Raw genomic sequence first — 144,179 nt, forward strand, 5'->3', positions numbered from 1 at the left:
TCATTGATAATCAAAAGATATTACAAGAAGTTCCTATGTTTAACAAGATGATGCAACAAGGAAAAGAAAACTACAAAGACCAAATCCTAGGACCCTAGCTAAGACAACGTCTGTGCCAGCATGCCATGAAGGAGTGAAACGCTTCATTGACTGCTTCTCGGGCTTTCAGGCGAGGAGTTAGGGAGACTTGGTTCTGATGCAGATCTTCCACCATCTTTACCAGAGACAGCATTCCCAGCAGGTGAAGATGAAGAGATTTCTTCGGAATCGATTAAGGGAGAGGAAGGGTTAGATGAAGAGGAAGCTGAGTCTTGAAGGTCGAAAGATGAGGAAGAAGATGGAGATGATGGAGGGCTTTCACCAGGAGGATGAAACACTCGTCTAGAATAATTTCCAGACAACATTGCTTCGAATGGATTCACCTTGAGAGGATCATAGGTGATTTTGATCTTTTTGGGTTTGGAAGGTGATGTTTCAACAGCTTTTCTTTTGTTGTTTTGATCATTTTCATTATTTCCTGGGCTTGATGAAGAGTTCATGATGGGTTTGCAGAAAATGAACAGGTAGGGTTTGATATGGAAGAGAGAGAGAGAAAAAAAAAACTTGATGAAGAAATGCAAAGAGATAGAGAGAGATGAGAGGGAAAGAGAAGAGTTTGAAGAGTATTTAAAAGAAAATAAAATGAAACGCATGATGAATAGCATTTAATGTTACGTGTCGTGAGGAGAGATAATAAAGACAAATGAGGTGACTAGCACAGTTACCTATGGTCGGTGTCCCTTCAACTGCACGCACGTTTATCCATGAATAGTAACGACAGGTTTACCATCCCGAGATAAAACGTAACAGCTGTTTTGCTTTAAAAGAGGTTCTGAGTCAACTTAGACACTGAAACGTTAGTAATAACCGAATCATAATTTCTAAACGATTTCAATCAGAACTTCTGATATAAAAAATAATCCATTTTCATTTCAGAAGATACTCATACATGAGAACTTCTCATCTTCTCATTCTGGGCATAAATCCATACTGATGTTCTTCAGAATGAACTTAAACCTATCTTCAGCCAGGGGTTTTGTAAAGATATCAGCCCATTGATGGTCTGTATCAACAAAGTTTAAAGATATAACACCCTTCTGAACATAGTCCCTTATGAAATGATGTTTAATCTCAATATGTTTAGCTTTTGAATGAAGAATAGGATTCTTAGATAAACATATAGCAGAAGTATTATCACAGAATATAGGAATGTTACTCTCAAATATCTGATAATCTTCTAACTGACTTTTCATCCAGAGCATCTGTGTACTACAACCAGCAGCAGCGACATATTCTGCTTCTGTTGTTGATAGAGCAATAGTTGCTTGCTTCTTGCTATACCAAGAGATCAAATGACTTCCAAGAAACTGGCAACTTCCTGAAGTACTTTTTCTTTCAATTCTGTCTCCAGCATAATCAGCATCGCAGAATCCTACTAAGTTGTATTCTTTAGATTTTCTGTAAACTAAGCCAACATTAGTAGTACCTTTCAGATACCTTAGAATTCTCTTAACATCAGTTAAATGAGATTCTCTAGGATCTGATTGGAATCTAGCACACAAACAAACACTGAACAGAATGTCAGGTCTAGAAGCAGTCAGATATAGAAGAGATCCAATCATACCTCTGTATAACTTCTGATCTACCTTCTTACTTACCTCATCCTTACCTAGGATGCATGTTGGATGCATAGGAGTTTTGGCTTCTTTGCAGTCTAGAAGATTAAACTTCTTCAGAAGTTCCTTCACATACTTGGTTTGATGAACATACGTTCCTTCTGATGTTTGATTTATTTGTATTCCAAGGAAATACTTGAGTTCTCCCATCATGCTCATTTCAAACTCAGCCTGCATAGACTTAGCAAACTCCTTTCCAAGTGTAGCATTAGATGTTCCAAAAATAATATCATCTACATATATTTGACAAATTAAAATATCCCTTTTAAAGGTTTTACAAAAGAGAGTAGTGTCCACTTTTCCTCTAGTGAAACCATTATCCAGAAGGAAAGAACTTAAGCGTTCATACCAAGCTCTGGGAGCCTGTTTCAATCCATACAATGATTTCTTAAGTTTAAAAACATGATTAGGAGACATAGAGTCTTCAAAACATCATTCCTTGTAAATTGATTCAGTTCTTCTTGCATAGCAATTATCCAGTCTGGATCTTCTAGAGCATGATCAACAGAAGTTGGCTCGATCAAAGATACAAGACCTAATTGACAGTCTGCATTGTTCTTAAGGAATGCTCTTGTTCTGATTGGATCATCCTTCTTTCCAAGAATGACATCTTCTGAATGACCAGAGATGAGTCTGGATGATCTTCTGACAGATGGTTCTTCAGAAATACTTAGATCCTCCAGAGAAGCTGATACTTGATCTTCAGATTCTTTGCTTCTGAGAAGCTCTGCTTCTGATGCGTTGCTTCTTGGCTCAACAACTTCTGATATATCAATATCACAATCTGCAAAATTATCAAACTGCTTTGGTTTTTCAGAACCAAGCTTATCATCAAACCTGATATTGATTGATTCTTCTACAATCAATGTTTCAGTATTGTATACTCTGTAGCCTTTTGAGCGTTCAGAATATCCAAGAAGGAAACATTTCTGTGCTTTGGAATCAAACTTACCAAGATAATCTTTAGTGTTCAGAATAAAGCATACACATCCAAAAGGATGGAAATATGAAATGTTGGGCTTTCTATTCTTCCACAATTCATAGGGAGTCTTATTTAGAATAGGTCTGATAGAGATTCTATTCTGAATATAGCATGCAGTGTTTATTGCTTCTGCCCAGAAATGCTTAGCCATATTGGTTTCATTGATCATGGTTCTGGCCATTTCTTGCAGAGTCCTATTCTTTCGTTCTACAACCCCATTTTGCTGTGGAGTTCTAGGACAAGAGAAATCATGGGCAATACCATTTTCTTTGAAGAACTCTTCAAAGGATCTGTTCTCAAATTCACCACCATGATCACTTCTGACCTTTATGATTTTACACTCTTTTTCAGATTGAATCTGAATGCAGAAATCAAAGAACACTGAATGAGTCTCATCCTTGTGTTTCAAGAATTTTACCCATGTCCAGCGGCTATAATCATCTACGATGACTAATCCATATTTCTTCCCTCTGACAGATGCTGTTTTGACTGGGCCAAACAGATCAATGTGCAAGAGTTCTAATGGCCTTGAGGTAGAAACAACATTCTTGGACTTGAATGCAGGTTTGGAGAACTTGCCCTTCTGACATGCTTCACAAAGAGCGTCTGATTTGAATTTCAGATTAGGGAGTCCTCTGACCAGATTCAGTTTGTTAATCTGAGAAATCTTTCTCAAACTAGCATGACCTAATCTTCTGTGCCAGACCCACTGCTCTTCAGAAACAGACATAAGACAAGTCACCTTCTGACTCATAAGATCTTGCAGATCTGTCTTATAAATGTTGTTCTTCCTCTTGCCTGTAAATAGGATTGAGCCATCCTTCTGATTTACAGCCTTGCAAGACTCTTGATTAAAGATTATATCATAACCATTGTCACTTAATTGACTGATAGATAAGAGGTTATATGTTAATCCTTCTACAAGAAGTACATTAGAAATGGAAGGAGAGTTACCAGACTTTATAGTTCCAGAGCCAATTATTTTGCCCTTCTGATCTCCTCCAAACTTGACTTCTCCTCCAGACTTAAGCACCAGGTCTTGGAACATAGACCTTCTTCCTGTCATGTGTCGCGAGCATCCAGAGTCCAGGTACCATGACATGTTGTGCTTTGTCCTTTTTGCAGTCAAGGATATCTGCAATAGGAATAATCTTATCCTTAGGTACCCACATTTTCTTGGGTCCTTTCTTGTTAGATTTTCTCAAGTTCTGATTGAACTTGGGTTTAACATTGTAAGCAATAGGAGGAACAGCATGATAATTTTTAATGTGAGTTTCATGATATTTCCTAGGTTGTGTCACATGCTTTTTGGTGTGTGTTATGTGAAAGCTTTGAGCATGTAAAGTGTGCCTAATATCATGAGAGTGGCCATACTTGAACTGATCATACAATGGCTTGTATGTGATTTTCATTTCATCAACAGGTTCAAGTTTGTATGGGGTTTCACCCTCAAAACCAATGCCTACTCTTTTGTTTCCAGACACAGCATATATCATAGAAGCTAGCTGACTTCTGCCAATACTTCTAGATAAGAACTTCCTGAAACTTAAATCATATTCTTTCAGAATATGGTTTAGACTAGGAGTGGATTTTTCTGAATCAGAAGGAGATCCAACATTATTGGATAATTTTAAAAGTTTTTCTTTTAATTCAGAATTTTCCAACTCAAGCTTCTTTGTTTCAAATTCAAATTGCTTTTTCAGCTTTTTGTATTTGAGACTAATCTGAGACTTGAGTTCCAGTAGTTCAGTTAGACCGGAAACTAACTCATCTCTAGTAAGTTCAGAAAATACCTCTTCAGAATCTGATTCTGATGTAGATTCTGATCCGTCATCTTCTGTCGCCATCAGCGCACAGTTGGCCTGCTCGTCTTCAGAATCATCTTCTGACTCATCCCAGGTTGCCATAAGACTTTTCTTCTTATGAAACTTCTTCTTGGGATTTTCCTTCTGAAGATTTGGACATTCATTCTTGTAGTGTCCAGGCTCATTGCATTCATAGCACATGACTTTCTTCTTGTCAAATCTTCTGTCATCAGAAGATTCTCCACGTTCAAATTTCTTTGAACTTCTGAAGCCTCTGAACTTCCTCTGCTTGGTCTTCCAGAGTTGATTTAGCCTTCTGGAGATTAAGGACAGTTCATCTTCTTCTTCAGATTCTGATTCTTCAGGATCTTCTTCTCTAGCCTGAAAAGCGTTAGTGCATTTCTTGATATTTGATTTTAATGCAATAGACTTACCTTTCTTTTGAGGCTCATTTGCGTCCAGCTCTATTTCATGACTTCTCAAGGCACTGATAAGCTCTTCCAGAGAAACTTCATTCAGATTCTTCGCAATTTTGAATGCTGTTACCATAGGACCCCATCTTCTGGGTAAGCTTCTGATGATCTTCTTTACATGATCAGCCTTGGTGTATCCCTTGTCAAGAACTCTCAATCCAGCAGTAAGAGTTTGAAATCTTGAAAACATCTTTTCAATGTCTTCATCATCCTCCATCTTGAAGGCTTCATACTTCTGGATTAAAGCTAGAGCTTTGGTCTCCTTGACTTGAGCGTTTCCTTCATGAGTCATTTTCAAGGACTCATATATGTCATAGGCCGTTTCCCTGTTAGATATCTTCTCATACTCAGCATGAGAGATAGCATTCAGCAAAACAGTTCTGCATTTATGATGATTCCTGAAAAGCTTCTTCTGATCATCATTCATTTCTTGCCTAGACAGCTTTACGCCACTGGTATTTACTGGATGTTTGTAACCATCCATCAGAAGATCCCATAGATCACCATCTAGACCAAGAAAGTAACTTTCCAGTTTATCTTTCCAGTATTCAAAGTTTTCACCATCAAATACCGGCGGTCTAGTATAACCATTGTTACCGTTGTATTGCTCAGCAGAGCCAGATGTAGATGCAGGTGTAGGTGTAGACTTTTCAATTTCATCAACCATCTTTTACTGAAGCGTTTTTCTCTTCCTGAATCTTTTCTAAACACGGTTAAGTGCTTGCACCTTAGAACCGGCGCTCTGATGCCAATTGAAGGATAGAAAAACACTTAGAAAGGGGGGGTTTGAATAAGTGTAGCTTTAAAAACTTGACAGATAAAAATAAATTGCACAGTTATTTTTATCCTGGTTCGTTGTTAACTAAACTACTCCAGTCCACCCCCGCAGAGATGATTTACCTCAACTGAGGATTTAATCCACTAATCGCACGGATTACAATGGTTTTCCACTTAGTCCGCAACTAAGTCTTCCAGAGTCTTCTGATCACACACTGATCACTCCAGGAACAACTGCTTAGATACCCTCTAAGACTTTTCTAGAGTCTACTGATCAACACGATCACTCTAGTTACAATCTGCTTAGTTCACTCCTAAGACTTCCTAGAGTATTCTGATCAACACGATCACTCTAGTTCCTTACAACTTAATGTAATCAATTCTAAGAGTTTACAAATGCTTCTTAAAAGCGATAATCGCAACTGTGATATTTCTCTTAACGTTTAAGCTTAATCTCACTAATATATTACAAAAGCAATGTAGTGAGCTTTGATGAAGATGAAGATTCTGAGCTTTGGATTTGAACAGAGTTTCAGCAAGTTAATTTGAATTATATTGTTCAGAATCGTTAACCTTGCTTCTCATCAGAACTTCATATTTATAGGCGTTGAGAAGATGACCGTTGAATGCATTTAATGCTTTGCGTGTTCCGTACAGCATCGCATTTAATGTTATACGCTTTTGTCAACTACCTCGAGCCTTGTTCACGCTGTGTCTACTGACGTAGCCTTTAATAGCTTTTAACGTTCCTTTTGTCAGTCAGCGTAGCTTGCCACTTGTACTTCCTTCTGATCTGATGTTTGTGAATACAACGTTTGAATATCATCAGAGTCAAACAGCTTGGTGCATAGCATCTTCTGATCTTCTGACCTTGAAGTGCTTCTGAGCGTGATACCATCTTCTGAGCTTCAGTGCTTCTGATCTCATGTTCTTCTGATGCTTCCATAGACCCATGTTCTGATTCTGCTTCGACCATCTTCTGATGTCTTGCCAGACCATGTTCTGATGTTGCATGCTGAACCCTTGAGACAAAGCTTCTGAGTGCTGAATTATGCGTACTCTATATATATTTCCTGAAAGGGAAATTGCATTGGATTAGAGTACCATGTTATCTTAAGCAAAATTCATATTATTGTTATCATCAAAACTAAGATAATTGATCAGAACAAATCTTGTTCTAACAATATGTAGGCACTTGGCAACAAGGCGAGTCCCCCTCCTCCAAACTCTAATCATGTTCAAATAATTAGCCTTTAATTCTATTAACTGTCTGTTACCTTTTTTTTATTGTTTTAGTCATAAACCTTGACTTTATAATGCAAACCTTAGGAAAGGGCTTAGGGTGCCTAACACCTTCCCTCGACCTGAATATAGTATCTTACCCCGATCTCTATAACTTCGTAGGGTTTCCTATTCGCCCTGGTAGAATAGGTGGTGACTCTAAATCTTTAATTTTAGGGCAGGTTGCTACACAAGTATTTAGGGCGCGCAATTTCAGGTGCCATCATCAAGAGCCAGATTCCTAACAAGGGGCAAGAGGATTTATTTTCCTTTATCCATATGCCTTTAAACTCAAAAGTACCGTACCCAGAATTAGAGGCTATGACCCACTTGATATGGTGAGCTTAATTCTTATAGAAGGACGTTCAAAGATGAAAAGTCAAAGTTCTTCAGACGAAGCTGCAACCAAAGTTTCCAAAGGAAAAGCTTCTCATCTTCTTACTATTTTATTCTTACTATCCCTGAAGCTGGATACTTACAACTCTTGTGTGACTTTGTCATAATCTTCTTTCTAGAAGTAATCTAAAGTGTCCTGCAGGTTCAGACACTAACGCTCGGTTTGTTTTCCATTTTGGGGCACTTGGTCAGTCGATCGATGATTGTCAGCCATTTAGAAACAAGGTTCAAAACCTGATTGATGCAAAGGTCATCACATTCATACCTGCAAGCCAGATTTGAAGATCTCCTTCGACTCAACGGATCTTCTGAAGCAATAAGTCCATACGGAGAAAATCTCCTCAACATTGACAATCTCTATATCATCATGCATGTTCATGCGTAGTCTTTCCTGTTTTGATTCAATACTGTTTATATGCAATACTTGTTTGTTTTTGAACTATGATAATGATGCATTGGATATGTTTGTCGTGAAAAAATTCATTCGCTCTCGCTCTAACATGTTTTATTTGCGTGTGATACCAAACTCTCGGTGATAAAGCATGATAACTCTGAAGGGAGAATGACGAACATATAATACCCATAATCTCAAATGATGTGCTTTTGAGTAAAACCCTGTTGATGATGTATAGACATTGTTTTAAATCCCCAAACACTGGAGATATAAGGAAGTTAATCCCTTGTCAACCCCTTTGAGCCTTGAAGTAGGAGTTTCTTTTCTACACGAAAAAACCCTCACATTTAACTCAGGGGCAGGGTAGTCTTTAGTTAACCTGATTGAGCGTTCAAAATTCATCAGGGGCACGCATTTGAGGATACTACAATGGTTATCTTTCGAAAGGTTGAGGAAAGTAGATACCACAATGGTTATCCCTCACATTAGGAGGTCAAAATATGACGATACCACAACGGCTATCTCTCGTCAACTAAGAAATGAGGTAGTCACAATCTTTCCAACAAATCAAAGACGTCTCATACGACTTGTTTAAAAAAAAGAATGAATAAAAAAAGAAAAGAAAAGAAAGCCTACTAAGTCAACAACTTGAAAACAAATGACTTAGGCAAAAGTTAGGGCATCCCGCTGGACTTCAAACCCGAAATTCAAAAGAATTTGTCCACGAAAAAGTTAGGGAAACAAAAAAGATCCTCAACAAAAGGCCAAAGTCGTGCGACTATAAATTAAAGATCGTGTGATCAGACACAAAGAATAAAAGGTAAGTGACTGCCATGTCCAAACGCCTCATCGATTCCTCAATTGTCTCAAACTCATCTTGAAGGATGAATGCTCGCATCGAGTTAACTGAACTTAGGTTGGAGAACATCACAAAGGGGGTGGGCACCAACAAAATTTTGAGCCTAAAAATCCTTTTTTCTAAAAAACCGTGAACCTGGCCACGTTACAACCCTTAAAAGTCCTAATTGAAGCAGGGTTAATTCGAAAGCATACTGTAACGAGAATACGGTAAACTGGCTCCTAGGAGTTTTGCTAAAACGCTTGAGTTGGTATCACACCACCTTTTACAAAAATCGATGTTTTGACATCCTTTCAAAAATGTCCTTTTTAAAAAACTTTAAGACAAACATGAACTTTGAATTAGAATTATGTTTCTCATAATAAACATTCTTTGCATATGAACAAGTACTTGGCACCAGGAAAGCTTCCATCATGAACTGCAGATGAAAGGTTTAATCCTCTCAAGGGGCAAGTTGTCTTCCGAACTCCGTTGAGTTCGAGCAAGAATATCTTAAATTCGGATCACCCTCAGGGGTACAAAAGCAGTCGAAATACTCCATCGAGTGAGTGTTCAGATATCTGGGGCAATCAGGTCAAGATTCAAGGGATCTCTCAAAACTGCTGAATAATTAAGAGCATTCACCCAAGCATAGTTGAAACTACCTCCGACCCGGATCAATCAGGGGCATTGTTCCTAAGTTCATGATACTGGGGCATGTTGCTTATAACAACACAAATCTCAGGAAGCCCTCCCGACAGGCATGCTTCAGAAGTGCTCCGAAAAGCAGAAATATTTCCTACGACCGACTCAGTTGGCTAAAACGCCAATATGTATAAGGGGCATGACATGTTATTGTCCAATTCATCTGGGGCAGTCAAGTCAAGATTCAAATAATCTCTCAAAGGCGCTGAACAGCCAGGGATTTATTTTCCCCGTAAAACACTACTACAATTTGTTGTCATCATTAACAACATTTTGCATTCATACATCATATACCTCATGGCATATGCATAACATTCTCATTCATTTAAAAAAAATGTCATCATGCAATTCATACATCATGACATTGCATAAAAGTGAACTCTGTTTTTCAGGGCAACTTATAAACATTATCAACAGATCATTCAGATACAATCCAGACGAAGATTCATTCTGATAAGCGCTCCCACCAAATTCCCATCACGTTAGTCTCTCGGCAGTGATGTACACCAATCTACAACTTATTACATTGGTCCCCGAGCATTACTAAGTTATCTCATTATCACATTAGTCCCCTGATAGTGGTATGAAGCTACATCTCGTTGGTACGTTAGTCCCATGGCAGTAACCAATGCCTATTCCTATCATGTTAGTCCCCTGGAAATGATATACAACTACAAATTATTGCATTGGTCCCCGAGCAGTAGTAAGTTATCTTCCTACCATGTTAGTCCCCTGGTGGTGGTAGGAATCTACACCGCTTTGGTACGTTCGTCCCCTGGCAGTAACCAAAATCCATTCTCATCATGTTAGTCCCCTGGAAATGATATGTTACGTCAAGAGTAACCGTTTCAAGCTTAGTGTAACTTCTCTTCTTAGTGAGGATGTCCTTCATAAACTTGGCATATTTTGGAATTTGCTCCAAAGCTTCCGCAAAAGGGATATTAATTTGCAATTGTCGAAATATGTCCATAAATCGAGCATAATGCCTCTCATTATCTTTCTTCATGGGAGCATGAGGGTAAGGTAGATTACGAATGGGAGGGCTCATAGGTTTCTTCTTTCCTTCTTGAATCTTTTTCTTTTTCACTTCATCTTTTTCTTTTTCTACCTCCTCTTTTTCTTCACTCTCATTTTCAACAAAAACTCACTCATTTTTATTTGGTCCTACTTCACTCTCTACTTCTTTTTCCTTCTCTATCCTAACTTCCTCCTTATCAACCTCCTTCCTAACTTCACTTTCAAGTACTCTTCCGCTCCTAGTTACAACCGCCTTGCAATGCTCCTTAGGATTAGTTTAAGTATTTGCCACGAATGATGGTCCAGTTTGTTTCTTGGCCAATTGCTTAGCTAGTTGACCAACTTGAGTCTCTAAATTCTTTATTGTCGTTTCATTACTCTTTTGATTCGCCATTGATGCTTGCTTAAATTGATTTAGAGTCTCCTCCAACTTTGAAGGCTTGTATTGAGGTTGCGATTGTTGATAAGGATTTTGTCTTTGTTGATAATTGTCTTGTCTCCACCCTAGACCATATGGTTGTGCATTTTGCCTTTGTTGGTATCCACCTTGATTTTGGTAAGGAGCTTGTCTTTGTTGATAGCCTCCTTGATTTTGATTCGCCATATAATTCACTTCACTCACCGGTGGACAATATCCGGTAGGGTGGTCTCCACTACAAAGCTCACACAAAGCAACTTGTTTGTTCTTGTTAGGATCTTGCATTTCTTTCAATTGTTGAGGGAGCCTTGCCATTTGCTTGGTAAGTTCCTCCACTTGTTGAGAGAGTAACTTATTTTGAGCAAGAATTGCATCATTGGTCCCCAATTCAATAAGTCCCGGTTTCTTTTGAACAACTCCTCAGTTATGTTGAACTTGATGATCATTCTACGCCATCTTCTTAATAATCTCAATTGCTTCCTCTATTGTCTTCGCCATCAAAGAACCTCCAGCATTAGCATCTAGCAAAAGCTTGGGTTGCGGTTGTAAGCCATTACGAAAAATATGAATATGAGTGAGCTCATCAAAGCCATGACTAGGACACTTTCTCAACATTGACTTATACCTTTCCCATGATTCATTGAGAGATTCATTAACACCCTGTGAGAACACTGAAATAGATGTTTTTGCTTCAAGCAACCTTGATTGAGGGAAAAACCTGTCAAGAAACGTTTCTTCCAACTCATTCCAATTTGTCATAGTTTGAGTGGGTTGGTCAAGATACCAATCCTTAGCTTTGCCAATCAACGAATGAGGGAATAATCTCTTAAACACCTGCTCTTCCTCTCTTTCAAGAGATCCAACCGCACCAGCAATCTCATAGAACTTTGTCAAGCGAGTGTATGGATCCTCATGATCAAGGCCTGCAAAGGGACTAGCATATAACAACTGAAGAATGCCAGTCTTGATCTCCGAGTTTCTTGCATTGTTGTCATTTCTTGCAAATTGAGATGTTCTCCTTGGACTATTTGCACATGGTGGTCTTGGATCTGGTGGTGGTGGTGGATCACCATTTCCCGCCATCTCTTCTTCAATAACTTGTGGAGTTGATGAAGTAGTTGCTTCTTGTCCTAACCTTCGTTCTTTGGCTAGCTTCCTTCTTCTCCTTGTTTTGCTGTTCAGTCTACGTGCGTTCTTTCAATCTCTGGATCAAAAAGAAGTTGGTCGGCAGGTATACTTCCTCGCATAAACCAAAGCTGAAACACTAACCAAACAAGTGAGCCAAGACTAGGTAATAATTGTTAAATTTAATAATAATAATTATTATACTCAAAACAAAAAACTATTGCAATGCTTGTAATATCTAAACGCCAATCCCCGACAACGAAACCATTTTGTTAAAAGGGTAAGTATTTTCTTTATCGTTTCCTCAGGGATTTATGCGATACTACCGCCGTTCTACAAATTAATGTATTTTGAGTTAAGGTTTTGAAAGGTTTTAGTGTCATAAGATGTAAAAAACATGAAAGGTAGTTAAAGATAGTAAACTAGGGTTTAAAAACGATTTGGTAAAACTGTGTCAAGATTAGTTTTCATTAGCTTGCTTTGTATATACTTTGATGATCATGTATATGAACATATTAATGATTAATACAACCACGTATCCTCTCGATACCGTTTATCTCTAAAGCAATATCGTGAATATTATCATATTAACCGTCAGATGATCTCTCATGCCGACAATTAACATAATAATCTTTAAAACTTGATACAAGTGATTATCAACTCACAAATCTATCTCTAGAGTTTGTTTATTGATAGATGAATATCCTTTAGGTTAAGATTTGAAACATATATCTCAATAGTGTATCAAAACAACATATAAACATGAATAACAAAGATATTCACCATATATTAATCATCAACAAGGTTCATATACAAAAGATCAAACTAAATACATACTATACAAGCTAACTACCTCTAATCTTGACACATGAGAAGTTTAGCTCTCCATGGCTTAACAACAAACATCAATACAAGATCTTCTAGCATAAAAATCCAAAGATGATGAAGAAATATGCTTGAGAAATCTTGAGTTCTTTATGAGTTTTTCTCTTCTTCTCTTGCCTTAGAATGTTCTTGGTTGGTAGTTGTGAGAAAAAGATAAAGATTACCCTTAAAATATCTTCAAGTGCCTAAAAGTAGTGTTCTTCAAAAAGTAATCCCGCTTAGCGCACAGAGGGCCGCTAAGCGGACTAGAAAAAATATCTTCTTCCACGCAAGGGTCCGCTAAGCGGAACTAGAAACATGATTCACCTCTGGAAAGCCCGCTAGAAGGCCGCTTAGCGGACCTTGCTGAACAAAAATTCTCCGTTGCCACTGGAAAGCGCGCTAGATCGCCGCTTAGCGGACCTTGCTCAACGTCACTTCTTCAAAAGGCCTTCAAACTTACTCCAAAGTGCCATCTTTCACAACTATCCTCCAAATCTTTTCCAAAATGCAAAATACGTTCAAAACATATAAGAAAAACTAGTAAATTACATATTTACTACTAAAACTCGATTTTATTTATTTACACGATTATAAATGCAATTGAATCAAAAGTAAGAAAAAGAGTTATCAAAATACCACACAAGTAATTACCAAACTATCCACAATTTGGATTCTAACACAAATACCAACAAACATATGCAATTAAGATTACCCATTCAATCTTAATCTTACAAGCATATTACAATAATCCATCACATATGAATTATCCCACCATTTGCACAAACATACATGTATCATGTTATCATCACCAACAATGCATTCTCACAACATTAAACATCTCAACAAATCCCAAAAAACATATAGCATACAAAGCCAAACAATGTTATTCACATCCAACACTCATTCTCAAACCAAACAACACAATTACAAGTCATTTACCTAATCACATTATTATTCAATCATTTATAGCCAACAAGACCATTTTTTTACTAAAAATAATATGGAATTAGATTCCTAACACTTCAAACAGGGACTCAAACGAGTTACAGCTCAAAAGATATAAATTGTTACAGTTTCAAAGAAAATGCAAACACTCACATCATGCATTGACATCACAAAACCTCATTACACACCAAATAGATTTATTTACATAATATGAAACCATTTTTATAAGAAAGTAAACTATATTAGGTTTCTCCAAGTTCAAATGGCGAGTCAAACGGACACCCGAAACTCAAGTTAAGAATTTATGAAGTCTTACAAAAATCCTGCATTTTTACTGCGAGCAGCTCTCAGATTCCCACTCAAATCCCCTCAAAATCTCATTTAAACATCACCATGATACAAGTTAAATACATAGAAACCTATATCTAACATGTATCAACAATTAGGAACCTTAAAACATGATTTCTAACACAAAAGTTTTGAATCCAAAACTAAACCCTAACCTTTCAAATCTAGCAATTTCAAGAACAAAATCCCTATTTTCATACTTATACCCATCATCCATCATTATATAAACCCATGATTCAAAGAATGTCTACCCTTACATTAGATGAAGACACTTATAGGGTTCTTCCTTATCTTCTCCTCTTTTCTTCTCTTCCCTTGTTTCTTCACTTCTCTTCTTTCTAATTTTATATCTCTCTTGTTTTGTATAACCCTTACTAACTTAAATCCACTAATGGGCTTAGTAATACATACTCCCATTTTACTTACTTATTCTCATTATTAGGCCTAACTAATTATTTCCATTCTCACACTCACATACCCAAATAATATATAATACACATACATATATTCTATTTAATCAATTATTCACATAATAATCCAAGTATGCAAGTTTTAACCAAGAGAAAATAATATTTTTTTTGAAATTAATAATAGATTTTGTGTGTATGAATATGGATAATGAATAGTCAGGTGGAGGACTTGCCTAGAAACAATGCAAGTATGGCCTGTCGAACGATATGGAAGATGAAAAAGCAACGGGAATTTTTTAAGTCACCCCTATATGGTGAAAAACACCTATGAAAACTCTAAAATACCTTTCGAAAGTGCATATCTGAACACACTTTTTTCACATTTTTAAGATGTTTCGGATATGCACATCCAAAATCACCTTTTTTCAACATTTTATTATTTAAACGTTGGATTTAAAATGTCAGAGGTAGTTTCTTATATGCACATCCGAAACCACCTTGTGTATATGAAAACAAATAATTTGGATATTGTCATACCCCAAAATTTGCCCATCATATTTTCATATTCAAGCTCATTTGAATGATTAAAGCTCAAGACTTGACTGAGTGTACACTCTCCTAAGCAACCGCCTTCTAGCTAGGGTTTTGGCCTTCTCAAGGAGAAATCAACTACTGATGCCTCAAATGGACTTCATGGCTTCCCATATGTCCCAAAGAATTCCCATACCAAGTTTCAAGTCTCACAGTACAAGTTTGCTCAGTCAATTGCTCAGAAGGTCAACAGTCGACTAGTTTGATCTAAAAGTCAACTGTGGTCAAAGTACAGTTAAAATTCCTGATTTTTGGTCAACATCCTCATTTTGAAGTATCATTCATCATTGGATCAATTATTGATCATGATTCATCAAGGAAAGTTCAAAAATCAACAAAACCTAAAGTTTCTAAATTAGGGTTTTCATAAGAGAAAGTCAACTGAACTTTGACCAACCATAACTTTCACATGGAACATCAGAAATTTCCCATCCAAAGCTCATTTTGGAGGAAATTGAATTCTCTACAATTTTGTCTCTCACAAGCCAAGTCTAAAAATGCTTTATTTGAGAGATATGGATGAAAACATTACAGGTTCCTCGAGAAGCTCGCAAAAAACAGTTTTTTGTCAGGAGCCATATCATCAAGATAAAATCTCCAAATGCAAAAACGCTTCCAAAGTGTACTGTAGAGGACATCTTGGGCTTTCCAAAAAGTCCTAGAACATGTTCATATGATAAAAATTGAAGGAGATACGAGGTTCAGAAGTCGGCTAAATTTCATGAAAACCATAAAACTCTAATTGATGAAATTGAAGATTTTGAGTAATGGGCTTATATTTATGAATTATGAACGTGACAAAGAGATCAAGGAAGGCCCATTAGTCATATAAGTTTTATTTCATGATTTTATTTTATTTATATTTGATTTTACTCATTTAAATTCAAATTAAATCAAAATAAATCACACTTAAATGAAATAAATTTTTATGATGGATTCTCTAAATATTTTCATCAATCCAAACAATCATAGAGGCCAAGAAAAACGTGGAAAATATTGCAAGCAAGAATGATCCAAATTTGGAAGATATTTATACAAAACAAATTCAATCAAATTTCCTCGTTTTAAGGCAATATATTTCCTCACAATTCTTAACCTAAATCCTCACTATATATACTACAAGGGCAGATGAGAGAGAGAGAGGTTTTTTGGGCAGCGCAAGAACCCTAAAGCTCACAAAATTTCAAGGAAACTAGGGCAAGAGAGAAGTTCTGTGGAAGCTCCCCTCAATCGATCCTAAGCATTGAATCTTCCTCCTGAGGTAAATAATGATAGGTTCGCTCGATTACTAAGCTCTCATGATGCTCACAATGTGTATACCACTTTCTCCATATTCACGTTCCTTTTGAACTTTAATATTCAATGCTGTAATTGATTCAAACGAAATCTAATGGTGTATGTGAGTTCACAATGACGTGTAGAGCAGGTTAGAACTATTGGTGTTGAAGTTTGGTGCGGGAACTCGTATTTGCCATTGTTGAAGCTTAAGCTTCAACCTGTTTGCATCATCGCTTCCAGGCATTTTTAGGGAAAACAGATATCACCATCGCATTCAGAAGACGATTTTAAGGGGATCTGGGCACTTGTTTTGTTTTGATTAACGTTGTTTTTCTGAGTTCTTATTCTTGCAGAATTGTTGTAAAAAGCGTTGCCTATTCTATAGTAAAAAAACGTTGCCAAAAAGTCCAACAAAGTTGAAGAAGATGATGTTGAATGATGGACCACGCGTGGCGCGAATTTAATGGCCAGTCAAGGAGTCTCATTTCTCTCTCCACATGCGATCATTGGTCGGTCAACTCCTCCCTCCTCTTCCAATTGGCCACTCGAACACAAATGGGACCCACCTCTGATTGCGTTTGACTTTGATCTTTATATTTATAATATATATTATTTCTTGTTTACTCTAATAACGAATTAACTTTCTGGCTGAGTTGCAAATTGAGGGAGGCTTTCTATCGTTTGAACCTGGGTTCGATCCTTTCTGGAGACCCAATTTCTAATGTTTTTTTCAACATTGTTTATCACACTTGTTTGCTACGGATCTAGCGCCACACGCCAATGCGCGCGCATCATACATCCTCAGCTTCCAGTCATCAGATCTTTCAACTTTCCAATCCAACGCTCCAGCATGCGAGGTGTACCATAGACTCTCCAGGACGCATCACACAGGAACCAACGCCCCAGCCAGGTTTCTTTTTACCTTTTTTTTTAGTTTTTCTTGTTTATTATCCCTTTTATTTTTGTTTTTTTTTCCCTACATTAACCCATTAATTTATATCATTAGGATTAGATTTTCATTTTAGGATTTAATTAATTAGAAATTAGGTTTAATTAAATAATTAAAATAATTAGAATAATTAGGTTAATTAGGGTATTTAATTAATTTTAGGTTTAATAATATTAATAAATTTTAGGTTTTAATTAATTTTAGGTTTAATAATTTTAATTAATTTTAGGTTTACTGATTTTAATTAATTTAGGTTTTAATAGTAATAATTAATTTTAGGTTTTATCACTAACCTTAAACCTTTAAAAATGACACGTTAGGTAGGTGTTGTCCGTCAACTAGGATTTTGCCCTTAAGTTTTTTAGCCATTAACCTTCAAGGTTTAGGTTTGCCTTTGTAATCAAACATTGAATTTCTTCATTACCGCGATTCTCTTCTCACCTCATGCTCCAATGATTGTCGAATACTTTTATTTAATTTTTTTGCCTTTATTTAGCTTTTATTCAATTTTTTGCCTTTCTTTAATCTCCGCCTTTATTTAATTTCTGCTTTTATTTATGCCTTTATTTTATGCTATTTTTTATTTAATTTCTGTTATTGAAATATTAGAAGGTGTATAGGTTGCCTATTCAATTTTGATGTAATAGTAATTAGGGCCTTTTATTTTCTGCCTTTTAAATTCCGCCTTTATTTTTCTGCATTAACAGGTGTTTATTGTAATAGCGTAGATTTTTTTAAACTGTTTATCATAACTGTTGTAGTTAGTAAATTAGGGAGTGCAAACCATGAACTGGATCTAGAATGATTAAACTTTACAAGATAAATGTAATCGAAGTTAACCACGTGATTGTGCACCCACACACCTTTTTAGGTAATCCCTCTGGTTGCCTTGTTGCCTTATGTTGCCTGTTGCCTCTAAATATACTAAATAGTCAAGTCCCTCGGATATAGGGATACCTTAGCTTGCTGCCTTCGATTCAAAATCACTATGTCCCTCCGATAAAAAATCATAGTCCCTTCGAGTTGCCTACGATAAATATGATCTCGTCCCTCGATAAAATGGTGATAGTCCCTTCGAATGCTAAGGTATCCTTACTGTTGCCTTAATGACTATTATATCCTTCCCCGAGACTACCTGCCCTCTTTATGGTAGGGACAGTCTTATGGCGAACGATTATTCTCGATGACCCTTAAAATATCCAATTGAAAGACTTCCTGCCCTCTTATGGTATGGATAGACCCTTTCGCCCGAAAGACTTAAAGAACAAGAAAGACAATCCTAGGGTAGGTGTTCTTAAATGCTTGCTCACCTTCAAAACTTTCAAATTACTTTTCACACCTCTCTTTTCAAATACTTTCAAAACAAGGCTACGCTTATTTACAAGCTAAAGTCCTTATTCAAATCTTTTTACTATTCACACACGACACTTCAAACTTTTCAAACAAACGAGTGAGCTAAGCAATTAAGAGCCCATGGATAACCATGGATACAAAGGGTGCCTTACACCTTCCCTTTGTATAACTTACCCCCCGAACTCAAAATCTTTCAAAGGTCTTTCCTGTTTTTTTTGCCTTTCCTAATTGGATAAAATAAAAGTCGGTGGCGACTCTTGCTTACCGCGACATTTCTTTAAAGTCAGTTCACCGTATTACAGATATGTACTTGCAAAATATTTTCATAAGAGAAATAAGTTCTAAAGAAGAAAACTTTAAAAAAATTGTGTAAGTTTTAATATTCTTTAGAAATATTTTCATAAGAGAAATAAGTTTTAAAACTTGTTTTAGTGTGAGTGTGTGGTTAGCTTATAACTTTAGGAAAAAGTCCTTGTGTTTTTTACAACACTTGAATCACTCAAATGCATTAGGGCGAGCTTTCACACTTCCTCTCTTTCACACTTTAAAGCTTTAAAATTGTCAGATAATTCAGTCATACATACACTTGCTTAAGTTTTTCCTGAAGATGAGGCTTGAACTTCATTCCAAGTAAGTGCCATCATCATAGGATCTTTGTAGTTATCATTAAACCCTAGTTTTGTCTTCTTGCATCTTTAACCGTTTGTTGATCATACAAGTTATATTATCATTGACTCTTATTAGTTGTCATTATCAAAAGCATATTCATCTTTAAAATATCTTATTAGATCACTAACCTGTAAAATATGGTTCCACATTCTCCCCCTTTTTGCTGAAGACAATACATCTCTCAGAGAGGTAAAAGATATATGTTTCAAGTAATTAAACTCCCCCTCAACTAAGTAGAGAGTATACTCTACTCCCCCTGAGAGTGTACTTCTCTCCCTTTGTCAAAATTAAAAAGGCGGTTAAAAGATGCATTGTGAAAGTTAAATATGAAAACATATTGACAAATACAATTTATGAAAGTGAAAACATCACTTTTTTATTAATTCAAATTGTTAAAATTTAAAGTACAAGGGAAAATGGCTGAATAAAAAGTAACGAAAGCAAACACGCTGAAATAGGACACATAACTGAGATTATTCTACATCAAATTCATCATTTAAGAACATATCTCGTGGTAGTTTCATCGGGACTAGGATAAAGTATCGGGTTCTGAAATCGTTTTTGTCATTAATCACATAAACATTTCAAATTATGATTTTGAGTAGGTCTTTAGTTGATGGTAGTTGTGGAATAATGTAGTCGAAATCGTCTAACTTTATGGGTGCTTCTTGATCATTCGATTTTCTCTTCTTCTCATTTGAAGAGAGCTTTTTAGTCACTTTTCCTTCGATGGTTTCATATTTCATGGTTGCTAAAATTGATTTTCCTATTTATGTTATATCTTTTGTGTAATCTTCAAAAATGAATCCAGTGTGTTATATGATATTTGTGATCAGATTAACATACTCCTTGGTGCTTACTTTTTCTCTAAAGATGCGCGCCAAGCTTGGCTAAACAATTTCCATAAAAGCCAATCGACTGGCTTACACCAATCATCCTCCTTTGTGCTTTTTAGGCCTTGTGATGAATCATATTGCTTATCTGCACCCTTGTTTAGATTATTTTGCACCTCCTTTCTATAAAAAGCTTAAAAACTCATCTTTTTGGTTAGTAAACATAATTTATTGAGATGAGCAAAATTAAATCCACTATATTAAAGGATTAATCAGAGTTTTTTTGATCATTTTAACTTTAAAATAGTGTACTACCTCAATTATTAAGAGGCCTTCATAAAACTTCCCTTAAAGGGAATACCAACACATTGTGGTGTATTCTTCTCACACGCACGGCCGACCCAATCAATTTAGAGGCCATGCTCTAATTTTAAAAATGAACCCATTTTTTTTATAAAAAAAGTACAATTTTAATAATTAAAAATGACGAACAAAAATTAAAATATTATTAACCAAAGAATCACCAGAAAGCTAAAGTATTTTTTACAATCTCTTAGTAGTTGTGAAATTGTGTCCCTACATTAAATATAATATTAGTAGCAAGAAAATCAATTACATTAAATAGTGGAAATTATTAAGAGAAATTCTTTACCCACCTCCTTACTTTTTTGGTCACCCCTGGTGAAATCTCCAAAATACTCCCGGTTTCAGAAATGCATTTCCGAAACCACCTTTTTTTTGAAAAAAAAGATGGTTTCGGAAATGTATTTTCGAAAATGTGTTTTTTTTTATGAAAAAAACTGATTTCGGAAATGTACATCCGAAATAATGTTTTTTTTTCCAGAAAATGGGTGAATTCGGAAGTGCATCTCCGAATTCACCCCCCTTGGAAGAATTTGGAAATGTACTTCCGAAATAAGGTCTGGACAGAAGAAAAATAACAAACAACAACAATTCGATTTATTTAACGGTTGAAGATTATATCGATTACGTTACATAAGATTAAAGTTACATATTGTTAAACACGGGTAGGTGAGGATGAGTCAACATTTTGATAACGTCGGCCCCCAATCTTTGAAGTTTCGCATCCAACTCGATCGGACCCTTCGAAGAAAACCGGTCGAAAGTTGTCCACAAAACTGCTAAATCTTCGTCGTTCTTGATCTCAAAAGGTGTGAACTCAACGTCTCCATCGTCGTTAAGCGATGGCGAACGGTACTCGAGCTTGACAACCTTTCGATTTTCTGGATATTGCAATAGCGTGTTGAGCGACGTTATCAAGTCTGCAAACGGCGTGTCGCAGAAGCGGAATTGAAACGGCATCGGGTAGCCGCTGGTGAAGTAGACGAATGCTAGGTGGGGGTAGGTTTGTGTCATTTGTGTTTTGTGGTGTGAAGAGTATGAAGAAGAGTGTGTTGTATTTATAGACTTATTTGAGCAATAATGGCCCAACAAACCTTATCCTGCATTCAGTGGAAGTTTCGGAAATGAACTTCCGAAACTGGTCGGAAAACATGTATATTTTGAAAGTTCATTTCCGAATTATGCAGAAACAGAGGTGAAAAATCACATTTTGTGCATTGCATTCTGTTTTGTGTTAACAATACCAAAAGCATTCAAAATAGGCATAAAATAGACAATGACAACATAAAACATACTTATATTATATATGTATTGAATCAGTACGATTTTACATGGTAAACGACAATACATACAAAAAAGACACGCACCGGTCATTACAAACAAAAAACGGCCCGGTAAAAAATAAAATTCGCCGAACCAATCGGTGGCGCCTAAATCTAAAATAGGTATGTTCTTTGAACGCTCTCTATTTTGCGCATGCTCTTGGCTCATCATTTCTTCAAACTCCGCCATTCTTGAAACGAAGGGATCCGGCCAAGTCCCCGCCTCATTTGAATGATGTGTCATCCATTGACAAGAAGTAGCCGGTATAGGACACCCCGGTTTCAAAAAGACTTGCACGAAGTGCCGCGATCATAGATACCCGATGCATATGATGCGGCTCGACGCGTCCAATAGCGGTCGACTATGAAGTGGAAAGAATGTCTCACATAGTCCAAATCTCGTCAAATCGACACACACCCGATCATATGCACTTGCTATTAGATGGCCCATATTGGGGAATGACATCCACTTCGAAACCGGAGCGATACCGGTAAGTGATGGAACAAGTGAATCATGAACTTTCTCAAAGTTTTCTTGATTTTCATATAGTCGGGCGTAGATGTCCCGATGCGAAGTCAACTCCGAAATAAGTTCCCGTCGAATTAAAGTGTGATTATCTTCCCCTCTACCGAGCAAACCCGCAACGGTCTGATATCCACAATTGCCGTCGCCTCCAACATCAACTATGTTCTCGATATATTTGTGCATAAAAAATGGCATCTCATCAATGTAGATAATGGGTGATTTTTTGATCGGCAGTGTGTGAGGTGGCTTCGAAATACAGGCTCCTTTGTTACCACTACACTTGGACTTTGGTGTCGGTGAATCCAGGAACGATGCATCAACATGTTCAAAGTAGGAAGGAGATCTTTTTTTTGATGTGTCTTCTTGTGTATTTTTGGACTTTTTCGGTACACCTTTCGTTTTAACCGGTTGAGATAGAGGTTTCAAATCGGTGGTCTCCGGAAATGCAATTTTTCGTAATTGTTCCTTTATGTGCATTTTCATTGTGTCGTCCGCTTTAGCAACTTATCCATTATCACTTCCAACTCGTCGGAGATGGTGATTTTGGAATCATTTTCTTTCGGCGGGTCAAAATCATCAAAACGAAGCTTCTTCCAATGGTCGATTACCTCATCCATGCGTATCGGTGAATTCAACTTCATTTTTTTAAAGTATACAAGCACATGGAAGGCCGTATGTCTTTCTAATGGTGCACCCACATTTGGAACTATCCGAACCCGTTGTCTCCGCCCGCTTTGCTTCATGAAACATAAAATTCAAACCCGAATGGGATATGTTGTAAATTAATTGGGAGAATAGAATTTGGCCCTTAAACCGATGTTCCATAACCGTCTTACTCCGACCGAAAGATGTTTGAATTTCATTGTGTTGATTTTGGAGCATTTGGTTCACGGTGTCCCATCCCTGACACAAATCTCCCTTGCTATCACCTAACCACCTCTTCAAGACCGCATGTGCGGATTCAACTCGGTTAGTCGTGGTGCAACCAAGATGTCTTACTCGATCCGTCCAAGCACAAACAACTTTTTCCTTTACTTTGTCAAGGATGGTGGATTCGACATAATGACAAAAAGTCTTAATGGAAACGCACAAAGACCTAAAGTGTACCAATTTCTCGATATACACCTCTTTGGAGTGTGTATCTAAAATCTCCCTCCATGCGGCCATAATCCTATCCACCACAACACCGGCTTTGATAACTTTACCGTTTTCATCCGGCCTATCTTTTGTCCCAACCGCGGGTTTGAGCTTACTTCTCACGTTGCAAGTTATGTGATACCGACAAAGTAATGCGGTCGATGTCGGGAAGACGGTATCGATCGCATTCATCAAAGCTTGGTCCCGGTCGATAACAATGAAATTTGGCATAACCTTTTGATCAACCAACAAAGACTTGCATATTCCCAAAGCCCATGTAAAGTTATCTTCTTTTTCACACTACAAAAAATTAAACCCGACCGAATATGTCTTGTCCGTCGAGGTCACACCGACAATCTCTAGAAGAGGAAGCCTATACTTGTTGGTCTTGTACGTCGAATCCATCACAAGAACGGTTGGAAATGTGTTGAACAATTTGATACTTTCGGGATGAGTCCAAAAAATGTCACGCACCGTAACTTTGTCCTCGGACGTTCGGAAGCTTGACACGTATTGGTTATCGCCTAATAGTTTCAAAAGTTGTTGCATTTCCGACCGAGGGCCCATTTTCAAGACTTTAAGATTGTGTCGTTCATTGTAAACTTGCTTGATATTTGAAACACTATCCAGTTTTTTACGTTTCAAATCGGCAAGTATGTTGCGAGGCGCCACTTTGACTATCGTTAAATCCGAAATCACATTCTTCTCTTCGCGGGACAAACGACACGCCATTGGATGTCCGTGTAACTTGGCATCCAAGGCATGATTATGAATTCCACAAATTACGGTTAAACGCCACAAATCATCAACCCTCCGAGTCGCGCGCAACTTAAACGGACACCCACACTTTCTCGATCCCGTGTCTTCGTGTTTTAACACCCGATTTGTTTATACATAACTCCCACCCCGCTCGCAATTCAAAACGACAAAAGCTTTCCATCTACTATTTCCATTGTCGGACCTTAAAATAACAATTTTGAATCCAAGTTTACTAGCTTCGTTTCGAACCCAATCAAGCAATTGTTCACGACTACCGAATCTCCGATCATTTGTAAATTGTTGCCGCACATCAACCGCATTGATCATAGATTTAACGTCGATAATCGGATCGTTATTGACAACTTCCGGAACTACTACGTCATCGTCGACAATGTTGTCCGGATGCACCATACCTAACATATGCAAAAATTAGCAAAATTGGCCAATATTGTTTTTTTACTGCCAGGGCTTATTTCGAAAGTATATTTCCTAAATTTGTTAGGTAACTTATTTCGGAAATGTACTTCCGAACCATCGCAATTTTCAGCAGAAATTTGTTCAATCAATGTAGTGAAATAGGGGATGAAATGAGAGATGTTTACCTCAAATTGTAGCTTACTATGCTCCCTTTAACATGATCAACGGTTTGAAACTTGATTTTGAGACGAAAAATGGATTGATATTGATTGAGTTTTGGAGAGGGTTTGGAGGAGTTTGGGAGAAAAATGATGTAATAGTGAAGGAGGGAAAATTGTATATGCAGACTTATTTTCGAAAATGAACTTCCGAAATATTACCTGATTGTAAAAAATAACGTTTTTTTTTTAATTTTCATGCATTTCGGAAATGCATCTCCGAAAACACCAATTTTTTGGTGAATTCGGAAATGCATTTCCGAAACCTAAAAAAATCTGGAAAAAAATTACTTCGGAGATGCATCTCCGAAGCACGGGCAAATGGGAGATTTCGCTGGGGGTGACCCCCATAGGGAGGTGGGTAAAGAAAAATTCAATTATAAATTAATCATAAAATAAAATTGACAATAAGTAATTAGAACATTTTATTTTCCTTATTTATTTTAGGGCTTTGAGAATTGAGAAGAGAGATAAGAGTGAATGTTTGGACGATTTGATTTACCTTGTTTCACGACTCTGGGAAGAGAAAGAGGGTGTAATCCTCGGTTTTTTTGTGGGATGCGAACTGACTCTTCTTTTATCTTTTGAATTGTGAAAATCAGAGAGTCACCGCCGACTTTTATTTTATCCAATTAAGGAAAGGTTTATAAAAGAAACAGAAAAAGACCTTAAAGATATTTTGGGTTCGGGGGTAGGTTATACAAAGGGAAGGTGTTAGCACCCTTTGTATCCATGGTTATCCATGGGCTCTTAATTGCTTAGCTCACTTGTTTGAATTGTTTGTCTTGCTTTGAAATGCTTGTATGTGGTTTTAAATATTTTGTAAAGAGTTAACTTTGTAATGATCCTTGTGCGGATGTATAAAAAGTATTTATCTTTCGAAAGATATTTTGATGGTTTGAAAAAGATTTTTAAATTCGTAATGATCCTTGTTTGGATATATACAAAGTGTAGTCTTTTGAAAGTTTGTTTTGAAAATCAGTGATGTGGAAAAGCTTTTGTTGTTTTTGATTGAGCAAGCAATTAGGAGGTATACCCTAAGTTTATAAGGTTCTTTCCCATTTCTTTTAAAAATTTTCCTTGACCAGATATAGACAAAAATTTGAGTTTGTATTTGAAACAGTAGAATTGATTTGAAAAGAGTAACAGGGATTACCTTAAGAGGTGCAAGTGTGATTGTGTTTGGTTTCAGAAATTTTTTTTATGAGATTAGTGATCTAGCGCTTCAATTTTTATTCTTGACATACACGCATTTTTATATGTACAGAAATTAAAGTGCGGGAATATAAAATGCGGAAAGTAAATTTACGCTATTACATCGATTGTGCGAGAAATGTAAACTACGCTATTTACATGAATTTGACAACCTATACACTTATCTATGAATTTAAATTGCAATAAGATAAAGGGAAAATATTTTTGGATTTTTGGATGGTTGATTTTAATTAAGATTAAGGCATAATTAATTTAATTAAAAGATAAAAAATTAGAAATAAAGTTTAAACCTAAAAAAATTAAGTCTAAAATATGTCCAAATTGCTTGTTAATTAATTTTAAAAATAAAATTAATTTTTTTTTTTGTGATTTTTGAAATTGTTTTGGAGATTATTAAGCTAATTAACATATAATTATACAAATAATTATACACATAAATTAAACTTAAAGAGAAAAATATTTTAGATATGTACAAAATTAGTTTATTATATATAAACCTAATTTAATAAAAAGAAAATATTTTTTTCTGATTTTTTTTGATAAGTTAAAAATTATTGAAATGGAAATATATGAATATATATTTATTAATTAAACAAAATATTTTAATCATTAAGAAAAATAAAATATTTTGTGTCAAAAATTAATACAATATTTTAATACCCTAAAAATATTTTTTGCATATTTTTCTGATTTTAAAATAATTTTGCAAAGAAAACTAAATGAAATAGAAAAATAAATTAAAACTGTGATCCTGTGTGGTTGATTAGAGGGTCTATGGTATGGATGCGTGTTTTGGTGCGTTTGATATGCAATCAGGTTGATCATGTGGCTCAGATGTTGAGGGTGCGTGGAAAGATGATGGAAAGCGCACATGGGAACCAAGAATTTAAAAAAAGACTGGCGCGCGCGTTCTTGCAAACCAGAGCTTGCCACGCCTTCATCTTCTTCCTCTCTCCGTTGCTATAGGCTCTGCAACTGTAGGTAAAGCTTTTAGTGACGGTTTTCGTCTGTAGCTATAAGACCTGCACATGTCAAAATTTCATACAAGCAATATAAATTATTTAGGAGACCATGCTTAAGCTTAAAATCGTCCCCTGAGTTCAAATATGCCACTGGTTTCTTCTAGTTTTCCCTAAATCAAAGGATCCAAAATTTTAGCTTAAGAACCCTAAAATGGTATATGCTACAAACAGCCATTAAAACTCAATTAAAGCTCCAGAAACGATCAGAGCAACAAATTAAACACAAATATGGGATTACATCTTATTGAATATGCATGAATAATCAAATTCGTGTTGGTTTATGTTTGAGCAAACCGTGAGCTATAGTGCTTGATTCAGTGAGTTTCAAGGCTTAAAATTGATTTGGATAGGTTCAGTGATGCTTAAGGATCGTGTTTGAGTGTTTAGTTTGGATTGAAATTAGCTTAAACTCAGAATTCGAAATTTAGCTTTCTTTGAAAATTTCAAGTTGATACAAGTGTGATACAAGCATGCTATAGATTCAGAATTCGTGTCCCCCTCTTGTTGCTGAAGTGTTCTAAGCATTTTATAGGCAATAGAGGTGCTGCAATCTTAAGCTAACAAGCATTGATTGTCTTTGAACTTTTGAATTTTTTAATATAAAAGCTTTGAATTTCTTGGCCATGGCTTTAATTTTCTTCACCCCTCTTGCCATAGGTCCTCTGTGCCTCTATGCTGCAGAAGTTAAGCTAACATGGTGACTCAAGCTAAGGACAAAAGCTTTGGATAATTGTCTTGAACCATTTCTTTTTTAATTTAACTTTAAATGTAATAAAATTAAATTAAAAAAGAAACAAAAATGTCATGGGCCTAATGTTGGTTGTGGGAGGCCTTTAACATCATTAGAAACATGTTTGGATCATGAAAACTTGGCCTCTTTTGAAAAAAAAACAAATTTGTTCAATGTTGGTTTCATGCATTTTTCCAAAAAATAGCCAACTTCAACAAGGCATATCTCCCTCCAATTTGATCATATGAAGGAGTTCTTGTACTTTTTAGAAACCTCAAGATGTCCTCTACAAGCTACTTTGGAGAAGTTATCTTGATGTTATGGGCTTTGACAAAAAACCACTTTTTGTTGACTTTGAAAATGACCTGTAATGTCTTGGCTCATATTTTCCCAATGGTAAACTCAATGATCATGAGACCAATTCTATTTGAAAGATAATTGAATTTCCTTCAAAACTAGATTTGGTTGGAATTTTTTGGATGAATGAGGAGAGAGTTATGGCCGGTCAAAGTTCAGTTGACTTTTTAGGAGAAAACCCTAATTTTGAAACTTGGAGTTTTGTCGATTTCTGAACTTTTCTTGATGAATTATGATCAACCATTGATCAAATGATGAATCTTTTGACAAAATATGGATGTTGACAAAAAATTGCATTTTTTGACTGTCTGTTGTCTTTTCGGTCAAACTGGTCGTCTGTTGACTGTTTGAGCTGCTGACCGTGCGTCTGAGCGAATTGAAGTTTGAAAATTTGTCTGATGGTACTTTGAGACATATGGAGATCCATGAAATCCATTTGAGGTCTCAAAGAACTTGTTCTCCTGAAAAAAAAACAAAAACCCTAGTTAGGGACTGTTTGTGTAGGAGATAGTTAAGCGTACCTGATTTTTGTGCAGTGTTGAGTCTTTGCTGATCTTGTGATTATCAGAAGACTTCTAGAACAAAAACCTTGGAACTTTGAAATGTGAAAGATTGATTTGAATGATGATTCAAAACACGGAGAATCGTGCTGTCATCGGTTTTGACTGTTAACTGGCTGTTCGGGTATTAACATAGCAGTTAAAGGGAAAACTTAACAGTTAAAGTTAATTTTTCCTTTTGTTTTTGTTGGGTTAATGGTGAAAAATTATTTACATGATTTGTTAGAAAAACACAAACATAATAAATAATTAAAATATACCGTACGCGAACGAAATTACCGATAATAAAATTAAAAAGGATTTAATGCACAGAAATAAATATTTAACTAGCAATAAACACACATAATATTATCTTGATAATTAAACGACGGTATAACAGATAGTATAATATTTAATACTGACAGTACGAATATTACAAAAAAATGTAACGAATAGTACGACAAATATAATAAACGGTACATAATTTGAAAGCGAAAGATACGACAAACTTTAAATATGACAATTAAAAACCCATGCTATAAACAACAATATATAGATGTACGGGAGTGCAAGCATCCCAGGTCCGCATTTTTCAGGACTATGCAGACAGAAAAAGGACATGATCACCGTAAAAACAGTGATGACCATAAGAAAAAACGTATCCACCCACTTTGCCATTTTTTGCCGAGGAAGAAGAGGAAATAATTATGAGATAGTATGATAGAAATTTGGGGAATGAGTGAAATTTGATGTGAGATTTTATGGAAAAAATGAGGGGTATTTATAGAGAGAAAAGAAGGATGGAGACGTTGGGGAATGAAGTGATACCGTACAAAAAAGGAAAGTTTGAATGATAGTAGGTTTTGAAAGAAAGTGTATGGTAGGGTTTGAAAAGAAAGATGTATGGAATAAAGTTAGGATTTGATTTAAAAGAAAGAGATTTGAAAAGAAAGGAAGAGATTTGAAAACAATAATATAGTACAAAAATTAGTGGGAAACGAAACCAATAATAATTTAATTGTTACCAGTACAGTCTGAATCCCCGGACTCTGCGCCTGCAAAATTTAATTCTGTACCAGTTGCGTCAGTACTATTTATCTGCAAATAAATCTCAAATAAACAGCGTGTGTGAAGTGATAAACAGTACTTGGCGTTTGTGTAAGAATAAATTCAACAGCGAATCATAATACCGTCTAAAATATTCTAAAAACTACTGAGTATTCATAAAATCAGGATATTTATGAAACAAAATCCAAGATTATATAAAACTCCCAATTTTTAGACAGAAGTCTGTTGCCTTCTCTTTGAAAAAAGATGCGGGCAAATTTTAGGGTATAACAGTTGCCCCTATTCAATCTTCTTAAACCTGAAGAAACCGATTGGAATCTGAAGGTAGAAGATGATTGAATATTTAGATGCCCTGAAATTTGCACTTACCTTCATCAGAAGTGATGCTGGAATTTGTATTGAATGTGGCTTGATAAATATTGTTGGCAGATCAAAACATTACCTGAGATGGGCTTTCAGATGCCATCTAGTGAATGTGTTGATGGTTTGTTCATCAGAATGAATCCATTGATTATATCTTGATGAAGGATTTAAATCTCTGTATTGACCGTCACGGAACCGTCCGAGGTTACCGCTTTAAATCTTGGAGGCTGATCGTTACAGAACTGTCCAAAGTGTCGCTATAGATTTTGGATGTTGATCATTGTGGAACCATCTGAGGTATCCGCTTTAGACTTTGAATGTTGATTGTTACGGAACCGTCCAAAGTTTCCGCTTTAAATCTTGAAGGTTGATCGTTACAGAACCGTCCGAGGTGTCCGCTTTTAGATCTTGAAGATTGATTGCTTTAAGGAACCGTCTGAGGTATCGACTTAGATCTGAAGGTAGATCATTAAGGAACCGTCAAGGTATCGACTTAAATCTGAGGGTAGATCATTAAGGAACCGTCCAAGGTATCAACTTAGATCTGAGGGTAGATCATTAAGGAACCGTCCAAGGCATCGACTTAGATCTGAAGGATTTGAAGTTGTTTATTCGACTATGGTATAGCCTGGAAGCGTCAGAATGAGTCACCATTAGACCGTATCTGCTTTGCTTGTTTAGAGTTGATAAGTGGTTTGGAAAGAGAGAACTCTTCAGATTGAATCTTTGGTTCTGAGAGGAATACTTGTCTGGACAAAACCCAGGAGAATACTGCATGTGATTAAGAATAACTTGCTGAGGATATTCGTCCACCTGAAAAACCAAGTTAGTGACATGCAATGTCATGATGTATGTAATGTATATGTTGAGATTCTCAAACTAAATGAGAACCGTGCATGTTATGTATGCGTTTGTCATGAAACGTTATATTCTAGGTATGAATATGCAAATGATGTATGGACATGATTTATGCAGTTTAGAGCGTATCAAACTTCTGGTTAGGAAAATAAATCCATGCTTGTTATTTTCGGGAACGATGGCATTATGACCGTTGATGATCTTTGCTATCTCGTTCGAGTATACTCGGCTGGGGAACTTTCTTACGGACCAGGATGCTCTATTGAGGGATCTTTGACTACTGCTTTGGGATGAAGGTAACTTGAAGGTTCTGATTTTGATGCACCCTGACTGGGAATAAAAGAGATGGGTAATCCTCCGATGCACTATTTGATCAAGCCTTGATGTGGAGGATCACACCTTCTGGGGATAATGTTCTTGAATAACCCTGCTAGGGAATAAGGAGTAATAAGGTTTTTTGGGTCATTTTGTTGGAGAGGAAAATCTCATCAAGGATTATGCTGAGAAATGTGTCTCTGTAGGGGAACTATTTCTTCCGATGCCCGTACTCGGTGTCAGTGATGAAGCATTCAGTCGGGGATACTCTTTGAAGATTGCCCTGTGGGGGATATTCCTATGTTGCTGGTTTCGGGATGATGTCCAGGTGATTGGGACATTACCCGAATGCTATTCCTGTTTTTTAATAAACATCAATCATATTCAAATGCATATGTTCATTCAAAATTATCATTGGGACGTTTACGTGTTCAAAACAAAAAAAGTGAAAACATTGATTTTGAGCATGAACTGTATTGATTTGAAAGAGAGCCGTAATAGGCTGATTAGTACAAGGAGACAAAAAATCCTAGTAGTAGGAATTTGTCAATAAACTTTGAAAAGTACTTATAAAGGGAAATAGCTATGTGAAAACAATCCAGTCAAGTTTCAACTCTGCTATTGCCAATCTGTCCTTGAGTATCTCATCCCTTACTTGTTGGAAGAAAATGATTGGACTAATTGGTGTCTTTGATGTGTTGAACCTTGAAGGTGAGTAGGTAGCCAAACGGGACATAGTCGTACGCTTTATTCCCTAACTTTTTCCTAGGCTGCCTTTTCAGGTTTTCAGCCTACCGGGATAATTATTATTATTTTTTTAGTCTCTAATTTTTGCCTGGATCGCCCTTTCAGGTTTTCAATCCACAGAGACGCTCATTTTTGCCTAAGTCGCCCTTTCAGGTTTTCAACTTAGCGAGCTTTTCTTTTCTTTAAGCGAAGTACTTTTTGACTATGTCCGCATTTACAGGGTGTGGGAAATCCTCGCCATCCATAGTGGTAAGCAACATGGCTCCGCCGGAGAATACTTTCTTGATTACAAACGGTCCCTCATAAGTGGGAGTCCACTTGCGCCTGGGGTCACCCTGGGGTAAGATGATGCGTTTTACAACCAAATCACCGATTTGATATGCCTCACTCTTGACTTTCTTGTTGAAGGCTTTGATCATACGTTTATGGTACAACTGGCCATGACAAATAGCCGCAAGCCTCTTCTCATCAATCAAGTTTATCTGGTCCAATCGAGTCTGAATCCAATCGTCTTCGTCTAGATCGGCTTCTTTCATAATCCTGAGGGAAGGAATCTGAATTTCAATTGGGAGAACTGCCTCCATACCATAGACTAAGGAAAATGGAGTTGCCCCTGTTGAGGTACGTGCTGAGGTGCGATAACCATGAAGAGCAAAAGGTAACATCTCATGCCAGTCTTTGTAGGTTACTGTCATCTTTTGTATGATCTTCTTGATGTTCTTGTTGGCAGCTTCCACTGCGCCATTCATCTTTGGTCGATATGGGGATGAATTATGATGTTTGATCTGGAACTGCATGCAGAGTTCGGTAATCATCCTGTTGTTTAAATTTGTGCCATTGTCTGTGATGATCCTTTCAGGGATGCCATACCGATAAATGAGATTCTGTTTGATAAATCGGGCCACAACATTCTTGGTGACTGAAGCAAACGAGGCTGCTTCTACCCATTTTGTGAAGTAGTCAATAGCGACCAGTATGAAACGATGCCCGTTGGAAGTAGTAGGCTTGATCTCTCCAATCATATCAATACCCCACATTGCAAAAGGCCAAGGAGCTGTCAGAACGTTTAATGGGACTGGAGGTACATGTACTTTGTCGGCATATATCTGGCATTTGTGACAAGTTCTGGAATGATGATGGCAGTCTGTCTCCATGGTAGACCAGTAGTAACCTGCTCTTAAAATCTTTTTAGCCATTGTATGTCCACTTGAATGAGTACCAAAGGCACCATCGTGTATGTCTTCCATAATCTGTTCCGCTTCCTTCTTGTTCACACAACGAAGCAAAGTCGAGTCATGGTTGCGCTTGTACAGGATTCCATTACTTAGAAAGAATTTGGCAGCAAATCTTCCTAGAAACTTTCTATCATTAATGGATGCCCCTTTAGGGTACTCCTGGGCTTCGAGATATCTTTTTACTTCATGGAACCATGGTTTTTCTTCCACTCCTTCGGTATTGATCTCATTGCAATAGGCTGGTTCATCCTGTCTGTAAATGGTGATCATTGGCGCCTCATTGTCCCACCTGACTTTGAACATAGATGACATGGTAGCTAGAGCATCAGCCAGTTGATTTTCTTCTCGCGGGATATGTTCAAAAGTGATTTCTTCGAAGTAAGGAATCAGACTTAGCACATATTCTTTGTAAGGAATTAGATTCGGGTGCTTCGTGTCCCATTCCCCTTTAACTTGATAAATTACAAGGGCCGAGTCTCTGTAGACCTCCAGGAACTTGATTCTCAGATCGATTGCAGCTTTGAGACCCAGAATACATGCTTCATACTCGGCTATATTGTTAGTGCAGTTGAAACATAATCTGGCAGTGAATGGTGTATGTCCTCCTGCAGGAGAAATGATCACAGCTCCGATGCCATTGCCAAGCGCATTAGAGGCTCCATCAAAAACCATAGTCCATCGAGACCCTGGCTCGGGTCCTTCCTCCGGTCCAGGTTATTCATAGTCAGTAACTAGCATAATATCTTCATCTGGGAAGTCAAAGTTTAACGCTTGATAATCATCCACTGCTTGATGAGCCAGATGATCAGCTACCACATTTCCTTTGATTGCCTTTTGCGAAGTGTACTGGATGTCATACTCTGTTAAGATCATTTGCCATCTTGCTATTTTTCCAGAGAGAGCAGGTTTTTCGAACACATATTTGATAGGATCCATTTTGGAGATCAGCAAAGTGCTATGGTTTAGCATATACTGTCTTAGTCGGCGATCCGCCCATACCAAGGCACAGCAAGTTTTCTCGAGCAGTGAGTATCTTGTTTCACAATCGGTAAACTTTTTGCTAAGATAGTAGATTGCATGCTCTTTTCGGCCAGACTCGTCATGTTGCCCCAATACATACCCCATTGAATCTTCTAATACTGTTAGGTACATTATCAGAGGTCTTCCTTCCACTGGTGGTAACAATATTGGTGGTTTTTGAAGATATTCTTTGATCTTATCAAAGGCTAATTGGCATTTGTTGTTCCATCTTTCTACTTGATCTTTCTTCAAAAATTTGAAGATTGGCACACAAGTAGTAGTCATATGGGCAATAAATCTGGCGATGTAGTTCAGAACGTCCCAAGAATACTCTGACTTGTTTCTCGGTACGGGGTATGGGCATTTCTTGAATGGCTTTGACCTTGGCAGGATCAACTTCAATACCCTTGATGCTGACAATGAAACCTAAGAGTTTGCCGGATCTTACTCCAAAGGTACACTTGTTCGGATTCAGTCGCAACCTGTACTTCTTGAGTCTGTCAAACAGCTTGTGCAGATGACCCATATGTTCTTCTTCGGTGTTGGACTTTGCAATCATATCATCCACATAAACCTCTATTTCTTGATGAATCATATCATGGAACAGAGCTACCATTGCACGCTGATACGTTGCTCCTGCATTCTTTAAACCAAAGGGCATTACTTTGTAACAAAAGGTTCCCCAGGGTGTTGTGAAGGTTGTTTTTTCCATGTCTTCGGGCGCCATCTTGATTTGATTGTAACCGGAGAATCCGTCCATAAAGGAAAATACCTTGCATTGTGCAGTATTGTCAACCAATACATCGATGTGAGGTAAAGGGAAATCATCTTTGGGGCTTGCCCGATTCAGATCTCTGTAGTCTACACACATTCTGACTTTCCCGTCTTTTTTAGGCACAGGCACAATGTTAGCTATCCATGGAGGATAACTCACAACTTTTAGAAAACCATCGTTGAATTGCTTTTCAACCTCGTCTTTAATCTTCTTGGACATGTCGGGCCTACTTCTTCGCAGCTTCTGCTTAACTGGAGTGCTACCTTCTTTGATTGGCAGGCGATGGACCACAATATCCGTGTCGAGGCCAGGCATATCTTCATAGGACCAAGCGAATATCTCGACGTAGTCTTGTAACATTTGAATCAGTCTTTGCTTGACACTGTCTTCTAAATCAGCCCCTATCCTGACTTCTTTCTTTTCTTCGTCACTGCCCAGGTTGATAACCTCAATTGGCTCTTCATGCGGTTGTATAGTCTTTTCTTCTTGTTCTAATAGCCTTGCAAGTTCCATAGGTACTTCACAATCTTCCTCACTTTCGTCCTCAGTTTGGTAGATCGGATTTTCAAAGTCATGACTGGCAATAGGAGAATTGTTATCAACAGGATCCAGAGTGAATGTGAATTTGCATTTATTATGTGGGTGTGTGTAAGAACACATAGCTATTTGAAAAGGAACAAAGTAAAGAAATAAATAAAAAGGATCGCAAAATTCGAACATGCAAATGTCTCATGATTTTATTGAATGAACATATGATCAGGATATGACAAACCCTTATAAAAAGGACCAGTGTGCTTCGGTCAAGGCACCTGGCTTTTAAGTTCATGGTTCGATAGTACAGGAACCATTTTTATTTTTTGAACATATAAACAACGAAAACAGGAAATTGCATTTACTCCTTATCAAAGGAGATGATATCTTCAGCTTCCCAGTTGTTCAATCCATTGTTGTGAGTGGGGAATATCCAGTTTCCCCAGTTGCAATTGTCTTCTTCGTTTTCCACATCATTGACTTCTTTGGTGACGAGATGAGCTGTTGATCCTTCAGGAAGAGTAAGATGCTCTGTTGGATATGAGAACCCAAGCTGAGGCACCTCTGTTGGCTGAGAGAGATACCCGATAAGATCGTCCCATCCAGTTGGGATGATGTCCTTGATAGAGATTTGTGCATTCTGATGAGCAGTGTACTCCAACAGAAAATCATTCTCGCCATTTAGCGTTTCCCAGACTTCTTCAGGAGTGACAGGGCTTGTGATTGTCATATTGCTTTCAAAATGTTCATCCCATCCAGTTGGGATAATGTCTTCGATGGCGACTTGTGAACTCAAAGGAGCGGAATACTTCACCATAAAGTCACACTTGCCACTTGGTTCTCCTAGTGTATCCCAGACTTCTTTAGGTGGACTTTGGTATTGCTCAGTAATGGAACTTGTGAGACTTTTGTAATTTTCGAATTGATCATCCCATCCGGTTGGGACAATGTCTTCAATGGCAATCAAAGAACTCTGAGGAGCAGTGTACTTCACTAGAAAGTCGTACTTGCCGCTTGGTTCTCCCAAAGTATCCCAAACCTCCTTGGAAACGGATGGAACTTTGTCGTCTTCAATAGCATTCACTCCTTGGCTGATGAAATGTGACATTAATCCTCCAGAATGAGGACTTTGATTATTCTTCTGAGTTCCATTAGCATAGCCCAGACCTAGCTTATCGAACTTGTAAGGCACGTCAAGGAGTTGTCCCCATACTGTGCAACCACCCTCTTCGATCACAGCTTTAGCATCTTTAAGAGAAGCCATAGTTGGAGTTATTCTTGTAGCAGGAGTAGCAGAAATATGTTTGGCAGTAGAGACATCTGGAGGGACCACCTCAAAAGATTGGCAGGGGGTTTCGATGAATTCACCATCCATCTCAACATACTTGGAGTTACTCAGGTGGCTAACCATATATTCTTCTTTGCCATAAACTGTGACGACCTTGCCTTTTACCAGATATTTTAACTTCTGATGCAGGGTAGAAGTTACAACGCTTGCCCCATGTATCCAAGGGAGTCCTAGTAAACAGGAGTACGCTGGATGAATTTCCATCACATAAAAGGTAGAATCAAAGATCTGAGAGCCCACTCTGATTGGGAGCTTAACCTCCCCGTATACTGTTCTTGTTGACCCGTCGAAGGCTCTTACCACAACATCGCTTGGTTGTAACACAACTCCTTCGAAGTCAAGTTTTTCTAGTACTACTTTTGGTAACACATTCAACGAGGATCCATTGTCTACCAACACATGAAACAAAGTGGTGCCGTTACATTCAATAGAGATGTGCAGGGCTTTATTGTGATTTTTCCCAGCAGGGGTTAAATCAGCATCAGAGAAACCGAGACCATTATCCACTGTTAGACTGGCAACACAATTTTCAAATTGGTCGACTGAAATCTCCTGTGGTACATGGGCAGCTTTCAAGAATTTCATCAAAGCTTTAGCATGAGCTTCTGAATACTTTAACAGAGATAACATTGAAATCTTTGAAGCGGTGTGCCCCAGTTGTTCAACAATATTGTAATCACTTTTGCAGATGATTTTCAGTATTTCCTCCATTTCTTGCCTCGATGGATCTTCAATAGTGACTTCAACAGGTACTTGAGCTGGTTCAATTAATGGCTCCTTGCCTCGAGCATTGACATCTTGATTAGGAACTGGGACCTGGACTGGAGTAGTAGTAACATTTGGAGAAAATTCTGGTGAAAAGATCCTTCCACTTCTTGTAATCTTACTAGTCCCCACAATATTATCAACAGCTTGATTTACGGCCTCCTCTTGTTTAACTCCATGGACATAAACATTAGCGCCATAATTCCACGGGACAGCTTTGTCTGAGGAATATGGAAATGGAGCCGGATTGGTGATGATTACAGATGCTACTCTGGGTGCAGCAGAAATCTTAAAGGGAGCCTTGGTAGGGATTTTCAATGGTATGTTAGAAACCACTGAGACGTCCTCTATCTTCATCCCATTTGAAAAGCCTTCGCACAAATTGTCTATAGAAGGGAGCTTCTCAAACATAATGATACGACGATCCATCCACTTTTGAATTCCTCTTTTCAGATTTTCACAACCATTGGGTAGGTGTGCACAATAAAAGCAATCAGGGTCACAACCTGGGAATAAACCAGCTTGTATTAGCTTTCTTTTGATTTCATGGAGCGGAGTTGACAGTTCTCTCACATCATAGATATAAACAGTGTCTATGATAGCATTAACGGTCTTGTCGTGTTTTGGCATAGGCGCAGTGATGACATTTGGAGTCTCTGGAGGATCAAATTCAATTTCCCCAGCATCTATCATGTCTTGGATTTTGTTTTTCAAAGCCCAACAGTGATCTGCTTCATGTCCTGGACAATTGGAATGGTTTGCACATGTTGCGTCGGGGCGATAACTAGGAGAGGAAGTGTTGACATTCTTCGGAGGGTCTTTTAGTGTAATCAGATTTGCCTTTAACAAGTGCTGCAATGCTTGAGAGATTGGCATATTGATTTTGGTGAAGTTCCTTCTCGGTGCGTCAGGTCGACGCGTATACTTCGGCAGTTGATCTTTTTGAGGTGCAGATGCAGAGATCAGAACAACCCCTACAGATTGGTGATGCTCACTTTTGCGACCTTTCTGACTGTGCACTGTATTGACTTCATTTCTCCCACTGATGGGCCTCTTTGTAGTACCAGAGGAGGAGCCTACTTGAATTTTTCCACTTTGAATGCCGCTTTTGACACGCTCTCCAGTTAATATCAGGTCAGTGAAACCTGACGATGAGCTTCCCAGCAAAGGACTGTAAAAAGCGCCAATTAAAGTGCCCACGAACATGTCGACCAGCTCGCGATCAGATAAGGGAGGTTGAATCCTTCCAGCTAGATCTCTCCACTTTTGTGCATATTCTTTGAAACTTTCTTTTGGTGCCATGGTCATGCCCCGTAGTTAAGTACGGGTTGGTGCAAGGTCAGCATTGTATTGATACTATTTGTAGAAAGCAGCAGCCAGATCTTCCCAGGTGTGAACTTTTGCACTTTCCAGTTGGTAGTACCACTCGAGTTGTGTACCCGACAGACTTTCTTGGAAGAAATGAATCCATAATTTGTTATCTACCGTATGAGGTAGTATCTTTCTCACATAGGACCTTAGATGCAGCTTTGGGCAAGAGACTCCATCATACTTCGCAAAGACAGGAACTTTGAACTTTGGAGGGATAACAATATCTGAGACAAGTTCAAGATCGTTGAAGTCTAAACCAGGTATTTTCTGTATCTCCATAGCTTTCATGCGTTCTTCCAACTGCTGGTATTTGCTATCACCCTGTTCGTCTTTGGAGTGATAATCTTCTTCGTCAGGAGAGAGAGAGAGTTTGGCAGAATCCTGGTTGCTGTGATTGTCTTCTTGATCACCTTCACCGACTTCTTCAGGGATTGGCGCATTTTTGGGCCTCCTAGCTGGGATTTTGACTTTTCTCACAAGGTGGCTCAAACCTGCAGATCCCTTGGGCTTCTTCTTCTTCTTGATCATCAGGGCTTTCAGTTCCTGTTGCCCCTTTGCTAGCTCCAGAATTGCTATCTGAACTTGGGCGTTCTGTGCTTCGAGATTCTTGATGCTTGTTTCGGAATCCATCCCTTCTAACTGAAATAAACAGCGAGAAGATGAGAAACCTGTCATGTGAACCTGTTATGCAATGTTTATGAATGAGATGCATATGCAATGTTTTCAAGGATCTTAGAATTTAGATTTGTTTAAACAAAAGAGAAACAAACATTTATTAGTCAAACATTTTATTTCTTTTTTCTTTTCTCTTTTTTTTTTCTTCTTTTTTTTTCCTTCTTTGCCTCTTTCGGGCTTACAAGATAAAGCAAAATAAAAGAAAATAAAAGATTCTTTAAGCTTCCCATGGACGCTTTCTCTTTACACCCAGGAATGTATTGATCTTCTGTTCTTCATGGAGTTGTCTGGTGAGCTCCAACACTTTTCTCTCATAGTCTTGACAGTGTGCTTTGAAGGTGTCCCTTTCCTCTTTTAGTTGAACCCAAGATTTCTGCAGTTCTTCCAGGTCAGTTGGCATGTCCGGATGTAGAATAACTCGAGATTCCTCCCCTTCGACTTCTGGCTCAATGGTCACAGGTAGGATAGCGGGATATGGCATGATGAACTTCTGAGCACGAGCACGCACCCATTTGAGGTAAGGCTCCATGGGAATAGAATTCCATTGTCCTAAAGTCTTGCTTTCTACTTTGTAGACACTTCCCCAAGCATGTATAAACCTTCGTCGATACCTTTGGGAATCATCTTCGTAGTCGAACACAATGCCGTGGATGATCATGTCGTGAGGACCATTTCTTCGTGCATATCCAAATTGGCGCAAAGCTAAAGAGGGATTGTAGGTGATGCCTCCCCTAATGCCAAGGAGTGGCACATTAGGGTACTCCCCACAATGGTCAATGAGAGTGATGTCTTCTTGAAAGAAGTTGTTCCACCGGATATCTGAATGAGACAAAGACATAATCCTGCGAGACCATTGCATCCTTTGCTCGTTTCTCAACACTGATCGGGGAAGGTGTGATGTAAACCATCTAGCCAGTAGTGGTACACAACACATAAGAGTTCCTCGCTTTTTCATGGTACGAGTGTGTAGAGAATGTAGAATGTCTCCCAGCAAAGTAGGTACCGGATTGCGGGTTAAGAAAATGTTGATAGCGTGCACACTTATGAATTGGTCGGGATTAGGGAATAAAACCAACCCATAAATCGAAAGAGCCGCAACTTCTTCAAAAGCTTGGTAACTCCTATCTTTTAATAGTGATCGAGCCTTTCCCATTAAGAACTTAGCAAGCAAACCCTTGACTCCACTCTTTGTTTCCCAATTAGACTCGATTTCTAACTTTCGTAAATGTAAGGCAGAAGCAATGATTTCAGGCTTTGGGATCTTTTCTAAACCAGTGAAAGGTAATTGATCTCGAACAGGTAACCCAATTAGTTCAGAGAATTCCTCCAAGGTGGGTACTAGCTGGTAATCAGGAAATGTAAAACAATGATGTTCGAGATCAAAGAATTGGAACAGGACCCGTATCATGTCTTCTTCAAATTTTGAGGTAACCAAATGGAGTAGGTGACCATGATTTTCGGTGAATTGAGCATTTTTGGGAAATTCTGATATTAATTCCTTAAGTTCAGATGGTACTGTTGAGATGTTGATCCGAATATAATTTCTGGTAACGGGAGCCATTACCTGCAACAACAGAACAAAGGTAAACTCTTCGATCCCTGAAATGATTAGTGAAAAATGATATGTTTATGATGCTTATGATGTCATGATGTCAAACATGTGGCAAACACACACAAATCACACAATAGCCTTAGGTTTAAAGGCTTGCACGAGATTCATAGGTGATACCCTCCCCACTGAAGTTTAGTTGGTTTAAACCTGTCTTAAAATGGTATTCGGGTTCTATGATCCTTGGAGACAACATCTCAATACGGCACTCGGACGGCCGATCAAAACATTCCTCGAGGATAACCAACTTCGATCAATTTCAAAGTCAGTCACTTAATAGGCCACAAGTCAAGTTCAATTAAAGGTTCTAAGGCAAATTAGTGCTTGATGACATTTCGGAAGCCTAACATACTCCTTGATCGTTTTCAAGGGATATCAGTACAGTCCAAAGTGTCGCACTAACGGTGACTACCAGATCAACCATATCGGTACATGCCGTACAGTTTCCTTGGTCTATTGTCACATACTTAAGGTATCTCGAGATTCGGGCTAGAATCTTTCACACAAGTAAATTCAATTCCCAAACAAACCTTTGAAAAATAGAGCAAACAAGACAAGAAATTGAAAACATCGAAGTGATCTAATCTCTAAGGTAACCCCTTTTTGAAAACATTTTGTTTTTGAAATCCCCAGCAGATTCGCCAGTTCTGTAATCCTCGGTTTTTTTGTGGGATGCGAACTGACTCTTCTTTTATCTTTTGAATTGTGAAAATCAGAGAGTCGCCACCGACTTTTATTTTATCCAATTAAGGAAAGGTTTATAAAAGAAACAGAAAAAGACCTTAAAGAGATTTTGGATTCGGGGGTAGGTTATACAAAGGGAAGGTGTTAGCACCCTTTGTATCCATGGTTATCCATGGGCTCTTAATTGCTTAGCTCACTTGTTTGAATTGTTTGTCTTGCTTTGAAATGCTTGTATGTGGTTTTAAATATTTTGTAAAGAGTTAACTTTGTAATGATCCTTGTGCGGATGTATACAAAGTATTTATCTTTCGAAAGATATTTTGATGGTTTGAAAACGATTTTTAAATTCGTAATGATCCTTGTTTGGATATATACAAAGTGTAGTCTTTTGAAAGTTTGTTTTGAAAAACAGTGGTGTGGAAAAGCTTTTGTTGTTTTTGATTGAGCAAGCAATTAGGAGGTATACCCTAAGTTTATAAGGTTCTTTCCCATTTCTTTTAAAAAATTTCCTTGACCAGATATAGACAAAAATTTGAGTTTGTATTTGAAACAGTAGAATTGATTTGAAAAGAGTAACAGGGATTACCTTAAGAGGTGCAAGTATGATTGTGTTTGGTTTCAAATATATTTTTTTTTATGAGAATAGTGATCTAGCGCTTCAATTTTTATTCTTGACATACACGCAGTTTTATATGTACAGAAATTAAAGTGCGGGAATGTAAAATGCGGAAAGTAAATCTACGTTATTACATCGATTGTGCGAGAAATGTAAACAACGCTATTTACATGAATTTGACAACCTATACACTTATCTATGAATTTAAATTGAAATAAGATAAAGGGAAAATATTTTTGGATTTTTGGATGGTTGATTTTAATTAAGATTAAGGCATAATTAATTTAATTAAAAGATCAAAAATTAGAAATAAAGTTTAAACCTAAAAAATTAAGTCTAAAATATGTCCAAATTGCTTGTTAATTAATTTTAAAAGTAAAATTAATTTTTTTTGTGATTTTTGAAGTTGTTTTGGAGATTATTAAGCTAATTAACATATAATTATACAAATAATTATACACATAAATTAAACTTAAAGAGAAAAATATTCTAAATATGTACAAAATTAGTTTATAATATATAAACCTAATTTAATAAAAAGAAAATATTTTTTTCTGATTTTTTTTATAAGTTAAAAATTATTGAAATGGAAATATATGAATATATATTGATTAATTAAACAAAATATTTTAATTATTAATAAAAATAAAATATTTTGTGTCAAAAATTAATACAATATTTTAATACCCTAAAAATATTTTTTGCATATTTTTCTGATTTTTAAAAATATTTTTAAATAATTTTTCAAAGAAAATTAAATGAAATAGAAAAATAAATCAAAACTGTGATCCTTTGTGGTTGATTAGAGGGTCTATGGTATGGATGCGTGTTTTGGTGCGTTTGATGTGCAATCAGGTTGATCATGTGGCTCAAATGTTAGGGTGCATGGAAAGATGATGGAAAGCGCACATGGGAACCAATAATTTAAAAAAAGACTGGCGCGCGCGTTCTGGCCAACCAGAGCTTGCCACGCCTTCATCTTCTTCCTCTCTCCGTTGCTATAGGCTCTGCAACTGTAGGTAAAGCTTTTAGTGACGGTTTTCGTCCGTAGCTACAAGACCTGCACATGTCAAAATTTCATACAAGCAATATAAATTATTTAGGAGACCATGGTTAAGCTTAAAATCGTCCCCTGAGTTCAAATATGCCACTGGTTTCTTCTAATTTTGCCTAAATCAAAGGATCCCAAATTTTAGCTTAAGAACCCTAAAATGGTATATGCTACAAACAACAATTAAAACTCAATTAAAGCTCCAGAAACGATCAGAGCACCAAACTAAACACAAATATGGGATTACATCTTATTGAATATGCATGAATAATCAAATTCGTGTTGGTTCATATTTGAGCGAACCGTGAGCTATAGTGCTTGATTCAGTGAGTTTCATTCAAGGCTTGAAATTGATTTGTATAGGTTCAGTGATGCTTAAGGGTCGTGTTTGAGTGCTTAGTTTGGATTGAAATTAGCTTAAACTCAGAATTCGAAATTTAGCTTTCTTTGAAAATTTCAAGTTGATACAAGTGTGATACAAGCATGCTATTGATTCAGAATTCGTGTCCCCCTCTTGTTGCTGAAGTGTTCTAAGCATTTTATAGGCAATAGAGGTGCTGCAATCTTAAGCTAACAAGCATTGATTGTCTTTGAACTTTTGAATTTTTTAATATAAAAGCTTTGAATTTCTTGGCCATGGCTTTAATTTTCTTCACCCCTCTTGCCATAGGTCCTCTGTGCCTCTATGCTGCAGAAGTTAAGCTAACTTGGTGACTTAAGCTAAGGACAAAAGCTTTGGATAATTGTCTCGAACCATTTCTTTTTTAATTTAACTTTAAATGTAATAAAATTAAATTAAAAAAGAAACAAAAATGTCATGGGCCTAATGTTGGTCGTGGGAGGCCTTTAACATCATTAGAAACATGTTTGGATCATGAAAACTTGGCCTCTTTTGAAAAAAAAAACAAATTTGATCAATGTTGGTTTCATGCATTTTTCCAAAAAATAGCCAACTTCAACAAGGCATATCTCCCTCAATTTTGATCATATGAAGGAGTTCTTGTACTTTTTAGAAACCTCAAGATGTCCTCTACAAGCTACTTTGGAAGCTTTTTTGCATTTGGAGAAGTTATCTCGATGTTATGGGCTTTGACAAAAAACCACTTTTTGTTGACTTTGAAAATGACCTGTAATGTCTTGGCTCATATTTTCCAAATGGTAAACTCAATGATCATGAGACCAATTCTATTTGAAATATAATTGAATTTCCTTCAAAATGAGCTTTGGTTGGAATTTTTTGGATGAATGAGGAGAGAGTTATGGCCGGTCAAAGTTCAGTTGACTTTTTAGGAGAAAACCCTAATTTTGAAACTTGGAGTTTTGTCGATTTCTGAACTTTTCTTGATGAATTATGATCAACCATTGATCAAATGATGAATCTTTTGAAAAAATATGGATGTTGACAAATAATTGCATTTTTTAACTGTCTGTTGACTTTTCGGTCAAACGGTCGTCTGTTGATTGTTTGAGCTGCTGACTGTGCGTTTGAGCGAATTGAAGTTTGAAAATTTGTCTGATGGTACTTTGAGACATATGGAGATCCATGAAATCCATTTGAGGTCTCAAAAAACTTGTTCTCCTGAAAAAAAACAAAAACCCTAGTTAGGGACTGTTTGTGTAGGAGACAGTTAAGCGTACCTGATTTTTTTGCAGTGTTGAGTCTTTGCTGATCTTGTGATTATCAGAAGACTTCTAGAACAAAAACCTTGGAACTTTGAAATGTGAAAGATTGATTTGAATGATGATTCAAAACACGGAGAATCGTGCTGTCATCGGTTTTGACTGTTAACTGGCTGTTCGGGTATTAACATAGCAGTTAAAGGGAAAACTTAACAGTTGAAGTTAATTTTTCCTTTTGTTTTTGTGTGGTTAATGGTGAAAAATAATTTACATGATTTGTTAGAAAAACACAAACATAATAAATAATTAAAATATACCGTACGCGAACGAAATCACCGATAATAAAATTGAAAAGGATTTAATGCACAGAAATAAATATTTAACTAGCAATAAACACACATAATATTATCTCGATAATTAAACGACGGTATAACAGATAGTATAATATTTAATACTGACAGTACAAATATTACAAAAAAAATGTAACGAACAGTACGACAAATATAATGAACGGTACATTATTTGAAAGCGAAAGATACGACAAACTTTAAATATGACGATTAAAAACCCATGCTATAAACAACAATATATAGATGTACGGGAGTGCAAGCATCCCAGGTCCGCATTTTTCAGGACTATGCAAACAGAAAAAGGACATGATCACCGTAAAAACAGTGATGACCATAAGAAAAAACGTATCCACCCACTTTGCCATTTTTTGCCGGGGAAGAAGAGGAAATAATTATGAGATAGTATGATAGAAATTTGGGGAATGAGTGAAATTTGATGTGAGATTTTATGGAAAAATGAGGGTTATTTATAGAGAGAAAAGAAGGATGGAGACGTTGGGGAATGAAGTGATACCGTACAAAAAAGGAAAGTTTGAATGGTAGTAGGTTTTGAAAGAAAGTGTATGGTAGGGTTTGAAAAGAAAGATGTATGGAATAAAGTTAGGATTTGATTTGAAAGAAAGAGATTTGAAAAGAAAGGAAGAGATTTGAAAAGAAAGGAAGAGATTTGAAAACAATAATATAGTACAAAAATTAGTGGGAAACAAAACCAATAATAATTTAATTGTTACCAGTACAGTCTGAATCCCCGGACTCTGCGCCTGCAAAATTTAATTCTGTACCAATTGCGTCACTACTATTTATTTGCAAATAAATCTCAAATAAACAGCGTGTGTGAAGTGATAAACAGTACTTGGCGTTTGTGTAAGAATAAATTCAACAGCGAACCATAATACCGTCTAAAATATTCTAAAAACTACTGAGTATTCATAAAATTAGGATATTTATGAAACAAAATCCAAGATTATATAAAACTCCTAATTTTTAGACAGAAGTCTGTTGCCTTCTCTTTGAAAAAAGATGCGGGCAAATTTTGGGGTATAACAGAGGGTTTAATGTTTCATCCTTTTTTTATATTCAATAATAATAATAAAATTTGGGGCCCCTAAGATTGTGAGGCCTAGTGCTTTAGCATTACCTGCACCCGGAGAGGGTCGGGCCTGCTCATACGTATCGTTGGATGCGAGAGTTGGTTCAAACAATGAGATGGGTAAGTCCATCACAGACATTTCCTCTCAACCTATTATAAGGTTAATTAATCATTAGGGATCATCAAATTTTAAAATATTCTCAAAACAATAGCTTTGAATGCAGCATATTCCGTCCAATGTTCATTTTCAAGATATTTTAATTAACATTTTCTATTAAATCTTATAAATATTAATAAATCTTGAAACCAGACTATAATATTGTCAATAATTTATGATTTCATCTCCCATCACTTGTAATAACTTTCTTTTGCGTCATTTGGTTCTACTCTTAACATTTGAAGTTAGTTTTTATTTCAATTGTAAATTATTAAAAGTGTTTTTGGCTTAAATACAACTTTGGTCCATGTAAATTAGCGAGTTTTTGGTTTTTGTCTCAGTAAGTTTTTTTTCAGTCTGAGTCTCTATATTTCACTTTCGCGTACGTCAGCAAAATCCGCAGGAAACCTTTTGATTTTCCTGCGAATTTTGACTTTAGAGACTAAATTGCAAGCAAAATGCAAAGACAAAAAAATTTACAGGCACAAAAATTTAAAACTCACTAACTTACAGGGACCAAAAATGCATTTAAGCTAATGTTATTTTGTTGAGAAAGTAAAGGTATAATTGACAAATTATAACATTAAACTATAAAAACGACACTTAAATAGAAAATTTTTTTTCTAAAACGACACTTAAAAAGAAACGGAGGAAGTAATATAATAGTTGTAAAATTTCTTCTAAAACGACACTTAAAAAGAACGGTGGAAGTAATATAATAGTTGTCGTCTTCATGCTCAAAATTATTTAATCAAATAATTTCAATGTCATTTTTAGATTTATTTTTATTGAATTTGTAAAAGAAGTTTTTTTTATAGAATTTGTTAGTGAATCATCATTCTTACTATAATACATAAACTGATAAACATGTATTGAAAGTTGATATTTGGGACATAATATGTCTGCATTTGCAATATGTTATCAAAACGTTGGCTAGCGGTGAGAATAGGCTAGGCTAGGTTTTATAAGGCCTGGGTCTGGCATACGATAAACTTACAAGGCCTGAGTCTGACCTATGGCCTACCATAGGCTCGTTTTTTCAGCCTAGTCTAGCCTTTTTAAAAGTCTGGCCTGGCCTGAAAGTTTATTTAAAAATCTCTTTCTTATTAATGTTTTCAATTAATTCATATAACTTAAGAAGACTTATAGGTCTTATATATATGAACATTTAGACCGACCTATTTAACATTTTTTTCTAATATATATGCATATATAGACCAATCTATTTAGTCTAATTTATTATATATGAAAATATAGGCCGGCCTACGAGGCTTTATAGACTTTTCTAATAGCCTATGTTTGGTCTATTTTATTAAATAGACTTTTAAAAAAGCCCAAGCCTAGCTTTTTATCAAATACGCCTAGCCTAGCCTGGCCTTAAGTAGACTAGGCTATAGGCCCCTGTAGGCCAGCCTGATCTATTCCCACCCCTAACGTTGGCCACGAAAAACTGAGGGCTATACATTTTGATGCAATGTATCTAATTGAATTGATTTAGTTGAATTAGAGCATTTTTCAATTTAATTAATTCATTATGATTTAGTGGAATGAATAATATTAAATTAATTAATAGTGGAGTTAATATTATTATTTATTATTAATGAGGCTATGAAGAAATAAGAGTTTTTCTTAGGTAATGGGAGTTAGTGGGGTTATGGATGTTTATCAATTATTAGTAATTAATATTAATAAAATTTGATGGGTTTTATTGGCTAAAAAGAAATTATAAAATCATTTATTAATTATTAATATTAATAAAATTTTGCCGGGAATAATTGATGGGAGAAATTGTAGGATTATAATTTAATATAATATAATTTAGTAAATGATAAAATTTTGGCGGGAAAAATTGATAGGAGAAGTTGTAGGATTATAATTTAGTATTATTATTATTATTATAAAATTTTGACCGTAAAAATTGATAGGAGAAGTTGTAAGATTATAATTTAGTATTATTATATTATTATTATTTTTATTTTTTTTTGAACTAAAATGAATATATATTAATTCAAAAAACCAATGAAGTACAATGTCATCCTAAAGGATCCAACAGATCAAAGAGGACAAAAAAGAAAACAAGGGAACATAAAGGCCTACATCATAAACCTAACTATGTGATCCCTAATGTAATTATCCTTCCACCCCCTGTAGGTGATGTTATCAACAATTAAGCTGACAGTATTCTTTCTATGGTGTGTCAAAAACAACAGCATTCCTAAGCTGCCATAGGCCATAAATTGCTTCAGAGAAAGCTAGTTTAAGAAGTTTAGCTTTCCATCCCTTCTTTCTGATAGTGTTGAGGATCCACTGTAGCTCCATAGACCAGTCCTGGGGAGTATGCTTGATCTCAATCCACTCAAGAATGGCTTGCCATATATCTTTAACAGTCCTGCATTGAAAGAACAGATTGGCACTGGTTTCAGGGGCAGAATTACATAAGCTGCACACAGAGTCTTGAATAAATCCAAATTTGATAAGCCTATCTTTGGTTGGGAGTCTTCCATGGCATAGCATCCATGTGGTAAACAAAGCCCGAGGTCTAGCTGAATTGCACTGCAACAGAAATCTCCATGAAACCTTTGGAGTATCATCAATCAAAGCATCATAAACCTATTTCATATTAAAAGTCTGCATGGTTAGCATCTTATTCCAAAGAGTCTGAATCCTACCAATATGTCCCCTCTGCAACATAACTGCCTGGAAGATCCAAGACCAAGAGGTCCCATGTTCAATCTCCATGACACAAGTTCCCTTCAGATAATAGGTATGAGTCCACATAACCCACAAGTTGTCAGCTTTTCTGTATATATTCCAAAGGCATTTTAGCATTGTCACCTGGTTCCAAATAGATAGATTAATGATATTGAGCCCACCATTACATCTAGGTCTGCAAACTATATGCCATGCTATAGGGCTTTTCCTGCTCTTGTCACTCTTTCCAGTCCATAAGAAAGTTCTACAGATGGAGTCTGTCTTGGCTAGAACAAACTTTGGTAAAGGGAAGCATTGCAACCAATAGTGAGTAATGGCAAAGGAGATACTTTGAATAAGTTGCACTCTACCTGCATAGCTTAATAACTTGGAGGTCCAATGTCTAACTCTAGCAACAATTTTATCTATAAGAGGAAGATAATGGTTGATACTTAACCTCTTACTAGTTAAGGGCACACCAAGGTATTTGACTGGTAATTCACCCTCTTCAAAACCAGTGATCCTCTTGATAGCCTCTTTAGAAACAGCATCCGCTCCTCCACAGAACATCTTACATTTTTGGGGATTCATGGTGAGACCTGTAGACAAAGAAAAAGCAGTAACAGTAGCAAATAGCATGGCCACAAAATTAGAATCTCCCCTACAGAACAAGAGTATATCATCAGCAAAAATAAGATTGGTCAGGCCAACCTTCTCACATTTGGCATGGAAATTAAAGTTCTTATCTAATTGCATTTTCATAGTCAGCCTATTGAGGTACTCCATATCTATCACAAAGAGCAAGGGGGAGATAGGATCCCCTTGCCTTATGCCTCTGCAGGCTGAGTCAGCACTCCATTCACATTAAAAACACATGACATAGATGTCATAGTGGCCATAATCCAAGAGATGAAAGTACCAGGTATACCCATTTCAAACATAATATTTTCTAAGGCTTTCCAGTTCACTATGTCATAAGCTTTTTGGAGATCCAATTGCATCATGCACCTTGGTGTCCCATGCTTCCTACCATAGCCCTTAATAAGTTCATATGCCAACAGTATATGATTGTGAATATGCTGTCCAGGAACAAAGGCAGCTTGGCACTTGTTGATAACACTCTTCATAACCTGGCCCAATCTAGCAGTGAGAATTCTTGAGATAATTTTGTAAAATATGGTGCAACCAGCAATTGGCCTGTAGTCTTTGATACAACTAGCAGTAATGCTCTTAGGGATCAAAGTTACCAAGGTTTTATTGAAATGTTTATGCATAATACCCTGATCAAAGAACTCTTGAATGGCAGCCACTACATCAACCTTAATGATATGCCAACTAGATTTGTAAAATCTAGCCCCAAAACCATCTATACCTGGGCTTTTCTGATCACCAATCCCTTTTAAGGTTTTTTCAATTTCCTGAATTGTGACTTGTCTTTGGAGGAACTCCCTCTGGTCCCATGTCAATTGTGTGCCCTTTCTCATTGCCTCAATGTCTATCTTGGCAAGAGTAGGACTATCTGCTCCCATGAGTTTGCCATAGAAGTCCACAACTTCCTTCTCAATGTCATCTTGCTTGGTTAAGGTAGTTCCATCAGACTTCCTAAGCATAGTGATACTCTTGGACTTATGTTTGGCTTTGAGGTAAGCATAGAAAAAGGAATTGTTCTCATCACCCATCCTCAGCCAGTAAATTTTAGATCTCTGAAGCAACACATGTTCCTCCATATGATTCCATTTAATAACTTCCTCAGTGAGTCTTTTCACCCTTTCAATATGCTGACAATTCAGTCTATCGTGCTTAAGGGTGGTTTGGGCCTCTTGAAGTTCAGCTCTTCTCTTAGTCAAGTTAAGATTAATATCATTGGTCGGCTTCTGCAGAGACCTGAGGGCATGTTTGAGCCTCTGAAGTTTGTACCAAAGAACAGTCATAGGTTTTCCTCTGGCAGGTTTATTCCAGCTCTCTCTCACAGTTGCCTCATAGCCCTCCAAATCAACTAAATGATTGCTAAAACGAAATAAGTGCTTTTGGGGCTTAGCTTTAGGGATAGAAATATGGAGTAATGCATGGTCAGATATGCTAGGAGGAAGAATGTGCAGCATAGCCTCACTATTACCTTGAAACCAATCAACATTTGCAAGGACCCTGTCTATTCTAGAGTAGATAGGATTTCTACTTTGGTTGTTAAACCAAGTGAAGTAATCCCCACTACTATCCATTTCTCCCAGCCCAATGGTACTCATCATATTCAAGAGGTCCTCATACTCAGATTCAGCAACCATATTTCCCCCTATACGATCTTGAGCAGTGAGCACATTATTATAATCCCTAATCACACGCCAAGGCCCCTGTTGGGTTCTATGGATGGTATCAAGGTTCTTACACAATCTCCTACGAGCCTCAAGTTGATTAAGAGCATACAGGGCAGTCATTCAATATTTAAAGTTGTCATTGATGTCATATATGCCACAATGGATGAACTGGCTACTACTATTTATCACCTTGAGATCAATCACCTCATCATTCCAGAACACCCAAAGCCTACCATTATTATGACTAGTGTAATTGTCTACAACCTTGCCGGGTAACTGAAGTTTATTCCTGACATTTATAGCCTTATTACACTTTACTCGAGTCTCAATTAGGATGCAAATATCAGGTTTAAGCTCAAGGAGACGGGAGCTTACCTATCTTATTAAGCACCCTAACATTCCAGGAGACTAACATGGGGGAGTTTCTGTGGCAACTGGTTGACCATTCAAAACCTCCAGGACCTCAAAAACATTGACACAAGGTATATCATTAGATTTAGAAGATTCAACATAAGTTATTATCTTCTTACCTCGATCTCCAATTGCTTTATTCACACGAGTCCAGTTCTGCTCCTCTTCCACTTCAGGAATCCTCTCATCCTTTGGAGTGTCATTTGCATCAGGGATTGGTTCAACTCTAGGTGGCTTTGGTTTCCAGACTCTCCTCTTTGGTTCTACTCCACATTGATGCCCCACCTTCTGACATTTCTCACAAAATTTTGGATGCCATTCATACTCAATGGCTTGTTTCAATTTCCTTCCTTCAGGATCCTTTATGATGATTTCGTCAAGTAGCTGCCGTGTGATATCAACTTCAACCAATATCCTGGCATAGGACACACGCAGCTTATGTGCAGTGCACTTGTCAGTGACCAGGGGGACTCCAATCGCGCTACCAATATTGTTCAAACTACGCGCACCCCAAAGATGAAGAGGGAGCTTCGGCAGTTTGACCCAAATAGGGAGTGTACGCAGGAGATCCTCCTTAACATTATAATCAGGCCGCCATTCCTTCACAACGATAGGGATATTTTGGAGAGTATAAGGGCCCTTCATCAGAATATTTTCCATGTCATCATGAGTCTTGAATCGAAGAAGAAAATATCCCTCTTCGTGGTAGTACATATCAGGGAGCGTCACGAAGTTCCAGGTTTTCGTCATGAAGTTCTTCACCATGTTCATGCTAAGATCTTCCCCCAGTCCATACAGGACTAGGGTATTTTCCCATAATCGAAGCTCAGTTGTCACGTCCTCTTCCTCAATTTCAATGTCATAGTCGCCTTCAACCCTTGCCGGTGCTACATATGCCATCGCCAAACCCTTATTAGGGTTACGATTCTCATTGAGCACATCAACCCAAAGGTTGCGTGAATCAGTTGAGACATCTACAGAATCCTTCTTCACAACCGTTGGAGTCTTCACAAGTTCCGTTTTCTTACTTTCATCTTTCTGAGTGGTATTCACCGGGATGCTCACCAGCGAAGCAAGGTTTGGAGGTGATGGAGGCACCGCAGTTTTCGGACGCCCGCGTCCCCTCTTCGCCATTTGTTATTATTATTATTATTATTATTATTATTATTATTATTATTATTATTATTATTATTATTTATTTATTTTGACATCTAATTTAAGCTTAACTTTCGACAAAAGGTTATTGATGTTTTATCCATTATTTACATTAAAGTTTTCCAAGTTAATTAATTAATAATATAAAGTGATTTTATTAGTTTAAATATATGATATTTAATGATAATTTATCATTGAATTGTAATAATCGTAAAAAAAATTTTAAGGATAAGATTAAGTGGTGTTTTAAATGTAATACATCATATTTATATTAATGGAAAAAAATAGAAAAAGAAAAGATACAAATAAAAGTCCAGATGTAATAAAATTGTCTGAATTTAAGAAAAGGATTTTTAAAAATAAATTACATGAATAAAGAACTCAATCATATCAATAAGAATAATTTGAACTCATAGATCAATTTTAATCTATAGTATTATGAAAAAGAAATTGACAAATAAACAAAAACTTCACCGTACATGTCTACGACACAAAGGACACATGCTAGATATATCCAACCACTTAAAAATATAATCTTTATGATAAACATGGACTAGGAAACTGGATAGCTTTTGACCCAACTAAAAGATCTACAAGACAAATTGAACATGTCATGGCTTTAGAATCCTGTGTTCCTTCTTCAACTTGAATTATCTTAAGATTGGTATGATGATGTCTCTTAATAACTTCAATGTCTCTTCTGACTGGAATTTGGTTGATGTTTCTTTCGGGAAAAATAAAGCGGTCATCTTGCACATTAGCATCAACTGACAATCCATCTTGAGTACTCAACCTAGGTTGATTTCTCTCAAGATTGATGTTATTCCTTCTTTGGGTAGGTATAATGCCTCTTCTTATTGGAGTTTGGTTGATGTTGTTTTCCTGAAAAACATAGTGGCCATCTTGGCCATAAGCATCCACTGAAAAGACATCTCGAGTACTCAATCTCTGTTGATTTCTCTCCATATTGGTGCTAGCCCATCCATCGGTTGGTATTATTTCTCTTCTTACTAGAACATGGTTGATCTTGTTTTCCCGACGAATAAAGTGGTTGTCTTGGGCATAAGCATAATTTGACAAGACATTTCAGATACTCCCCATAGATTGTCTTCTCTTGAGATTGGTATCAAACCATCTTTGTGTAGGCACTATGTCTCTTCTTACTGGAACATGGTTAATGTTGTTTTCGTGAGAAATAAAGTGGTCATCTCGGAAATAAACATCAACTGGATATACATTTCGAGTACTCAATCCAGGTTGATTTCTCTCGAAATTGATGTTAGACCATCTATCAGTAGGTACAATGTATATTATTGGAGCTTGGTTGATGTTGTTTACATGAAGAATATAGTGGCCATCTTGGACATAAACATCAGTTGGAAAAAACTTCTTGAATATTCAACCTAGGTTGATTTCTCTCCATATATGTGTTAGACCATGTATGGGTAGGTATTATTTCTCTTCTCAGTAGAACCTGGTTGATGTTGTTTTCGTGGTGAATAAAGCGGTTGTCTTGGGCATCAACATAAGCTGGCAAGACATTTCTGATATTCAGTCCTAATTGATTTCTCTCAAGATTGTGATCAAACCATCTACGAGTAGGCATTATGTCTCTTCTTATTGGAACATGGTTAATGTTCTTTTCGTGATGAATAAAGTGGTTGTCTTGGACATAAGCATGTGTTGGTGGGATACTCGTCATAGGTTGATTTCTACCACGAGCCCGATAATAAACATTGGGAGTCGGATAAAGAGCACAAGGAATCATTTGATTGTTCATACCATGTTACGACAGTCTATATGCATCTTCCATAATTTCTCTATGAGAACGATTTCTAACTCTATTTCGATGAAATTGTTGTTGATTCATCCTTCGAAATCAAAAGAAAAAATTCCAACTGAATCAAACAATAAATGTAAAGAAACAAAGTTCTGAGCATAAATGTAAAGAAAAAGAATACAAGTGAGTGTGAAGAAATTAAAACTGAAAAAATTGAAATATTTATTGACTATTATCAAGGGCCTTTTTTGTTGTTCAAGTATCTCAACTATAAGATAATTGTTAAAAAAAAAAAAACTATAAGATAATTGTTAAAAAAAAAAAAAAACTAAGATAATTGTTAAAGTTCTGATATAATATAGCATATGATAATCAATCTCCTAATTTTGTGCCCTAGTATAAAGAGTATATCGTTTTTCTATTTCGTGTATAGATTTATGTAGTTATTCCTAATGAGTAAATTGCAATTTTATTTATTATAACTAAAAGATATTTTATTTTTGAAAACAAAATATGCAAAAATATTTATGTAAATATTTTAGTAAATGAAATAATAAGTTGAAATAATTTTGTCTTCTATTAACATATGAAAATAATGGAAGATTTATGTTTGACTAAATCAAACAACAAGAAGATTGTGAATTTTCAAATTAATCTTTATAGTTTGTTTTTGTAAAATGGCCTCTACGACTTTATAAAAATAGTGAATTGCTCTTGAAAATTTATAAGAACTGTTAATCGGTCTCAATAAACTTCTATAAATCTATGTTTTTAAATGGACTCTATTTAACATTTAAAAAATTGACACTTCGATTTTTAAAATTTTGAATTTGATCATAGTCTTTTAAATTTCAAATTTTAAAGTGAAACATTATTTAGAATTTTAACACTGTTGATCGACTTGAGAATTAATCGGCATATTATTCCTATATTCTCGAATTTTGTTGGGATATGAATTACTTTTTTAGGACAAATAATTGTATTTTGTAACAAATTTAACAATTTAATTTCCTCAATTATCTCTTCTATTCTATTGTAAAATTAATAACTCTAATAGTTTTTGATAATATGAAAATAATTACCTAAAGATATGTATTTAGAATAATGGAAATAATATTTAAATTTAAATATGTCGCTCCTCGTATATATAAGTCGACGAGATTTTAATTTTCATCTCTGTATAATTTCCGATACTAAATTTTAGTAAAAAAAAGCGACATGATTAAATTAATTATTTTTAAATAACATTTATATCTTGCTTGTTTTCTCAATATCTTGCTCGTTTTCTCAAGAATAAAAAGAAACTTATTTTTAAAATTCCCTACGTATAAGAAAATTTATATAATTATTTAAAGCTAATAAAATTATTGTGCCAATTTTAAAATTTTAATCAAGACACAGACTAATTTTAACAAAAGTTCTGTCAAAACAAATAATTAAACACAAAATCGATAAAAACAAAATAGCAGAATAATATTTAATATTCTCAAACTTTATTTTTTTTATTGTACTGCAAAAAGCAAATAGTAAAAACAAATAATTAAACAATGGTGATTTGAAATATGTTAGCTAGATTTTTCATTGAAAATAAGAAATATATGATATTAGTTATGTTCAATCTATTTTAGATTCTCACTGGTTCAAACATGATGTAACAAGAAATTGTAAGAGATTGAAAATATTAACTTTACATATTTTTATGTAAATTTATTTGAAAATAGTATTTAAATATGTACTAGTCTATTTTTTTAGTACTCTAACTGAACTATGGCCATATAATACTCTATTACAATATATTAAATATGGGATACAAAATAAAAAGAAAATAATACAGAGTTTGATTATGCTTCCTACTCTATTTGGTTTTAAATATAAACAAAAAATGACAAATATTTAGTCTGATTTAATACCAATTATATATACATTTTTGCTTTTGTTTAAAATAAGAGGAACAGTGTAATTATATTTTTGTCACATAAATTATTTTCTCGACCTATGTGGTTCCTCATTCTTTCATCACTCACTGTTTAATATTATTATTATTCATTCAAATTATCATTTTTTTTATCATGGCATCTAAGTTTAATTTTTTGACAAAAGGTGATTAATATTTATCTAGTATTTACATTAAAGTTTTTTAAATTAATTAATTAACAATATATAGTTATTTTATTATCTTAAATATATGATATTTATTGATAATTTGAGATTGATAATAATATTTTTTAACAGTTATAGGATAAGATGAAGTGTGTTTTAAATGTAATACGTACAAACACTAATAGGAAAAATTGAAAAAGAAAAAATACAAATAAAAGTCTAAATGTAAAAAAAGAAGAAGCTCTATTTAGAAAAAAAGATTTTTTTAATAAATAAATTACATGAACAAAAAGTTAATTAATAAGAATAATTTGAAATCTTACATCAATTTTATTGTATAGTATTATGAAAAAGAAGTTTACAAATAAACGAAAAAAACTTCATCGAACATTTCTACGACACAAAGGACACGTGTTAGATATATCTAACCACTTAAGAATACAATAGTCATGATAGACATGCAAACATGGACTAGGCAATTGGATAGCTCTCGATCCAACTAAAAGTTCTACGAGGCAAATTGAACATGTCATGGTTTCAGAATCTTTTGTTCCTTCTTCAACTTGAATTATCTTAAGATTGGTATGATGATGTCTCTTAGAAACTTCAACATCTCTTCCGGATTGAGTTTGATTGATGTTTCTTACGTCAAAAATAAAGCGATCATCTTGAACATTAGCTTCAGCTGACAATGCATCTCGAGTACTCAGCCTAGGTTGGTTTCTCTCTAAATTGGTGTTATTCCTTCTCTGGGTAGGTATAATGCCTCTTCTTACTGGAGCTTGGTTGATGTTGTTTTCCTGAAGAATATAGTGGTCAACTTGGCCATAAGCATTCACTAAAAAGTCATCTTGAGTGTTCAACCTATGTTGATTTGTCTCTCTATTGGTGCCAGACCATCTATGGGTCGGTATTATTTCTCTTCTTATTGGAACTTGGTTGATGTTGTTTTCTTGAAAAATAAAGTGGTTGTCTTGGACATCAGCATAAGTTGGCAACACATTTCGGATACTCCTCCCAAATTGACGTCTCTCAAGATTGGAATCAAACCATCTTATTGGAACCTGGTTGATGTTTTCATGGTGAATAAAGTGGTTGTCTTGGGCATAAGCATAACCTGGCAAGACATTTCGGATATTTCGAACTGATTGATTTCTTTCGGAATTGGTATTAAACCATCTCTGGGTAGGCATTATGTCTCTTCTTATTGGCGCATGGTTGATGTTATTTTCATGATGAATAAAGTGGTTGTCTTGGACATAAGCATATGTCGGTTGAATAGTCATCATAGGTTGATTTCTACCACGAATCTGATAAAAAGCATTAGGAGTCGAATAAAGGGCATGAGGAATCATTCGATTATTCATAACATATCGTGGGGATCCATATGTGACTTCCATAATATCTCTATGATATAAATGAGAATCATTTATAATTCTATTTCGAAGAAATTGTTGTTGATTCATCCTTCCAAATAGAAAGAAACAATTCCTACTTGATCAAACAATATCTGCGGACAACATAACATAACATGTATCAAATTCAGAAAATAATGTTGCAATTTTAAAACATATAACTTTATTTTGTGAAAAAGAAAAACGAAATATTTAAGAGAATAAATTATAATATTAAATTACTGATGAATAAACAGTAGAGTTGAAAGAAAGAAAAAGTAAGAAACCTTTTTGAATGACACAAACAGCAACTTGGGGGATGGCACAACAAAGAGAAGTGGGTGGTGAAGAGAAACAAAGTTGTGAATAGATATGTAAAGAAAAAGTGAAAAATGAAGATTCATATTTATAGGTTTTTAAAAACTTCCTAATTGTGTGCCAAGTATTAGGAGAATATCGTTTTTATCTTTCTGTTATATAGATTTATGGAGTGTTATAGCTAGATATTGGATTCAAGATTTTTTTTGTTGCTAATATTTCGAATGTTAAATTGCAATTTAATTTTTTATTAAGTTTTTTCAATTTGAACTAATTATATTCAAAATATATCAGACTTTAAATAAATTATCTCTTTTAATCGAGATTTAAACTTTATTTATGTGTTAATATTTAATGAGAATCTAGTCACTACCTCTAGAGTTATCCCTATTAATTTTAATAATTATTATAACGGAAAGATATTTTATTTTTGAAAATAAAAAATAAAAATATTTACGTAAATACTTTGAATTTAAACATTTAAGTAAATGTTTTAAATTTAAATATTTAATTAAGTGACATTTTAAGTAGAAATAATTATGTCTTCTACATACGAAAATAATGGAAGATTTATATTGACTAATAAATCAAACTATGCTATAATAAGTACTTGTTACATTAATTCAAAAAAAAAAAAAATAGTACTTGCCATATGAAATTAAATATTGATTTTAAAAAATAAACAAACATGAAATTAAATCCTTTTGTGTCACTAACGTATAAAACAATCTATTAGATAAATAATTCTATATCAAACAACAACAAGAAGAAGATGGTGAATTTGTAATTTGATCTTTATATTTGTTTTACAAAATGGCCTCTACAATTTTATAAAAATTGTGAATTGGTCTAGAAAATATATAAAAACTATGGATAGGTCTCATTAAATTTCTAAATTGGTCCCAATGTTTTTAATTGGTCTCTGTTCAACATTTAAAAAATTGACGCTTCAATTTATTTATTTATTTTTGGGATAAATAACTGTTACCCTCCTACTATTAGGGCGAGTTTTGGTTTTCCCCCTATTAATTATTTTTTTTGGATTACCCCTTTGAAATATGAAAAATTCTATGATTTACTCCCTAGGACCCCTTGTAAACTTGTTTTTTTGATTTATCCCAATGGGTTTTCACTGTTTTTTACACGCTTAGGGGTACCCTAAAAATACAGGGGTAATCCAAAAAAAATAATTAATAGAGGGGAAAATCAAAACTCGCCCTAATGACAGGGGTAAATGTCAATTATCTCTTTTTTTTTAAAATTTTGAATTTGATCAAAATCTTTTAAATTTCAAATTATAAAGTGAAGCATTATTTATGAAATGAAAATTGTGTGTTTAGTTTATTTTACTATGTAATTAATGCTATGTTGATTGATTTGAGAACTAATCGGCATATTACTCATATATTTCCGAATTAATGCTATGTCATTCATATGGTATTTCTTTTACTAAACATATTTACGTGCCATGTACCCATGATTATTATAATATACCTATAGTTTTTTATTTTTTTTTGACAAAAGCAAACTCAACATATTTCATTCATAACACAAAGTTCAATACAAGGAGGTATCACATTAAAAATCCTACGCTTAGTCCAAGAATTGGCCGCCTTAGCTAACGTATGGGCAACCAAATTCGCTTGGCGCTTAATGAACTTTACCTCAAAGTTCAGAAATAAACATAACATATCCTGAATAGATCTAATGATAAAACTAAATTCAGAGGAGCCGACATGTTTAGCTTTTACAGAATTGACAACAACTTGACAATCACTTTCAAAGATAACATGAGAAAATTGGGAGGAGATAGCATGTTGGATTGCTTCCTTCAAAGCAATGGCTTCAGCTTCAAAGACCGAAAGCAGGCCTACATCCCATGAAATACCTGCTCTGATAAAACTCCCCAAATGATCCCTAAAGCACCAACCTCTATTAGTAGTACCACGAACATTATTAAAACCCGCATCAACATTGCATTTCACCTGATTTACCATTGGCGGATTCCAAACCGCGGGAACATTATTAGTATCGCACTCCGAAGGTTCCTTTCTAGCTTCGAACCAATCATACCAATTATAATACGCTTGTAAACCAATACGAAGGGCGTCTTCTCGACTATATTTCCAAACAACATCATTCCAACTCTTCCAAAGAACCTCAAGCATGACCGCAAATCTACCTGCAGTCCTACGGTCCTCCCGACTACAGACGTCAAAAATAATTGACTTAGCATCATGAAAAGAGTGTACTCGAGAGTCAATTATAGAAGACAAACCTGCTGCCCGCCAACTCTGAATAGTAGAAACGCAGCCGAAAAAAATGTGCCACTCATCTTCTTCTTCCAACTCACACCACGGGCAAATAGATGGACAAAGAACATGATGTTGTTGCAACTTGGTGCGAGTCGGGAGGCATCCCCTACAAACCCGCCATAGCAGATGCTTAGCTCTAGAAGGAGCGGAAATATTCCACAGATTCTTCCAATTACCCTCCATACCATGAAACCTCGTACCCCTCTGCAACTCTCTCCAAAGCCTATAACCCGATTTCACACTATACTCACCATGCTTCTCCTCTTGCCAAACCAACCTATCCTCCACAACATCCTCCACCAACGGTACTTTAAGGATAGATTCAGCCCCTACAGGATCAAAAAAACTCCTCACCATTCCCACATCCCATTGCTTGACACCGAGAAGTAACAAATCCTTGACAAAAAGTGCATGAACATCTCGACCTTGTGGGCCTCTAACCCACCAATTATCTTTCTCTCGAAGCCACGGTTCATACATAACCTTAATATTATTTCCTTCCCCTATGCTCCACCTACTCCCCACCTTTAACACCTCCTTAGCTTTCCATAAACTACGCCACACATAACTCGGATTGTTACCAACTTTAGAATCCAAATAAGATGAATGTGGAAAGTAACTTGCTTTGAAGATTCTAGCTACAAGAGAATTGGATTTTACCAGAATATTCCAACCTTGTTTTGCAACCATAGCCATGTTGAAAGCTTTGAAGTCTCTAAATCCCATACCTCCCTCACTCTTCAACATAGTCATTCTCTCCCAAGCCAACCACCTGATACCTTTGTTATTTCGACCTCCCCCCCACCAAAATGAGTTAAGCATTTTTTCAATATCATTCACCACCCCATCCGGAATCAAGTAGACATTCATAATGTAGGCTGGAATCGACTGAAGGACTGATTTAATCATAACCTCTTTCCCCGCTTTAGATAAAGCCCGACCACTCCATGAATTGATTCTTCTCCAAATCCGGTCCTTAACAAAATAAAACACCGCCTTTTTGCTTCTACCAATCATGGACGGAAGTCCCAAATAAGTCCCTGTTCCCAACACACGTCTCACCCCCATCACTTTGGCTAGATCATCTTGAGTTGGCACACTCAAGTTACGGCTGAAAAACACTTCGGACTTAGAAAGATTAACTACTTGACCCGTCACCTCAGCATAAATATTTAGAATCTCCATTAATTTAGAGGCTTCTTCTAGGTTCGCCCTGCAAAAAAGAAAACAATTGTCAGCAAAAAGCAAGTGGGACACGCTTGGTGCCCCCTGCAAATATGAGCACCATGTAGATCTCCACGGGAAACGACTTCTCTAATAAGAGCAGAAAGGCCTTCTGATACAAGGATGAACAGATAAGGTGACAAAGGGTCGCCCTGTCTCAAACCTCTTCCTGGAATAATGGGTCCGACTCTATCCGAGTTAACAAGAACAGAGTAATGCACTGAAGTTACACACATCAACAACCAATGAATCCAACGCTCATCAAAACCCATGCGAAGCAGAATCCCTATAAGAAACCCCCAATCAACTCTATCATAGGCTTTGCTAATATCAATCTTCAATGCCAGATTAACCATGTTACCGCTTGTTTTCTTTTTCAAAGCATGAATAATTTTAGTAGCTGCCATTGCATTATCAAGAATGGACCTCCCAGTAACGAAGGCAGATTGCTCCTCCGAAACACACTTATCCAAAACCAACTTCAAATGATTAGCAAGCATTTTGGATACAATCTTATACACCACATTGCAAAGTGAAATAGGTCTGAGGTCCCTCATATCTTTCGGGCTAGGACATTTAGGAATAAGGCAAATATCAGTTTCATTGAGTTCTAGAGGAAAAAAACCTCTGGCCAACCATGTTGATGCCGCATGAAAAATATCATCACCACATAAATTCCAGAAATGTTGATAGAAAGCAGGATTGAACCCGTCGGGGCCCGGAGACTTGTCCGGATGCATTTGGAGAAGCGCTTCATATAACTCTGCTTTGGTAATAGGACATAAAAACTTGCAATTATCTTCTTGTGAGATTACTGATTGAACACAATGCAAAACCGGTTCGTACACCCCTTGCTTAACCACAAACAGCTCCTCAAAATATGACTTCGCAACACGACACAGGTCCTCATGATCTCTTACCACATTTCCTGTCACATCTACAAGCTTCTCAATTTTCTTGAATCTCTTCCTCACAGTAGCCGACCTGTGGAAAAATTTGGAATTCGAATCACCATACCGTAGCCAGTGCATCTTAGACCTTTGTTTCCAAAAAAATCTCCTCCTGAATCAAAACTTTATTGTACTCTCTCTGAGCCGCTATAAACCTGTTGGCTGCATCTTCGTCATTTGCCAACCTTGGAGCCTCCATGGCTACAATATGAATGGATAGCTCATGCCGTTGCTTGTTACAATTAACCTATAATATACCTATAGTTATTACTAAGAAATTGATCAAATCGTCAAAATTGTTCTTTTCAAAAAAATATTATATTATAAATTGGACAAAAAAAATTAATTAACAAAATTATCATACCACTTTTCTATTATCCAATAAAAATCAAGGCTTTTGACAAGTGTCTATTGTAATGTTTAAGATTTGGAAATTTCTCTCTCAATCCCATGTCCTGTTACGCACCACCAAATTGTCCATTTTGCCCTCGTGCTTTCGTAGATATATCTTCGGAAGTAACAATTTTTTTTTGTTTTAACGTTGTTCTGTTCCGTAGATGCACCTACGAAAGTCTTCCGCATGTGCGTCTACAGAATTAACCCAGACCCAGAAAACCAGAGCAGAAACATTTTTAACCATAAAAGACATTGCATTGATTCATTGATTAATCGATATTACAACAAAATTCCAAACAGAAAATTAAGAAAACTAATAGATCTAAGAAATTACAACGGTTAAAACAATGTCATCTAATTCATGCATCATTTGAATGCAATCCATGTCGAATTTCACTTCAACCCACCAACGTTCCGTTTTTCCGGTTGCAAACGAGGTACTTGTTCTAAGCCTCTGGATCCTTTTGATTTCTTCTCCGGATTTGTACTCCCCCTCTTAAAAAGACATGAAAGTCCTCTTGAGTTGGTCAAAGGAATTGATATTCCAAAACTTCATCGGCACAGGTGGTTTAACAGGAGAGAAAATGACATGTCCATCCCTTATGCGGTATGCCGGTTCAGGATCGGGACTCTTCATTGATGTTCAGTGACATCCATCTGGCCTAATGCGAGACATTTTTGTGTTTGTGTTTAAGGTTTGTGCTTGTGGATAATGCAAACCTAGAAACCCCAAATTTATAGAAGCCTTTGGAAAATATAGACCACACAATGTCTGTCACAGAAAGTTCTGTAGATGTATCCACAGAAGGGTCATACGTAAAACCTTTTCGTAGATGCCTACGGTAAAGACCTATAAGTTTCATTGTAATACCCTTCCGTAGATGGATCTACGCAAGTTTTCCTGCTATTTTTTTAGCATAACAGAAAGCAGTAGAAGCAGAATTTAGGATACTGTCATACCCTAAAATTTGCCCATCATATTTCAGTCCATCTGACTTTCAAATGCTCAAAGATCTCCAATTGCTTAAAGCTACCTATCTCCTAAACAAGTGCCTCTGAACTAGGATTTTGCTTTTCTCAAAGGAGACTCAGGTTCTGATACCTCAAATGGACCCCATGGCCTCTCATATGATTCAAAAGATCCTCATGCCAAGTTTCGGGCTCTGATTCATAAGATTGCTCATTCAACTGCTCAAATAGTCAACAGTTGACTAATTTGACCTAAATGTCGACTATGGTCAAAATACAGTCAAAACTCCTGATTTTTTGTCAACATCAATACTTTGAAGTCAAATTCATCATTTGATCAAGGTTTGATCATGATTCATCAAGAAAAGCTCCAAAATCAACAAAACTCATAGTTTCTAAATTAGGGTTTTGTAGGAGAAAGTCAACTGAACTTTGACCAGCCATAACTTTCACATGGAACATCAGAAATTTTCCATCCAAAGCTCATTTTGAAGGAAATTGAATTCTATACAAATTTGTATCTCACATGCCAAGTCTAAAAATGCTTCATTTGAGAGATATGGACCAAAACATTACAGGTCCTTCTAGAAGCTTGAAAAAAGCAGTTTTTTTGTCAGGAGCAATATTTTATGCAATTTAAATCAAGGAAAAAATAAAAACAAATATCAAAATGGTGCATGATCTGATTTTTTTAATCAAATATCACTTTTGGGGCTCAAGTAAATCTCACATATTTTATTGGAAAGAGATTGAACCAAAATAGCAAGATTTCATATAATTTTAAATCAAATCTTTTTCAATTTTTTTCTCTCACCAGTCACTTGATTCTTTGTCAATATTTTAACCCTAATTTGTTCCATTATATATACTCATAACATGCAGCTAGCAAGGACACGAAAATTGGGAGAAAGAACTAGGGTTTTCAAGACTCCAAAAAACTCCAAAACTAGGGCAAACTAGCATTCATAGTTTCAGGATGATTCAGAGGCGAGCAAGTATTCTATTATACTTCTGAGACACCCTAAGGTGAGTCCAGGTGATTTTTAAAAGTTCACCGCATGTGGAAGGTATGTATCTTAATCAATAAATTCATTCATAATTTTGAATCGCAAATTTCCTATGTCTGTGCGTGTTAATATGGTTTGAATGGACTGATGTGTTCCTTTAGTTGTTTAGAGCATGTCTGGATCATTACAGGAGGCCATGAACGTGAGAATCTCTATTTGCCATTGTTGATGGTCGTGAAGAGTTTTCTTCATAGCTACGCATACAAACAGTTTCAAGCCAAAATAATATCACCAATGCATTCAGAACCTCTTAAACAGGTGATCTGGGCGTTTGGTATTTTTGTGCAACGTCGTTTTTGCAAGTATCGAACTGTGCATGGCTTTTAAAGAAACCTGCGGAAAATTTCGTAGGTAAATCCGCACCAAAATCCGTAATAAATTCCGCAGGAGAAGAGGTCAGGGACGATGAACAGTAGGGGTGCCCCCTCTTGAGACACGCGTGCATTTGCTACTTGCTGGTCAAACGTGGCTTCTTTCTCTCCAATTGCAATTGGTTAGTCAAAGTTTCAAAGGTATCTCTCTCTCCTCTTGATTGGACGAAACCAGATAATGGTGGGGCAGGCTGACTTCATCTTTGAATCTCCCCATTTATACTATTTTTTTATATTTATTATATTTTGTTTAAACTCTAACAAGTTATGCATGCAGCAAAATTGGCTTTGGTGTAGTTTTCTCAACCTTTGAAACCAGGGCTCGATCCCCATGCGTGACAATTTTATTTTCACTATTTGTTTGATCATTATCCAGTGCACGCGTTCCAAATACGCTCATCATGCACGCTCAGGTTTCAGCCTTTATATCAATCAAGCGCCAAATCCTACGTCCTGGAATTGAAGCTCCACTATGAACCCCCAAAATACTCCCACACAGGATTTCAAGCGCTGAGTTGGCTTTGGCAAATGGGCTGGGCCTCCTTGGGTTTTAATTCTTCACCTCCTGCCAATTGCTGTACCCCCCAGGTTCTTTAATTTCTTTAATTTGTTTTTATTGTTTCTTTTTGAGTTTGTTTTTTTTATTAACTAATTTTGATTACCAAATTGCGATTAAAATTAACACACTAATAGAGCATTAATTCAGAAATTAGGTTTAGTATAATTAACCTTAATTTTATTTTTGTTATTGATTTTAATTAAATTAGTTTGTTAATTAGGTTGGTTATTTTAGTCAATAATTTAATTAATTAATTTATGATTAGGATTAATATAATACTTGAATTAATGTAGGTTTCCAATCAATCTCCTTTAACTCTGATTTTTTTTCCAACTTTGATTTTCTCCCTATTCTCTTCTCATCTCCAAACTCTTTTGATTGACGCATGATTGTTTAAATTTTGTGTTTTATTTATTTCTCAATTTTAAAATTTATTTCATTTAAATATTAGAAATTATGTATAGGTTGCAAGTGTTTTTATGTAATAGTAATTAGGACCTTTTATTTTCTGCATTTTACTTTCCGCATCCCCCGTTTTGGTATTGTAATCCCCCTCCCCGAAGCCTTGTAATACCATAGGACATTTACATTTCCGCAATTTATTTTTCTGCATGATATTAACTGCGTGGTTAGAAAATAGGGAGTGACAACTAATAATTGAACGTAGCTCACTAATTCAAGATAAATATCTGAATATAATCACGTGATTGCTACACACACACACACCTTTAAGGTAACCACTCTTATGTTGCCTTCTCGATCAAATAGTCAAGTCCCTTCGAGCGTAGGGATACCTTAGCTTGCTGCCTTCGATTCAAATCATCATAGTCCCTTGGAATAAAAGATCATAGTCCCTTCGAGTTGCCTACGAATAAAATGATCTCATCCCTCGATGTTGCCTCGATAAATGATGATAGTCCCTTCGAATGCTAAGGTATCCTTACTGTTGCCTAAAATGACTATTATATCCTTCCCCAAGACTACCTGCCCCCTTTATGGCAGGGACAGTCTGTGGCGAATGATAATCTCGATGACCCTTTTTAAATCCAAATGAAAGGACTACCTACCCTCCTTGTGGTATGGATAGCCCTTTCAAATGAAAAACTTAAAGAACAAGAAAGACGAATTTAGGGTAGGTAGTTCTTAATTGCTTGCTCCATTCAAATAAAAATCAAATGCTTTTCACACCTCCTTTTCAAATAATTTCCAAAAGGCTGCGCTTATTTTACAAGCTAAAGTCCTTATTCAAACATTTTCTATTCACACACGACACTTTTCAAACAATTCAAACGAACAAGTGAGCTAACCAATTAAGAGCCCATGGATAACCATGGATACAAAGGGTGCTTTAAACCTTCCCTTTGTATAACCTACCCCCCGAACTCAAGTCTTTTTAAAAGGTCTTTCCTGTTCTTTTTGCCTTTCCAATTGGATAAAATAAAAGTCGGTGGCGACTCTTGCTATCCGCAATATTTCAAAGAAAGTCAGTTCTCCCACCGTATTACAAATACAAATTCACAAAACTCACAAACACACAAACACAAAAAAGGATTATATTGCAATGTGATAGAGTGCATATATTACACTTTGAAACTAGATAAATATATGAAAATAATTGTCGCCAGCTAAATCTATTGGTGGTTCCAATTTTGACTTTTCTGCATTCGAGATTTTATCGATATTCTTCAATCTTTCGAATTCATGCATCCTATCAACAAATACATCCGGCCACGTCTCAGCAAGTTTGGTATGATGAAGATTTCATTTCAGTGACGTAGGTGGTATGGGTCATCCCAATTTCAAGTAAACTTGTACAAAATGACGCGATTTGGTGAGCCATCCAACACATATAATATGATCAATTGGATTTGTAGGAGGTGCGGTGCAGAGCGGAAAAAAGGTTTCCGAAAAACCATAACGCATCAAATCAATGCATACCATGTCATATGCGCATTAATAAGATGTCCTATTTCCGGGAATCTCATCCAATGCACAACCGGTGCGTAGCCCCCCCCTAAGGAACAAGAGCATCGTTGACCGATTGAAATTTGGTCTCGTCTTCCAATACCCGCATGTACGAGTTTTAATGGTTCACCAACTCGTCCATAAGATCATGACAGACAAGCTCACGGGCATCCTCTCCCTTACCAAGCAAAGCCGATACGGCCCGAAATCCGCAATTATCGTCCCCCACCATATTAACGATCCGGTCGATGTATTTATGCATAAAAACCGGCATCTCGTCAATGAATAGAATTTTTGCAGCAATTTGTACCTATTCAATTGATGGAGCAATAGGTGTTGGAATCGAAACTTTTGGAACAATAGGTGTAAGAATTGGAGTCGATACTTACGGTGGAATAGGTGTTGGAGGCGGTTTGCTTAGGCAAGCTCCCTTGTTTGAACTCTTTTGAGATTTTTGCGATTTCGGAGTAGGTGAGTCGGGAAAGAGTTTGTCGACGTGCTCACAATATGAAGGAGACCATGTTGTCGAGTTGTCATTTGGTGTAGACTTCACTTTCTTCGTAGCACCTTTTGTCTTAACGGGTTGAGACGACGGTTTCATGTCGGTTGTTTCGGGAAATCCAATCCTCCGCAATTGTTCTTTGATGTATAATTTTGTGTTGTCATCAGCCTTCGAAAACCTCTCTTGTATCGCCTCCAATTCGGAAATAATAGAGATATTCAAATATTCTTTGACACAACCATCATCATCAAAACTAAGTCTTTTCCAATGAAGAGTGATTTCATTCACTGTTATTGACTCACCTAATCTCACTTTTTTAGCAATAGCACAAGCACACGGGAGACCATACATGATAATAATAGTGCAACCACAATTTGCGGATTTGCCACCAATTATTTTACCTCGATTCGCCTCGTGAAATATATAATTCAATCCGGCCCGAGACACATTGCCGATCAATTGAGAGTAAAGGATTTTGTTCTTAAATCGATGCTCCAAAACCGTAATGCTCCGACCGAACGACGTTTGTATTTCGTTGTGTTGGTTCGAAATCATATGATTTATGGTGTCCCATGCTTTACACAGATCACCCTTGCTATCACACAACCAATTTTTCAAAGTAGCATGTGCCGACTCAACTCTAATGGTGGTTACCAAGGTGTCATACCTTATCAGTCCACGCACAAACAAATTTCTCCTTCACTTTGTCAAGAATGATATTTTCAATGTATTTCAATAAATCGGGATATTTTTCACATATTTTCCAAAATTGCAATACGGAATCGGCATATAATTCTTTTGTCGACGAACGAGCCGATGCATTCAATATTTGGTCAACAATCACTCCGGGCTTCACCACTTTCCCACCTTCGGTCGCTACTTGTTTTGTCCCCACGACGGGTTTAACCTTACTTCTCACACTACATGATATGTGATAACGACAAAGTAATACATCGGAAGAAGTAAATACCTTTGCAACCGCATTCATCAAAGCGGGGTCGCGTTCCGTAACAATCGCCTTAGGCATCTCGACATGCTTTTTCAAAAGTGAACGACACACCTCCAAGGCCCACCTAAAATTATCCTCTTTTTCACACTCCATAAAAGCAAAATCAACGGCAAATGTCTTTTCGGTGGACGTAACACCAACCATCTCGAATAATGGGAGTCGATACTTGTTGGTCTTGTAGGTAGAATCGAGAAGGAGCACTGTCGAGAAAGTGTTGAACAACTTTATAGAATCTGGATGAGTCCAAAAAATATCCCGTACCGTAACCTCGTCATCGCAATATCTGTACCGCACCACATATTTGACTCATTTGTTGAACTACTAAATTATAAGACATCGAAAATTTAGCTTTGTAAATAAGTTGTTGTATACGTAAATAAATTGTTGTATATGTAAATATTAACTTTACATTTAAAAAAATACTTTTATGTAAATTTATTCGAAAATATTATCTGGATATATACTAGACTATTTTTGAAACTCAACTATGTGTACCTATAATATTCTATTGCAATGTATTATATATGGAATACAAAATAAAAAGAAAATAATACAGAGTTTGATCATACCTCCCTTATATATTCTATTCTATTTGGTTTTAAATATAAAAAAAAACAAAAAATATTTAGCCTAAATTTATATCAAACATATATACATTTTTGCTTTTGTTTAAAATAAGAGGAATGGTGTAAATAAATTTTTTCACACAAATTATTTTCTCACCTCTTTAAAACATATCTACAAGGTTCCTTATTCTTTCACCATTCACCATTTATTATTATTATTATTATTATTATTATTATTATTATTATTATTATTATTATTATTATTATTATTATTATTATTATTATTATTATTATTATTATTATTATTATTATTATTATTATTATTACTATTACTAGTAGAAGACCCGTGCTTCCGCACGGGTAAGTCAAATCTTAAGATGAATAATGTATTACAAACGCAAAAATAAAAAAGTTTAAAAATTCGAATGAGGAATATTAATTTAAAATTAACAAAATATAATATAGATGAAATGAATCTATATATAATAGCTATGTAAAAAAAGAAAATAGAAATGCAATTATCATTTGTATCTTAGGTAATTCGATAAGGCTAGGTTGTTGGTGATATACAATTGTTATTATAAAATCACTAATAACTGAAAATCTTTTAAAAAAAATACTTATCAAATCAGCAACATGATAAATTTAATATGTCTAATAAATATAAATATTTACAAATATGACTAATAACTATAAATATTTACAAATATCATTGATAATTATAAATATTTATAATATTTTGTTGTTTAAATAAAAAAAGTATTGGGATGATAGTGTCCCGTGAAAATAGTGAGTTTATGCTAATTATAAATATTTATAATATTTTGTTGATTATAATAAAAAATGTATTGTGGTGATAGTGTCCAGTGAAAACTTCTTAGAAGAATAATTTTCAATTTTAATTGGTATATAATTTATTTAAATGCAATTATAAAATATGAAATAATAAATTTTAGGCTTAAATGCATCTTTGGCCCCTATAAGTTGGCGAGTTTTTGATTTTCTTTCTGGTAAGTTATTTTTTTTGTCTGAGTCCCTAAACGTTACTTTTTACTTGTGGTTTAGTCCCTAAAGCTAAAATTTGCAGGAAAATCTGCAGGTTTCCTTTGGATTTTGCTGCGAATTTTCCTGCACATTTTAATTTTATGGACTAAAACGGACGCGAAAGTGAAATATAGGGACTCAAAAAAAAATTAATAGGAACAAAAATAAAAAAACTTACTAACTTACAGGAACCAAATGTGCATTTAAACCTAAATTTTATTATATAATATAATTTAGGCTATAAATTGCTACAAACATCTCATATTTTATTCAAATAGTAGGAGAAATTGAAAAGACTACATAGGAGTATGACGATATGTTACTGAGAGTTTGTGAGATATATTGACCATTTGATATTTTTATTTGAAACATTATCGTTTTGACTATTATTTTGATTTGGAGAATTATTCCTTTCTTAATGGATTAATAATTTTATTGTAATGCAAGAAATATTTGAACAAACATATAAGTAGATTATATTATAGAAAATATACTGAAAATAAATTAAAATAAGTGTAAATTGTATTGATTATCTTATAATTTGAGTTACACAAAACATTCACCTAACTTCTAAGATTGATAATATTATAAGAGTGGATGATGATAGGAGTGTATTGATTGTCTTTTTCCTAAATTGCATGAATGAAACTTGTTTTTATTTTTATTTTTTTCTCATTTAACACTTTTAATAAATTTCCCAAATTCAGAATTTCATCCTCACACCATAACATTGCAGTGGTAGAGTTTTGGTCAGAAAAAATTTGTGTAACCATACCAAATATATTTTTCCATAAATAAAAAAAAAAACTGTATCTTCTACCCTGCATAACTCAACTATCTAAATCACCTCACTCACAGAATCATACATAAGTCTTAATTTCTTTTATATTCACCACTTATTCTAAAATAAAGGAGTGGATTCAATTTCACATAATCTAAATTTATTACTAAAAATTAAAATTAATTCAACTGAGTCACTACAGTATTAACACTGATTTTCTTCAATATAGATAGTTTCACTCATGCTTTCCATTTTTAAACTCAAATTTATATTTAACCATACACTTAATTAAATATTTTAAATTATTTATCTTAGTGTAATTCGGTGGAGAACTGACTTTAAATATGTTGCAGATAGCAAGAGTAACCACCAACTTTTATTTTGTCCAATTTTTAGGAAAGGTATAAAAGTATATGAAAGACCTTTAAGAAAAGAGTTTGAGTTCGGGGGTAGGTTATGAAAAGGGAAGGTGTTAGCACCCTTTTCATCCATAGTTATCTACGGGCTCTTAGTTTGCTTAGCTCGTTTTTTTTGTTTTTTTTTGTTAGCAAAGCTTGAAAAAGCATAGTGTGTCTGTGTGTCTGTGTGTGTGTGTGTGTTTTGAAAAAAGAATGCCAATAGTAAGACGAGACTTCGCAATGATCCTTGTGTCAGTCCTCAAGGATGCATGCGAAGTATTTTGAAATTTGTTTGAAAAAGCAAGTGGTGAGAAAGCATTTATTTTTGTCGAGCAAGCAATTTAAGAGTAAATCACCCTAATGTTTGGTCTTTCTTATACTTTCCTACTTTCCTTAAGGGATAGTACTAACCATACCATTTGTGGGTAGGTAGTTCTATCTATTGGATGTTTACGGGACATCGAAGGGTCGTCTATGATCGTTGAAGGCAACACAGTAGAGGTACCTTTAGCAAATTCAAAGGGACAAATCATTACTTTTCGTAGGCAACAATCGAGGGACGAGATCATGTATTCGTAGGCAACATCGAGGGTCATCGAGGGACTATGATCTTTGTGATGATTTTTTGAATCGAGAGACGTTTGCTTTTGGTACCCCTATATTCGAGGGACAGGACCATTTTTATTCGTAAGGCAACCAAGAGGGGAGTACCATAGAGGTGAGTGGGTGCGAGTGTGTTAGATTCAAGTACTTTATCTTGTATTAGATTAGCTACGATTATTTAAGTTATCTTTCCATACACACCCTAATTATTAACAGTTAATAATTTACATGTGCGGAAAGTAAAAGCGGGAAATAAACCTAGCTATTACAAGGCTTCGGGGAGGAGATTACAAATTGCCAAACAAGGATGAAACACCTACTACAATTATTACAATAAACTAGAATGAAGATTAAAGCGAAAATATATACAAAAATTAAAGAAAAGGATCGTAAATGTCCATAAAATGATCCAATGACTCCAGATGGTAGTACCTCACCAAAAAAATAAGAAAAAGTGTTAGTAACAATGCATAAAAAGAATGGATGAGAGACGAACAAAAATAAGAACGAGTATTAATAAAAATTAACTAAAAAAATCTAGTAATTAAACATGAAATATAAAAAAAGGAAGCATGTAAAAATTAAACAAATATATTTTTTTTTGTGTGTTTTATATGAAAAATAAAGTCTAAATAGATCTAAACTCTAAAAAAAAATAGAACAAATGGACCTAAGGCCCAATATTTACTAATCTTAATAATAAGAAAAAAATGGCAAGAGAGACGTGAGGAAGTTATAGGGACGCCAGACTTGGTTCCGGCAGTTTTGGCTTTGTCGAAGCGGCGGATACGTGGAGTGTGGTTGTTCTCAGTACTACTTTTATCCTTCGATCTCTCTCATTGCATGATTTATGTTATATTGAAAGTTTGGCCTATGAGATTTGTGTCATGTTAGTGGTGATAAAAGGTTTATGTGAATGGTGTTGGTTCAAGGATGAAAAGCTTGGTTGACAGTGAGTTTGAGTTAGTAATTCAAGGTTTATATGATGAGTGGAAAGTTCGTGAATGTACAAATGTGAGGGATGATTTAAATAAGGATTCCCTTCTCCCCCATTGAATGGCCCGTTTTTATAGCTTCAAAACAAACCACATATGAAATTGAACAAATAGAATTAAGGGCATTAAGAGTCTTGTCCGCCAATATTTATTCTTTTCAATTTTGTTGATCTTTTTGTCTTAAAAAATTTGAAAACTTTGAAGATTTTGTAGGCTAAATTTCTAGGAGTGATGAAAAAGTTTGATTGTTTACCAATTTGGAATTCTTTTGTACTGATAAGGATGAGAAACCGTTTTTGAATTTTCTTTTTAATAATAGTAAAATAATAGTGATAATAATAATAATAATAATAATAATAATAATAATAATAATAATAATAACTATGATAAAAATAAATAAATAAATAAAACTAAAATAAAAAAGCTAAATAATAGTAAAAAAACTAGAAAGAAAAAAAAAAACTATACATACTTAAAAACGTGACATCTATTTTTTTCTTTTCATTATTTTATTTAAAATGAATTAAATGGTAAAAAATAATAATAATATATCAATATGATTCTAAAAACTTAACTAAGTGAAATTATGTGATTAAAAAAACTAATAAAATTAAGGACAAAACTTAGGTACAATTCTTTAGGTGTGGTTCTTACTATTTTCCAATGAAAATATGACAAATATACTTAAATATTATTTAGTGAGTGAAAATAGGAAAAATTTGCATACGTGTAAGAGGTGGTTATACACTTGTCATATTTTCATTAGAAAATAGTAAGAACCACACCTAAAGAATTGTACCTAAGTTTTGTCCTAAAATTAATATAATTCTAAAAATTTAGTAACAACTAATAAAATATAATTCTAAAAAAATACTAAAAAAAAATATATAAAAAATGATAGTAATTAAATTCTACCTAATTATGTAGACAAAAAGGGGATTTGAACTCAGGTCGTCCCATGTTAGCATTCCTTACCTCACTTTTTACCCGCTGAACCATCACACTCATTCAAAATAAAATTGCATTTGTAAAAATATGGAGGGTATGACAATGCACATTAACATGAGTGTAGTAGCTAAATGAAACATTTGTGAGTAGAGACAACCAAAATTATCAGAAATCTCTTGATCTCATACCTTAAAATCTTTTTTTGAACTAAGGTGCTTAATTGTATGCATGCATGCTATGCAAATGACTTAAGAAAGTGTATGTATATGAAATGATAAACATGAGTCAGACAAAAGTGAAATTAGGAGGGCAAATTTTGGGGTATAACACTTAGTAATTTAGTATAATATTAAAAATTAAATTTATTAATATACTTTCGGTGTAATAAAGCAAGTTATGTGCAAAAGCTACTTTCAGCATATACTTTACTTCTTTTGAATTTGGAAAATTAAGACAAGCTCAGCATTATGTTCCTAACAGATAATGCTATAAAAATTTGTTTAACAGTCCATAAATAACAATTTATTTTCTCCAAATCAGAGGTTCTAGCAAAGTCAGCTCAACAATTGTAGAGCCATAAAGGCACATACTACAAAATTCAAATAGCTACTAATGAAAAGGCAGAGCAAAATTATTCTCGATGGCAATTCCTATGACAATGCTCATAAGAAAAAGTGTTATCTTAAACCAATGCAAGGAATGGAGTTTAGCAAGCAGGGCTATTCTGTTGAAGAAAAGAGACTGCATGCCTGACATAAGAGAAGTCCTTGAAGGGATTTCCACCATTTGGGCTTGCAGCCAGTGAATCAACAACAGGCATATCAGTCCAACGCTTCTCAAAGTTTGCAACACGGTACTTCCCAGCTACTTCTGGTCTAAAGCTTGGTTGGATTTCACGTGCATCCAACTTCTTCCAATTTGATTGGTTTGAACCACTTGTGCACTTTAATTACCGCAAACCCTTTAGCTCCACAACTCAACCGCTTTGGTGCTTCCTTCTGTTGCAGGTGTAACACAGTAGCAAAGTATCAATATAATGAAAGATAAATATAATTTGAATAGAAAATGACCTCTCGCATGTAGGGAAAAGGTCTACACTAACAAAACTTTACATTAGGGACTAATTGGAAGAGCTTATTTAAGTTACAAAACAGCCGCAACATCTAAGAGAACATCCGAGATTCCTGCAAAAACTTAATCTCAGCAACAGCATTTCCTGCTAAATATGTTGCTAAGTTCCTGAAATTCTTGAAGTGAATGAATAAACAGCAACTCTGATTCCAGCTTTCAGTGAAGCAACAGAATAAGCACCGACATTGAAATCAGTCCATTCTAAGGGGATATATAGCACTATAGGAAAATAGAACCATCTAGCACTTACCATTTTGAATTTTTCCATAGTTATTGAGAGGACTCCCCTTGAAGAATCCATATCATTGGTCTGCATAAATACCAACAGATGGTTAAAGCAGCAATCGAGAAAAATGAGCTACTGTTAAATACTTTTGATAGTGGCAGTACAATATACACCATATGATCCAACATCCGATTATGATTATCCACTTCCTCATGTATATCACCTGACAACTGTTGCAATCATATTCACACCCATTAAAACAAAAAACAACTCAATTCCTACAATAAATTATCTTTTACTTCCCAAACAGTCAGGTAATATTTACAAAAGTGCAGTAGGGCGGGGCCTATGTCGTTGGTTTGAAATTTGATTGACATCTCAAAAGTGGTGATGCTTAATGTCCCCATATCAAACAATATTGTAGTTTGAATCATGTTGCAACTTTTTCATCTAGTTTAAAATAACCTGTGAATGGATCTAGAAGTTCTCCATATGTAATATCAAATTAGTACAAAACTATATAATATTAATAGCAAATATCAACTTAGACTTAGCCAATATGTCATAACTATATCCAGCCTCAGTAGAAAATTTAGGATCAATACAATTAATATTGACTGCATTTCCAATATTCATGATAGGACTATTATTGAGAGTAAATAGTCTGCCATCATTTTCCTCTTGGAGAACCACAGTTTCATCATTAGACTTCAAGTAGACAATGAAGGGGTGCCCATAAGAAATTTGATTAGAGAGTTGTACAACACTTCTAATGAGGCAACCACATCACAACCTGAAAGAGGACAGTAACCTGGAGTGTCAAAGCACTTGTATGTTTTGTCAACGGGAACTTTGTTCAGTTTGATGCAGACCCATGCTTATACGTTCCTTTTCAATTTTATCTAACTTATTTCTGCAGATCTCAACGAACGATCGGACCATTCAACATCAACAACGTGTGTCATCAGTTCTAAAAAACGCAAGCAACATCATCATCAGTCCTCAAAAACGTAAATAACATCATCATCAGTTCCCAAATCTTGAATCATCACCGCCGCCGACGCTAGCGAATCGGAAGGAGAGAAAATGAAGCGGAGGTTGAGATTGGCAGAGAAGATGAAGAGAGCTGCCTCCGCTATTGAGCTTGAGAGAAGGAGAACGGAAAGGATGAGTCGTTGTCATTTGATCGGAGAAAACGGCGGAGGGTGAGGTTTTTATAGCGTCGTCGCAGTTTTGATGGTTAGGGTTTTGTTGGAGAATGAATTGTCATGCTCCCAATATTTATAGACTATAAAAGTACACTAGAAATAGCTTCCCAATTGATGTCAGATATAGTAAATCGATTCACTGATGCATTTGAAAACATCAAAAAATTGATGAATAAAGAATTGGAAAAGAGAAAGCATTGATTTATGGAGGACCCGAGGATGATTGGAAGTGGAAGGGATGGATTCAGTTGTTGATGTCTTCAAGAACACATGTTTCCAAGAGTGCATATTTTCTTTTTTGGGGATGATAATTATTTGCTTGGAGAAGGAGAACCAACACAGCAATATATTCAATACAAAAGCCCAACAATTAAGAGAAAGTAATCTAATAACAAATAATTAATAATTGATAATTAATAATTATTTTAATAAGATTGATATAAATGGAAACCTTTCCTATAATAGAAATAACAAAAATAGAATACTCTAAAATGATGACACTTGGCAAAACTTATCAAAGTTCTCATCTAGCTTTTTTATTATGAATTATTATTATTATTATTATTATTTTGGAAGAATAAGAATTTATATATATTCCAAAAAGCTATTATGTACAAAGCGACCTATAAAGGTCCAGCAACAAACACCATGGACAATCTAGAAACTAACCCCACAACTTAGGCTAGCAGCATTTGAGCTAACCTTTCTCTATACTTAGGGTAATTCCAAATTCTATTTGTAATTCTTTCTATAATTCTATTCACAATGTGTTTATCATCGATCTCATTTCTAAACACTCTAGCATTCCTATCTAACCAAACAGCGTAAACTGTTTCAGCCACAACAGCCTTCACAAAGTGCTTCCTCCAGTTTTTACTCTTGCTGATTTTTATGAGCCAGTGCCTTTCATGGTTCCAGTCTTGAATGTTATGCTGAATGCACAGCCATCCAAGGATCTCTCCCCACACCTTTTTTGAATACCTGAATTCGAAGAAAAGGTGATTCACAGTTTCTATACAGTCACAGAACATACACTGCTGATCCACATTAATGCCAAACTTTGCTAAACGGTCTTTAGTCGCAAGCCTATCTTGACACGCCAACCAAAAGACGAAAACTTCTCTAGGACTCGCTTTATTCTTGCAAACCAAGTCACGCCATTCCACCAGAGTATTACGCTTCATATGTTCCATATACATGCCCTTAGTTTGGAACTTGGCCCCATGATTCAAGTGTATCCATTGTTGCATACCTGTGACCTCTTCTCTCATGTTCAGAATACTCTTAATTATCCATGAGCCATTCTCCTTAATCTCCACCTGCATAACATCATCCTGTTTTACATAGTAGGAATGTACCCATTTTACCCATAAGGTGTCTGCCTTGCTGTATAAGTTCCATAGTGTCGTGCCCTCGGTTTTTTACTACCTCTCATGTGAGAGATACGAACTGACTCTTCTTTTGTTTTTGAGTTTTGAAAATCAGAGAGTCTCCACCGACTTTTATTTTATCCAATTAAGGAAAGGTTTATAAAAGAAACAGAAAAAGACCTTTAAGAGATTTTGGGTAAGGGGGTAGGTTATACAAAGGGAAGGTGTTAGCACCCTTTGTATCCATGGTTATCCATGGGCTCTTAATTGCTTAGCTCACTTGTTTTGAATCATTTGTCTTGCCTTGAAATGCTTGTATGTGGTCTTAAAATTCATTTTGTAAATTGACTTTATAATGATCCTTGTGCGGATGTATACAAAGTGTTTTACCTTTCGAAGGATGTTTTGAAAAAAAGAACGTTAACTTCGTAATGATCCTTGTTTGGATATATACCAAGTATTGTCTTTTTTGAAAGTTTTATTTTTGAAAAACAATGATATATGAGACATTTGTTTGTTTTGATTTGAGCAAGCAATTAGGAGGTCTACCCTAAGTTTATAAGGTCTTTTCCCATTTCTTTTAGAAAATTCTCCTTTTACCGAATGTAAACAAAGGTTCGATTTTGCATTTGAAACAGTGGAATTTGGATTTTGAAAGGAGTAACAGAGGGATTACCCTAAGAGGTGCAAGTGTGATTGTGTTTTGATTCAGATATTTTTATCTTTGAAGTTAGTGATCTAACGCTTCAGTTTTTATCTTTGACATACACGCAGTTTTATATGTACTGGAATTAAAATGCGGGAATGTAAAATGCGGAAAGTAAATCTACGCTATTACATCGATTGTGCGGGAAATGTAAACTACGCTATTTACATGAATTTGACAACCTATACACTTTATCTAGGAATTTAAATTGCAATAAGATAAAAGAAATATTTTTGGTTTTTTGAATGGTTGATTTTAATTAGGATTAATGCATGATTAATTTAATTAAAATGAGAAAAAGGTAGAAATAAAATTTAAACCTAAAAATTAAGTTTAAAATATGTTCATATTGCTTGTTAATTAATTTTAAAATAAAACTAATTTTTTTTTGGATTTTTTGAAGTTGTTTTTGACATTATTAAGTTAAATAACATATAATTATGCAAATAATTACACAAATAATTAAAACTTAAAGAGAAAAATATTCTAAATATGTACAAAATTAGTCTATAATATATAAACTAAATTTAATAAAAAGAACAAATTTTTTTTTGATTTTTTGATTGGTTGAAATAATTAAAAAGCAAATATATAAATATATACTTAATTAATTAAACAAAATATTTTAATTATTAAGAAAAATAAAATATTTTTATGTCAAAAAATAATAGATTATTTTATACGCCTAAAAATATTTTTATCATATTTTTTTGATTTTTTAAACTATTTTAAATTAATTTTGTAAAGAAAATAAAATAAAATGGAATATATATAAATATATTAAATCTGGATCATGTGTGGCTAGCTGAAGAGTCCATAGTATGGACTTGCGTGTGACAAGCGTTAGATAGGCTGATAAATGGATCTGATGGTTTCGATTTTGAGGAGCATGGCACGTGTATCACCTGCAAAAGCACTGAATCAGAGAATTTTAAAAAAAAACAAAACGCGCGCGCTCTGGCCTGTAGGGATGCGCCACGTCTTCGTCTTCTACCTCCAGCCTCCACTTTTAACAGCGTTTTTGCCAAAAAGCGCTGTAATAGATGAGCTTCATCCCTGCAAAATAGCGAATAGGGGTAAACATGCACAAATTTTTTTTGCGACCTATCCATTCTATTCGCCATGATCCACTGAATTCAATCATGTCATTATTTTTGTCTAATTTTGCCTCTAACGAAAAACCCCAAAATAGAGTTCAAGAACCCTAAAATGGTATCTTCATGGATACGTGACCAAACTTCAATTAACTTTCCAGAAACGATCAGAACAACAAACCAAACTCAAATATATGATTACATCGTGTTAAATATGCATGTATGATTATATTTTGGTAGGTTTATGTTTGAGCAAACCGTGAGCTTTAGATGCGTGTTTTTTGAGGTTTTGCTTGCTGAAAACGATTGGGATAGATTCAGGGATGTTTGAGGAACGTGTTTGAGTATTTAGTTTGGGTTGAATTGAGCTTAAAATTAAAATTCGAATTTCAATTTTTTCCAATATTTCAAGTTGTGTACAAGAGTGATACAAGCAAGAGTATGGTTATGAATTTGTGTCTCTTGATTAATGAAGTGTTCTACTTCATTTATAGGAGATAGAAGTACTTAAAAACTAAGCTACCAAGCATTGATGTTGTTAGAACAAGATTTGTTCTGATCAATATTCTTAGTTTTGATGATAACAAGGATATGAATTTTGTGTGAGATAATGTGGTACTCTAATACATTGCAATTTCCCTTTCAGGAAATATATAAAGAGTATGCACAAATCAGCGCTCAGAAGCTTTGACTCAGAAGGTTCAGCATGCAACATCAGAACATGGTCTGGCAAGACATCAGAAGATGGTCAAAGCAGAATCAGAACATGGGTCTATGAAAGCATCAGAAGAACTTGAGATCAGAAGCAGAAGCACTGAAGTTCTCATGGTATCACGCTCAGAAGCACTTCAAGGTCAGAAGACAAGAAGATGCTATGCACCAAGCTGTTTGACTCTGATGATATTCAAACGTTGTATACATAAACGTCAGATCAGAAGAAAGTACAAGTGGCAGGCTACGCCGACTGACAAAAGGAACGTTGGAAGCTATTAAAGGCAACGTCAGTAGACACAGCGTGAACAAGGCTCTAGGTAGTTGACAAAAGCGTGAAACATTAAATGCAATGCTGTACGGAATACGCAAAGCATTAAATGCTCCAAACGGTCATCTTCTCAAAGTGCCTATAAATATGAAGTTCTGATGAGAAGCAAGGTCACAAAATTTTCTTGACGAATTCACTAACTATTAACTTGCTGAAACGCTGTTCAAATCAAAGCTCAGAAACTTCATCTTCATCAAAGCTCACTACATTGCTGTTGTAATATATTAGTGAGATTAAGCTTAAACGTTAAGAGAAATATCACTGTTGTGATTATAGCTTTTCAGAAGCATTGTAAAACTCTTATTTGATTACATTAATTTGTAAGTAACTAGAGTGATCAAGTGTTGATCAGGATACTCTAGGAAGTCTTAGCTTGTGTCTAAGCAGTTGTAATTAGAGTGATCACGTGGTGGTCAGGATACTCTAAGAAAGTCTTAGCTTGTGTCTAAGAATTTGTTCCTAGAGTGATCAGGTTGTGATTAGGTTGTGATCAGGATACTCTAGAAGACTTAGTCGTGGGCTAAGTGGAAAACCATTGTAATCTGTTGCGATTAGTGGATTAAATCCTCAGGTGAGGTAAATCACTCCGTGGGGGTGGACTGGAGTAGTTTAGTTAACAACGAACCAGGATAAAAATAACTATGCAATTTGTTTTTATCGTTCAAGTTTTTTTAAGACTACACTTATTCAAACCCCCCCCTTTCTAAGTGTTTTTCTATCCTTCAGATGTTTCTTTGAATCTTTGAATTTTATAATATATAAATCTTTGAATTCAAGCAACCATGGCTTGATTTTTCTTCACCCTCTTGCCCTAGGCCTGCTGTACCCTTTCATGCTGCAGAGCTTTGAATGATTCTTGGTGACTCATGCTTAAGAACAAAGCTACATAACATTATCCTTTACCATTTCTTTTTCAATTTAATTTTAAATGAAATAAAATTAAACCAAAAAAAGAAATAAAATGTTATGGGCCTTAGGTTGGTTGTGGGAGGCCCTTAGCATTGTTAGAAGCATGTTTGGATCATGGAAACTTGGCCCCTTTTGAAAAAAAAAACACTTTTGATCAATGTTGATTTCATGCATTTTCCCAAAAAATAGCCAACTTCAACAAGGCATAAATCCCTCAATTTTTATCATATGAAGGAGTTCTTGTACTTTTTAGAAACCTCAAGATGTCCTCTACAAGCCACTTTGGAAACTATTTTTCATTTGGAGAAGTTATCTTGATGTTATGGCCTTTGAAAAAAAACCACTTTTTGTTGACTTTGAAAATGACCTGTAATGTCCTGGCTCATATTTTCCAAATGGTGAATCTAATGACCATGGGACCAATTGCATTTGAAAGATAATTGAATTTCCTTCAAAATGAGCTTTGGTTGGAATTTTTTGGATGAATGATGAGAGAGTTATGACCAGTCAAAGTTCAGTTGACTTTTTAGGAGAAAACCCTAATTTTGAAACTTAGGGTTTTGCTGATTTTTTATCTTTCCTTGATGAATTATGATCAACCAATGATCAAATGATGAATCTTTTGATAAAATATGGATGTTGACAAAAAATTTCATTTTTGACTGTCTGTTGACTTTTCGGTCAAACTGGTCGTCTGTTGACTGTTTGAGCTGCTGACTGTGCGTCTGAGCGAATTGAAGTCTGAAAATTTGTATGGTGGTACTTTGAGATATATGGAGGTCCATGAAATCCATTTGAGGTCTCAAAAAACTTATTCTCCTGAAAAAAACAAAAACCCTAGTTAAGGACTGTTCGTGTAGGAGACAGTTGAGCGTACCTGATTTTTGTGCAGTGCTGAGTCTCTGCTGATCATGTGATGTTCAGAAGACTTCTAGAACAAAAATCTTGGAACTTTGAAATGCAAAAAGATTGATTTGATTGATGGTACAAAACACGGAGAATGGCACTGTCAGCGGGTTTGACTGTCAACAGACTGTTCAGGCATTAACGTAACAGTTAAAGTGAAAATTCAACAGGTAAAGTTAATTTTTCTTTTTGTTTTTTTTGTTGTGTTAGTGGTGAAAATTTATTTACATGAGTTGTTAGAAAAACACAAACATAATAAATAAATAAAATATACCGTACGCGAACAAAATTACTGATAATAACCTTGAAAAATATTTAATGCACAGTGAAATAAATGTTTAACTGGCAGAAAACACACAAAATATTATCTGGAAAATTAAACTACAGTACGACAGATAGTACGACATTTAATACTGACAGTACAAATATTACATAATATAATGAATAGTACGACAAATAAACGGTAAATTATTTGAAAACAAAAGATACGACAAACTTTAAAAATGACGATTAAAAATGCATGCCATAAATAATAACATATAGATGATTGGGAGTGTAAACAACCCAGGTCCGCATTTTTCAGGACTATGCAGACAGAAAAAGGACATGATCACCACCACGACGGTGATGACCATAATAAAACACGTATCCATCCACTTCGCCATTTTTGCCGGGGAAGAAGAGAGAATGAATATGAGGTAGAAATTTGAGAGATAAGTTGAAATTTGATGTGAGATTTTATGAAAAAAATGAGAGGTATTTATAGAGTGAAAAGAAGGATAGAGACGTTGGGGAATGAAGTGATTCCGTACAAAAAGGAAAATTTGAGTGGTAGTAGGATTTGAAAGAAAGTGTATGGTAGGGTTTGAAAAGAGAGATATATAGAATAAAGTTAAGATTTGATTTTGAAAGAAAGAGAAAGAAAAAGATTTTGAAAATAATAGAATATAGTACAAAAATTAGTGGGAAACAAAAAACTAATAATAATTTACTTGTTACCAGTACAGTCTGAATCCCCGGACTCTACGCCTGCAAAAATTTAATTCTGTACCAATTGCGTCAGTACTATTTATCTGCAAATAAATCTCAAATAAACAGCGTGTGTGAAGTGATAAACAGTAATTGGTGTTTGCGTAAGAATAAATTCAACAGCGAACCAAAATACCGTATAAGAAAAAATTCTAAAAATCGAGTATTCATGAAATCAGGATATTTATGAAATAAAATCCAAGATTATATGAAACTCCCAATTTTTAGACAGAAGTCTGCTGCCTTCTTTCTGAAAAAGATGCGGGCAAATTTTGGGGTATAACACATAGCATTCTGCTAATGCATACTTTATTCCACACCTGCAGATTTTTAATGCCCAAGCCCCCATATTTTTTAGGTGTACACACTTTGTCCCAAGCCACCGGAGCTTTCCTAGTCACCTTATCAGTCCCCGACCACACAAAGGACCTGCACATTGCTTCAATTCTTCTAATGACCCCTTTAGGCAAAGGTAGACAGCACATCCAATAGTTCACGCATCCAAACAGAACAGTGTTGACCATCTGCACACGGCCAGCATAGCTAAGTAAATGGGAGCTCCAATGTGTCATCTTGCCACCAATTCTATCAGCCAAAGCCATACATTGATTATTAGATAACTTCCTGCTAGTAAGTGGAATACCTAGATACTTGAAGGGTAAGGAACCTCTCTTGAACCCTGTAATCCCTTCAATCCTGGTGATACCACTCTCTTCCATGCCACCACAGTAGATTTGACATTTGTTTGGATTGACTTGCATCCCAGTGGACATGGAAAACTCCTCAAACTTTTTCATCATCATACTAACAGAACCACTGTCTCCTTTGGAGAAGAGTAGCAGGTCATCTGCAAAACTCAGATCCACAAGATTCAGCTTCTCACAGTTTATGTGGAATTTGAATTCAGGTTCAGTGCTTAGACAGTCCAGTTTCCTATGCAAATACTCCATTATCACCACAGACAGCAAGGGTGACATAGGGTCACCTTGCCTTAGACCCCTTGCAGCTTTCATGTGCTTAGAGATACTGCCATTGATGTTGAATTGGTAAGATACAGTGGTTACACCCAACATAATCCAGCTTATGAATTTCCTAGGAAACCCCACTTCAGCCAAAATACATTGCATAGCCTTCCAGTCAACTGAATCATAAGCCTTCCTAATATCCATTTGAACCATTACTCTTGGCATGCCACCTTTCCTCGAGTATCCTCTAATGAGTTCATATGCTAACAGAATGTGGTCATGAATTTTCTGTCCTGGCACAAAGGCAGCTTGATTTCTACTGATAATACTCCCCAGGACCTTGCTCATTCTGTTGGCAATCACCTTGGATATTATTTTGTAAACTGTTGTGCAGCACGAAATAGGTCTAAATTCCTTTATGGTTTCAGCTTTATCATGCTTGGGAATCAAAGTTGTTAGAACAAGATTTGTTCTGATCAATTATCTTAGTTTTGATGATAACAATAATATGAATTTTGCTTAAGATAATATGGTACTCTAATCCAATGCAATTTCCTTTTCAGGAAATATATAAAGAGTATGCATAATTCAGCGCTCAGAAGCTTTGTCTCAAAGGGTTCAGCATGCAACATCAGAACATGGTCTGGCAAGACATCAGAAGATGGTCGAAGCAGAATCAGAACATGGGTCTATGGAAGCATCAGAAGAACATGAGATCAGAAGCACTGAAGTTCTGATGGTATCACGCACAGAAGCACTTCAAGGTCAGAAGATCAGAAGATGCTATGCACCAAGCTGTTTGACTCTGATGATATTCAAACGTTGTATTCACAAACATCAGATCAGAAGGAAGTACAAGTGGCAGGCTACGCTGACTGACAAAAGGAACGTTAAAAGCTATTAAAGGCTACGTCAGTAGACACAGCGTGAACAAGGCTCGAGGTAGTTGACAAAAGCGTATAACATTAAATGCGATGCTGTACGGAACACGCAAAGCATTAAATGCACTCAACGGTCATCTTCTCCAATGCCTATAAATATGAAGTTCTGATGAGAAGCAAGGTTAACGATTCTGCACAAAAACAACTCATATTAACTTGCTGAAACTCTGTTCTACTCAAAGCTCAGAATCTTCATCTTCATCAAAGCTCACTACATTGCTGTTGTAATATATTAGTGAGATTAAGCTTAAACGTTAAGAGAAATATCACAGTTTGTGATTATAGCTTTTAAGAAGCAATTGTAATACTCTTAGAATTGATTACATTAAGTTGTAAGGAACTAGAGTGATTGTGTGGATCAGAATACTCTAGGAAGTCTTAGAGGTTATCTAAGCAGATTGTAACTAGAGTGATCGTGTGGATCAGTATACTCTAGAAAGTCTTAGAGGGTATCTAAGCAGTTGTTCCTGGAGTGATCAGTGTGTGATCAGAAGACTCTGGAAGACTTAGTTGCTGACTAAGTGGAAAACCATTGTAATCCGTGCGATTAGTGGATTAAATCCTCAGTTGAGGTAAATCATCTCTGCGGGGGTGGACTGGAGTAGTTTAGTTAACAACGAACCAGGATAAAAATAACTGTGCAATTTATTTTTATCTGTCAAGTTTTTAAAGCTACACTTATTCAAACCCCCCCTTTCTAAGTGTTTTTCTATCCTTCAATTGGTATCAGAGCCTGGTTCTAAGGTGCAAGCACTTAACCGTGTTTAGAAAAGATTCAGGAAGAGAAAAACGCTTCAGTAAAAGATGGCTGATGAAATTGCAAAGTCTACACCTGCATCTACATCTGGCTCTACTGAGCAACACAACGGTAACAATGGTTATACTAGACCGCCGGTATTTGATGGTGAAAACTTTGAATACTGGAAAGATAAACTGGAAAGTTATTTTCTTGGTCTAGATGGTGATCTATGGGATCTTCTGATGGATGGTTACAAACATCCAGTAAATGCCAGTGGCGTAAAGCTGACAAGGCAAGAAATGAATGATGATCAGAAGAAGCTTTTCAGGAATCATCATAAATGCAGAACTGTTTTGCTGAATGCTATCTCTCATGCTGAGTATGAGAAGATATCTAACAGGGAAACGGCCTATGACATATATGAGTCCTTGAAAATGACTCATGAAGGAAATGCTCAAGTCAAGGAGACTAAAGCTCTCGCTTTAATCCAGAAGTATGAAGCCTTCAAGATGGAGGATGATGAAGACATTGAAAAGATGTTTTCAAGATTTCAAACTCTTACTGCTGGATTGAGAGTTCTTGACAAGGGATACACCAAGGCTGATCACGTAAAGAAGATCATCAGAAGCTTACCCAGAAGATGGGGTCCTATGGTGACTGCATTCAAGATTGCAAAGAATCTGAATGAAGTTTCTCTGGAAGAGCTTATCAGTGCCTTGGGAAGCCATGAAATAGAGCTGGACGCAAATGAGCCTCAAAAGAAAGGTAAGTCTATTGCATTAAAATCCAATATCAAGAAATGCACTAACGCTTTTCAGGCTAGAGAAGAAGATCCTGAAGAATCAGAATCTGAAGAAGAAGATGAACTGTCCTTGATCTCCAGAAGGCTAAATCAACTCTGGAAGAACAAGCAAAGGAAGTTCAGAGGCGTCAGAAGTTCAAAGAAATTTGAACGTGGAGAATCTTCTGATGACAGAAGATTTGACAAGAAGAAGGTCATGTGCTATGAATGCAATGAGCCTGGACACTTCAAGAATGAATGTCCAAAACTTCAGAAGGAAAATCCCAAGAAGAAGTTTCATAAGAAGAAAGGTCTTATGGCAACCTGGGATGAGTCAGAAGATGATTCAGACTCTGAAGATGAGCAGGCTAACTGTGCGCTGATGGCGACAGAAGATGACGGATCAGAATCTACATCAGAATCAGATTCTGAAGAGGTATTTTCTGAACTTACTAGAGATGAGTTAGTTTCCGGTCTAACAGAACTTCTGGAATTCAAGTCTCAGATTAGTCTCAAATACAAAAAGCTGAAAAAGCTATTTGAATTCGAAACAAAGAAGCTTGAGTTGGAAAACTCTGAATTAAAAGAAAAACTTTTAAAATTATCCAATAATGTTGGATCTCCTTCTGATTCAGAAAAATCCACTCCTAGTCTAAATCATATTCTGAAAGAATATGATTTAAGTTTCAGGAAGTTCTTATCTAGAAGTATTGGCAGAAGTCAGCTAGCTTCTATGATATATGCTGTGTCTGGAAACAAAAGAGTTGGCATTGGTTTTAAGGGTGAAACCCCATACAAACTTGAACCTGTTGATGAAAGGAAATTCACATACAAGCCATTGTATGATCAGTTCAAGTATGGCCACTCCCATGATATTAGGCACACTTCACATGCTCAAAGTTTTCACATAACACACACCAAAAAGCATGTGACACAACCTAGGAAATATCATGAAACTCACATTAAAAATTATCATGCTGTTCCTCCTATTGCTTACAATGTTAAACCCAAGTTCAATCAGAACTTGAGAAAAACTAACAAGAAAGGACCCAAGAAGATGTGGGTACCTAAGGATAAGATTATTCCTATTGCAGATATCCTTGGCTGCAAAAAGGACAAAGCACAACATGTCATGGTACCTGGACTCTGGATGCTCACGACACATGACAGGAAGAAGGTCTATGTTCCAAGACCTGGTGCTTAAGTCTGGAGGAGAAGTCAAGTTTGGAGGAGATCAGAAGGGCAAGATAATTGGCTCTGGAACTATAAAGTCTGGTAACTCTCCTTCCATTTCTAATGTACTTCTTGTAGAAGGATTAACACATAACCTCTTATCTATCAGTCAATTGAGTGACAATGGTTATGATATAATCTTTAATCAAAAGTCTTGCAAGGCTGTAAATCAGAAGGATGGCTCAATCCTATTTACAGGCAAGAGGAAGAATAACATTTATAAGACAGATCTGCAAGATCTTATGAGTCAGAAGGTGACTTGTCTTATGTCTGTTTCTGAAGAGCAGTGGGTCTGGCACAGAAGATTAGGTCATGCTAGTTTGAGAAAGATTTCTCAGATTAACAAACTGGATCTTGTCAGAGGACTCCCTAATCTGAAATTCAAATCAGATGCTCTTTGTGAAGCATGTCAGAAGGGCAAGTTCTCCAAACCTGCATTCAAGTCCAAGAATGTTGTTTCTACCTCAAGGCCATTAGAACTCTTGCACATTGATCTGTTTGGCCCAGTCAAAACAGCATCTGTCAGAGGGAAGAAATATGGATTAGTCATCGTAGATGATTATAGTCGCTGGACGTGGGTAAAATTCTTGAAACACAAGGATGAGACTCATTCAGTGTTCTTTGATTTCTGCATTCAGATTCAATCTGAAAAAGAGTGTAAAATCATAAAGGTCAGAAGTGATCATGGTGGTGAATTTGAGAACAGATCCTTTGAAGAATTCTTCAAAGAAAATGGTATTGCCCATGATTTCTCTTGTCCTAGAACTCCACAGCAAAATGGAGTTGTAGAACGAAAGAATAGGACTCTGCAAGAAATGGCCAGAACCATGATCAATGAAACCAATATGGCTAAGCACTTCTGGGCAGAAGCAATAAACACTGCATGCTATATTCAGAATAGAATCTCTATCAGACCTATTCTAAATAAGACTCCTTATGAATTGTGGAAGAATAAAAAGCCCAACATTTCATATTTCCATCCTTTTGGATGTGTATGCTTTATTCTGAACACTAAAGATCATCTTGGTAAGTTTGATTCCAAAGCACAAAAATGTTTCCTTCTTGGATATTCTGAATGCTCAAAAGGCTACAGAGTATACAATACTGAAACATTGATTGTGGAAGAATCAATCAATATCAGGTTTGATGATAAGCTTGGTTCTGAAAAACCAAAGCAGTTTGATAATTTTGCAGATTGTGATATTGATATATCAGAAGTTGTTGAGCCAAGAAGCAACGCATCAGAAGCAGAGCTTCTCAGAAGCAAAGAATCTGAAGATCAAGTATCAGCTTCTCTAGACAATCTAAGCATTTCTGAAGAACCATCTGTCAGAAGATCATCCAGACTCATTTCTGGTCATTCAGAAGATGTCATTCTTGGAAAGAAGGATGATCCAATCAGAACAAGAGCATGCCTTAAGAACAATGCAGACTGTCAATTAGGTCTTGTATCTTTGATCGAGCCAACTTCTGTTGATCATGCTCTAGAAGTTCCAGACTGGATAATTGCTATGCAAGAAGAACTGAATCAGTTTACAAGGAATGATGTTTGGGATCTTGTTCCTAAACCAGATGGATTCAATATAATCGGTACAAAATGGGTCTTCAGAAACAAGCCCAGAATGAGAAGATGAGAAGTTCTTATGTATGGGTATCTTCTGAAATGAAATTTCTTTTTAAGAAGTTCTGATTGAAATCAATTAGAAATTGTGATTCAGTTATTACTAACGTTTCATTGTCTAAGTTGATTCAGAATCTCTTTAAAAGCATAACAGCTGTAACTGGCTATCCAGATGGTAAACACGTGTTCACTATTCCTGGACAAGCGTGCGTGCAGTTGAGGGGACGTCTACTTAGGTAACTGTGCAAATCACGTCTTTTGTCATTATTATCTCTCCTCACGTCACGTAACATTAAATGCTTTTCATCATTTACTCTCTTTCAGTTTTCTTTTTAGATTCTTCAAACGTTTCTTTTCCCTCTTATATTTCTCTCACTTTGCATTCAGTTTCTTTTTCGTTCTCTCTCTTTGCACTCATATCATAAACCCTAGCAGTTTCCAATATCTGCAACTTCATCATGAATCCATCGTCAAGCTCTGGAAATCAAGATAATGATCGGAAACAAAAGAGAAAGGCAACTGCTGAACCAGAAACCAAACCTAAAAGAGTAAGGATCACCTATGACCCTCTCAAAGTGAACCCGTTCTCTTCAAAGACCTCCACCACCTCTTCCTCCTCATTCATCCTCTCGGAACCACCTTCTTCACCATCTGATATCTCCTCTCCTTCAACCCATCCATCAGATATTTCTTCATCTCTCTCACACCCTTTTCCCACCAGAACACCTAATCCCTATAGTGTTGTTCTTCCCGACTCCAGATTCACTGTCAACCCTCCAACTCCTACCACTCAATCATTTCTGGAGCTTTTACATTCTGATGTAAATGGCTGGTTGGAGATTCTGGGTGCTGCTCACCTCAACCATCTGGATGAGTATGCTACAAGCAACCTTTGGGATACCTTTCGTCAGGATTTTCTGGCTAAGGCTACAGACACTCAGAGAAGGATCATGTCTGAAGCTCCTGGTATTCGTGGTCTTCGGTTGGAAGTTGGTGAAAGCAGCTATCACCATTTCATCAGGAACAGAAGTGTTCTTGAGAAGAAGTTACCTGCAGATGAGTTGGAAGAAGAAAATCTCTGCAGAGACATCGTGGTGTGGAGACCATGGTTTCCTGTGCTGACTGGAGATTTTCAGTGGCTGTTCAACTGGTTCAGAATGAACCCTTCTGAAAAAGCACCTCACATGGTCTTTCCAGTAGTGGTTTATCCTGCTGAAGTTGCTGGTCCTACTCCTCCAACAAACCTAGCAGCTATTCTTCAAGCGCTGGAAGATGGAACTTCTGAGCTGCCTGAACCAGAATATGCTAAGGCTACCTCTGAGTCAGACTCAGATGAGGAAATGGAAGATGCACAAGCTGGAGATCTCCCAGAAGATCACCCTGCTGAGATTGCTGTCCCTTTTGGCAGAAATTCAGGTGCCTCTTCTTCTGGTGAAACCTCAGCTCTGATGGAGACCTTGGAAGCTCTTCATCAGAATCAAGCTATGCTGGCTTCTCGTTTGGACGCGCAAGAAGTAGCCAATGCTGAGTTTCGCTCCTTCATGGCAAGGCAAGCTACAAGCACTGACGGGATTCATGATGTTCTGGCGCGGATTTTGCGTAGACTAGGATCTTAGTCTTTGGTCTTTGTAGTTTTCTTTCCTTGTTGCATCTGTTTTCCTGCATTCTCTCTTGTAATCTTTTTGATTATCAATGAAAAATTTCTTTGGTTTTACATTCCAGTGGTTTTATTTGTCGTTTTATTCATCTGAATCATTTGAAATATTCTTTTTGATGTTATGACAAAAAGGGGGAGAAGATAAATGATAAATGATTTGATTAATCTATCAGTTGCTGGGTAAAGCTCCCACACATTTACTAACAAGAACTGCAAGTTCTATATGGTTTAAGTGTTTTGCAGGTATAAAGAAGTGAAGAGAATCTTCAAAGCAAACACAAGAAGCAAAACCATAAGAAGTGTTATTCTGAAAAGAATAAACTCATGGAAACTGAAGCAAGCTGAGTGCTGTCAAGCTTCAGAAATCAGAAGCAAGAAAGAAGAATGAATCAGAAGCACTGATAATAGAATTTGATCCATATTTGTCTATTTGCTTTGACAAAATTCTATTTGCTCTGATAACATTATTTTAGCCTATATGGCTCTGATACATATCATGTGTTTTAATATACATTTTATGTTCTGACTCGTTCATGCTGACTTTTGTCGTTTAGTTTTTGTTCTGTAACATTTCAGGATGTAGAGATGCTCTGATGATGCTCTGGTACATTCAACAATGTTCTGATACAAATCTAGCATGAAGTGAGGTTGGTAGAAATTCAAGCTCTGAAGCTATCCGAGGGAAGCAGAAATCAGAAGCTGTGATTGTTCTAAAGATCCAGAAAACTCAAGTTCTGAAGCTGTCCTAAGTGGAAGCAGAAATCAGAAGCTGTGAATGTTCTGAAGATCAAAGAAATTCAAGTTCTGAAGCTGTCCTAAATGGAAGCAGAAATCAGAAGCTGTGAATGTTCTGAAGATCAAAGAAATTCAAGTTCTGAAGCTGTCCTAGATGGAAGCAGGAATCAGAAGCTGTGAGTGTTCTAAGGATCTAAAGAAATTCTAGTTCTGAAGCTGTCCAATGGAAGCAGAAGTCAGAAGCTATGAATTCTCTAAAGACAGAAGCTTATGTGATCGTCTCTACCGAAATAATCAGGGAAGTCTTTTATTAAAGTTCTTCGAGTATTTATTTCAGGGGGAGATTATTTATCTCAGGGGGAGATTGTTAATCTCAGGGGGAGACATATTCATATGCTTATGCTATAGCTGTGTAATTTGTCTTTTGCCGTCTGCTCTTTCTGATCGCAAATTCATATCATTTATATATGTTTTTGTCATCATCAAAAAGGGGGGGATTGTTAGAACAAGATTTGTTCTGATCAATTATCTTAGTTTTGATGATAACAATAATATGAATTTTGCTTAAGATAATATGGTACTCTAATCCAATGCAATTTCCTTTTCAGGAAATATATAAAGAGTATGCATAATTCAGCGCTCAGAAGCTTTGTCTCAAAGGGTTCAGCATGCAACATCAGAACATGGTCTGGCAAGACATCAGAAGATGGTCGAAGCAGAATCAGAACATGGGTCTATGGAAGCATCAGAAGAACATGAGATCAGAAGCACTGAAGTTCTGATGGTATCACGCACAGAAGCACTTCAAGGTCAGAAGATCAGAAGATGCTATGCACCAAGCTGTTTGACTCTGATGATATTCAAACGTTGTATTCACAAACATCAGATCAGAAGGAAGTACAAGTGGCAGGCTACGCTGACTGACAAAAGGAACGTTAAAAGCTATTAAAGGCTACGTCAGTAGACACAGCGTGAACAAGGCTCGAGGTAGTTGACAAAAGCGTATAACATTAAATGCGATGCTGTACGGAACACGCAAAGCATTAAATGCACTCAACGGTCATCTTCTCCAATGCCTATAAATATGAAGTTCTGATGAGAAGCAAGGTTAACGATTCTGCACAAAAACAACTCATATTAACTTGCTGAAACTCTGTTCTACTCAAAGCTCAGAATCTTCATCTTCATCAAAGCTCACTACATTGCTGTTGTAATATATTAGTGAGATTAAGCTTAAACGTTAAGAGAAATATCACAGTTTGTGATTATAGCTTTTAAGAAGCAATTGTAATACTCTTAGAATTGATTACATTAAGTTGTAAGGAACTAGAGTGATCGTGTGGATCAGAATACTCTAGGAAGTCTTAGAGGTTATCTAAGCAGATTGTAACTAGAGTGATCGTGTGGATCAGTATACTCTAGAAAGTCTTAGAGGGTATCTAAGCAGTTGTTCCTGGAGTGATCAGTGTGTGATCAGAAGACTCTGGAAGACTTAGTTGCTGACTAAGTGGAAAACCATTGTAATCCGTGCGATTAGTGGATTAAATCCTCAGTTGAGGTAAATCATCTCTGCGGGGGTGGACTGGAGTAGTTTAGTTAACAACGAACCAGGATAAAAATAACTGTGCAATTTATTTTTATCTGTCAAGTTTTTAAAGCTACACTTATTCAAACCCCCCTTTCTAAGTGTTTTTCTATCCTTCAAAAGTAACAAGTGTTCTGTTGATCCTATCATCCAGTTTCCCTTCCTCAAAATAGGCTTTCACAGTTTGCATCATATCATTCTTCACCAATTGCCAGGAGTTTTTGAAGAATTTCGACCCATACCCATCAATGCCTGGAGCAGTTAAATCACCAATGCTATTCAAAGCATCCCACACCTCTTTTCACTAACAGGATCGACCAACATTAGCCTTTATTCCTTCCCTAATTGCCGTCCCCTTCTCATTGCAACAATATCAACTCCCCTTAACTCCTTAGTAGCAGTTCCCATCAGTCCAAGATAAAAATCTAAGACTTCCTGCTCAATATCTTCAGGGGTGGTACAAATCTCCCCATTATCTCTAACCAGTCTATGAATTGTATTATATTTTTGCTTTGCCTTCAAAGTAGCATGGAAATAGCTGTTGTTTCCATCACCTTTCCTGATCCACTCCACCTTAGCTTTCTGTCTTGCAATTTGTTCATCCAGATCATTCAGATTCAATACATCCTCAGTAAGGCTTTTCTCCATTTGAACCAGGGCAGAGTTCATTTTGTTATTCCTTAACTCTCTCTGGATTTCCATAAGCTCATTCATTTTCTCCTCTATTTTACTCTGTAAGTTCATCAGGGGTCTATGCAATTTTCTGATTGAGGGCTACAATCTCTTGAGTTTGTTCCACATCATTTGACTGTTATTACCATGTATCTTCCTTTTCCAATTCTTTTCCACTTCTGTCCTGTACCCCTCAGCCTCTATCACAGCATTTATAAACTTGAAACTTGTCTTCTTTCTAACAACTTGCTCATTACCTTTGATGCACAACATTGCATGATCAGAAATTCCAGGCTCCAAGATGTGAACAGTTTTATCTTTATTACTTTGGATCCAGGCCAGATTTCCTATCACTCTATCTATACAAGAATAGATAGCACCTTCAGCATGTTTGTTATACCAAGTGAACTTATCATCAATACAGTCAACCTCAAAGAGTCCAGTAGCCACCATCATCTCTCTAAGATCACTAAACTCAGCCTCTTTGACCTCATTCCTTCCAATCCTCTCATGGAACCCCAGTACATTGTTAAAATCCCCAAGCATAATCCAAGGCCCCTGCTGATTGGATCCTAATCTCTCTATATCTTTCCATAACTCTTTCCTTCTCTCGAGCTGGTTAGCTGCATACATTGCAGTAAGCCACTGCACAAATTTACCATCCCTGCCATACAACCCACAGTGAATCATTTGATCAGTCATACTCACTGTTTGAATATTCACCTTACTACCTTGCCATAAGATCCAAATTCTCCCATTGGCATGATTTCTATAGTTATCACAAACCTGCCAATTCCCACCAATTTTTTGCCTCCATTTCTCAGCTTTCTCCTTCTTAACCCTGGTTTCTAGCAATATCGCAATATTAGGCTGTAGCTTAAAGAGACGGGAGCTTATCTCTTTCTGCTTAGCTACCTTATTCAGCCCCCTTATGTTCCAAGAAACTATCATGTAACCCCCATGGCCTGCACCACGGGATCATTCCAGTCCCCTAAGGTGTTAAAACCATTGCTACTAAAAATATGCTTTAAAGACTCAACATTACTCTTACCTTTATCACGTATGCCTTTCAGCGCTTCTGTCCAGCTCCCATCATCACCTTCAAGTGCCACATGTTCAGGTTCCTTCCCCATTTTTGGTGTTTCCTTCTCATTAATATCACTGCTCAAGGTAGAACTCGACCCTCCCTGCTCTTTCTTTTGCCACATCTTGACTGTAGGTTTCTTCTCCACTGAACAGATATGCCCTGCCTTCTGACATCTTTCACAGTACTGTGGCCTCCATTCATACTCCACCTTTTGTTTTCCCTATTTGCCCTCATAACTGATCACAATTTCCTCTTGGAGTTTCTGAGTTATGTCCACTTCAACAAGGATTCTTGCATATGTCACTCTCAACTTCCCCGCTGTGCATTCATCCGCAAACAAGGGGGTACCTATGACACTCCCTATCTTTCCCAGGCTCTGTTCTCCCCACATTTGGATTGGCAATTGTGGAAATTTCACCCAAATAGGAACTGTCCGCAGCATGTCTCTCTCCATCGAAAAGTCTGGTCTTCATTCCATGATTACCATAGGCATGTTCCTTATAGTATATGGCCCTTTCAATAGCACAGCTTCCCTATCCTCATCAGATTTGAACTTCAAGATGAAGTAACCCTCATCATTGTAGAAAATTTCTGGAAGTTTCACAAAATTCCACTCCTTCATCATATAACTCTTCACCGCGTGCATACTCAGGTTACTCCCAATCGCATACATGATGAGAGATGTATCCCAGAATCGAATTTGACTCGCAACATCATCTTCTTCGATCTCCACCACTGGCTTTCCATTGACGATCTTAGGAGCGACAAACGCTAACGCTTTGCCATTTGTTGTTAATCGATTACCGCGTATCACATCGACCCAAAGCTTGGCATCTTCATCGTTCTCTTGATTTATCGTCGAACTCCCCAATTTTTTAGGGTTCAGACAAAACCCTTGATTCGTATCTTTTTCCTCCTCCGCGCCGTTCTTCCCCTTTTCTACCATCACCACACCTTCCGCCTCCACCTCACTTGTATTTTCCGCCGTAGTTTCGTCCCTCTGCTGCATTGGGCTCACCGTTGTCGGTGCCGGAGTGACCTGTTTGGGTGGTCGCCCCCGTTTCTTCGACAGTGTTCCCTTCGCCATCAAACTTCCACTCAATACACAAATTTTTTTAAAGAAGTGAATGGAGAAAACTTTATTATTATTATTATTATTATTATTATTATTATTATTATTATTATTATTATTCCTAATCTTCATTTTTATTTATTTTGGCATCTAAGCTTAACTTTCCACAAAAGGTGATTAATGTTTTATCCATTATTTACATTAAAGTTTTCCAAGTTAATTAATTAATAATATAAAGTGATTTTACTAGTTTAAATATATGATATTTAATGATAATTTAACATTGAATTGTAATAATCGTTAAATTTTTTTTAAGGATAAGATTAAGTGGTGTTTTAAATGTAATACATCATATTTATATTAATGGAAAAAAATAGAAAAAGAAAAGATACAAATAAAAGTCCAAATATAATAAAATTATCTGAATTTAAAAAAAGGATTTTTTAAAAATAAATTATATGAATAAAGAACTCAGTCATATCAATAAGAATAATTTGAACTCATAGATCAATTTTAATCTTGAGTACTCAATAAATTGGATTTTGGTTGATGTTTATTTTTGTATTCAATAATAATAATAATAATAAAATTTGGGGCCCTTAGATTGTGAGGCCCAATGCTTTAGCATTACCTGCACCTGGAGAGGGTCAGACCTGCTCATACGTATCGTTGAATGCGAGAGTTGGTTTAAACAATGAGATGGGTAAGTCCATCACAGACATATCCTCCCAACCTATTTTAAGGTTAATTAATCATTAAGGATCATAAAATTTTGAGATATTCTAAAAAACAATTGCTTTGATCACTATCGTTGATATTCACCATCATCGTTTGTTCTTGGATCAGAGACTTAAACCATTGTATACTTAGGAGTATATCTTTTTCTTTGAACTTATTTATTTTATATTAGATATGACATTGAGCTACAAAGCATGCTTGCAAAACATACTAAGGTTTCACTTTTTGTATCCAAATTTTCTTGGGGTCGTGTGCGTTAGTTTTTCTAGAAGGTCTAGAGTTATCACCTTTAAACCTTTTCAACTTGTTAAAACAATTGGGGTTTAAGTAGCCAAATCTCTTGCACTTTGTGCATTTATAAATTGGACGATTCTTTTTCTTATGGTTTAAACCTTTACTAAGTGCTCTATCTTGTTTAAATCCTAATCCATTTTTCTACTTAGTCAGCTTCTTGACTTAGCCGTCTTTTTTTTGCCTTACCTAGCTTTTGTTTGAATGATACATTTTGTCCTTTTTAGATGCTTTCTTTGTCATTTTTTGTATTTAATAAATACACATTAAAAAAAATACATGCAATTTATCTTATATTCATGATAAATTGTGTTTTTTTTATTGATTGCTTATAAAATAAGTCATTAAATACCTATGTATTTTACATATTTTTGACACTTATTAGAAGACCGTGGTAATGTAGCGCCAAAATTGAACACATGTCATGTGCTGGGTGTAATGTACATGATTGGTTTTAGAGTAACAATTAAAGGTTAAATATGAATGAAATATATATCAATCCAAAATCATGTATCCACTTATCTATTGTTATCGATATTGTGTAAAGTTAAAAGACTTGATTTGTTTCTTCATTGTAAGGAGCATCCACAAAAATTTTGTGATATATTCTGGCTTCATCACTTACATTCACGTTGTCAAATTGTTCAGAATACATTTTAACGAAAGAGTTTCCAATGATAATTTGAATTTGAAATATGCTGCTAGATTATCCATAGAAAATAAGAAATATAATAAATTAGCTACTTAAAGGTTGTGATTTAGTTTCATTATTTCCTATCTATATTTTTTTTTTACAAAGATCAGATATTATATCATATTAAAAATCTTAAATATATGATCAATCTATCTTTTATTCTCCTTGATTTAAACATGATGTAACAAGAAAGTTATATTCAAAATACAAACTTTAACTAAGTCAAACTTGGTTTGAACTATTTTTTTATCTTTTAAATTGACTCATTTGTTGAACTATTAAATTATATGACATCGAAAATTTAGCTTTTTAAATAAATTGTTGTGTACGTAAATAATAACTTTACATTTTTAAAAAATATTTTTATGTAATTTTATTCGAAAATATTATTTAGATATATACTAGTATATTTTTTGAAACTCAACTATGTGTACATATAATATTCTATTGCAATATATTAAATATGGAATACAAAATAAAAAGAAAATAATACAGAGTTTGATCAGACCTCCTCCTCTTAGATCTCTCATTAATCAAATTTTTGCTTACAAAAAAAAATCTATTCTATTTGGTTTTAAATATAAACAAAAAACAAAAAGTATATAGCCTAAATTTATACCAAACATAATCGTTTAATTTTTTTTAAGGATAAGATTAAGTGGTGTTTTAAATGTAATACATCATATTTATATTAATGGAAAAAAATAGAAAAAGAAAAGATACAAATAAAAGTCCAAATATAATAAAATTATCTGAATTTAAGAAAAGGATTTTACATGAATAAAGAACTCTGTCATATCAATAAAAATAATTTGAACTCATAGATCAATTTTAATCTATAGTATTATGAAAAAGAAATTGACAAATAAACAAAAACTTCACCGTACATGTCTACGACACAAAGGACATGTGCTAGATATATCCAACCACTTAAAAATTCAATCTTCATGATAAACATACAAACATGGACTAGGCAACTGGATAGCTTTTGACCCAACTAAAAGATCTACAAGACAAATTGAGCATGTCATGACTTCAGAATCTTTTGTTCCTTCTTCAACTTGAATTATCTTAAGATTGGTATGATGATGTCTCTTAGTAACTTCAATAGCTCTTCTAACTGGAATTTGGTTGATGTTTCTTTCGGGAAAAATAAAACGGTCATCTTGGACATTAACATCAGCTGACAATCCATCTTGAGTACTCAAACTAGGTTGATTTCTCTCAAGATTGGTGTTATTCCTTCTTTGGGTAGGTATACTGCCTTTTCTTATTGGAGTTTGGTTGATGTTGTTTTCTTGAAAAACATAGTGGTCATCTTGGCCATAAGCATCCACTGTAAAGACATCTCGGGTACTCAACCTCTGTTGATTTCTCTCTATATTGGTGCTAGACCATCCATCGGTTGGTATCATTTCTCTTCTTACTAGAACATGGTTGATGTTGTTTTCACAAAGAATAAAGTGGTTGTCTTGGGCATAAGCATAATTTGACAAGACATTTCGGATACTACCCATAGATTGACTTCTCTCGGGATTTGTATCAAACCATCTTTGTGTAGGCACTATGTCTCTTCTTACTGGAACATGGTTAATGTTGTTTTCGTGCGAAATAAAGTGGTCATCTCGGAAATAAACATCAATTGGATATAAAATTCGAGTACTCAATCTAAGTTGATTTCTCTCGAAATTGATGTTAAACCATCTATCAGTAGGTACAATGTATCTTCTTATTGGAGCTTGATTGATGTTGTTTTCATGAAGAATATAGTGGCCAAACAACAGTTGGAAAAACATCTTGAATATTCAACCTAGGTTGATTTCTCTCCATATATGTGTTAGACCATGTATGGGTAGATATCATTTCTCTTCTCATTGGAACCTGGTTGATGTTGTTTTCATGGTGAATAAAGCGGTTGTCTTGGTCATCAACATAAGCTGGTAAGACATTTATGATATTCAGTCCTAATTGATTTCTCTCAAGATTGTGATCAAACCATCTCTGAGTAGGCATTATGTGTCTTCTTATTGGAACATGGTTAATGTTATTCTCGTGATGAATAAAGTGGTTGTCTTGGACATAAACATGTGTTGGTGGGATACTCATCATAGGTTGATTTCTACCACGAGCCCGATAATGAACATTGGGAGTCGGATAAAGAGCACGAGGAATCATTTGATTGTTCATACCATGATACGGCAGTCTATATGCATCTTCCATAATTTCTCTATGTGAACGATTTCTAATTCTATTTCGATGAAATTGTTGTTGATTCATCCTTCGAAATCAAAAGAAAAAACTCCAACTGAATCAAATAATAAATGTAAAGAAACAAAGTTCTGAGCATAAATGAAAAGAAAAAGAATACAAGTGAGTGCGGAGAAATTAAAACTGAAAAACTAAAATATTTATAATTATTATCAACGGGCCTTTTTTGTTGTTCAAGTATCTACATAAGATAATTGTTCAAAAAAAAAAAAAAACTATAAGATAAAGTTCTGATATAATATAGCATATGATAATCAATCTCCTAATTTTGTGCCCTAATATCAGGAGTATATCGTTTTTCTATTTTGTGTATAGATTTATGTAGTTATTCCTAATGAGTAAATTGCAACTTTATTTATTATAACTAAAAGATATCTTATTTTTTGAAAATAAAATATGCAAAAATATTTAAGTAAATATTTAAGTAAATGAAATAATAAGTTGAAATAATTTTGTCTTCTATTAACATATGAAAATAATGGAAGATTTATATTTGACTAAATCAAACAACAAGAAGATTGTGAATTTTCAAATTAATCTTTATAGTTTGTTTTTGTAAAATGGCCTCTACGACTTTATAAAAATTGTGAATTGCTCTTGAAAATTTATAACGGTCTCAATAAACTTCTATAAATCTATGTTTTTAAATGGACTCTATTTAACATTTAAAAAATTTTGAAATTTGATTATATTCTTTTAAATTTCAAATTTTAAAGTGAAACATTATTTATAATTTTAACACTATGTTGATTGACTTGAGAATTAATTGGCATATTACTCCTATATTCCCGAATTTTGTTGGGATATGAATTGCTGTTTTTTAGTACAAATAAAATGTATTTTGTAATAAATTTAACTATTTAATTTCCTCAATTATCTCTTCTATTCTATTGTAAAATTAATAACTCTAATAGTTTTTGATAATATGAAAACAATTACTATTTAGAATAATGGAAATAATATTTAAATTTAAATATGTCACTCATCGATATAAGTTCATCCATATAAATTGACGAGATTTTAGTTTTCGTCCATATATAATTTTTTGAGTTTAAAGATAGTGTAGTGACACTAAACTAACTTTATACATACAATCAATTAAAATTCTTACACTTGTCATTTATATTAGTTTTTTTAAATTAAAATTATATTTTAATTGAATACATAGTTATTATTGGTTAACAATGTAAAATTATTTTACACTGTGATTACATATCTCTTTTTCTCTAATTTTGTTTACATAGTATCTTTGAATATTATGATCATTTTGGTATTCGTCTCCGATATTAAATTTTAGTAAAAAAAGTTTTGTGGCAAACATGTAGTAACATGCATGACACAAGTGACATGATTAAATTAATTATTTTTAAATACCATTCATATCTTGCTTGTTTTCTGAAGAATAAAAAGAAATTTATTTTTAAAATTCCCAAATATAAGAAAATTTATATAATTATTTAAAGCTAACAAAATTATTGTGTTGTACTTCTACATGTCTTTCAATGGTGATTTGAAATATGTTAGCTAGATTTTTCATTGAAAATAAGAAATATATGAAATTAGTTATGTTCAATCTATTTTAGATTTTCACTGGTTCAAACATGATGTAACAAGAAACTTATAGTCAAAATGCAAACTTTAACCAAGTCAAACTGGGTTTCAACAACTTTTTATCTTTCAAATTGACTCATCTGTTGAACTACTAAATTGTAAGACATTGAAAATATTAACTTTACATATTTTTATGTAAATTTATTTGAAAATAGTATTTAAATATGTACTAGTCTATTTTTTTTAGTACTCTAACTGAACTATGGACATATAATATTCTATTACAATATATTAAATATGGGATACAAAATAAAAAGAAAATAATACAGAGTTTAATCATACCTCCTAATTTTATATCCTATTCTATTAGGTTTTAAATATAAACAAAAAAATGACAAATATTTAGTCTAATTTATACCAAATATATATACATTTTTGCTTTTGTTTAAAATAAGAGGAACAGTGTAATTATATTTTTGTCACATAAATTATTTTCTCGCCTTATGTGATTTCTCATTCTTTCATCACTCACTGTTTAATATTATTATTATTCATTCAATTACGTGTGTTGCCTAGTGATAAAAACTTGGGTCTTGAGGATGTGTTTCCCTCAAAGTCTTAGATTGCCTATTAAAAAAAATTATTCATTTCAAATCATCATTTTTTATCATGGCATCTAAGTTTACATTTTGACAAAAGGTAATTAATATTTATCTAGTATTTACATTAAAGTTTTTAAGATTAATTAATAATATAAAATTATTTTATTATCTTAAATATATGATATTTATTGATAATTTGAGATTGATAATAATATTTTAAAAAAATTATAGGATAAGATGAAGTGGTGTTTTAAATGTAATGCGTATATACACTAATAGGAAAAATTGAAAAAGAAAAAATATAAATAAAAGTCTAAATGTAAAAAAAAGCTGTATTTAAAAAAAAGGATTTTTTTAATAAATAAATTACATGAAAAGAGAGTTAATTAATAAGAATAATTTAAACTCTTACATCAATGTTAATATATAGTATTATGAAAATCAATTTTAATCTATAGTATTATGAAAAAGAAGTTTATAAATAACGATAAAACTTCATCGAACATTTCTACGACACAAAGGACACGTGTTAGATATATCCAACCACTTAAGAATGCAATCTTCATGATAAACATGCAAACATGGACTAGGCAACTGGATAGCTCTCGATCCAACTAAAAGTTCTACGAGGCAAATTGAACATGTCATGGTTTCAGAATCTTTTGTTCCTTCTTCAACTTGAATTATCTTAAGATTGGTATGATGACGTCTCTTAGAAACTTCAACATCTCTTTCGGATTGAGCTTGGTTGGTGTTTCTTTCAGAAAAAATAAAGCGATCATCTTGAACATTAGCTTCAGCTGACAACACATCTCGAGTACTCAACCTAGGTTGATTTCTCTCTAAATTGGTGTTATTCCTTCTCTGGGTAGGTATAATGCCACTTCTTACTGGAGCTTGGTTGATGTTGTTTTCCTGAAGAATATAGTGGTCAACTTGGCCATAAGCATCCACTGAAAAGACATCTCGAGTGTTCAACCTATGGTGATTTGTCTCTCTATTGGTGCCAGACCATCTATGGGTCGGTATTATTTCTCTTCTTATTGGAACTTGGTTGATGTTGTTTTCCTGAAGAATATAGTGGTCAACTTGGCCATAAACATCCACTGAAAAGACATCTCGAGTGTTCAACCTATGTTGATTTGTCTCTCTATTGGTGCCAGACCATCTATGGGTTGGTATTATTTCTCTTCTTATTGGAACTTGGTTGATATTGTTTTCTTCAAAAATAAAGTGGTTGTCTTGGACATTAGCGTAAGTTGGCAGCACATTTCGGATACTCCTCCCAAATTGACGTCTCTCAAGATTGGAATCAAACCATCTTACTGGAACCTGGTTGATGTTTTCATGGTGACTAAAGTGATTTTCTTGTGCATAAGCATAAGCTGGCAAGACGTTTCGAATATTTCGAACTGATTGATTTCTTTCGGAATTGGCATCAAACCGTCTATGGGTAGGCATTATGTTTCTTCTTATTGGCGCATGGTTGATGTTATTTTCGTGATGAATAAAGTGGTTGTCTTGGACATAAGCATATGTCGGTTGGATAGTCGTCATAGGTTGATTTCTACCACGAATCTGATAAAGAGCGTCAGGAGTAGGATAAAGGGCATGAGGAATCATTCGAATATTCATAACATATCGTGGGGGTCCATATGTGACTTCCATAGTATCTCTATGATATAAATGAGAATCATTTATAATTCTATTTCGAAGAAATTGTTGTTGATTCATCCTTCCCAATCGAAATAAACAATTTCTACTTACTTAATCAAACAATATCTGTGAACAACGTAACATGGATCAAATTCTGAAGATAATGTTGCAAGATTAAGACATATAACTTTATTTTGTGAGAAAGAAAAACGAAATATTTACGAGTATAAATTCTAATATTAAATTACAAATGAATAAACAGTAGAGTTGAAAAGAAAGAAAATGAAAAAAACCTTTTTGAATGACACAAACAGCAACTTGGTGAAGGCGCAACAAACAGAAGTGGGTGGTGAAGAGAAACAAAGTTGTGAATAGATATGTAAAGAAAAAGTGAAAGATGAAGATTCATATTTATAGATTTTTATAAATTTCCTAATTGTATGCCCAAGTATCAGGACAATATCGTTTTTCTGTTTAAAGATTTATGGAGTGTTATAACTTGATATTGGATTTAAGATTTTTTTTTTGTTGCTAATATTTCGAATGTTAAATTGCAATTTAATTTTTTATTAAGTTTTTTCAATTTGAACTAATTATATTCAAAATATGTTAGACTTTAAATAAATTATCTCTTTTAATCAAGATTTAAACTTTATTTATGTGTTAATATTTAATGAGAATCTAGTCACTACCTCTAGAGTTATTCCTATTAATTTTAATTATTATAACCGAAAGATATTTTATTTTGAAAATAAAAAATAAAAAATATTTACGTAAATACTTTGAATTTAAACATTTAAGTAAATGTTTTAAATTTTAATATTTAATTAAGTGACATTTTAAGTAGAAATAATTATGGCTTCTATTAACATATGAAAATAATGGAAGATTTATATTGACTAATAAATCAAACTATGCTATAATAAGTACTTGTTACATTAATTCAAAAAAAAAAAAGAGTACTTGCCATATGAAATTAAATATTGATTTTAAAAAATAAACAAACATGAAATTAAATCCTTTTGTGTCACTAACGTATAAAACAATCTATTAGATAAATAATTCTATATCAAACAACAAGAAGAAGATGGTGAATTTGTAATTTGATCTTTATATTTGTTTTACAAAATGACCTCTACAATTTTATAAATATTGTGAATTGGTCTAGAAAATATATAAAAACTATGAATTGGTCTCATTAAATTTCTAAATTTATAAATTGGTCCCAATGTTTTTAATTGGTCTCTGTTCAACATTTAAAAAATTGACGCTTCAATTTATTATTATTTTTTTTATTTTGAATTTGATCAAAATCTTTTAAATTTCAAATTATAAAGTGAAGCATTATTTATGAAATGGAAATTGTGTGTTTAGTTTATTTTACTATGTAATTAATGCTATGTTGATTGATTTGAGAACTAATCGGCATATTACTCATATATTTCCGAATTAATGCTACGTCATTCATATGGTATTTCTTTTACTAAACATACTAGTCAGAGACCCGTGCTGTCGCCCGAGTGCATTAATTGTGGTGTAGTATTTTTTGAACGATACGAAAAATTTGAAATAAAGAAGTTTGATCAAATTGCATAAGTAAATTAGAAATTAACGATTTAAAAAAAATTACTAATAAGATATTAATAGTATGAAAATTATGTTATAAGTTAAAATAATGATCCATAAAAAAGGTTTATGATAGGTCAACACGGGTAATTTCATTCATATATTAGATCATTTGATAAAACTTGATCACTTCAAAAAAAAAAAACTAAGTATTATGGTGCTAGTGACCAGTGAAATTGAACGTTTAACTAAATTTGAATGAGTGAGGTTGAAATTTATTTAGACACATATAAACTTGAAATTTATTTAGACACATGTAAACTTGAAATGAATGATTTCATTATAAATAAATAATAATCATACAAATTTTACTGTACTAAATAATCCTATAAAAAAGACATAAAATATATCTATGATTAAATAAAATGATGATTTTTTTAATAGTTGGTAGAATACCTATTTAATTGCCTAATCATAAACTTGATTCCCCAAATAATAGCATGAATCCTATATTAAAACAGTTCAAAGTGTTGCTATTCGTATCTAGGCAAACAAAACAAAAACTACAACTTGGATTCCTTTGTTATTTTGTGATTAGTTAATCTTGGGACTTAAATAAAACTTGGATCCCTGAGAAACCTTGAAACCATCTCTGCCTCGTTAGTGGAAAGATCCGTGTTCTCCAGAAGTTACTCTTTTGATGCTTTGGCAATTGCTTGGACCAGTGGCGGAACCAAGATCCTAGGTGAGGGGTGCAGACTATTTAACTTCAATTAATAATTTATATGTAAATATAAATAAATAAATATTTAAAATATTGATATATATTATACTCAAATAAGTTACATACAAATCTGGTAATTGTACTCTAAAAAAACTAATATTGATCAAATAATAATCAATGTATACTTTATTCATCTCATAAGGGTCATACCTTTATGAAAGTGATAGCAACAACCAAACTATATATTTAAACTATATATGAGAGGAGCTGGTACAAGAACAACAACTGTAGCCAAGAAGTAAGGCAACATCAAGTAAGATGTGATGACTTTCCTCCAGAGATATTAAGGGTAATTCCTATCAGCAAGAACATATGGATGCGCTGCACTATAAAAACCAATTGAAAGGTATTAGCAAAATAGATTGAGATTATCCATGTCTTAGAATGCATCCTAAATATTAATTATTTGTATTAGAGATATAGATTAAGTTGAGCATTTTGGGCGAGTAAGTGTTGTGAGATTAATGCAACATGCATGAAAAATATATTTCTTGATATGAAATCCATGGATATAAACAAATTGTATCAAATGAAAATAATAAGATATTAGAATAAAATAATTTTAGAAATGTGACTGAATTTATCATAATATGAATAAAGTGTAAATATATAATTACAAATTTAAAACTTATCCAAAAATAAAGTAATAAAATAGAATATTAAGTTAAGTTGAGTTATATATAGAAAAAACAATCGTAAATGCTGATCTTGCTTTTGAAAACATGTTATTCTGCCCTTGTATATTGCTCCTATTAAAGCCATGCCAAAATGAATTATAAGAGAAACAAAATTACATTGTAAACTAACAATATTTTGAAAAAATAAATGCAGAAGAAAAAAAGCAACTCAATAAGAATCTCAAGTACATTAGTTACTCATTAGAACAATAAAGCACACCACTTTCTAGAATAAAAAAGACATACAATTGGAGATGGTGTACCTGGTGTGCCACATCTTTTAATTTATAACTAAGTTGGCTCAAAGCCTCTGCATAAGGACCATTAAGCTATAAATTTCCAATTGCATTCAATAATGCTCTACCCTGCAAGATAGAAGAATAGATGGAATAAGTCTTAGATGTCAGTAATGTTACAAGCTGGTAAAATCATTAAGGAAGCGCCCAACATTTGGCATTCTGACTTCTTTAAGAAATCTACTCAAATAAGAGTCACAAACCATAGAAAATAACACTAAATAGAATCTTCAACTAACCAAATAAAAAGAGAAGAATATAATATATGGAAATTCTCTAACAGTCCAACTTCATTATAGATGGAAACCGAATATAATATATGGGAAACAACAAAGAAGAAACTTGTTTTGAATTAAAAATTCTCTAAAGTACACATATATAATCAAAGACAGAATAGAACTGAACTGAACACAGAAAGAAAATTACCATAGTTCCGTCAATGAAAAGCAGAAAGAAAAAATGTAATTTGGACAGTTAGCATATTTAGACAGCAAGAGCCATATAGTTGAATCTCTAACAGCAATAGCCATATATTTAGACAACAAGAATCATGATTTAGTCATGTGTGTGTAAATTGGATTGTAAAATGTAAATAGTAAAGATATCAGCTAGCATATTCACTTTGAACTGAGTATAAATTGAACTCAAAAATTTATTTGTAATTGTAAAGAAATTGGTTTTGTATCAAAGCTGGACTATCAAACCTACAAACCTTAGAAGGTCTGTGCTGGAAATGTTTTAATTGACATGTTGTATATACTTGACATGTTTTAATTGAAATTTTCTAAACATGAGTTCAACACACATTTGCTACCGTTAACTTCATTAAATTCCTGGAATAAAACAAAACATAACCAAACAGATCCAAAACATAACCAAAAATTAAATCCCATAAACCAAATTATCACAAAAGATAGTTTAACCAAGTTTACCTTGGAACTAAGGATTTGGAGAGAGAGTGAGACGATGATAGTTCAAAAACGAAATTCACATAACCTTGAGCAAAAGATACTTTTTCCAAAAATTAAATCTTTGTTTCCTCATCAATCCATACAATGAAAGGAACAATATCAAAATAATCGAAATTATTGGAAAAACAGATTAAGGAGATACCTTAGAACAACAGATTTTGCGAGTACGGTGCGGTGATAGCGTGAGAATCGCAGCTGAGGATTTTGCGAGAGCAGTATGGTGAAAGGGAATGGCACTTTAGGTAGAGTGGGGGATGAAAGCGGCGGCAGGGTTTGTACATACATTTAGGGTTTGAGGTGAAAGAAGAGAGAAGGAGAATTTGAATTGTGAAGACTGAAGAGAGAATATAGAAGGTGAATAGTGAATCGTGAATGAAGAGAGAAGATAGAAGGGTCACATTGCAAAAACATTCATTTTTATTGGACAATAGAATTGTGATAGGGTTATTTTGTTAAATACTAAAATGTCCAAATTACAGTGTTAATTATTTTTTAGGAAAGGGCATTTTAGGTAGAATGCTCAATCTCTTAGTATATGTTTGTATAGTAGGATAGATTTACGTGCCATGTACCCATAATTATTATAATATACCCATAGTTATTACTAACAAATTGATCAAATCGTCAAAATTGTTCTTTCGGAAAAAAATTATATTATAAATTCGACAAAAAAATTAATTAACAAAATTATCATACCACTTTTCTATTATCCAATAAAAATCAAGGCTTTTGACAAGTGTCTATTGTAATGTTTAAGATTTGAAAATTTCTCTCTCAATTCCATGTCCCTCTTACGCACCACCAAATTGTCCATTTTGCCCTCGTGCTTCCGTAGATGCATCTTCGGAAGTAACAATTTTTTTGTTTTAACGTTGTTCTGTTCCGTAGATGCACCTACGAAAGTCTTCCGCATGTGCGTCTACGGAATCAACCCATACCCAGAAAACCAGAGCAGAAACATTTTTAACCATAAAAGACATTGCATTGATTCATTGATTAATCGATATTACAACAAAATTTCAAACAGAAAATTAAGAAAACTAATATATCTAAGAAATTACAACAGTTAAAACAATGTCATCTAAACCATGCATCATTTGAATGCAATCCATGTCGAATTTCACTTCAACCCACCAACGTTTCGTTTTTCTGGTTGCAAACGAGGTACTTGTTCTAAGCCTCTGGATCCTTTTAATTTCTTCTCCGGGTTTGTACTCCCCCTCTTAAAAAGACATGAAAGTCCTCTTGAGTTGGTCAAAGGAATGGATATTCCAAAACTTCATCGGCACGGGTGGTTTGACAGGAGAGAAAATGACATGCCCATCCCTTATGCGGTATGCCGGTTCAGGATCAGGACTCTTCATTGATGTTCAGTGACATCCATCTGGCTTAATGCGAGACATTTTTGTGTTTGTGTTTAGGGTTTGTGCTTGTGGATAATGCAAACCTAGAAACCCCAAATTTATAGAAGCCTTTGGAGAATATAGACCACACAATGTTTGTCACAGAAAGTTCTGTAGATGTATCCACAGAAGGGTCATACGTAACACCTTTTCGTAGATGCATCTACAGTAAAGACCTATAATTTTCATTGTAATACCCTTCCGTAGATGGATCTACGCAAGTTTTCCTGCTATTTTTTTAGCATAACAGAAAGCAGTAGCAGCAACATTTAGGATACAAATACACAAAACTCACAAACGCACAAACACAAAAAAGGATTATATTGCAATTTTATAGAGTGCATATATTACACTCTGAAACTAGATAAATATATGAAAAGAATTGTCGTCGGCTAAATCTATTGGTGGTTCCAATTTTGACTTTTCTGCATTCAAGATTTTATCAATATTCTTCAATCTTTCAAATTCATGCATCCTATCAACAAATACATCCGGCCACGTCTCGGCAAGTTTGGTATGATGAATATTTCATTTCGGTGACGTAGGTGGTATGGGTCATCCCAGTTTCAAGTAAACTTGTACAAAATGACGCGATTTGGTGAGCCATCCAACACATATAATACGATCAATTGGATTAGTAGGAGGTGCGGTGCGGAGCAGAAAAAAGGTTTCCAAAAAACCATAACGCATCAAGTCAATGCATACCATGTCATATGTGCATGCAATAAGATGTCCTATTTCCGGGAATCTCATCTAATGCAAAACCGGTGTGTAGCCCCCCCTAAGGAACAAGAGCTTCGTTGACCGATTGAAATTTGGTCTCGTCTCCAAATAACCGCATGTACGAGTCTTTATGGTTCACCAACTCGTCGATAAGATCATGACGGACAAGCTCACGGGCATCCTCTCCCTTATCAAGCAAAGCCGATACGGCCCGAAATCTGCAATTACCGTCCCTACCACATTGACGATCCGGTCGATGTATTTATGCATAAAAACCGACATCTCGTCAATGAATAGAATATTTGCAGCAATTTGTACCTATTCAATTGATGGAGCAATAGGTGTTGGAATCGAAACTTTTGGAACAATAGGTGTAAGAATCGGAGTCGATGCTTGCGGTAGAACAGGTGTTGGAGGCGGTTTGCTTAGGCGAGCTTCCTTGTTTGAACTCTTTTGAGATTTTTGCGATTTCGGAGTAGGTGAGTCGGGAAAGAGTTTGTCGACGTGCTCACAATATGAAGGAGTCCATGTTGTCGAGTTGTCATTTGGTGTAGACTTCACTTTCTTCGGAGCACCTTTTGTCTTAACGGGTTGAGACGACGGTTTCATGTCGGTTGTTTTGGGAAATCCAATCCTCCGCAATTGTTCTTTGATGTATAATTTTGTGTTGTCATCGGCCTTCGAAAACCTCTCTTGTATCGCCTCCAATTTGGAAATAATAGAGATATTCAAATATTCTTTGACACAACCATCGTCATCAAAACTAAGTCTTTTCCAATGAAGAGTGATTTCATTCATTGTTATTGACTCACCTAATCTCACTTTTTTAGCAATAGCACAAGCACACGGGATACCATACATGATAGTAATAGTGCAAGCACACTTTGCGGATTTGCCACCAATTGTTTCACCTCGATTCGCCTCGTAAAAGATATAATTCAATCCGGCTCGAGACACATTGCCGATCAATTGAGAGTAAAGGATGTTGTTCTTAAATCAATGCTCCAAAACCGTAATGCTCCGACCGAACGACGTTTGTATTTCGTTGTGTTGGTCCGAAATCATATGATTTATGGTGTCCCATGTAACGCCCCAAATTTAATTAATTATTTAATTAAATTATTAAGGATTTATTCGTTGGAATTAGTTGAAGTTGGGATATATCGGTATTACTCTAAAGGCGCAATTTGGATTAATATGTTAATTTGAGCAGTTAAGTTGTGGTCGGATTTATTAGTCGGATTAGTCAGAGAAGTACAATTGCGAGTTGGTATTAATTAAGTTAAGGAGCAATTGTAGTTGGGGAATATTATTGGGAATAATATTCGTTATGTTATGTGATTATTCAATTATGTGTGTTATTTGGCTTAATTGAGTAATTAGAGGAATATTATGAATTGGGCCAAAGTGGAAGAAACATAGAATATGAGATTGGATTGTGGGTTAAGCCCAATAAAGAAAAGAATGATAGTAAGAGTTAGGGTTTTAGAGATTAAACCTCATAACTCATTTTGTGGAAAAGAAGAGAAAGAAGAGAAAGAAGAGAGGAAGAGAAGAAAGTTATGGCATGAAGAGGAAAGAGCTCCATTGAAGAAAGTGAAGCTTTTGCTAAGGTAAGGGTGGGGTTCTTACTCTCGAAGGGTTGGCATGATGATGTATATGGTGGGTTAGACTGTATGTTATTCTCCATGGAAGTTGTGTGTAGAGATGTTAGGGTTTATGAACAAATGTGTAAATTCATGATTTGAAATGTGTTTTAATTGATGTTTGATGATTGTTATGATGTTAGAAGATCCATAATATGTGTTGTATTTGTGTTTATAACATATATTCCATTGTTGTTCATGATGGTTGGTGTTTTCAGCTTGATTGGGTTGAGTTTGGGGGGTTTTTGGATGGGTTTCGTATGCTGTTTTCTGTGTTTTGGGGGTTTCTGAAATCGCCAGTTCGCGCCGCGAACCTTTGTTGGCGCCGCGAACTGTCTGGCAGAAAGTTAGGAATTTTTGAATTCGCTCAGTTCGCGCCGCGAACCCTGTTTTACAGAACTTTTTCCAAACTTTGAAATGATGTAACTTTTGATCCGTAACTCCGTTTTATGCGCCGTTTGAAGCGTTAGAAAGCTAACGCAATGAACTATATCATGATGCAATAAAATGATTCATAGGATCTATTCTCCTATTATGTTTATTGGGATTAAGTGATGAACTATGTTGTGTTAACATGTGAAGTATGTTCTTTGCTATGAATCAATGTAACCATATTGCGGTATAACTTGACGTATGTTTTCCTTATGACGATACAATGATATTGAGATGATGATATGCAACTCCCTTATGATGAGATAATGATGCTTTATAAAGAATTAAGAATGAATATGCTTTCATTAAGTAGTTGAATTAATCGTGTTACATTGTTACTTGAATTGTGTAATGTGATGTTTGTTGTTAATATGTGTTATTTGAATGTTCTTGTGGAGAATGATTATGTGATGACTTAATTATGATGTGGTTGTTTTAATAACATGCATGTATGTGAATATGTGTTATGGCTTGATGAAATGTGAATAACATGTATTGTTATGATACGTTGTAATAGTCCATATTGTATACCGTAATGAATTGATGAGGATGTGCACAAATGCATTGACAATTGTTTACTACAAGTTTAATGAGATCTTGAATTGGTAATTACTATGAGTATGATTATAATTGAATGATAACATGTTACTTGAATTGTATATATGTAATACGTGAATTGGTGTTGATTGATAATAACATTGTTGGCATGATATGTGATATGATATTCATAATGAGTGTGAATGATTACATACTAGTTGTTGTAACATGTTGATGTTTATTGTTGTTGTGTGCAATATGTGGAATTTGTCGTTGTTGTTGTAGACCCTATGGTCATTGTTGATAATTTGTATTATGTTGATAAGAATGAAGTTGAATAGATGTTGTATGTTGATATGATGTGATGACGTGATTGAGATGTGGTAAAATACTATGATACGGTTATTGCCATAGAACCTTGGCATTGAGTTGATGTTGTTTAGTCGATATGGTTATGTTGTTTAAGTTGATTATGTCGTTCAAGTTGATTATGTCGTTTAAGTTGATTAAGTGGTTTAAGTTATGTTTGTGGATGTGCATCATTTGAGTCGCATCCATTGCATTGTTTAAGACGGCCCTTGTGGCAATTGTTTGAGACGGCCCTTGTGGCAAATGTTTGAGACGGCCCAATGGCAAACTGTTTGAGACGGGAGTTTTACTCCAATGGTACCACATGCATATGCATAAGTTTGAGTCACATTCGAGTCGCATTTGAATTGCATTTGAATTGTGTTTGGATTGTTGAGATGACGAGGTGTTTGTTGTGACGTGATAATGATGTGTTTGTTGTGACGTATTTGATATCACACTTGTATATTTGAATATGTGATTAATGACATCGTTGTCGTTTTGAAAGTCGTATTATATTGATAAGTTGTTTTGCGGTGAAACTTGTTGCAAGATGTTATGTGATGCGAAGTGGTGAAATTATGTATGATCTATATCTCCTATATTATTTATCATGCATTCCTTTATATTGTAAGATATCTCACCCCTTTGCTGATATTTCCCCTACCATGGGAAATGGGCAGGTACTCAAGATTAGTCGTGGAGGTCCGAGGTTATTTATGTGAAGTCTTTATGTTGCTTTATGGCAAGTCGAGTTGGTGTCCATTGCTCTGATACGTAGCACTCGGGGGGGATTAGTCATTATTACTTGATTGTTGTATTCCATGATGACATTTGTGTTAAGTTGAATTGAAAGGTATTTATAAGTTTAAGTTGTAAGTGGTGAATGAAGTTTTGTTCCGAATGCTATGTATCTTTATTAAATGCAATATAAGTATGTTTGTTTGGTTAAGTCGAATTGTGACATCCCACCGTTTGATGAATAATTTTTAAATGCACTCTGATTTTTCGCTTATAATTGCGGGGTAGATTTGGGGTGTTACATCCCATGCTTTACACAAATCACCCTTGCTATCACACAACCAATTTTTCAAAGTAGCATGTGCCGACTCAACTCTATTGGTGGTTGTATTCCCAAGGTGTCAGACCTTATCAGTCCACGCACAAACAAATTTCTCCTTCACTTTGTCAAGAATGATGTTTTCAATGTATTTCAATAAATCGAAATATTTTTCACATATTTTCCAAAATTGCAATACGGAATCGGCATATAATTCTTTTGTCGACGAACAAGCCGATGCATTCATTATTTGGTCAACAATCACTCCGGGCTTCACCACTTTCCCACCTTCGGTCGCTACTTGTTTTGTCCCCACGACGGATTTAACCTTACTTCTCACACTACATGATATGTGATAACGACAAAGTAATACATCGGAAGAACTAAATACCTTTGCAACCGCATTCATCAAAGCGGGGTCGCGTTCCGTAACAATCGCCATAGGCATCTCGACATGCTTTTTCAAAAGTGAGCGACACACCTCCAAGGCCCACCTAAAATTATCCTCTTTTTCACACTCCAAAAAAGTAAAATCAACGGAAAATATCTTTTCGGTGGACGTAACACCAACCATCTCGAATAATGGGAGTCGATACTTGTTGGTCTTGTAGGTAGAATCGAGAAGGAGCACTGTCGAGAAAGTGTTGAACAACTTTATGGAATCTGGATGAGTCTAAAAAATATCTCGGACCGTAACCTCGTCATCGCAATATCTGTACCGCACCACATATTTGACTCATTTGTTGAACTACTAAATTATAAGACATCGAAAATTTAGCTTTGTAAATAAGTTGTTGTATACGTAAATAAATTGTTGTATATGTAAATATTAACTTTACATTTAAAAAAATATTTTTATGTAATAGTAATTAGGACCTTTAATTTTCTGCATTTTACTTTCCGCATCCCCCGTTTTGGTATTGTAATCCCCCTCCCCGAAGCCTTGTAATACCATAGGACATTTACATTTCCGCAATTTATTTTTCTGCATGATATTAACTGCGTGGTTAGAAAATAGGGAGTGACAACTAATAATTGAACGTAGCTCACTAATTCAAGATAAATATCTGAATATAATCACGTGATTGCTACACACACACACACCTTTAAGGTAACCACTCTTATGCTGCCTTCTCGATCAAATAGTCAAGTCCCTTCGAGCGTAGGGATACCTTAGCTTGCTGCCTTCGATTCAAATCATCATAGTCCCTTGGAATAAAAGATCATAGTCCCTTCGAGTTGCCTACGAATAAAATGATCTCATCCCTCGATGTTGCCTCGATAAATGATGATAGTCCCTTCGAATGCTAAGGTATCCTTACTGTTGCCTAAAATGACTATTATATCCTTCCCCAAGACTACCTGCCCCCTTTATGGCAGGGACAGTCTGTGGCGAATGATAATCTCGATGACCCTTTTTAAATCCAAATGAAAGGACCACCTACCCTCCTTGTGGTATGGATAGCCCTTTCAAATGAAAAACTTAAAGAACAAGAAAGACGAATTTAGGGTAGGTAGTTCTTAATTGCTTGCTCCATTCAAATAAAAATCAAATGCTTTTCACACCTCCTTTTCAAATAATTTCCAAAAGGCTACGCTTATTTTACAAGCTAAAGTCCTTATTCAAACATTTTCTATTCACACACGACACTTTTCAAACAATTCAAACGAACAAGTGAGCTAAGCAATTAAGAGCCCATGGATAACCATGGATACAAAGGGTGCTTTAAACCTTCCCTTTGTATAACCTACCCCCCGAACTCAGTCTTTTTAAAAGGTCTTTCCTGTTCTTTTTGCCTTTCCAATTGGATAAAATAAAAGTCGGTGGCGACTCTTGTTATCCGCAATATTTCAAAGAAAGTCAGTTCTCCCACCGTATTACAAATACAAATTCACAAAACTCACAAACACACAAACACAAAAAGGATTATATTGCAATGTTATAGAGTGCATATATTACACTTTGAAACTAGATAAATATATGAAAATAATTGTCGCCAGCTAAATCTATTGGTGGTTCCAATTTTGACTTTTCTGCATTCGAGATTTTATCGATATTCTTCAATCTTTCGAATTCATGCATCCTATCAACAAATACATCCGGCCACGTCTCAGCAAGTTTGGTATGATGAAGATTTCATTTCAGTGACGTAGGTGGTATGGGTCATCCCAGTTTCAAGTAAACTTGTACAAAATGACGCGATTTGGTGAGCCATCCAACACATATAATACGATCAATTGGATTTGTAGGAGGTGCGGTGCAGAGCGGAAAAAAGGTTTTCGAAAAACCATAACGCATCAAGTCAATGCATACCATGTCATATGCGCATGCAATAAGATATCCTATTTCCGGGAATCTCATCCAATGCACAACCGGTGCGTAGCCCCCCCTAAGGAACAAGAGCTTCGTTGACCGATTGAAATTTGGTCTCGTCTTCCAATACACGCATGTACGAGTTTTAATGGTTCACCAACTCGTCGATAAGATCATGACAGACAAGCTCACGGGCATCCTCTCCCTTACCAAGCAAAGCCGATACAGCCCGAAATCCGCAATTATCGTCCCCCACCATATTAACGATCCGGCCGATGTATTTATGCATAAAAACCGGCATCTCGTCAATGAATAGAATTTTTGCAGCAATTTGTACCTATTCAATTGATGGAGCAATAGGTGTTGGAATCGAAACTTTTGGAACAATAGGTGTAAGAATTGGAGTCGATACTTACGGTGGAATAGGTGTTGGAGGCGGTTTGCTTAGGCAAGCTCCCTTGTTTGAACTCTTTTGAGATTTTTGCGATTTCGGAGTAGGTGAGTCGGGAAAGAGTTTGTTGACGTGCTCACAATATGAAGGAGACCATGTTGTCAATTTGTCATTTGGTGTAGACTTCACTTTCTTCGTAGCACCTTTTGTCTTAACGGGTTGAGACGACGGTTTCATGTCGGTTGTTTCGGGAAATCCAATCCTCCGCAATTGTTCTTTGATGTATAATTTTGTGTTGTCATCAGCCTTCGAAAACCTCTCTTGTATCGCCTCTAATTCGGAAATAATAGAGATATTCAAATATTCTTTGACACAACCATCATAATCAAAACTATGTCTTTTCCAATGAAGAGTGATTTCATTCACTGTTATTGACTCACCTAATCTCACTTTTTTAGCAATAGCACAAGCACACGGGAGACCATACATGATAATAATAGTGCAACCATAATTTGCGGATTTGCCACCAATTATTTTACCTCGATTCGCCTCGTGAAAGATATAATTCAATCCGGCCCGAGACACATTGCCGATCAATTGAGAGTAAAGGATTTTGTTCTTAAATCGATGCTCCAAAACCGTAATGCTCCGACCGAACGACGTTTGTATTTCGTTGTGTTGGTTCGAAATCATATGATTTATGGTGTCCCATGCTTTACACAGATCACCCTTGCTATCACACAACCAATTTTTCAAAGTAGCATGTGCCGACTCAACTCTAATGGTGGTTACCAAGGTGTCATACCTTATCAGTCCACGCACAAACAAATTTCTCCTTCACTTTGTCAAGAATGATATTTTCAATGTATTTCAATAAATCGGGATATTTTTCACATATTTTCCAAAATTGCAATACGGAGTCGGCATATAATTCTTTTACTCGACGAACGAGCCGATGCATTCAATATTTGGTCAACAATCACTCCGGGCTTCACCACTTTCCCACCTTCGGTCGCTACTTGTTTTGTCCCCACGACGGGTTTAACCTTACTTCTCACACTACATGATATGTGATAACGACAAAGTAATACATCGGAAGAAGTAAATACCTTTGCAACCGCATTCATCAAAGCGGGGTCGCGTTCCGTAACAATCGCCTTAGGCATCTCGACATGCTTTTTCAAAAGTGAACGACACACCTCCAAGGCCCACCCAAAATTATCCTCTTTTTCAAACTCCATAAAAGCAAAATCAACGGCAAATGTCTTTCGGTGGACGTAACACCAACCATCTCGAATAATGGGAGTCGATACTTGTTGGTCTTGTAGGTAGAATCGAGAAGGAGCACTGTCGAGAAAGTGTTGAACAACTTTATAGAATCTGGATGAGTCCAAAAAATATCCCGTACCGTAACCTCGTCATCGCAATATCTGTACCGCACCACATATTTGACTCATTTGTTGAACTACTAAATTATAAGACATCGAAAATTTAGCTTTGTAAATAAGTTGTTGTATACGTAAATAAATTGTTGTATATGTAAATATTAACTTTACATTTAAAAAAATACTTTTATGTAAATTTATTCGAAAATATTATCTGGATATATGCTAGTCTATTTTTGAAACTCAACTATGTGTACCTATAATATTCTATTGCAATGTATTATATATGGAATACAAAATAAAAAGAAAATAATACAGAGTTTGATCATACCTCCTTTATATATTCTATTCTATTTGGTTTTAAATATAAACAAAAAACAAAAAATATTTAGCCTAAATTTATATCAAACATATATACATTTTTGCTTTTGTTTAAAATAAGAGGAATGGTGTAAATAAATTTTTTCACACAAATTATTTTCTCACCTCTTTAAAACATATCTACAAGGTTCCTTATTCTTTCACCATTCACCATTTATTATTATTATTATTATTATTATTATTATTATTATTATTATTATTATTATTATTATTATTATTATTATTATTATTATTATTATTATTATTATTACTAGTAGAAGACCCGTGCTTCCGCACGGGTAAGTCAAATCTTAAGATGAATAATGTATTACAAACGCAAAAATAAAAAAGTTTAAAAATTCGAATGAGGAATATTAATTTAAAATTAACAAAATATAATATAGATGAAATGAATCTATATATAATAGCTATGTAAAAAAAGAACATAGAAATGCAATTATCATTTGTATCTTAGGTAATTCGATAAGGCTAGGTTGTTGGTGATATACAATTGTTATTATAAAATCACTAATAACTGAAAATCTTTTAAAAAAAATATTTATCAAATCAGCAACATGATAAATTTAATATGTCTAATAAATATAAATATTTACAAATATGACTAATAACTATAAATATTTACAAATATCATTGATAATTATAAATATTTATAATATTTTGTTGTTTAAATAAAAAAAGTATTGGGATGATAGTGTCCCGTGAAAATAGTGAGTTTATGCTAATTATAAATATTTATAATATTTTGTTGATTATAATAAAAAATGTATTGTGGTGATAGTGTCCAGTGAAAATTTCTTAGAAGAATAATTTTCAATTTTAATTGGTATATAATTTATTTAAATGCAATTATAAAATATGAAATAATAAATTTTAGGCTTAAATGCATCTTTGGCCCCTATAAGTTGGCGAGTTTTTGATTTTCTTTCTGGTAAGTTATTTTTTTTGTCTGAGTCCCTATACGTTACTTTTTACTTGTGGTTTAGTCCCTAAAGCCAAAATTTGCAGGAAAATCTGCAGGTTTCCTTTAGATTTTGCTGCAAATTTTCCTGCACATTTTAATTTTATGGACTAAAACGGACGCGAAAGTGAAATATAGGGACTCAAAAAAAAATTAATAGGAACAAAAATAAAAAAACTTACTAACTTACAGGAACCAAATGTGCATTTAAACCTAAAATTTATTATATAATATAATTTAGGCTATAAATTGCTCCAAACATCTCATATTTTATTCAAATAATAGGAGAAATTGAAAAGACTACATAGGAGTATGACGATATGTTACTGAGAGTTTGTGAGATATATTGACCTTTTGATCATTTTTATTTGAAACATTATCGTTTTGACTATTATTTTGATTTGGAGAATTATTCCTTTCTTAATGGATTAATAATTTTATTGTAATGCAAGAAATATTTGAACAAACATATAAGTAGATTATATTATAGAAAATATACTGAAAATAAATTAAAATAAGTGTAAATTGTATTGATTGTCTTATAATTTAAGTTACACAAAACATTCACCTAACTTCTAAGATTGATAATATTATAAGAGTGGATGATGATAGGAGTGTATTGATTGTCTTTTTCCTACATTGCATGAATGAAACTTGTTTTTCTTTTTTTTTTTCTCATTTAACACTTTTAATAAATTTCCCAAATTCAGAATTTCATCCTCACACCATAACATTGCAGTGGTAGAGTTTTGGTCAGAAAAAATTTGTGTAACCATACCAAATATATTTTTCCATAAATAAAAAAAAACTGTATCTTCTACCCTGCATAACTCAACTATCTAAATCACCTCACTCACAGAATCATACATAAGTCTTAATTTCTTTTATATTCACCACTTATTCTAAAATAAAGGAGTGGATTCAATTTCACATAATCTAAATTTATTACTAAAAATTAAAATTAATTCAACTGAGTTACTACAATATTAACACTGATTTTCTTCAATACAGATAGTTTCACTCATGCTTTCCATTTTTAAACTCAAATTTATATTTAACCATACACTTAATTAAATATTTTAAATTATTTATCTTAGTGTAACTCGGTGGAGAACTGACTTTAAATATGTTGCAAATAGCAAGAGTAACCACCAACTTTTATTTTGTCCAATTTTTAGGAAAGCTATAAAAGTACATGAAAGACCTTTAAGAAAAGAGTTTGAGTTCGGGGGTAGGTTATGAAAAGGGAAGGTGTTAGCACCCTTTTCATCCATAGTTATCTACGGGCTCTTAGTTTGCTTAGCTCGTATTTTTGTTTTGTTTTGTTTGCAAAGCTTGAAAAAGCATAGTGCGTGTGTTTTGAAAAAAGAATGCCAATAGTAAGGCGAGACTTCGCAATGATCCTTGTGTTAGTCCTCAAGGATGTATGCGAAGCATTTTGAAATTTATTTGAAAAAGCAAGTGGTGAGAAAGCATTTATTTTTGTTGAGCAAGCAATTTAAGAGTAACTCACCCTAATGTTTGGTCTTTCTTATACTTTCCTACTTTCCGTAAGGGATAAGACTAACCATACCATTTGTGGGTAGGTAGTTCTATCTATTGAACGTTTACGGGACATCGAAGGGTCGTTTATGATCGTTGAAGGAAACACAGTAGAGGTACCTTTAGCAAATTCAAAGGGACAAATCATCACTTTTCGTAGGCAACAATCGAGGGACGAGATCTTGTATTCGTAGGCAACATCGAGGGTCATCAAGGGACTATGATCTTTGTGATGATTTCTTGAATCGAGGGATGTTTGCTTTTGGTATCCCTATATTCGAGGGACAAGACCATTTTTATTCATAAGGCAACCAAGAGGGGAGTACCATAGAGGTGAGTGAGTGCGAGTGTGTTAGATTCGAGTAATTTATCTTGTATTAGGTTAGTGTTTACGGTGATTTCCGGTAAACAACCGCTAGTCTTCCAAATTATAATAAATACAATTTGGTTACTCGCAGGATCGACTAGATTGATCCTAGGACACATAGTCAAGAAGATTGTTATCAATGTTTATCTGAATCATATTCATAATCTGTCCTCTTCGATGAATGTTGCTCAATTCGAGAACAAATGCTCTTGGTAATTGCTTTGTTATATGTGATTATAACTTCAACGAAAACATAAGTAACATAACATACAAAACTTAAAGATTTGTTAAAATATAAAGATTCTTTAAATTGCAGAAAGGTTAAAGATCTTGAAATTAAATGATCACGAAAGTAAATTCGAAAGTAAATGATTTAAAGTAAATATACATGAATGTAAATGACAAGAAATAAATGAGATGCAATAATCCATAAATATATTCGAAATGAAATATAATACACATGTATTAAAATGGTGGTGTCATACGTACATTTTCTCAGCGAACTCTTTCTCGTAACACTTGATACTTGAGTAAATATGTGAGTAATTTGTACAAAATGAACACACGGAATCCTAACATTAAGACCCCTATTTATACTAATTTCGACCTTAACGGTCCTACACTAATCTGCTGCCACGTTTCTCATCAGAATCTCTAGCGAAGCCATCTGTGTTTGGACAGTTACGAACCCGTCTTCGAATTTCAAATCTTCCCTCCTGAGTCCGTCTTCGACGCGTGACAGTGTAAAAAACACTTATGAAAACACACTAAGTAGTAATACTTAAATACATACTTTATAAATTTTGTCTAAGTCCCGAAGACATATGCTTTCATCAATTCTTCAATACTCATTATCTTCATCGAACTTAGAAGTCTTTATTCTCGAAATATGACCATCAGTAGTCATTTTCTTACTTTTTTATGGGATGGTCATCAGTAACCATCTTTTCTTCGATTCTTAGCTTCTTCGAAGAATAACTTTTATAAAGCGAAATCTTCAGCTAACAAATTGCCCCCAATAAATGCCTGTTTCGAAAATCAACAGAAATAGGCGTTTCTTGTTATTATAAGATTTCGTGTTTATGATCTTTGAAAGTTCCAAGACTGCTGACTAACGTCATAATCACTAATAACGCTTTTTTCCGAAACGTCTTGTCATTTTCAAAAATGTCTTCTCATAACTTACATTCCCACGTTTCAACCTTACTTATTGATCATTATTCCTATATACAAGGAGTAAGGCTAACTTATTCGACTGCCGTTGGATTAAATCGCCAGTCACCACGTGTCTCTCGGGTTTTACCCAAAAGATTTAAAAAGGTTTCCGTAAAACCTTTAAATATTTGACCTTGCGCCTTTCTACCGCCTTCCATTCATCCTCTACACCGAGAAAACTAAAAACAACTTCATTCTTCTTAAAATCTTGACTTCTTAACAACAATTTCTCCATGGCTTCATCTTCAAATGTTCTTCAACCCGCTATGAAGCTTCAATCAACAACACGTTCTGGGGAACGAGAGTTCGCTCCAAACCCTAACACTGAAGAAATACGCGCAATCTACGCTTCCCAGGTAATCATACCTTTTGATCTCTCTGGAAAAACTCTTGCTTTTATGGGTCCGTTACCGAGTGAAAATACCCAATCTGTGAATAAATTCTTTCCTGCTTACTATAAAACTAGACCATTAGTTAGCAAAGTTAAGATAGATGAAGACGGTCGTTCTCCTTTAGGCAAGTCTACTAATGTTGAGGAAACTTCAACTGCAACCCCTTTAGCTTCAGCCAAAATTAGGTTAAACTATATGACCAATTCTGTAAAAGTGTTTAGGTCATTCCCTCTAGCCAAAGATCCCGATTTGTATTATGCTTGGCTAAAAAAGGTAGAGAAACAAAAAGAATCTGCTTGGAAATCGTTAGGGATATACGATTTAATTCAACTATCAAAAACTGGTTTAGAATACAACCAACCTATGTTAGTAGCAGCAGTTCATTTCTGGGACGCCTCTCATAATACTTTCCACCTCCCTTGTGGAATGGTTACCCCCACACTTTTCGATGTGGCCGCTATTACAGGCCTTCGACCAACCGGTGAAACTTTCAACCCCAATGAAATGGATAATGACACTATTGGTTTTAATGATTCGCAAGTCACCTATACAACATTTATCCAGAAACACCATGTTACCACTGCAGCAACAGTGTCTGACGAAGAACACATTGCTTTTCTAGCATTATGGCTTTCACGATGCGCCTTCTGTTCAAGGTCCATCCAAGTTGCGAAGAGGTATCTTTGCATGGCTAATCAACTACATGCTGGTAGAAAACTTAACCCCAGTCAACTACTTCTAGGGTCTCTTTACGAAAACCTTAGTGAAGCCGCAAGTCTTACCAAGAATTTCAAATCTGGCAGTTTACTTTACGCTGGTCCTTTCTGGTTACTACAATTATGGCTGAATGCCACGTTCTAAACTCATCTTCCTTTTCGAGGAGATGTCAATGAGGAGGATGGCATAATCAAAAATCGAACTATAGAAGGAACCAGGTTAGCTTACCTAACTCCGAAAGAGGAAATGGGAAAGCTTCATGAACATTTCCTGGCATATTCAATGATGTTTGCTCGACGTGATCAGTTCGATCCTTCTATGGCCCCATTTGTAAACAGAGTAATAGGTCCTGAGTGGTTCACTCGAAGGTTTCCACCAATGTCTCAAGATCAACAAATTGAATCTATGGAAATTTGGGAAGCTTTCCTGACTCCAAGATTATTTTCCCACCGTCTTCGACCATCAAAGGGTCAGTGTATCCTCATGTGTTATCAACCGAATTTGGTCTCAAGACAGTTTGGGCTAACTCAAATAACGCCCAAGTGCTTGTACGAAAAAAGGAACCATATGTGTTTCCACACTTTGTACCTGTCTGAAGAAGAATGTGAACAAAAACTCAGCAAATACATTGGCGTTACCAACCTTTCTCCCATTTCTTTCGAACCTTCTTTCTACTCTACACCAGATTTTCATCAATGGTGGACAGAGTATTATAGCTCCCAAATTTTTGATGCTGATAGCTTGGCTCAAAAACTAACCAAAGCTTTCACTGATGTGCAGGAGAACTTCAAAAAAGGTACTTCAACTCATATTAAAGAAATCCAAGCTTTTCAAAAATTCTTTGAAACTATCTATAGGCCTGATGATCTTAGTCGGACCGTTCGTGAGGCTGCTGTCACTTTGCGCGAAAAGTTTTCCGACAAACTAGCTAAACTGAAATTGCCTTCGTATGTTCGACCAGAACTACGTTATGAAGTGGCTTTCAAGCTTTATCCTCCGAAATTCCCTCCACTACCAAGTGCTGATTTTGGTGTGGCTTTAAGTCCTCCTTTTCCAGACTGGTTTGTGTGTGGGAATGCTCTCAAGATTCTTCGAGAGAGTAGTAAAAAACGCGCTGAACGAGTGGTTCCGACTAAGCATACCTTGGATACTTTCAAGGGACATCTTCATATAGATCTTAAACATGTTCGTGTCCTGACTCCAATACCTGAAGGTTTGGATTAAGATAATTTTTCGACTGACTTTTCTTTTCTTTACTGATATACTAATTTCAGTCTCAACTACAGCTGTTGCACGAAGGAGGAGGATTAAGGAAGCTTCTGCCCCCAAAGATTCTGATACATCTAAAAGCAATAATCCAAGTGAGAGTGATTCGCTCGTCACTGATAAGAAGCCCACGGTAAATGCTTATCCCAAACTCTCAATTTTGTGCAATTTTGTGATTAATACTCATTTCTTTCATTTTTCCACTTGCCAGAGCTCGAAACCCCCAACGGGTTCGAAGCGCAAAGCTTCTTTGACAACTGGCTCAGACGGCGAAGATAAGTCCCCTCCTCAGACTAGACAAGGACAGAAGAAGAAGCATAAAGCTGTTACTCCTTCGAAGAAAGGAAAAAAGGCAAGTCCTTCGAAAGCCGCTTCTCCTGGTAATCAAGTATCCTCTGAGGAGTCTCCTTTGAAGGCTGCTAGCAATGCTTTTGTTTTGGAAAGTCATAATTCAAGTCCAGACAACAATCCACCCAAGGTATTTTTGAATTCGTTTTACATATTATCTTTAACTAAATAAATGTACTGACATTTTACCTTGTTATTGCAGGACGATGCTGGCACTGCTACTTCCGGTTTCAAAGACCATGGCCTTACCGTTGATGTTGATAAACTTTATGGTAATTGTTAAATCTCAACTTTCGTCAATCAAAACCCTTCAAAAGCTTATCCTTATGACTAACTTTGCTTTATTCAAAACAGATACTTCTCGAGATAAAACCCATGTGCTCTCACCGGTCTTCGAAGACATTAGGCCAATTGCCACCCTATTCCCTAATGAGCCGATCGAACAAAGCCAATCTACTGATGAATCTCCACCTACTCATCAAGGCAAAAATTTGGAAGAGGATCATCCATTCTCAGGCAGCGATAATGTGAATCAACAATCACATGGCAGCGAAGACTCTGCGTCGAAAAAAGATGCTATGGAAGAGACTTCTCAACCAGAAAAACCAATCTCTCAAGGAACCTCGACTCCTGATGTAACGGCCATTCCTGAGACAACTTCGACGCCTGTCCCTGCAAAACCTACTCCTTCGGAGCTTGAACAACTTAAACGAACTGATCCTCTAGGTTTCTTAAAGGCCATCGTGAATGTGAATACTCCTTTGCCTTCGGAACTTAACGTCTTACCTGCTACAACTGTGGACCCTAGTGACAAGGAAGATATCCCTAGTCTCCTTCGTCAAATAAAAGAGAGATTCTTCGGGGTCAACCTTGTTGATGTCCTTAATCGGGACCCTGTTAAAAGCCACAACTTAAATCAACTTTTAAAGAAAGTTGATTTGCTTCAAGTTTCCGCAGAAGTCTCGGAAGTGATCGTTCTGTTAGGCTCTTTACTTGAGCAACTCCAAGCCAACATTCTTCGAAAACAGAATGTCGAGAGAGACTTATCTGAGACCATAGTCTCCCATGATTCTTCGTGGAATTCCGCTGTGAACGCAACGAAGCAAGGCGAGGCCCTCAGGCTCAAACATTCAGAAAATCAGAAGGCCATTGATGATTATGAGGAGAAAATCAACTCTTGGAAGCAGGAAATCAAAGTACTCGAGGGTAAAATAAAGGAGGCTGAGAGCAGTCAAGCAGTCCTCAAAAAATCTAATCAAAAAGATTTGCTCGAAGTGGTGCCGTCAGGAATCGAACATTTCGAGGCTGCACAAAAGTTAGTGCCAGAGATCGAAAGGTTGAAGAAACAAAGGGCATTAATTGAACTTCGAATGTCCTCATGGGAAACTCAATACCTGAAGATCAAAAAAGATCTTCCTGAGGACTTTAGCTAGATGTCTTCAATCTTGTTACTTGTTGGATCTTTACTTTTTGAAATCGAGACTGCTATAGACATATAATATTTGTATGCTTAACTCCTACTTTATTTATAATATTTGCCAACATTAATTAGACAAATCTTCCAATTTTTCCTTCCAAATATATCTTTGGATTTCCTACAGTGCTTTTATTAAATGCAACATGTAGGAACCTGAACATCCTTCGCAGCACTCTTTTCTCTAGTCTTGACGTTTCCCCTTCTTCTAGCCATAATCATTATCAAAGTGACGTTACTTTCTCTAAAACGCCGGTTTTGAGACGTGCGTGAATCAGTTTAATGATTACTTCTCAACTTCCAAGGGCGGGAAACGGCGGAGGCCATAACTTCTCATTTTGAAAAACGAACCGCAGTCTAATCACACATTAAAATGTAAAAACCAACCTTCAGTATTCCCCTTCTATATAAAGGATCTAATATCACTCTCATTTCTTCACTCAAGTGCTCTTTCTTCCAAAAGAAAAACCCACAACTCTTTTCTTCTCAAAACCAATTTTTCTTGAAATGGCTGGAATTCTCTCCTTTACCGATCTCAAAAATCTCATCAAAGGTGAGTATAGACTTAATGAGGATGAACTTGTTCGTCATTTCATTAATCTTGACACCCTGTTTGCTAATCAAGAACTGAACTTCTACTTTGATGAAGTTCTGGATGGTGCCATCTATCCAAATATGGTGGCAGAGTTTTGGATGAATGCGTCTTTACGCATAGATCCTGAAGGCAGAGCCACCATCGATTCATCTATCCGACATGCTCACCTTAGCATCACCCCTACTACCATTGCCAATCTTATAAGATGCAATAACTCCGGCGCCACTTTTGATGACAATGTTTTCAGCATGACTACTCATATCATGTTGAGAACACTCATGGATAGTGATCCCTTCAGCGCGAAAACTATCAGGATGTGGCATCAAATGCTCGTAGGTAACTTTCAACCTCGGGTGATTGATGAGAATAACATCATGGTCGAAGATTTGGAGTTTATTCTCTGTGGTCTTCGGGGAAGAAAGATCAACATACCTTTGATGATCTTCAAAGGACTTGTCAAAGCTGTCGCTATTGGCGTGGACCGTCGAGAAAGCGTAACTTGTCTTCCATACGGGAGGCTCCTAAGTTACATTTTCCTTAAGAAAGGAGTAGTGAGAAGGATGCGCGATTGTGGAGCTAGGGACATGTTTGAGGCTGAATCTACTCCTGTACTGTCTTAAGAGGGTCTAGATCAAAGGATTGACTAGGAAGTTTTTCCTTAGGTTTAATCTTCGTTTAATATATGCCCCTTTTTCTCTTGTAATTTCAGATCCTACTTTTGGATCTTTTTGTAATGAATGTATTTCCTCTCTTGCAATGAACAGAATATTTTGGTGTTTTCCTTGATTTTTCTTTTCATAATTCGTTCTGATTCTAAAGCCATTTTGATCAATGTGAAGTAAATTTTTGACACATGCCTGACCATTTTGGCTTTTCGTCGTACTTTGAGTGTCTACGTTTTTGCAATCTTTACTTCATGCATGCTAGGTTTATATCTCTTCAGATACTTCCCATTTACTCTTAAGATCCTACGATCTTCTGCTAACTCCTCGATTTCATAAGCATTGTTCGAGAATACTTTTAAGATTCGAAAGGGTCCTTCCCAATGTGGGGACCACTTACCAAGTGCCTGATTCTTTCGATCTATAGGCAAAATAACTTTCCAAACTAGATCGTTATTAACAAAAGTCTTACCTTTCACCTTTTTGTTATATGCTCTGGACACTCTTTCCTTTTGCCTCTTTATCATTTCCAATGCTCGGAGCCTGTCTTCATCCAAGTCTACTAATTCGTTCATCATTAATTCCCAGTATACGTTGGGGGGGATGTCTGCTTGCCTTTGTATTCTTACTGATTGCAAACATATCTCGATTGGAAGTACTGCGTCGTGTCCAAACGTCAACTGGAAGGGAGTTGTATTTGTAGCTTCTTTTGGAGATGTTCGACAAGCCCAAAGTGCTTGATCTAAAGTCTTATGCCAATTCTTTGGTTTCTTTCCCACATGTTTCTTAATAAGGCCAATTATTACTTTGTTTGCTGCTTCAACCTGGCCATTTGCTTGAGCATAATAAGGTGTAGAAGTAAATAACTTGAAACCTATTTCTCTGGCAAAATCTTGCATTTTTCGTCCAGTAAAGACTGATCCCTGATCCGTTGTTATGCTTTCTGGGATTCCAAACCTATATATAATATGTTTTTGAATAAACTCAATCACGGCCTCTTGATCCACATTTGCTAGTGGTATTGCTTCGACCCATTTTGTGAAATAGTCTATTCCCACCAAAATATACCTTTGACCTTTAGAAGACTTGGGGTGAATTTCTCCAATCAAATCTAGTGCCCAACCCCTGAAAGGCCATGGTTTTACTATCGTACTTAGTTCGTTTGCTGGGGCGTGTTGGATACCTGCATGCTCTTGACATTCTTGGCACCCTTTTGCAAATTCTATGCAATCCTTTAACATCGAAGGCCAGTACATCCCATATCGAAACAAAAGCCATTTCATTTTGTGTCCTGCTTGATGCGCACCACATGCCCCACTATGTACATTCGACAGAGCCAAATATGCTTCTGCTTCTCCCAAGCATTTTAACAATACCCCTTCAGGAGTTTTCTTCAACAATTCGTTTCCCATCAGATAATATGACAGGGCTCTATACTTGATTTTTCTGTCTGTATCCGTCGAAGGATTTTTCAGATAATTAATAATTGGACTTCTCCAATCTGTGTCTGCTAATGAATCTATATTTAGCACCTCGAATTGTTCTTTGTTGGCATAACCCAATCGTGAATTCTCCAGATCACTTGGCGAAAGTTTAGTGAACATTGCTTTTCCTCTTACTTCAATCAATTCTTCTAACTTTTCTTTCGATACCTTATATCCTGAAGCTAATTGTGCCAAGTCGTTTGCTTCCTGGTTATTCACTCTCGATACGTGTTTTAATTCCACATATTCGAATTTCTTGAGTAGCCTATTTGCAATGACAAAATACATGATCAAATTTTCTTTGATACACTTGTACTCTTTTGCCAATTGTTTGATGACTAACTCGGAGTCTCCTTTAATTTCGACTCTGGTTGCCCCCAATTCTAACAAAGCCTCAAGTCCAGCAATCAGTGCTTCATATTCAGCTTCATTGTTGGAGCACAATGGACCTTCGATTTTATACTTGAGCTTTGTTGGAATTCCATCAGGAGAAATGATCAATATTCCAACACCAGTACCCTCTCTATGTGTTGAACCATCGAAATATAACTTCCAAGGTTTCAAATCCACATAATGCTGATGATTCTCCATCACCGCATGATCGACAATGAAGTCTGACACAATTTGACCTTTCATTGCTTTGAGAGGCTGGAATATTAGTGAATATTCAGTAAGGGCTAAAGCCCACTTGCCAATTCGACTATGTAGTATTGGCTTAGATAACATGTGTTTAATAACATCACAATGAGATGAGACATAAACATCAACTGGCTTTATGTAATACTTAAGTTTGATACAAGAGAAATACAAACAAAGGCAGAGTTTTTCTATATCAGTATATCTAGTCTCTGCATCATTGAGTACTCTACTTAAGTAATATATGGCTCTTTAGATGCCATTCTCGTCTTCTTGGGCTAACATGCTGCCTATTGTTTTATCTGATGCTGAGATATATAGGCGCATGTGCTTCTTCCCATTTGGGGGAGTGAGAATCGGTGGACACGTCAAGTATTGCTTTATTTGATCGAAAGCTTCTTGGTGTTCTGCACGCCATTCGAACTTTCCTTGCTTAAGCCGTAGTAGGGGCGAGAAAGCTTGGGTGCGTCCACTTAAGTTAGAGATAAATCTTCTTAAGAAATTTATCTTGCCCAATAATGACTGTAATTCTTTCTTCGTGGATGGAGACTTAGTTTCCATAATGGCTTTTGTCTTGTTTTGATTGATTTCTATCCCTTTTTTGTGGACTACGAAACCCAAGAAATCACCTGCCTGCACAAAGAAAGCACATTTAAGGGGGTTCATCTTCAAGCCATATTTCCTCATTCTTTCGAACGATTGGCTTAAATGATCGAGATGACTCATACCGAAGTAGATTTGACTACAATGTCATCTATATACACTTGCATGAATGTTTCTATGAAATCATGAAATATAGAATTCATTGCTCTTTGATAAGTTGCCCCAGCGTTTTTTAAACCAAAGGGCATGACAACCCATTCGTAAGTGCCTATTGCTCCTGGGCAACGAAATGCTGTCTTGGATACATCATCTTCTGCTATAAAAATTTGATTGTATCCTGAATATCCATCCAACATGCTCAAGTATTCAACCCTGCGGCTGAATCTACTAGCATTTCTGCTACAGGCATGGGATACTCATCTTTAGGAGTAGCTGCATTAAGATCGAGAAAGTCTATGCATACTCTTAATGAGCCATTCTTTTTAATTACAGGTACTATATTAGCAATCCACTCGACATACCTTGTAGTTCAGATAAATTTGCAACGCAAGAGTCTTTCGACCTCTGTCTTAATCTTTGAGTGAATCTCTGGCGCGAATCTTCTGGGAGTTTGCTTTATTGGCTTCTTCCCTTCTTTTATTGGTAGTTTCAATTCGACTAAATCTCTTCCGAGACCAGGCATCTCATCATAATCCCAAGCAAAACAATCTCTGTTGTCTTTCAACATTTTGATGATCGTTGCTTTCAACTCGGGTTCTAATTTCGCGCTGATATATGTTATTCTCTTTTGATCATTGTCCCCAAGATTTACTTCTTCAAGGGGATCTTGAGCCAACATTTTTATGTTCGACGCCATTGGGTCTTTCTCGAATCCCAAAGGTTCTTCTCTTATGATCTCTTCAACTGGAACCGTGTCTTCAGGGAGTTCGAAACTCGTACGTATCTCCAATTCTGTTACTCCTTCTCTGATTGGAATTGTGTTTATCTTTGTATTCGATAGTTCGGCTTCGAGAGCCGCCTTTCTTTTGTTCTCGGCCACATAGGCCGAAATCTTTTCGAAGAACGTAGACTCAGACATGGTTAATGTCATCGTCCCAGCCTGTTGGCCGTACTGTTGGATAATTCTCCAATGGTGCTGTATCTGTTAAACCACCGATGATTTCTCTATCCCATTGGAACCCATTTGGGTGTAACGTCAAATAGTACAATGCATTTTTATTTGGAGTATACATTTCTTCAGCAGCATGACAAGGGCCAATGTTTGCTAGGTTCCTATCGAAGTTGGTTTTATTTACCTGGTTGACTTCAGCCATGTAGTAACTCTGATCGCCTTCGATATTCTCCACTATACCATCTTCTCTCCAAATTGTCACCCTTTGATGCATTGTTGAAGGTACAGCTGCTACACCATGAATCCATTCCCTACCAAGCAAAAGGTTGTAGTTTGCTTTCGCTGGTATAACCATAAACATGGTTGGTCTGGTAACTGATCCTACTGTCAAATTGACTTGAACAACTCCCAGTGTTTGTCCTATTTTGCCCTCATAATTAGATAAAACCATGTTATGTGGCCTTATATCTGTATCGAACATGCCAATTCTTTTCAGCATATACTGAGGCATTAGGTTCACTGCTGCTCCTCCATCAACTAAGACTTTATTAATACCAACGTTCTCAATCTTTGCCCTGATGTAGAGTGGCTTTAAATGGTTTCGCATACCCTCATCCGGTCTTTCGAAGAAAGCATTCTGTTCTTCTACCGCTCCGTTGTTTAGCACATAGTAACACACAGGTCTGTGTTTTGTCATTTCTTTGATATCAGCCTCTTCACAGTCTTCTACTTCAACTTCCTGGTTAAATTCGTGAGGGAGTACAGATACCACATTACAATTCAAATTTATGGATGACACTCCATCGGAATCAAAGTCATTTGTCATCCTGTCCTCTTCTTTCCAGGAATTTGAACGCATCTTCTCTTCTTCATCCAAGAGTTTCTCAGCTTCGAACAACCTGCGTTCCACCGGAGGTTTGTTTGATTTTGCCCCCTGGTATGAGACTTGGTTGCTACTGGATTCTCCAGCTTCTCTTGGCCTGTATTCCTTCTGAGACTTCTTCATCCTCTGATGCCTTCTCCATTGGGACCGGGACATAGGATTTTTTCCTTTATAATTCTCCAATCGAATCGCCTCTCGAATTGGTCTCTGAAATTGTTTCCTATATGCCATTGCGGTTCTTCCACCTTGGTCCCAACTCCGCCATTTGTTGGTTCTCGCATCAGCTTGCATCCACCTATCTCTGGGTGCATTTGCAGGGACTTTAAAAGTCACTCTTCGAGTTCTAAGGTGTGGGCTATCAGGCCTCTTTGTAGGGGTCCATATGTCGAAACCATAAAGGTTAGGACGCAACCCATGAGTTTCCCTACTCACATGGTAGTACACGCGTTCGAATGATTGTGCGAGCCTTTCATCATAGACTGCTCCACATCTGGGGCACAAAGCAACTTCAGTGTTTCCTTTGTGGCATCTGACCAAAAATCCTACCAAGCTCTCATCCACCTTTGGATATAGTTGTAGTAGGGGATTTGGCTCTCTTCCTGGATGTTCCCATCTTTCACGTCGAGCCCTCTCGAAATTGGCTTCGACTCTTCGATTCAGCATGATCGAACACCTTGGACACATCCATCGTTTACCAACATTTCTCTCGTGACAATTCCAGAGATATTCTTTAAGGCTTTCAGTTTTAGGTGGAGCTTCGATGCCTCCATTTTGCCTTGTTAACCAAGTCTCTAATTCGCCAAACTCAGATACTGGGCGTCTGGCACTGACCATGTTAACTGCTACTGGAGGAACTTCAGAGATTTGTATTTTCTGGAGTTTCATCCTGAGGTCTTCAGTGGCCTCACTGTTCTCTTCCTTCGAGGCTCCGTTTATCCCTGCCTCGGAAGGTTCTTCAACATCAGTATTGAAGGTTATGTCACCGTTTAGGCTCTCAGTAGCCTGCTTTCCATTGAACATTGATTTGGTTTCTGCAACTTCGATTTCAGACGCTTCTACCATGTTGATATCTTCTACCTCACAGAAACTAGCGTCAACAATGTTCAGAGGATTGGTATCTACCTTCATTTGGTTCTTGGTTTTGTCAGCGAACTTCAACCTTCCATCATTGAGAGCATTTTGAATTAGATCCCTGAAAAGAAAACATTGAGAAGTTTTATGGCCTAAAAAACCATGATATTTGCAAAAACCTCTTTTCTTCCGTTGTTCCAACAGAGGAATTTTGGAATTTGGAGGTAGTATCATTTGGCCATCTTTTACTAATAAATCAAATATTTCATCACATTTGGTAATGTCAAATGTATAAGTTTTCTTAGGGAACCTATCATTCTTATCATTTTCTACTGGGTTTTTTCCATTTGCTGGATTTAACAATTTGCAAGCATAAGGTGGCGCCTCTTTTAATTCAGCCAAGTCTATTTCGACTTCCTCAGGGCTATATGAGTCGTTGAAAAATTCATCTTCAACATTCTCAGCCTCGACGTACGCCACTCTTTCTTTCTTATAGCTTTTATTTGCCCTAGCTTTCTCTGCCTTCAGGCGTTCGACCTGTCGAACCCTATCTGCTAATTGGGCCATGTCCCTGAGGTATTGGGTATCTAGTTTCTTTCTTATTGAGTAATCTAAACCACCCGCAGCCATTTCGACGAGTTCATGTTCCGGAACTGTCGTAAAACATCTTGATTTCAACAGGCGGAACCTATTTAAGTAGTCATCAATTGTTTCTGCGAATTTTCTCTTAACACTGGCCAATTCTTTCAGACTTATCTTAGTTTGACCCATGTAGAATTGCTCGTGGAACAATCTCTCTAAGTATGCCCATGCGTCTATCGAATTTGGTGGCAAAGTGGTGAACCAGATGAAGGCATTCTTTGTCAATGAACTAGGGAAATATTTAATCCTTAGATCCTCGTTTCCTGCTAAGTCTCCCGCTTCTGTTAAATATCTAGCAATATGTTCCACGGTTGACTCATTTGTTTCACCAGAAAATTTTGTGAATTTAGGAACCTTAGTTCCCCTAGGCAATTCTGTCTGCATGATATAATCTGATATAGGGGATGTATAATTTGGACGTCTAAGTCCAGTACTAAGGCCATTATTAGCCATAACCCTTTCTATCATGGCGGTTAAATTATTTTCTGTGGCCAGATTTTCTCTTCTAACTCTTTGGACAATCTCATCCGGATGTTCGTCCCTACCCACAATCCTCAACCTGGGTCGTTCTTCCTCCAGTTCCTGTTGAAAGGGGACGGTCCTTTGACTTGAATCCTCTAGGTTAATTACTGGAATCTTTTCGAATGACTCCCTCCCTCGTGAGGGACCTATATCCCTAGGGGCCGTCCTAGGTGGGGGAACCATATCTTGTACAGGCTCCAAAATAGGCCTATCTTCTTGATTCACAGGCTGTTTGTCTTTCCTCTTAGGAGGTGGTACTCCCATGAATTCTGCCATTCGATTCATCTGAGATGATATCTTTTGGAAAATTTCTACGTTTTCTCTATTCGTCGTAGTAACATTTGCCATTAGTGGGCTCAAGACTGAAGTTAACTCTCTAGCCAAAACCCCTACCATATCATGGTTGCTTGCGTCCATTTCTTGTTGAAATGCTGCTTGGTTATTTGTGGTAAAATTAGGTATTTGGGAAGAAAAATTAGCGTTTCGTCCACTTCGACCCACTGAACTAACATTTGGTGAAAATGTCGTATTATTAGTTGAGGCATTTATAGGTCTTGCCCCCCGTACGTCTGGTCCAAATGGGTATGGCATTCCATATGGAGTATTTGGTCTCCATTCGAAGCCAGAACTTGTGCCTTGACCAAACGAATTGTTTGCAGCGTTTGTCAAGGGATACGGTACATCATCTGCACTTGTGGATGAGGGTGCGGTTATCGATGTCGAAACTGGAATAGTTCCTGCATGCCCTGTAGTATTTTCAGGCGTAGTCTGGGAATTGTCTGCAGGTCTCGATCCATTTGGACCCGTCGTATTCTGTGTTCCCTGACTGGAAGTCGAATTTGCCGCTCCTGATCCTGAACCTTGTGGGGGATCCTGATCACCCCCTGCGCTGGCTGTGACAGCCATTTTCCTGTTGTACCTTCGTTTGGGAACCGGTTGTGCACTGTTCTTTAATTTACCGTTCCTAAGGTTCATACAAGGTCTTGATATTGTCTAGACAAAAACAAAAACAATTGATTAAAACAATCCGCGTGACACTGTCCCACTGGGCGTGCCAATTTGTTTACGGTGATTTCCGGTAAACAACCGCTAGTCTTCCAAATTATAATAAATACAATTTGGTTACTCGCAGGATCGACTAGATTGATCCTAGGACACATAGTCAAGAAGATTGTTATCAATGTTTATCTGAATCATATTCATAATCTGTCCTCTTCGATGAATGTTGCTCAATTCGAGAATAAATGCTCTTGGTAATTGCTTTGTTATATGTGATTATAACTTCAACGAAAACATAAGTAACATAACATACAAAACTTAAAGATTTCTTAAAATATAAAGATTCTTTAAATTGCAGAAAGGTTAAAGATCTTGAAATTAAATGATCACGAAAGTAAATTCGAAAGTAAATGATTTAAAGTAAATATACATGAATGTAAATGACAAGAAATAAATGAGATGCAATAATCCATAAATATATTCGAAATGAAATATAATACACATGTATTAAAATGGTGGTGTCATACGTACATTTTCTCAGCGAACTCTTTCTCGTAACACTTGATACTTGAGTAAATATGTGAGTAATTTGTACAAAATGAACACACGGAATCCTAACATTAAGACCCCTATTTATACTAATTTCGACCTTAACGGTCCTACACTAATCTGCTGCCACGTTTCTCATCAGAATCTCTAGCGAAGCCATCTGTGTTTGGACAGTTACGAACCCGTCTTCGAATTTCAAATCTTCCCGCCTGAGTCCGTCTTCGACGCGTGGCAGTGTAAAAAACACTTATGAAAACACGCTAAGTAGTAATACTTAAATACATACTTTATAAATTTTGTCTAAGTCCCGAAGACACATGCTTTCATCAATTCTTCAATACTCATTATCTTCATCGAACTTAGAAGTCTTTATTCTCGAAATATGACCATCAGTAGTCATTTTCTTACTTTTTTATGGGATGATCATCAGTAACCATCTTTTCTTCGATTCTTAGCTTCTTCGAAGAATAACTTTTATAAAGCGAAATCTTCAGCTAACAGTTAGCTATGATTATTTAAGTTATCTTGCCATACACACCCTAATTACTAACAGTTAATAATTTACATGTGCGGAAAGTAAAAGCGGGAAATAAACCTAGCTATTACATGGCTTCGGGAGGGGATTACAAGGGGAGTACCATAGAGGTGAGTGAGTGCGAGTGTGTTAGATTCGAGTAATTTATCTTGTATTAGGTTAGCTATGATTATTTAAGTTATCTTGCCATACTCACCCTAATTACTAACAGTTAATAATTTACATGTGCGGAAAGTAAAAGCGGGAAATAAACCTAGCTATTACATGGCTTCGGGGAGGGGATTACAAGGGGAGTACCATAGAGGTGAGTGCGAGTGTGTTAGATTCGAGTACTTTATCTTGTATTAGGTTAGCTATGATTATTTAAGTTATCTTGCCATACACACCCTAATTACTAACAGTTAATAATTTACATGTGCGGAAAGTAAAAGCGGGAAACAAACCTAGCTATTACAAGGCTTCGGGGAGGGGATTACAAATTGCCAAACAGGGATGAAACACCTACTACAATTATTACAATAAACTAGAATGGAGATTAAAGCGAAAATATATACAAAAATTAAAGAAAAGGACCGTAAATGTCCATAAAATGATCCAATGACTCCAGATGGTAGTACCTCACAAAAAAAAAGTATTAATAACAATGCATAAAAAGAATGGATGAGAGATGAACAACAATAAGAACGAGTATTAATAAAAATTAACTAAAAAAATCTAGTAATTAAACATGAAATATAAAAAGGAAGCATGTAAAAATTAAACAAATATATTTTTTGTTGTGTGTTTTATATGAAAAATAAAGTCTAAATAGATCTAAACTCTAAAAAAACTTTGAACAAATGGACCTGAGGCACAATATTTACTAATCTTAAACCTAATTGATTTGAATAAAAATAATAAGAAACAAAATGGAAAGAGAGACGTGAGGAAGTTATAGGGACGCCAGACTTGGTTCCGGCGGTTTTGGCTTTGTCGGAGCGGAGGATCTGTGGAGTGTGGTTGTTCTCAATACTACTTTTATCCTTCGATCTCTCTCATTGCATGATTTATGTTATTTTGAAAGTTTGACCTATGAGATTTGTGTTATGTTAGTGGTGATAAAAGGTTTATGTGAATGGTGTTGCGATTCAAGGATGAAAAGCTTGGTTGACAGTGAGTTTGAGTTAGTGATTCAAGGTTTATATGATGAGTGGAAAATTTGTGGTTGGTGATAAAAGAATGTGTTCATGAATGTATAAATGTGAGTGATGATTGGTAGTAGTAAGGTTAGTATGGTTCATGTGAAAAATAATGGAGGCTTTGTTATATTTATGATGAAACGATATGAATATCATGATTGTTCAAAGATAGTGATAAAGTGGGGAAGGTTTTTGACGTGAGAAATTGGTTTAAATAAGGATTCCCGTCTTCTCATTGAATGGCCCGTTCTTATAGCTTCATAACAAACCACATATGGAATTGAACAAATAGAATTAAAGGCATTATGAGTCTTGTCCACCAATATTTATTCTTTTCAATTTTGTTGATCTTTTTGTCTTAAAAATTTAGAAGCTTTGAAGATTTTGTCGGCTAAATTTCTAGGAGTGATGAAAAAGTATGATTGTTTACCAATTTGGAATTCTTCTATACAACCGTTTTTGAATTTTCTTTTTAATAATAGTAATATAATAGTGATAATAATAATAATAATAATAACTATGATAAAAATAAATAAATAAATAAAACTAAAATAAAAAAGCTAAATAATAATAGTAAAAAAACTAGAAAAGAAAAAAAAACTATACATGCTTAAAAACGTGAAATCTATTTTTTTTTTCTTTTCATTATTTTATTAAAAATGAATTAAATGGTAAAAAATAATAATATATCAATATGATATTAAAAGCTTAACTAAGTGAAAATTATGTGATTAAAAAAACTAATAAAATCAAGGACAAAACTTAGGTACAATTCTTTAGGTGTGGTTGTTACTATTTTCCAATGAAAATATGACAAATATACTTAAATATTATTTAGTGAGAGAAAATAGGAAAAATTTGCATATGTGTAAGAGGTGATTATACACTTGTCATATTTTCATTAGAAAATAGTAAGAACCGCACCTAAAAAATTGTACCTAAGTTTTGTCCTAAAATTAATATAATTCTAAAATTTTAGTAACAACTAATAAAATATAATTCTAAAAAATTACTAATATATATATATATATATATATATATATATATATATATATATATATATATATATATATATATATATATATATATATATATATATATATATATATATATATATATATATATATATATATACATATATATATATATATATACATATATATATATATATATACATATATATATATATATATATACATATATATATATATATAATGATAGTAATTAAATTCCAAGACAAAAAGGGGATTTGAACTCATCTCGTCCCATGTTGGCATTCCTTACCTCACTTTTTACACGCTGGACCATCACACTCATTCAAAATAAAATTGCATTTGTAAAAATATGGAGGGTATGACAATGCACATTAACATGAGTGTAGCAGCTAAATGAAACAGTTGTGAGTAGAGAAAACCAAAATTATCAGAAATCTCTTGAACCCATACCTTTTAATCTTTTTTTGTTGAACTAAGGTGCTTAGTTGTATGCATGCATGCTATGCAAATGACTTAAGAAAGTGTATGTATATGAAATGATAAACATGATTCAGACAAAAGTGAAATCAGGAGGGCAAATTTTGGGGTATAACACTTAGTAATTTAGTATAATCTTGAAAATTAAATTTATTAATATACTTTCGGTGTAATAAAGCAAGTTATGTGCAAAAGCTACTTTCAGCATATACTTTACTTCTTTTGAATTTGGAAAATTAAGACAAGCTCAACATTATGTTCCTGTCATACTCCAAATTTGACCCACTAAGACTTGTCCCTTCTTGTTTATTTTTATTGGCACATCATTTAAAATACGTATGCATTAAAATATATATATATATATATATATATATATATATATATATATATATATATATATATATATATATATATATATATATATATATATATATATATATATATATATATATATATAAGTGTGATCAAGATTATAAAATAGGTGTGTACTTCAAATCAATCTCTTAGGCTTAGCATCCATAAGATGTGAGGTCATTAGATTTTATTGATTAAATGAGGGTATGCATTAAGTAAAAGTGTGTATTTAATTGGGCTTATTATTCATAAAATATGAGGCTCAATTTCAAAATTCAAAATTATTTTTAAACTTAGGTTTTATAAACTTCCTTGATTTATTTACAATATTTTGGACTTTTGTAATTATTTGTTTAAAAATATAATAATTTACTTATAAATTATTTATACTTTTTAAATAACAAATATTTGCTTGCCTTTCATATGCTTTCAATTGGGTTTTTTTTTTCCAAATAAATAACATAACACAATTATTAAGAAATAAGGCTTGCAAGTAAGAAGTCACGGGTTTGAATCCCACAAGTGGCATTTTCACACTTTTTCTCCTATTTTTTTTACTAATTTTCAAAATGTGTTGTTGGGCTTTTGGATATGGGTTATTTCCTTTTATGGATTTTAACCTAATTTCTAACTCTATAAAAGGGGGTCTTAGCAACCCTAAAAGGACCTTTTTTGACTTTCACGTAGAATTTTCTAAAACATTTTTTTCAACTTTTTTCTACGCTTCTCTTCTCCCTCCGAGGGTTTGCCTTAGGGTTGTCTTGAACAACCCTAACATGCCGTTGTCGATTGAACGAAAACGGCTGACAAACTCTTTCCCCTTTTTAAACACAAATCCCTCCATTCAAACTCAAAAACAAGCTTTTGGCCGATGATTAATCTATGAGGCCTCCTTTTTGAAAATCTTTTTTTTTCAAAATCTTTGGCCAATAATTTAACATGAGGCCCCCTTTTAAAAAAAACATTTGTTTTGGCCAATGATGAATATCTGAGGCATTTTCTATTGAATTTTAATTCTTTATATTGTTTTTTTAACCTTTTAAATATTTTTTTGGCCAATGATGATGCATTGAGGCCTTTATTTTTTTTATTACAATTTCGTTTACATGCCTTTTGGCATTGAGCTATTGTTGTCTCGATCTGAAAATGGCCCTAGCAAAACCTTTAAGGTTTGCTATATTTTGTCTTTATTTTGGCTATATTTTATTATGTTGTATTTAGGTTTTGACCTTTTTACCATACATGGTCTTTGGCCTATAGTCATTGTTGTCTCAATCTGACAATGACTCTATTAAAACTTTTGAGGTTTTACCCTAAAGACATATTCTTTTTAACT

General features: G+C 35.3%; 7 protein-coding genes across 7 annotated transcripts; all 7 read right to left on the reverse strand.

Annotated features, from left to right (window-relative positions):
* Positions 1-49,209: 49,209 nt before the first annotated feature.
* On the reverse strand, positions 49,210-50,499 carry LOC131623207 (uncharacterized). The gene is made up of 2 exons (XM_058894205.1): positions 49,858-50,499; positions 49,210-49,632 (listed from the first exon to the last, which is right to left on the reverse strand). Exons 1-2 carry the CDS (start codon positions 50,497-50,499, stop codon positions 49,210-49,212), a joined length of 1,065 nt encoding a protein of 354 aa, XP_058750188.1.
* A 1,934-nt stretch (positions 50,500-52,433) lies between these two features.
* LOC131623208 (uncharacterized) lies at positions 52,434-53,570 on the reverse strand. The gene has a single exon (XM_058894206.1). The coding sequence runs from the start codon at positions 53,568-53,570 to the stop codon at positions 52,434-52,436; it is 1,137 nt and encodes a 378-aa protein (XP_058750189.1).
* A 558-nt stretch (positions 53,571-54,128) lies between these two features.
* Positions 54,129-54,557, reverse strand: LOC131623210 (uncharacterized). The gene has a single exon (XM_058894207.1). The coding sequence runs from the start codon at positions 54,555-54,557 to the stop codon at positions 54,129-54,131; it is 429 nt and encodes a 142-aa protein (XP_058750190.1).
* Positions 54,558-57,851: 3,294 nt separating this feature from the next.
* On the reverse strand, positions 57,852-58,664 carry LOC131623211 (uncharacterized). Its single transcript, XM_058894208.1, has one exon. It carries the CDS (start codon positions 58,662-58,664, stop codon positions 57,852-57,854), a length of 813 nt encoding a protein of 270 aa, XP_058750191.1.
* Positions 58,665-69,384: 10,720 nt separating this feature from the next.
* On the reverse strand, positions 69,385-70,654 carry LOC131623212 (uncharacterized). Its single transcript, XM_058894210.1, has 2 exons — positions 70,169-70,654; positions 69,385-70,092 (listed from the first exon to the last, which is right to left on the reverse strand). Exons 1-2 carry the CDS (start codon positions 70,652-70,654, stop codon positions 69,385-69,387), a joined length of 1,194 nt encoding a protein of 397 aa, XP_058750193.1.
* A 5,897-nt stretch (positions 70,655-76,551) lies between these two features.
* On the reverse strand, positions 76,552-86,779 carry LOC131623213 (uncharacterized). Its single transcript, XM_058894211.1, has 5 exons — positions 85,775-86,779; positions 79,113-79,744; positions 77,426-77,432; positions 77,227-77,286; positions 76,552-76,788 (listed from the first exon to the last, which is right to left on the reverse strand). The coding sequence occupies exons 1-5, from the start codon at positions 86,777-86,779 to the stop codon at positions 76,552-76,554; spliced, it is 1,941 nt and encodes a 646-aa protein (XP_058750194.1).
* Positions 86,780-96,497: 9,718 nt separating this feature from the next.
* On the reverse strand, positions 96,498-97,603 carry LOC131623214 (uncharacterized). Its single transcript, XM_058894212.1, has 2 exons — positions 97,447-97,603; positions 96,498-97,360 (listed from the first exon to the last, which is right to left on the reverse strand). The coding sequence occupies exons 1-2, from the start codon at positions 97,601-97,603 to the stop codon at positions 96,498-96,500; spliced, it is 1,020 nt and encodes a 339-aa protein (XP_058750195.1).
* Between the last annotated feature and the right edge of the window lie 46,576 nt (positions 97,604-144,179).

Source organism: Vicia villosa, unplaced genomic scaffold, assembly GCF_029867415.1.
Source record: "Vicia villosa cultivar HV-30 ecotype Madison, WI unplaced genomic scaffold, Vvil1.0 ctg.000058F_1_1, whole genome shotgun sequence".
Classification (NCBI taxonomy): Eukaryota; Viridiplantae; Streptophyta; class Magnoliopsida; order Fabales; family Fabaceae; genus Vicia; species Vicia villosa.

What these genes read in the sequence shown, in the direction of transcription:
- LOC131623207 (XM_058894205.1), bottom strand. Translation starts at nt 50,499, where the DNA reads ATGGAGTACCTCAATAGGCTGACTATGAAAATGCAATTAGATAAGAAC. An exon ending in ATCTATCTATTTGGAACCAG is followed by an intron (nt 49,633 to 49,857) that starts GTGACAATGCTA and finishes AATATGAAATAG; the next exon opens with GTTTATGATGCTTTGATTGA.
- LOC131623208 (XM_058894206.1), bottom strand. Translation starts at nt 53,570, where the DNA reads ATGGCGAAGAGGGGACGCGGGCGTCCGAAAACTGCGGTGCCTCCATCA.
- LOC131623210 (XM_058894207.1), bottom strand. Translation starts at nt 54,557, where the DNA reads ATGGAGAGAAATCAACAGAGATTGAGTACTCGAGATGTCTTTTCAGTG.
- LOC131623211 (XM_058894208.1), bottom strand. Translation starts at nt 58,664, where the DNA reads ATGCCTACCCAGAGATGGTTTAATACCAATTCCGAAAGAAATCAATCA.
- LOC131623212 (XM_058894210.1), bottom strand. Translation starts at nt 70,654, where the DNA reads ATGGTTGGTGTTACGTCCACCGAAAAGACATTTGCCGTTGATTTTGCT. An exon ending in TTTGTGCGTGGACTGATAAG is followed by an intron (nt 70,093 to 70,168) that starts GTATGACACCTT and finishes TGTGATAGCAAG; the next exon opens with GGTGATCTGTGTAAAGCATG.
- LOC131623213 (XM_058894211.1), bottom strand. Translation starts at nt 86,779, where the DNA reads ATGAGCAAGGTCCTGGGGAGTATTATCAGTAGAAATCAAGCTGCCTTT. An exon ending in ATCTGCAGGTGTGGAATAAA is followed by an intron (nt 79,745 to 85,774) that starts GTATGCATTAGC and finishes TATGTAAAACAG; the next exon opens with GATGATGTTATGCAGGTGGA. An exon ending in CTATGGAAAAATTCAAAATG is followed by an intron (nt 76,789 to 77,226) that starts GTAAGTGCTAGA and finishes CGGTAATTAAAG; the next exon opens with TGCACAAGTGGTTCAAACCA.
- LOC131623214 (XM_058894212.1), bottom strand. Translation starts at nt 97,603, where the DNA reads ATGTGGCAAAAGAAAGAGCAGGGAGGGTCGAGTTCTACCTTGAGCAGT. An exon ending in GAAAGGCATACGTGATAAAG is followed by an intron (nt 97,361 to 97,446) that starts GTAAGAGTAATG and finishes CCCGTGGTGCAG; the next exon opens with GCCATGGGGGTTACATGATA.